Source organism: Dasypus novemcinctus, chromosome 28 (assembly GCF_030445035.2).
Source record: "Dasypus novemcinctus isolate mDasNov1 chromosome 28, mDasNov1.1.hap2, whole genome shotgun sequence".
NCBI classification, from domain to species: domain Eukaryota; kingdom Metazoa; phylum Chordata; class Mammalia; order Cingulata; family Dasypodidae; genus Dasypus; species Dasypus novemcinctus.
The window spans coordinates 34,476,059-34,620,237 of NC_080700.1; the positions used below are offsets into that span (position 1 = coordinate 34,476,059).

Sequence of the window (144,179 nt, forward strand, 5' to 3'; positions counted from 1 at the left end):
GCCGCACCCAGAAACCAGCAGCGGCCTTCAACGCTAGTTGACAATGCTAGTTTCCTGCATTGACAACCTTACGCAAGGAGACACACTTGCGAAAAGCCATTTTTAGAGGAAAAATAGATGCTTAAGAGGCAGGGGAGGGGTGGCTCACCACCTCACCAAGGATCCGCTTGCCAGAGCTACGCACACTTGCACACAAGAGGGAAGGGCTTTGTTGGGAGCTGGTCATATTTCCTCAAGTTCTAGAAACCTCAGAAAAACTAAGATCCTATTAGAAACCACATTTAAACAAGATTCCAAAGCACTACTGCCTTCTTAGGAATTCACTTTAAAGCTGCTGTATGAATAAATCCATACGCAGGAGAGAGATGGGTCAGAGTGTGTTTCTCCTCAACCTTGCTCCTCCCTGACAGTCAATCCTCCCTCCCGCCCTCCCGCCCTCTGCATTTACTGTCCTTTTACAGGAAAATGATGAATGAGGTATGTCCCCCCTCAGGAAGGGTACTCGCATTCTACAAATGTCCAACTGGATTAATCCTCTTACCTACGCGGATGCCATAAGAGGGAACGCTAGGCAAACACTTTGTGCCCGTGAACTTGGTCAGCATCCCGTACCTGGTGGACATGCTGTTCTTTCTTCCATATTCAAACACCACCAACGCCTCTTTTACTTTTAACTTTATTTGGCAAAGCAGCACTGCATAAACTGTTCAGTGACTAGGACACAGCTTACACAGCATATTAAATTCATATACATTATCAGCAGCGAATTGGAAACAAAACAAAACAAAAAAACAATGCTGAGCTACAAGTCTCCTATAATTTTTAGAGAAAGGAAGAACTATGTCAGTTATGTCCAATCTGAACAGCTGCGTTTTAAGGAACATCACTTGCCATCGTAAGTTTTAATATTTACAAATGCCTAGTTTGAAGGTAACAAAGCAGCTGATTGTATCTACAACATGCTATTCTATGACACCACATCAATAGCTTTAAAAAGCAGCTCATCTCTATTTTCTTAGTAGCATCTAACAGACATCCAAATACCAAGAATCTTAACTTGTGAATGGTGGTGGTATCTGATGCACAAAAGCAAATCTGATAAATTAATATTGGAACAGAATTAAGTGCCCAAGAAAAAAAAAACACTCCTCAAAATCAGAATTACAAACTAAGTTTTCCATTTTGCAGAACCCCTTCTTGCATTATTTGAAAGTAAACTGTGGGCATGTTAAAGTAATAATACACAAATTTACGCTTTGCATCTTCCCTCTACCAATTTGGCTCTGCCTCTTTGAAGAACTCCAAACCCTACAAAACCACACATTTTCATGCTGAAATTAATAGTGTAACAAAGTCCAAAACAAGCTGTGATGCTGTTGGTTTTCAAAAAGCTTGGAGGGCTGAGATGAGCAATCCACTGGTCGAGCCCAGGTTGCTTTTACAGTTCATCCCTGTGGCGGGGGGAGAAAAACAGAAGTTAGACACTCCCAAATTTAACTTTCTAACAGCTTGGCTACAGCTATTAAAATTATTAAACCAGCAAAAAATACACTGATCCCCAATCACTATATTCAAAAAAGTAAAAAGCAAACTATCCCAAATCAAAGCGAAAAGGGAAGGCAGCCACTTGAACGTCTTTTTGTGCTACTCCAGAAGGAAGTACAAAACTGAAAAGCCCTGGGTTCTTCATTCTTCAGTTCTACAGATGAACTTTGTTCCTTCAATACCATCAATTCGGGGCAAGCCTAATTATTGTAGATGGAGGATCATCTTGTTAATGCTATACACTGTAAAATGACGACGTGAGTAGAGTTCAAATGATTGTTGAACAGGTCGATCTCAACCCAAATTCTCAGGGAGAAAAGGCATCGTCTGTAGGTATGATATACCTGTTGGCTGATTTCCTAAGGCAGCTTTATCAGCATCAAAAGATACCATCCGCTCAGCCAGGTGCAGTACTGTGCCAGCAACTGCCAGTGAGAGGAAGGAAGGAGTAAAAATGCAGTCTGCAGTAAATGGTATGGTATATAGTTTATACCTCAGGAGAGTTGTTGTTAAAGTGAAAAATAAAACTACTAGGAAAACCTTTTTAAAACCCTTGGATTTAAGGGGTATCTGAGTGGCAAAAACATTGTTCAATACTCAAGTACTTTAGGAGTAAAGTGGCATGATGTTTGCAACTAATTCTCAACTGATTCAGGAAAAAAGTACTACATATACAAGTATATGTATGTATAGAGGGTGTGACGAAGCACATGCAGAAAATGTTCATTTAATTGGTGCTTCTGGATGAAGGAGTTCAGGAGTTCTTTATACTATTCCAGCAACTTGTTTTTGAAAAGATGTAAAAATAAATTTAAAGAAAAGGTGAAATAATTTATATTTTAGAGGTAAGTGGTGAATTAAGGGATTACCAGATAATTTGCTTTTTTTAAAAAAAAGTTTAAACTGTGAGAATATATTCTTAAAAAATTACTCCTCGCATAAACTGCCTGTCATACATTATTGGATTACCTATTAAATGACAAATTACAAATTCCTTTTAATATATTCCTCTAAAGATACAGATTATCTAAATGGCAGTATAATACTCCTCATAGAGAAGCTTTTACGTAAATGAGCACAAGCATTAAAATATTTCTTCTGTAAAAAATAAAGTGGTTTTGTCATAAAACAGATGTAGTGTTCTATTCATAAACTAAAATTCACTTATGTGTGTGATTTTTTAAAAATTATTTAATACTGTTTTTTAAAACAATAATTTACATATTTAGCTGTTGCAAAACACTAAGGATAATGTAATTAAATCTTAATGCTCCATCAGTGCAATATTTCCAAATATCCTCTCCTTCAATTTTAGATTTTTTTAAAATAAAGACAAAGAAATTAAGTTTATAGATCTGAGTTAAAATATAGGTGCCAGGGGAAAAAAATTGCTGCCAGTACTTGTACAACCCTTGTCATATCCTAATACTCAAAAATCTATGAAAGTAACTTTCACGTTATTCATTTCTTCTAACATTCAAAATTCTACATATTTTTCTTTATCTGACTTACATGTACAGAATATTTACAATAAAAAGCAGTAGAAAGGCTCTTTAAAATTGCTATACATGTGCTAATTATATTAGATTAATAACTATAGTAAGTCCATGCTACTATCACTTAGTTTATCTATTCATAACAAGAACAAATGAAAAACTATACTACCAGGAAACCATGATCAAAATGCATGAATGTTTTCTAATAATTGGATGGCTTTTCCATGGTAATAAAACTTTTTACTTTGATTATGCACTTTGGATAGATCATATGGTATATGAATATATTCTAATAAAACTACTTAATAAATAATTGTGCAAGAAGAGCCAGAAATAGCAGCTGTGTACAGGAGGGGAGGCATAGAGAGGTCAAAGGGTGAGAAATTTTGTTTTTTATTATTATTGAAATAATGAAAATGCTCTAATGATGACTGAGGTGATAAATATACACTATGTGATTATACCAAATACCATTGATTGTACACTTTGGATGAGCTGTATGCTTTTTTCATCAATAAAATTGACTTGTTTAAAAGAAAAACTGTACTGTTTTTTTTGTACAAAACATTGAGACAAAAAAAAAATTCCAAAAGTAACAGAATATAGCTTTGCCTGAAGGATGCAAAATATGTACAAACGTACCTATTTAAAATATTACCTTGAAGTATTTAAGAATTTCTGAGGCAACTAATACAACCATTTCACACCCCTAGTCTAATCATGAGCATAATCCCCTAGATTCTAAACCTATGTACGGTCTACAGACCTGACATTCTCCCCCCTTTTATTACTCCACCACGAATTCAGGGACATCTTCCAAGCGTCAGGTTTGCGCCTCCACTGAGTACTAGACTTCCACACACCCACTTGGGTTCTCTTTTTCCCCATGTGGTCTCTAGCCGTGGTCCTAGTAAACCTCTTCAGGAAAGACTGGACCTCACCCCATCAGAGTACTGCAGCGGGCCCTGCCCTAGACTCCCCACGAGAATGGAAGGAAGGGAAGTAAGAGAGGGTTCGAAGGAAAGCACTGTGGTGACAGCTTGTTAAATTTATGCCGAAGAAAATGTAAAAGAGCAGAAATCATGTGAAGCCTGGCAAGAATAGACTAAAAGAACTTTTTAGAAAATGGTGAATTCCCAAATATGGGATGAGAACTTAGAAAATAGCAAGCAACTACTTCTCATTTTCACAAAGAAGAGCGTGAGAACGTGGTTTTTTAACCACACCGTGGGCTCAGGTATCACCCCGCTTCTCTACCCTCAGCACCATTTCACCCGTGCCCTTCTTCTGCGACTTCCTGTTTCCAACTCTAGTCTTGCCCCTGCCCAATTTGCTCGCTCCACCCCAGCCAGCGGAGCTTTCTGAGCTGTCACTCTGGCCACTTCTCTGCCAGGCTTCCACAGGTCAGTGGCTGCCTCCCGCCCTCCGGGCAGATTCCCACAAGCAGCACTGCAGTTGCCTGCTGCCTTATCTGCACCTCCCACAGGAACTGTGAGCTCCGGGGAGCAGAGCCAGTTTCAAATGCACGGCTGGACAGCCCTGGCGCCTTGCACAGGCATACTGGGCACATACATACTCAGTGAACAAAACAATGATAATATGAAGGGCCCCACACAATGCTTTTCCAAAGGCAATTCATGACAAAAACATTTTTTCTGCCAAGAACAGTTTAAACATCAATTGGCTTGTGTGGCACAGAGATAGGGCACCCCCAAACCAGGTGGCCTCTCATCTATCCCAGACCTAAGTTTTAAAAGATGCTGGGTAAGGGAGGGGTGGTGGCAGTAAGAGTTGACTTCAGATGCCATCACCAAGGCTCCCTTCCCCTCTGACTTCCGGTTGTGTCTGGGTAGTATGAGGCCCTGGCCAGAGGGAAGAACAGAAGAGAAAGCTGGGGTGATTCCGGATCGCTAGGAGCCGTCCTTCCCCTCACTCCCATCCTGCATGCACCCCCCTCCTGGGCCTGCTCTCAATGGACCCCTGTAAAACCACTTCCTCCCCCTGTCCCTTGAAGCCCAGGAGTGGCCATAGCTCCCCACCCATGCCAAGTCCCCGGGCACCTCGGCTTCCCTTCCTGGGCCTGTAACTTCCCCATGTCTCCACATAGGCCCCGCTGAGTAAGCCTTCTTTTTCCTGCCTGGACCCTGACAGATAACATTGATGAACGCAAATACAAACAGCAGATTGATGGGCTCTGAAGATTTTAGCTTAAGCACTCAAGTTTTATCTTCTCAAGCATCCTATTTTTCAGTAATTTTCTGGTACAAAATTTTTAAAATTGTGATTTCTTCCAAGTTAGTCTTCAGATTTTGTTTTACCTTTATTAATATTCTTCAACTTTCAGATTTACAATCAAGTAACTGAATATTTTCGTAATCAGAACTACATCTTTGGATGTAAGAAAATGCATTTGAACAAGTATGTAGAAAATCTACAACAGAAAAAAAAGAGAAAGTACTCCTTGTACAACTAGAAAAAACTTTTCTAATAGTGCAAACATGTAAACTGCTCATTTTTTAAATTTGAAGAAAAGAAAAATAGGTACACATCTCAATATTGGCATATGGATGGATAAATTGCTCATAAATTTAAAAATTATTCTAATATTTTAACAAAAATAGTTGGGTTTTATAAGGATGGATCCTGATTTTGTAGGGGTGTACGACAACTAAAATTGAAGGGAATACTCCTTTTGGGGCGGGGTGGAGGGACACCATGCAGCTAAGTGACATACAGGGCTACGGAAGGGTATGTGGTGAAGGGCCCGCACTTGAGCTTTGTTAACTTCATAGCAAATCTACCTCTGGTTACAAAAACAAAACACCCTCTCGTAATTCTTCCATCATTAAATTATAAGCTGACAAAAAAAACAAAAACAAAATTATAGGCAGAATGTTCAATAGTAGTATTTATGTACTGTATATAAAAAGAAAACTTAAGAACTTACTAAAGAAATTGAACTCTTATTTAATATCAAATTTCAGTAATTGGAGGGGGTGGAAAGGGGAGAAAGGAGGAAAAACAAAAATCTTGGTATCAAACAAAATATTCAGATTACGTGGAGACATAACACAAAAGTGGGCATTAAATTCATGAAGAGCCATGCGGTGATGAAGATGCTGCTGCATGCCACTGCTCCTTGGGGAGGTTTGTGAGACCTGGGCGCTCACTGGGGAGCTCTCCGCATCCAGTGCCTTCCCCCAGAAACTGAGCTAGATAGAGTGGCCTAAAACATTCTTCTACAGAACAGTGAGCAGCTCATTCCTGATCGAAGCTGTGAAACCACAGCTGGGCGTACCACAGGCCCAAGCTGCCAGGCCACTCTAAATCAGACTGGAAGGAAATTTAGCTGAGAGAGAGGATGACCTCTCTGGGCTCCTGGTGCCTCAGGAAACTGAAACAACTCTAACTTCCCCCTTCCTTCTCCTTATAGCAACGATACGACAGATGAACAGGGAGGAAACGATGCCTCCTTCTCTTCCAAATGAAAGTCTTAGTTTCCGTAGCCACACAGCTGCTAGGAAAAATGAGTCGCAAATACAGAAATAACAGGGTGGCGGATAAAGGCCAAAATGTTCTTAGAAAGCACTGAACTCTGACTAAAAGTTTCTTAGAAAAAATAAACTTTTGTGCCAAGTCTCACCCTCCCCTTCCCAAAGATATGAGTTAAACCAAAAAGAAAAAAGACAAAAAAAAAAAGAAACCAAAAGAAGGGCAGACCATGCAAAATTATTTCCATATTTTTAATGTAATGATGGTATAAAGGTGGAACATAAAGGAGACAACCAGACAAGCAGCTCTTCTAGGCTAACGTCTTAGAATCCACTCCCTTTCACCTTGTGTGTGGAAGAAGAAAGAGCAGAAGAGAAAATCACTTCCACCTGGACCACTGCTTGTCCTTATCTGTTAAAGGCACGTAGATCACTCCCATCAAAGGTTTCATTTTGACGCTGCCGTCTTGTAGCTTATCATACTGCTCCAACATCTGGTTTCCCCCCGCAGGACCAACTGGCAATATCAATCTCCCGCCAGGCTTTAACTGATCTATTAGCTTTTAAGAAAAAGAAAAACAGATATACACCAAGTTATCTATTTTATATTAAAAGTCACTATATACCAAGGTAAACAACTTTCAGTGTCCATGGGCAGAAAGCAGAACTGTATTTTATTTGGCAGGTACATGCTTTGTTGTACTTCTTACTCAATTACTCATTCACTCATTTAGCTGTCAGCCTCCCCTACTAAACGACAAGTTCCCTGAGAATTCATCTCTGTAACCCTACAATCTAATATAGCACCTAGTATACCCAAATGTTAGAAATGAACCACATAATGTAGAACTCTCCTCTTGGGTAGACCAAGGGCAAATTGAAAATTCTAATGCCTGTGTGTCTGGTTTGACGCTCTGGAGGTTGTGGGGAGGGGGAAGATATGTAGCAAATCAGCAAAGAATCCCTGTGCTAATGCTGTGGAACTGAAGGCATCACTGAATCAAAGGTGAGGGATCTACTGTGTCCCGCCTGCATTTAGGATGACTGGTAGCAGCAGAACAGGGCTGGACTCTCGGCAGTATTTGAATGGGTGCACCAACGAACCAAGACTGCTCAAGGAAAGACCCTCTGATTGGAAGACTTTTAAACCCATGCTACCATCTGAATGTAGCCTTAGAGAGCACTACTAATCAAAAACAAGGATAGGGTGGGTTGGGGGGGAAATACACCAAATGTAAGATAAGGACTATAATTAGTAGTGACAATCTTCTTTCATAATCTGTAACGTGTCTCACGACAATGCAAGGTGTTGGTGGAGGGTTGGTGAATGGGACCCCTGTGTAATGTTAAGCATGTTTGCTCTGTAAGTCCACAACTTTTACTATACACTTGTTTATGTATGTTTATATATAAACGATATAAAGATAATAATAATAGGGTGGGTTGGAGGAAAATATTTTGGTTAGTAGTAATATTTTGACAATGCTCTTTAATCATTAGCTTAAAATGTTTAACAATGGAAGGTATTCATGGTGGGGTGACTTATGAGAGTCCTGTATGATGCTATGTATGTTTGTTTTGTAAGTTCACAACTATTACTATACACTTAGTGTTTATGTATGTTTATGTGAGTAATATACTTAAATAAATTTTAAAAATAAAAATAAATGTTTTTAAAAATCAGTTGACCAGGGAAGCAACTGTGGCTCAGATGACTGGGCTCCCGCTTGTTGGTTTGGCTCCCCATGAGTCCTAAAGAAACAAGGGAGATGAAAAGACACAGCAAGTGAAAAACAACAAGGGGGTGGGGAGAAATAAATAGGGAGGGATGGAGGGAGGGAGGAAGGACGGAAAAAATTAATCTTTAAAAAAAAAACACAAAACAATAAGGAAGAAACCTTACTTTGTGCCCTCAATTAAAACTTTGGTTTTCATCAACTCTATCTTCTTTTCATTTTAATTATCAACGTAATTATACCTGCAAGTATTCTTTGAGTTGTTTTTCTCATTTTCAAGGTTTACAATGAAAAACAGACTTCTTCCTGCTGCCCTAATCTTGTTCCCTATATCCAGTCATTTTTAATCTTTTGGGCTGTGCCTTCCTAACCTTTCTATTTCAAATATGCTAGATAAGGAGTGAACTCTTTTACATACATTTTGTTCCCTTGCCACAGTGCAACCAAGTTCACAATTTTTTATTAAAACCATTTCAGTTCTGACTGTAAATACAACTTGCTGCTGAGCTTAGTGGTGTCCACTGACAATTTCCTTCCTTATACAATTTTGCTTTCCATACAGCTAAAAACTGAAGCCCCCCCTTATTTTCTCGTTCACTTAATTTTCTTTTTAACTGTTTCTAAATCTTCCTACCCCACAGCAGCTTCTCAATGACATTTCAACACAGCCAGTTCTACCTAGTTAGTGCTGTTTTCTTTTTCCTGTAGATGCCCTTCTAGTGCCTTCCTCCTGCAGCTCCGAGTCTGGGCGGGCTGTTGCCCAGGCCGGCCGCAGAGCTTTCATCAGGGGCTTCCCTTCCCCTCATACTGAGCCGGGAGCTCCCACAGCCTCTCCCCTGGCAAGATGTCCTACTTCTTAGATCCCATGGCTCCCGCTTTGTGGTTTTTCTCACCACCTCTCCCTCCCCCACGTTTTGGATGATCTTGTTCTTAAAATAATTAACTCCCGAAGCATTCTGTGAAAACAGTGCATGGACTCTGCACTGTTTTTTTTTAAAAAGAAAGAGAAAATGAAATAGTAATGATAGGTTTAAAGAGAGGGAAGAAGAGATGTGACATGGGGCATTTTCGGGACTTGGAGTTATCCTAAATGATACTGCAGAGACAGACGCTGGACATTCTATATCCTGCCATAACCCACTGAATGGACTGGGGCAGAGTGCAAACTACACTGTAAACTATAATCCATGCGGTGCAGGAGTGCTCCAAAATGTGTTCACCAAATGCAATGAACGTGCCACAAGGATGAAAGAGGTTGTTGATGTGGGAGAAGTGGGGGGGGGGCATTGTGAACCTCTTATATTTTTTTAATGTAACATTTTTTGTGGTCTATATATCTTTAAAAAAATACAATAAAAATAAATGCTCAAAAAATTTTTTTAAAAATTAAAAAAAGAACGAGAGGGACTAGAAAGACACAGGACTCTCTTCTCTAGGATTTAAGACACCAGGTGAAGGCTGGACCCCACCCAGAGAAGAAAGGGACGAAGGAGGAAATCGTGACTAAGGCACTGTGAGTTGAAAATGGCAGCTGCTGCTGCTGGCACCATGCCCCACACTAAAGACACTTTAGAATACTCAGGACTGTAGACCTGCGGCTGCAAACAAAGGGGGCTCCAAGGATCCACCACCCCAGAGAAGGGGACAGAGAGGGACACAGCCTGAGGCCGACTCAGCTTCTGACCCACACGTTTGGTCTGCTGTGCCCCACCAGCCCTTCCAGGCCAGGTAGGACCGTGCTGTGGTCTGCCCTGGGAGCTGGCACAGGACCGGCAGAGTCCAAACCTCTCCACCTCCACCACTTCTAGCAGGGGCTGATTGTTGAGGACGCACCTCCACTGGAAAGGGGAGGGAGAGGGACACAGCCTAAGGCTGACTCCACTTTTGATCCACAATTTGGTCTATGGGGCCCATCTCCTTCTCTACTTACCCAGACTGATTGCTGAGGATACAGAGGGAGTGGAAATATTTCCCACCCGGGAAAAGTGAGGGGGCTACCAGAGAAGGCTGGAGAAGTATCTCTGAGAAAGTTTGAATTATAAAGCTCTTAGCCTCTAGGCTGGAAGCTCTCACCTTGATCTGGTCTGTGTTGCAGCAAACACAGGCTTTAAACAGAGAGGGCTGCCAAAGGGCGCCAGCTGCTGGCAGACCAAGGAAGTGCATGTGAGGAAATGAAAAATAAATGAGAGGCTTTTTCCAGCCTTTATAGCCTCCCTTCCAGAGGCCCTAGGAAGCGAGTCTGCAACCAATTACTGGGTCCAGAGCCCAGTTTTGAGCAACTAGCAAGGACAATCCTAATGATCCAGGTCAAGCCAAGAATCAAAGAATAGTGGTAACACACAGCCTCCCGCCACTAAATACCTACAGAAAAGAAATTGAGCATCTGAGTGAACTATATCCTAATCAGATGCATAGACATCAGTGAAAAATTACGAACCATACTAAGACAATGGAAGACATAGCCCAAGGAAAGGAATGTATCAAAGCCCCAGAAGAGACACAGGATTTGAGACAGCCAATTAATGAGATGCAAACAAATAAATTTTCAAAATCAAATTAATGAGTTGAAAGATAACATGGCTAAAGAGAGAAACAACATCAAGAAGACATTGAGGGGGCGGCAGACTTGGCCCAGTGGTTAGGGCGTCCGTCTACCACGTGGGAGGTCCGCAGTTCAAACCCCAGGCTTCCTTGACCCGTGTGGAGCTGGCCCATGCGCAGTGCTGATGCACGCAAGGAGTGCCGTGCCACACAGGGGTGTCCCCGTGTAGGGGAGCCCCACGTGCAAGGAGTGCGCCCCATAAGGAGAGCCACCCAGCGCGAAAGAAAGTGCAGCCTGCCCAAGAATGGTGTCACACACACGGAGAGCTGACACAACAACATGACACAAAAAAAAGAAACACAGATTCCCGGTGCCGCTGATAAGGATAGAAACGGCCACAGAAGAACACACAGCAAATGGACACAGAGAGAAGACAACTGGGGGTGGGGGGAGGGGAGAGAAATAAATAAACAAATCTTTTTATAAAACAAAAAAAGAAGACATTGAGCGAACGCAAAGAATTTGAAATCCTGAACAGAAAAGTAACAGAGCTCATAGGAATGAAAGACACGAGAGGTGATATCAAAAACACATTAGAGGGGGAAGCGGATTTGGCTCAAAGGATAGGGCATCCGCCTACCACATAGGAGGTCCAAGGTTCAAACCCCGGGCCTCCTTGACCCGCATTGGAGCTGGCCCATGCGCAGTGCTGATGCGCGCAAGGAGTACCGTGCCATGCAGGGGTGTCCCCTGCATAGGAAAGCCCTACACGCAAGGTGTGCACCCCATAAGGAGAGTCACCCAGCACAAAAAAAATGTTGCATGCCCAGGAGTGGCACTGCACACACAGAGAGCTGACGCAGCAAGTTGACTCAACAAAAAGAGACAAAGATTTCCAGTACCACTGATAAGAACACAAGCGGGGGAAACGGACTTTGGCCCAGTGGTTAGGGCGTCCGTCTGCCACATGGGAGGCCCGCGGTTCAAGCCCCGGGCCTCCTTGACCCGTGTGGAGCTGGCCCATGCGCAGTGCTGATGCGCGCAAGGAGTGCTGTGCCACACAGGGGTGTCCCCCGTGTAGGGGAGCCCCATGCGCAAGGAGTGCACCCATAGGGAGAGCCGCCCAGCGCGAAGGAGGGAGCAGCCTGCCGAGGAATGGCGCTGCCCACACTTCCCGTGCCGCTGATGACAACAGAAGCGGACAAAGAAACAAGACGCAGCAAAAAGACACAGAAGACAAACAACCGGGGGAGGGGAGGGGAATTAAATAAATAAAAATAAATCTTTAAAAAAAATAAAAAAAAACACAAGCGGACACACAGAAGAACACACAGTGAGTAGACGCAAAGAGCAGACAACTGGGGGCAGGGCAGGGAAGGGGAGAGAAATTAAAAAATAAATAAATCTTTGAAAACAAAACAAAACACACACATTAGAGGGAAGCGGATATGGCTCAAGCAACTGACCTCCCGCCTACCACACGGGAAGCCCATGGTTTGGTTCCTGTCACACAGCAAGCTGGTGTGACAGGAAGCACAGCAAGGTGACACAACCAGACGAAGCAACAAGAGACACAAGAAGAAAAACACGAGAGTCATAACTAAGCAGGGAGCAGAGGTTCCTGGTGCCTCCTAAAGAAAACAAACAAGACAGCAAGCTGACGCAACGGGTTGGCAGGGAGAGCTGATGCAACAAGATGACACAATAAGAAACACAAGAAGAAAAAACAAAATGAAGGAATCAACAAAGGAGGGATCAGAGCTGGCACAAGCAATCAGGTGCCTCCCTCCCACATCAGAAGTCTCAGGTCCAGTTGCCAGTACCTCCTAAAGAGGGCACACAGCAAGTGCAAACAACATGGGGGTGGGGGGAGATAAACAAGTAAATAAAATATATCTTTAAAAAAAACCACACACACACATTAGAGGCATACAACAGCAGACTCAAAATGACAGAAAAAAGAATAAGGGATACCAAAGACAGAACAGCTATAACTGAAGAGAGAAAAGAAGAGAGAGAGAAAAGAATAGAAAAAATTGAGCAGGGACTCAGAGTTGAATGACAACACAAAACACAACAACATATGTGTCATGGAAGTTCCAGAAGGAGATGAGAAAGGGAAAGGGGCAGAAAGAGTATTTGAGGAAATAATAACTGCAAATTTCCCAACCCTTATGAAAGCAATGAACATACAAGTCCACGAAGTGCATCTTACCCCAAACAGAATAAATCCAAACAAACCTACTCCAAGACACATACTACTTAGAATGTCAAATGTCAAAGATAAAGAGAAAATTCTCAGGGAAAAAAGGGAGAAGCAAACCATCCAACAAACGGAATGTCCAGTAACACTTAGCACAGATTTGTCAGCAGAACCCATGGAAGTGAGAAGACAGTAGTATGAGACAATTAAGATACTGAAAGAGAAGAACTACTAGCCAAGAATTCTTTATCCAGCAAAACCATCCTTCAAATACAAAGGTATTTGAGTACAAAACATTCACAAACAGAAACTAAGAGAATTTGTAAAAAAGAATCCGACTCTGCAGGAAATCTTAAAGGAAGCCTTATAACCTGAAAGAAAAAGAAAGGAGAGGCCTAGAGGTGAGTATAGAGGAAAGAATAGCACAAAGGATAACCAAAAGAGTAAAAAGAAAGACAAAAATACGACATATGTAAAGCAAAGAATAAAATGGAGAGAGTAAACATTGCGTTTACAACAATATCATTGAATGTGAATGGATTAAACTCCCCAATCAAAAGACACAGGCTGATAGAATGGAAAAAAACAAACAAACCACAAGCCATCCATATGCTGCTTACAAGAAATTCACCTTAGAGCCAGGGATACAAACCAGCTGAAAGCAAAAGGTTGGAAAAAGATACTCCATGCAAATAGTAACAAGAAAAGAACAGGGGTAGCTATACTACTATAACACGAAACAGACCTTAAATGCAGAAAAGGTGTAAGAGATACAGAAGGACATTATATATATTAATAAAAGGGACAATCCACCAGGAAGATATAACATTCATAAATATCTATGCACCTAACCAGGGTGTCCCAAAATACATGAGACAAATTCTGGCAAAACTGAAGGGAGAAATAGATATCTCTACAATAATCATTGAATAGAATAACTAGACAGAAGATCAACAAGGAAACAGAGAACTTGAACAATATGATAAATGAATTAGACCTAATAGATATACAGAACGTTGCATCCAAACTCAGCAGGTTATACATTCTTCTCAAATGCCCATGGATCTTTCTCCAGGATGGACCACATGTTAGACATAATACAGCTCTCAATAAATATAAAAAGACTGAAATTATACAAAGCACCTTCTCAGATCATAATGGAATGCAACTGGTCATCAATAATAAACATGAAAAAAGGAAATTCGCAAGTGTGGAGGCTAAACAACACACTCCTAAATAGTGGGTCAAAGAGGATATTGCAAGTGAAATCAGTAAATACATTGAGACAAATGAAAACGAGAACACAAGTTATGAAAAATTATGGAATACGGCAAAGGCAGTCTTGAGAGAGAAATTTATAGCCCCAAACACCTTTATTTAAAAAGAAGAAGAAAAAGCTAAACTCAAAGATTTAACTGAACAACTCGAGAAACTAGAAAAAGAACAGCAAACCAATCCCAAAGCAAGCAGAAGGAAAGAAGTAATAAAGATCAGAACAGAAATAAATGAAATTGAGAACAAAAAAACAGAAGAAAACAAAACCAAAAGCTGGTTCTTTGAAAAGATGAATAAAATTGACAAATCCATGGCTAGACTAACAAAGAAAAAAAGAGAGAAGATGCTAATAAATACAATCAGAAATTAAAGGTGGGAAGTTCCAACCTACCCCACAGAAATAAAAAGGATCTTAAGAGGATATTCTGAGAAACTTTATGCCAACAAATTAAACAACCTAGATGAAATGGACAAATTCCTAGGAATAAACAACCTACACTGATGCTACAAGAAATACAAGAACAAACCAATCACATTTAAAGAGAATGACTCCATCATCAGAAATCTCCCTACAAAGACCAGATGGCTTCACAGGTGAATGCGGTCACTAAGTGCTGTGTCCATTTGCTGTGTGCGTTTAGGGAAAAGCAAATCTAAACTACAATGAGTTACCATTTCACACCTAACTACAAGTGTTAAGAGGATGTGGAGAGACAGGAACGCTTACTCACAGTTGGTGGGAATGCAGAATGGTACAGCCACTGTGGAGGACTGTCTGGCAGTTGAATATATATCTGCCATGTGACGCTGCAACACCACTACTGGGTATACCCAGAAGAACTGAGATGAGTGACACGAATAAACAGCTGCACACTGATGTTCATAGCGGTGTTATTCACCACTACTAAGAGTTGGGAACAACCCAGGTGTCCATCAACTGATGAATGGATAAACTGTGGTTTATTCACACAATGGAATATTATGCATTTGTAAGAAGAAATAAGGTCATAAAGCATATGACAACGTGGATGAAACTTGAGGACATTATGTTGTGTTAAGCAAGCCAAATACAAAAAGATAAATACTGTATGACTGCATTACTATAAACTAAATACATTGTGTAACATATTGTATAAGTTCATTTACATAAAATGTAAAAATAAATCAATTTATAAAGATGAAATCTGATTAGTGGTTGTGTAGGGCTAGGGAAGGCCTACTAAGAGGTGTGGATCTTTTCTTTTTGGACTAATAATTCTAAAATTTTTTATGATGATGAATGCACAACATTATGATTATACTAAAAGTCATTGATTATTCACTTGAGATAGATCATATGGTATATGAATAGTTAATAAAAAATCAAACTGATTATCAGATCATGAACTCTGGAAGGATTTCCCAGTTCTATTGTTGTTCTAGTTCTTAGCTGGATCAAATACTTCGTGATATAAACAGGGGTTTAGGAATCTTCATGTCATTTATACAACGGCTGCATATGTTAAAATACATTCACATAACTGTATGTGCTAACTATAACCAAGACATACCATATAAAAGTCTGTATTTTGAACATCACCTAGTTGTCATTTCTAAATAAGTCTTTTAGAGTTTTGTTCAATAAAACATACAAACAGATATAAAAAAACAACTCACTGCCTGGGGTACAACTGGGGCTGCAGCTCCTACATGAATAGCATCGTAAGGAGCTTCCTGGGCATATCCCATTCTTCCATCCCCCACTGAAAGAAAAAAAGTTAAAATTTAAAATCCTGTTCAGATAGATTTTTTTCTTTAAATATTTATTTTATTAATTTCTCTCCCCTCCCCCCATTTTCTGCTCTCTGTGTCCATTCCCTGTGTGTCCTTCTGTGTCCCCTTGCAATGTCATATGGCACCAGGAATCTGTGTCTCTTTGTTGCATCATCTTGCTGCGTCAGCTCTCCATGTGTGTGGTGCTACTCCTGGGCAGGCTGCGTTTTTTGCATGAGGCGGCTCTCCTTGGGGGGGGCGCACTCCTTGCACATGGGACACCCCTACGCGGGGTGAACCATGTGGCACAGCACTCCTTGTGTGTGGTAGCACTGAGCATGCGCCAGCTTACCACACAAGCCAGGAGGCCCTGGGTTTGAACCCTGGACCTCCTGTATGGTAGGCAGATGCTCTATCAGCTGAGCCACATCCGCTTTCCCAGAGAGACTTACAGAGTTATATTATAAGAGGTCACCAATGGGGAAAGGACAGATTTTCCAATAAATACGCTGCAACAACTGGATATGCATACGGAAAAAATACATAAGTGGACTCCTACCTCATACATATGCAAAAATCAACTGCAGGAAAATCAAAGACCTCAATGTGAAAGCAAAACTAATCAAGCTTCTAAAAGATAATATAGGGAAATATCTTCATGACCTCAGGGTGGTCTTAAACAGGACACAAAAAGCACTGAAATAAATTGGTAAGATTACACTAAAATTAAGAATATTTTTTTTACTTTCTCTCCTCTTTCCTCCCTCCCCCGGACCCAACTGTCTGCTCTCTGTGGCCATTCACTGTGTGTTCTTGTGTGTCTGCTTGTATTCTTCTCAGCGGCACTGGGAATCCGTGTCTCTTTTTGTTGCGTCATCTTGCTGCATTAGCTCTCAGTGTGTGCAGCGCCACCCTGGGCAGGCTGCACTTTCTTCACGCTGGGCAGCTCTCCTTACAAAGGGCACTCCTTGTGCGTGGGGCTCCCCTACGCGGGGGACACCCGGTTGGCACGGCACTCCTTGCACGCATCAGCACTGTGCATGGGCCAGCTCATCACACGGGTCAGGGGGCCCTGGGTTTGAACCCTGGACCTCCATATGGTAGGCAGATGCTCTATCAGTTGAGCCAAATCTGCTTCCCTCATTTCTTTATCTTTCATATTTCTGCACTGTTGAAACTTTCTGTAATGGACATTTGATACTTTTATATTTCCTTTTTTTTTTTTTTTTTTTAGGAGGTATTGGGGATTGAACCCGAGATCTTGCACACATGAAGCAGGTGCTCAATCACTGAGCTACACCCCACTCTACTTATATTTCTTTTTAAAAAGCAATGAAGAAAGAAAATACACAACATGGACATTATTCGAAATAGTTAACAACCATATTACTCATGGTCAAGGAGGAACCAGTATAACATTTTAGAGTAACTGTTTTTTTTATTTAGTATTTAAAGGTAAATACAAAAGAATACAATTGTTAGAACTCAGGATTATTTAGCTTGCATGGAATCTTCTGAAAATAAAAATTCTCTAGACAGGAAGCTTTTTAGTTTTCTGATACTCACCAACCAGTTGCACTCTCCCTGAAGACAAGAGCATTGGATCATCCTTTCTGACATTATTTATTGAGTCATCTACTAGCTCTTTAATGTGATCAATTCCTATGACTTTTCCGCTAGCTCCAACCTGGAAGACAGAGGATAATTCAACAGTTTATTAGCTAAATTTGTTTTTCTAACATGTTATTATAATGGTTCTTTATCAAAAGTCAAATTCTGCAATGATAAATCAAGCTTAAGGCTCCAATTAGACTAAGCACTCAGGTTATTATAATTTACTTAACAGAAATTTCTCAACCATAACCTTCACTGAAAATAATACATTGTAAGCAATTAAGATAGTACAAATTACAAAAACATAAGATACTAAGAAAAATATCTTCAACTTCTAATTTTTAATCCAGGGACTTGAATTAGGACTTAATTGACAATATTTAATGGCAGTTAGTACAATCATTTTTTACTTAAATTCTTGAGATTTACCTATCTGAAAGTATTTTGACTTTAAGTATTAAAATGTTATATAAAAAATTTTACAGGAAGGGATTTCTGCACCTGATTCTACTGCCAAATGTGGAAAATACAACATATTTTTTAAAAATACAAAAAGGCCTCAAGTTATAAACACTAAATGCCAGAAATAGTAAAATAAAGGCTCTGAAGTCATACTACCTGGGATCACATCTAAATTCCATCACTTACTTACAGCTGTACAGCCGTAACAAGTTATTCTAGACCAGAATTTCCCAAGCTGGCCTCTAGGGACAAGATCTCTTGTGTCCAACCTACCTGATTACCTGAGAACAGATGAACCTTTACTCATCAGTGCCTGAGTGGGCCACCAGACTTATAATCTGGACAGTTACCTACTAGAAAAGCCTCTGGTGATAAAGGCTGAAGTATAACAAACAAGGTATTTTTCTTAATATAAAAGACTCTTTACCTTCACTCCTAATAAACCTGTAGGAGTGTTTGAAAACCAGGTTCACTCTATTATCTTCTGTCAGATAAGAACATGGAAGAATGTATGTATTTTGGGAGCTACTAGCAGCCATCTTATCCATGTGATAAGAAAAGACAACATGCTGAGGAAAGCAATGCCAAACCAAGAACCAGAGAGAAACTCACTGTCACTAAGACACCCAAGCTCCTGAACTCAGCCACACCAGGAGCTGAATACACCTCCGGACTTTCATTATTATCACCAAATAAACTTCCTTTCAGCTATGACAGTTTGGATAGAGTGTTCTACTACGTGCAACCAAAAGAAAAAAAAAATCCTAAGTGATAAATATTTCAACTGCTATTTTAATACCATCAAGGGGAAGAAAAACAAACCATCTGCTAGTAAAAAGTACATATAGTGAAATCATATAATATGCTTCTGTAGGGACCAGAATGAAAAGCAAAGTTCTTACCATACGTGCAAAACATGCAGTAAGGATTCCACTTCCAGATCCTACATCTAGAGCTTTAGCCCCTTCATGCAACTGATCAAATAGAAGTTCTAATGCATAAGCATGCTGCCAAAAGAAAACAAAGCAAATATTAATATTTTCAAGACTAAAGTACATACACTATGTCATATGAATAAAGGTTGCCAACTTTCTACAATTTTTCTATTATTGTCATCTATCAAGACACTGAAGGCATAAATTTATATCTACACAGGAATTACCTAAGAAAATTCTCACTGATTAAAATGTTTACAATTTAGAGTGATTCAGTAATTATGGATCTCTAGTATGTGAATTTTAAATTTTTATTTAACTTGGGAGCAGGTGTAGCTCAGTGGCTGAGTGCCTGCTGCCCATGTATAAGGTCCAGGGTTCAATCTGCAGAACCTCCTAAAAAAAAAAAAAAAAACTTGCACTTGCCATGGGAGCAGATGTGGCTCAATGGTTAAGTGCCTGCTTCCCACACATGATTTAATTCAAATTCAAAAGCTTATAAAACAGTTTACAGTGAAAAGTTTCCATCCCACCCGTCTTCTACCATCCAGTTTTACTCTGAAGGCAGTCAGTTATCAGATTCTTCAGATTCCTTCCAAAAATATTCATTCTAAGGGCAGGCAAGCAAATACATACATAGTTTTTCATTTATTTTATCTTGAAGGCTATCAATACTTCAACAGTTTGTTCATTCTTTCTCATATAGATGTATAATTACAAATATTCCTAATGAAGGATATTTAGGTTAGTTCCAATCTTTCACAAAAACTATTACATAAATAATATTATAAAGTACATCTATAGAATAATAATATAATAATCTTTATGATAATTTTATAAAGTATATCTTTGGGATACATTCCAAGAAATAAAATTAATGGGGTCAAAGGACATATTTCTATTTTTACAGTATAAATATTATAAATATAATACCTCAAAATTTACATTGGCTATGCTTTGGACTAAGCCAAAAAAAAAAAATCTTCCCTATAGCACCCTCTTTATAAATTTACATTTCACTGCCTTTCCAAAATGTAAGATCAGAACTAAAAAAATGTATTCAAAAGTTTTCCCTAAGTGCCTGGTATTTTCATTATTAAAAACATCAGATCCATTACCAATAAGCACATTCACTATCAGATCTTATTTGATAAGGACATGTCAAAAGGACACAGGAGCCAGTCGGAAGGGGTTCCCATGGCCTGAATCTGGGAAAATTTGAGCTTCAAAATAAAATAATGATAGTAACAAATTATAACCCACTGAATAAAGAACACATCTATGAATCCATAGCGATAATAAATACATGTCTCTAATACATATTAATAAATGGAAAATGTTCCTTACTGTAGAATCCCAGCTAATAAATACAAAAGAAATACAAACTTAGAAAACTGCCATTTGGCAACCATCTCAGTAATAACTGATTCTGGCAAATTAGTGAATTAATGGTTGATGAGTACAGGATATTTACATAACCTCAAAGTATTCACTCAAGATAGTTATTAATTTCAAGAGGAAAGGAGTCGCTTCACAGTGTAAAAATCTAGCAGACACCACCTTCATTAGGTGACTGGAGTTCACATCGCCAACAACGGGACACATCAACCTCATATGCCGTTTCTGAGATATTCCTAGCAAAAATGCCTAATCCCTTTCTAACCACCAGGAAACACGAGACAAACTCAAATTGAGGGATGTTCTATAAATACCTGGCCTGTATTCATGAAAACTTTTCAAGGCCATACAAAACAAGATTGAGCAACTATTCCAGCTTAAAGGAAACTAAAAAGACATGACAGTGGAGACATGGCAAAGGAATAAAACTCACCAATCAGGATTTTCTTTCCCATTAAAGAGTATTATGAGGACAATATGTGAAATCTGAATAAGGTCTTAATAGATAAATGCAGTTTCACATAATCCAAGGGTTTTCAAACTGTGTTCCAGACAGGCTCCACAGAACCCCTTAAGGAGTAACATACAAATGTAGATTGGCAGGTGAGTGGGTTTCAGGAAAAGGGAAAACTCTAAATTTATCAATTTTGCATTTTAAGCTTTTGGTTTAAAGAGGCTCTTGCCTAAAGAAAAAAACACTAATAACATGAAAAAGACAAAATTAATGTCAAAAGTACTGGATTCTGGGGAACAGATGTAGCTCAAGCTGTTGAGTGCCTGCTTCCCACATGCAAGGTCCTGGGTTCGGTTCCCAATACTTCCTAAAAACAAAACAAAACAAAAAAACCAAACAAGCAGAAAAATGAAAAAAACCGACTTAGGGGAGCTGATGTAGCTCGGTGGCTGAGCACCAGCCTCCCACATATGAGGCCCCAGGTTCAATCCCCGGCCCCAATACCTCAAGGAAAAAAAAGTACTGGATTCTGCACTTACTGGCCCATTGACATCGGAAATTCTCTTCAGCCCACTGTTCCTCGGTTTCCTTGTCACCAGCATGGGAAACAAAATAAAGCTTTCCCTATCCTGCCTCCTTCACAGAGGTATCATGTGAATACCAATGAAGAGGTAGACTGAAGCACTTTAAAGGATTTACAAATAAAAGGTATAATATTTTTAGGTTAACCAAATTCAAGTACTACAGCACAATGACTGTTGTCACTACTCTTTATGGTACTTCAAATCATTTATAGGATTTTTTGGTAGGTAAATACAACTGTTTTTTTTTTTTTTAAGTCATTTATAAAGGGAAAAAGAACAATATTAGTTGATTTTTTTTTCCATTTAGCATGTTTTGAATAACAAAGTCTCTTAGGGTATATTTGCATAACTGTCAGTGGTCTCCCTCCCCTTGCTTAAGAGGATGAAATGAATTAATCACAAAAATCTGACTAATGCTCTCTTTCCTTTCCTTTCTCCTGCTATTCCATCTCATCTCTTTCCTTCCTGAACTCAGTGCTAAAGCCATGAAGTGTGGTCAAGCGAGGCAGCTGTCCACGTCCAGGTGACAGGGTAGCAGCAGTCCCCAGATGGGAGTGTCAGAGCCAGCAGAGTGAGGAGGGCATCTGCGCTCACGCAGCGGTGGGAGTGGCCGGGAACAGGAAGCCAAGTCCAGGCTAGAGGAGGATTTCTGTGTGGCAGGGTGGTCGGTGCCCGGCACTGGGGGGAGGGGGGCAGGGAGAGGATAACACTACACTGGATAAATTCAGCACTGATCAAATAAGATCATATACTAAAGAAAGAAAAAACAGGTCTCTCATACTGTAATCAGAGAAGAGAATTAAATAAAAATGAACCTGTGGTGATGGAATTGGAGGAATCAGTGTAAATTAATAGTTTTCGATATATATAAAGGGAGATAGAATGTGTGCATGTGAATCACACACTGAGTGGGCCTGGAAACAGCGGCACCAATGGCAATGAGCACATCCAATGCCCAGATTCTGGATTCCAAACACCAATCTCCATTAAAAGGATCTAGGCCCCTTGGACAGATGGCTGTTTCCAGGGCTGGGGAAGGCAATGTACAAGATGAGCCTGGAACAACTTGTTGTGCCAGATAGTAAGGAAGGACACAAAGAATGGTGGGGACACATCAAAAAGATACAGAGGGCAGCTTGCAGGCTCACAATGGCCACATCTGGAGCAATTTGGGGATCAACATAATTACAGTAACAGATTATAACCCATTGAACAAAAGAAACCATGAATGCATGGTGACAGAAATAAATATTTACATAGTTTCAATTTATTAGCTTTTACTGAAGAAACCACTGGAGATATTTTAGTCAATGTTATAGTTCTAGAGCAAGAGACTTCACCTGAAAGCTAGGTCTCCGAAGAGACTGCACGTGTACTTTTTTCAAAAGGAAGATCCATAGCCTTCATCAAGTTCTTAAAATGATCACCATCTCCCAGAAGTTTAGTAATTTCAATTAATAATATTACATAACAAGTATTGCCCTTAAGAAAATGGAAGGACTCAAAGTAATTCTCTTAATACCTGGCAACCTCTCCACTGTCATATCCACAATCAATAGGTAGTACTGCCCCAATGTAATTCCAAAGAAACTCTGGAATCCTTTTCTTTTTCTCAATATTCTGCATAAATAAGATTTATTTGGTACTTCTATAAGGAGATTTATACTAAGTGATTGTTAAAGTCCCATTCAGATTTAAATGTTATGACCTGCATTCATAATTATAAGCTTTTTCCATGCTTTTCTATTTTTTTTTCCATATAGCCCACGCTCATTTCTTTTTAAATCTAAAAATTATCCATTTTATTTCTTTATATTTTTTTTTTCTTTATTAGAGAAGTTGTGGGTTTACAGAACAATCATGTAATTACCACCTCACTACCAATACCTTGCATTATTCTGGAACATTTGTTTTAATTGATGAAAACACATTTTTATAAATGTGCTATAACTAAAGTCCATGGTTTAACTAAGGGTTCACTGTAGTATAGGTCCATGGAATCCTTTTTTAAATTTTTATTCTGTTACCATATATATAATCTAACATTTCCCCTTTTAATCATATTGATATATATTTCAGTGCTGTTAAATGCATTCACAATTCACCACCATTCATTACCAAAACATTTCTGTTTTTCCAAATTGGAACGCTGTACATTTTGAGCCATAACTTCCCATTCCCTATCCCCATCCCGTCCCCTGGTGTAGCAGTTTGATATTATTTATGAATTCCAAAAAGAAATAATGATTATGTTTGTAAACTGGTCTGTTCCTCTGGGTGTCATACTCCTTTGATTATATTAAATTCAGAGGTTTTACTTTTACTTTACTAAATAAAGATTAGGGCTTTGATTTGACCATGTCATCAGGGTGCCTCAGAATTGAGTCCCTGCCCCTTGGTGGGCTATATAAATGGAGGCTCAATCTAGGACACAGAGGAAGTAGACATACAAAGAAGATACAGAGAGAGGGAAACAGCTTCATAGATGTGGCAGAGGCCCCGGGAAGGGAGATGAGCCATTCACCTGATAGTTTACAGATGACCCTGTGAAGCAACCAGAACAGCTGAGCCCGGCAAGAAACAAGCCCCAGGAAGAGGGACAAGCCTTAGGCCAGTCTACAGCTGAAATCAGAAGAAATTGGGACCATGGAGCCTTAAGAGGAAAGAGGAAGGCTGAACCCCTTGCAGACGTTGCCTGCTATCTTGCTTCAACACATGACAAAAGAGTTTGGTAAGGAAGTAAACTTGAGTTGGACTCTTCAGGGCCTTGTAACTGTAAGCTTTTACCCCAAATAAATACCCTTTATAAAAGCCAACAGATTTCTGGTACTTTGCATCAGCATCCTTTTGGCTAATATACCTGGTACCTTAAATTCTAGATTCTGACTCTATGAGTTCATGTATTATAATTGTTTCATATAAATGAGATCATTCAATATTTGTCTTGTCGTGTCTGGCTTATTTCACTCAACATGATGTCTCCAAGTTTCATCCATGTTGTCACATGTATTAGGACTTCATTCCTTTTTATGGTTGAAAAATATTCCATTGCATGTATATACCACATTTTATTAATCCATTCATTGGCTTAAGACACTTGGGTTGCTTCCATTATTTGGCAATTGTGAATAATGGTACTATGATCATCAGTGTGCAAATATGTGTTCAAGCCTGATTTCAATTATTCAATTATGTGGGGTTTATACCTAATAGTGAAATGGCCAGGACATCTGGTAGTTCTATACTTAGCTTTCTGAGGAACTGCCAAACTGTCTTCCACAGCGGCTACACCGTTTTACATTACAATCAGCAATGAATGTGTGTTCCTATTTCTCCACATCCTCTCCAACACATACTATTTTCTGTATTTTTAATAGCAGCCATTCTAATGGGTATGAAATGGAACCTAAATGTGGTTTTGATTTAGATTTCCCTGATAACTAATGATGTTGAGCATCTTTTCATGTGCTTTCTGGCCATCTTCTTTGGAGAGATGCCTCAGCTTACAGTCTATATTCCAATTTTTTCTTGTGCTCCAATAACAACCTTTCAAGGTTTTTCTTCTTCATTATTAGATCCTTTCAGGATCATTTATTGCATTTGTCACCATCTGTTTAGTTGCTCCATTTTTTTTTAAATTGTGGAAACATATATACAACGTAAACTTACCCAAATCAACCACTCCCAACCATACCACTCAGTGGGATTAATCACGTTCACAATGGTGCACTACTTTCAAGACCATCCATTAGCAGAACTTTCTCATTTCCCCAAAGAGAAACTCCATTATGCATCAACTCCCCATTCCCTTTGCCCCATCCTCCACCCCTGATAACCTATACTCTCCTTTCTGTCTCGAGGAGTTTCCACGGTCTAGCTGTTTCACGTAGGTGACTTACATAATACTCTGTCTTATGGATGTTATCCATTTCTCCACATCCTCACCAACACTTACTTTATTATCTGACTTTCTGATTCTGGAGGGTGGGAAGAGGTAGCTTATGGTTTTGATTTGCATTTCCCTAACGGCCAGTGATGTTGAGCACCCTTCCTGTGCTTTTTGACTGTGTATCTTCTTTGGAGATGTGTTTATTCAAATCCTTTGCCCATTTCTTAATTGTGTTGTTTGCTTTCTATTGTTCAAAAGGATGCATTTTTAATCATGTTTTCTGAGGAACCTGTGATATTAATAAGCAAAATGTGTATGTGTGTAAATAATATATTTATGTGCATGTCATGTAAGTGGAATCATGTAGTATCTGTTCCTTTGTGTCTGACTAATTTCACACAACATAGTATCTTCAAGGTTTATCCATTTAGTGGCTGAGTAATGTTTCATTGTATGTATATATTACATTTTGTTTATCCATTCATCTGCAATGGACATCTGGGTTGTTTCTACCTTTTAGCTATTGGGAATAATGCTGAGATAAACAATGGTATACAAATATCTGTCCAAGTAAAAATTAAATAAAAATAATTAAAATAATTAAATAATAATAATAAAATAATAATAAAAATAATTTTAAAAATTAAATAAAAATAATTAAGTTATTTTTATAATTTTGAAATATTTCAAGTACTCAGAAAAATTAAAAGACTCACGTAAATTCACCAATTTTTTTATGAGGTACTGAGGACTGAACCCAGGACCTACTGAGCTACATCTGCTCCCCAATAAGAGTTTTTTCATTTTCTTTGTTTTGTTTTGTTTTCAGGAGGTACCAGGGATCAAACGCAGGACCTCATTCATGGGAAGCAGGTGTTCAACCACTTGAGCTACATCCACCCCCTAGATTCACCAACTCTCTACATAATAGCTCACGACCTTGCCAAACCATGTTAAAGCAGGCTGTGGTCATCATGATACTTCTCTCCTAAATACTTCCACATGCCTCTGCCCATACCAAGGACATCCTTAATCACAACCACATCCAACACCACCGCAATGAAAAAATCACCAATTCAACATCATCCAACATATGTGCCATATTCCAACTTCCTCAATTATCCCCCAAATGTCCTTTACAACTGCCTTTCTCCCATTCTATTCAAGGTTCACTTATTACATTTGGCTTTTGTGTCTCTTTTGCCTCCCCAGTCAAAACCAGTTCTCCCCCAGCCTCCTCCACCAATCCCTCCACTCTGTTCTTCAGAACGTTGATTTCTTTGAGGAGTCCAGTTCAGTTGTTCCACATAAGCTTTGGTTTATCTATTTCTCATGGTTAGATTCAGATAAAGGCTTCTAGCAAGAAAACCCCATGGATCATGCTGTGTATCTCTCCCTGCCTTACATGAGGAACCACAGAGTGTTGAGGCAGCTCACTAAGGACATGCCAAGCTCAACCACTTGGTCGATACAGCAGCCACCAGATCGCTCTATTTTAAAAGCATATTTTTTTCTTTTTAATTATTAAGAAATACATGGAATAATACTATAAGATTACATAACATTTTGTTCCCTAACAACCTTTCTCTTAATGGTTTTAGTTTCATTGATAACCCTTAATTCAATTATTACAATGATTACCAAATAGTGATAATTCAAATTCTATTATTCCTTCAACATTTAACTGCATTCTTGTTTTTTCCCTATAAAGGATATCTTTCCTTTTCTTCTTGTCTTGCTCTTTTTTATAACTACCACAGACTCAGATTTTTGCTTTTTAATTCACTGTGTTACAACTGTTATCATTATTATTCCTTTGGTTCTAAAATTGTCTCAAATATGGCTTTTAGGAGCCTCTTTGAGCCTGTTCCTATGTCCTTCTGATATAACCCCACTAGCCTGTGAGCACTTTCATGGTTCCTAACTTATCAGTCCAGCCTCCGAGGAGCTCTAGTCCTTTTCTGTGAGAAATGGTACTTACAATCCAAAATCTAGGTGGTAGGTGTACTCACTTCTACCTGAATATCATTTTAACAGCTTGTTTTTAATCTCTTGCCCATTGACCACACCACATTTTTCTTTTCTTTTGTTAAATTTTATTTATTTCTCTCCCCTTTCCCCCCCACCCCCTCCAGTTGCCTACTCTCTGTGTTCATTCACTGTGTGTTCTTCTGTGACCGCTTCTATCCTTATCAGCGGCACTGGGAATCTGTGTTTCTTTTTGCTGCATCATCTTGTTGTGTCAGCTCTCCGTGTGTGCGGCGCCATTCCTGGGCAGGCTGCACTTTCCTTCGCACTGGGCGGCTCTCCTTACAGGGTGCACTCCTTGCGTGTGGGGCTCCCCTACACGGGGGACACCCCTGCGTGGCATGGAATTCCTTGCGTGCATCAGCACTGAGCATGAGCCAGCTCCACATGGGTCAAGGAGGCCCGGGGTTTGAATCGCGGACCTCCCACGTGGTAGGCAAACGCCCTATCCATTGGGCCAAGTCTGCTTCCTACATCACATTTTTCCTTAATTAGGGCTTTGGAAAATATTCCAAGGTCTCAGTTATTTCTAAGCCTGTGAATTTAAGAAGACATTTCTCTTTGCAGCTTCCTCACTGTTGCTCTTTTGATATTTCAAAGATCTATGTAATAATTCACACAAGATCACCAGTGCTTGTCCCATATGATACAATATTATTTTATCCTATCCACATGCTGGTTCAGCAATCAAAGGACAGTATATTCTTACTGTTTGTATATACAGATAGACATGCACATAAATACACTATTTACACACATTCACATTTTGCTTATTAATATCACAGGTTCCTCAGAAAACGTGATTAAAAATGCATCCTTTTCAACAATAGAAAGCAAACAACACAATTAAGAAATGGGCAAAGGATTTGAATAAACACATCTCCAAAGAAGATACACAGTCAAAAAGCACAGGAAGGGTGCTCAACATCACTGGCCATTAGGGAAATGCAAATCAAAACCCTAAGCTACCTCTTCCCCCCCACCAGAATCAGAAAGTCAGATAATAAAGTAAGTGTTGGTGAGGATGTGGAGAAATGGATAACATACATAAGACGGAGTATTATGCAGTGATATAAAGGAATTAAGTACTGATACATGTGACAACATGGATGAAACCTAAAAACATTATGCTAAACCAGACACAAAAGGCTACATATTGAATAATTTTACTTTTATGAAATGTATAGAAAAGGCAAATCTGTAGAAACAGGAAGTAGATTAGTGGATGCCAGGACCTAGGCGTGACGGGATGGGAAGTGACATGTGTATATATATTTGATTTTGCTTATCACAGAATGCTCTGTATGCCCTTTTGTACTTTACTTTCATATTTAATGTTTCTGAAGATCTTGTCATATTCATACTTAAAAATCTCCCTCATTTAACAGCTTCAGAGTATTCCACAACATAGACTGTGAGTTATTAACCATCCACTATTAACGGACTATTAATAGTTACTGCTATGGTTTTTTGCTATTTTAAACAATGTGCCAGTGAGTATCTTTAATTTTGTGCTTAGGAAGCTATACCGATAAGATAAATGCCTTAAAAATGGAACTGTTAAGTGTAAAGTAGTTCACATTTTGGTATTACCAAATTGTCTTCCAAAGACACTGTACCAATTATCCTCCTACCAGCAAAAGTATGTGGCCACCGGTTTCCCCTTGTCAATAAAAAATTTCAAACTTTTTGATGCTCAAATTCATACGGAATGGCAAGCAGCCCAAAATAGCCAAATCCTATTGCAAAGGAAGAACAAAATTGGAGTATCACATGTCCCAATTGTAAAACTTACTGCAAAGTCAGAGTAATCAAAATAGTACAGTACTGGTATAGATTCAGAGACCAATGGAACAGAACTGAGGGTCCAGAAATAAACCCCACCTTTATGCCCAACTGATTTTTTACATTAATTGGGGAAAGAAAATCTCTTCAACAAATGGTGTTGGAAAAACCAGATACCCAAACACAAAAGAATGAAGTTAGAGGCCTACCTCATACCATATTCTAAAATTAACTCAAAATGGGTCAAAGACCTAAACATAAAAGTTAAAACTATAAAACTCCAAGAAAATATAAGGAAGAACCTTCAGAAACTTGGATATGGTAGTGATTTCTTAACTATGACACCAAAAGTACAAGCAACAGAAGGACAAATAGATAAAATGGACTTCATCAAAATTAAAATCTTCTGTATGTCAAAGGACACTATTCAAGAAAATGAAGGGAAACGGACTTGGCCCAGTGGTTAGGGCGTCCGTCTACCACATGGGAGGTCCGTGGTTCAAACCCCGGGCCTCCTTGACCCGCGTGGAGCTGGCCCATGCGCAGTGCTGATGTGCGCAAGGAGTGCTGTGTCACGCAAGGGTGTCCCCCGCGTAGGGGAGCCCCACGCACAAGGAGTGCGCCCGTGAGGAGAGCCGCCCAGCGTGAAAAGAAAGTGCAGCCTGCCCAGGAATGCGGCCACCCACACTTCCCGTGCCGCTGACGACAAACAGAAGCGGACAAAGAAACAAGGCGCAGCAAAAAGACACAGAAAACAGACAACCGGGGGAGGGGGGAATTAAATAAATAAATAAATCTTTTTTAAAAAAAATAACTGCTGAAAAACATTAAAAAAAAAAAAAAAAGAAAATGAAAAGACAACCCACAACCCACAGAATAGAAGAAAATAGTTGAAAACATGTGATAAGGGTTTAATATCCAGAATAAAGAACTCCATCAGATCAACACCAAAAAGACAAACAACCCAATTTAAAATTGGACAAAAGATTTGAATAGATGTTTCTCCAATGAAGATATGCAAATTGCCAATGAGTACATGAAAAAATGCTCAAAATCATCAGCCATTAGGGAAATGCAAATCAAAACCACAATGAGGGAAGCAGACATGACGCAGGTGATAAGGCCTCCACCTACCATACGGGAGGACCTGGGTTCGATCCTTGGGGCCTTCTGGTGAAAAAGAAGAGAAAGCGTGCCTGCACAGCAAGCCAGTGCCCGCACAGTGAGCCGAGTGCCCACGTGGGTGCCCATGTGGCAAGCCAAGTACCCACGTGGTGAGCCATGGCCTGTGTAATGAGCCAAGGGCCCACACAAGTGCCCGCACAGCAAGCCGAGTACCCACGCAGCAAGCTGAGCGCCCGTGTGGTGAGCTAGTGCCTACACAAGTGACTGACACAGCAAAATGATTATGCAACAAAGGACAGGCGAAGGGCAGGGTCAAGGTGAAGCACAGCAAAGACCAGAAACTGAGGTGGCACAATTGACAAAGAACCTCTCTCTCTCCACATCAGAATCTTAGAAGAGAAAGACGAGAAGAGAAGGCAAAGAGAAATAGATACAGAAGATCACACAGCAAATGGACACAGACAGCAAAAATAGGAGGGCGGGGGAGGGGGAGAGCAAGAAAAAAAATAAATTAAAAAAAAAAACCACAATGAGAGGGGAGCAGATGTAGCCTGAGTGGTTGAGCTCCTGCCTCCCATGTATGAGGTCCTGGGTTCGATCTGCAAGTACCTCCTTAAAAAAATAAAAAACACACACCCGAACAATGAGATAACATTTCACACACCATTTCTAGAATGGCTATAATTTTTAAAACAGAAAATAAAAAATATTAATGAAGATACAGAGAAATAGGAACCCTATACATGTTGGTGGCATTTGTAGCATGGTACAGCCACACTACAGTGTTAGTTGTTCAGAAAATTGAATTACCACATGACCCAGCACACCCACTCCAAAAGAAATGAAAGCAGGGACTCAAACATATATTTGTACACCAATGATTATAGTAGCCTTATTCATAATAACCAGAAGGTGGAAGCAACTGAAGTGTCTGTCAACAAATGAAAGGGTAAACAAAATGTGATATATACATAAAATGGAATAATATTCAGCTGTAAAAAGGAATGAAGTTCTGTTTCATGCTACAACTTTGATAAAACTTGAAGACATGATGAGTGAAATAAGTCAGACACAAAAATTGTATGATCTTGCTTATATGAAATACCTAGCAGAACCAAACTTCAAAGACAAAAGTGGTTTATAGGTTACCAGGGGCTGGGGAGAGCGAATTATAGCTTAATGGGTGAGCAGTTTGTCTGAGGCAATAAAGAGGTAACAGATGTCGGTGATGGCTGTACAATTCTGTGAACATAATTAATACTACTGGACTATACCCATGAACATGGTTAAAATGGGAAATTCTCTGCTATCAATTACTGCAATAAAGTTTTTTTAAAAAGAATATACACAGTATTTTCCAAAATAGGCAAAACTTAACTATTAAAAAAAGTTTTAAACTTTTTGATCTCTGACAATCGAATAGGTAAAAAATGGTAAAAAGAATACAGAATACCCAGGAGAGAAGATGGGGCTCAAGCAGTTGAGCGCCTGCTTCTCCCAAGTTCAGTTCCCAGTGCCTCCTAAAAACAAACAAAAACAAGCAAACAAGCAAAAAAAATCAACTCAGGGAGCCCATGTGGCTCAGTGGTTAAACACCAGCTTCCCACATATGAGGTCCAAGGTTCTAGTCCCTGCCCCATTTCCTCAAAAAAAAAAAAGAATACACAAAGTATTTTTCATTGATATAAATTTCAAAATTAGGCAAAACTTAACTATTAAAAAAATAAAATCTTAAACTGTTGATCTCTGACAATCTGATAGGTAAAAAAGTATTTGCCTGTGTGCTAATCTGAAATTTACTAATTACCAGTGAAAGTGACATCTTTTCATTTGTTTAAATATTACATCATTTGTGTCTCTTTTTCTATAAACTATCATCTATTCCTTTATAATTTTCTTTAGATTACTGTTTTTATTTATTGATAGGCAGGATACACATATGTATGTATGCATGTGTATGTCTGTGTGTGTGTATATACACAAATATAAATATAGGTTTATTATATATATATTTATTTTTATATTATATGTGTGTATATATTTATATTTACATATATAATATATAATAAATATATTTATATATATACACACATATATATGGGTATTTGCCCTATGCTGTTATATGCATTATAAATATTTCCCTCAGTTTTACTTCTTTTAATTTTGCTTACAATGTATTTTCTCTGCAGAAATCCTAAATTTTTGTGTTGTGAAATAAATTAAGTCTTTTTTACAGCTTCTGCATTTTTTAACATGTTTAAAAAGGGGATTCCCTATTTGAAATTTTTTTTTTAGATTTTAAGTAAGTTTTTTTAAGCAAATTAATAGGTATAATCACATAGTTGAGCATTCATCACCTCAATCATCATTTGAGCATTTTCATTATTTCAATATATCTGAGTTTTACAAATAATTCTACTTTTTTCTTCCACTATATATCAGTTCACTATGAAAATTTGTAGAATTTATTTTAGGAAAATAAGTACTTATCCAATCCTACATACTTGCAGAGAATTAGAGAAGCTATTGCTCTGAAACATCAAAAAACAAGAGTCCTAATTCAAATAACTAATACATAAAACCCAAGAAAATTCCCAACAGATTAAAAGTGCTAGATCATCCAAGGGGTGGGAGGGAGTGCTAGATCACTTAAAATAGGTCGTTCTCAACATTACGCAGCTTCATAGCTGCTATACTTGACCATTCCCTAATGAATTTTCCAAAAACTATGTGAAATAATATTCAATTGTTAGTTCTATATCCTGTCCCTTATACTATTTAAAATACTCTCTCCCTTAATTCGCTCTTATCACTAATTAACCTTTGTATTCAATTCTTACAAGAATAGATAATAATGATAATCAGCTAAACCTTCAGTGTAACAGTTTCTACCAAGAATAGCTGCTTCTATATGCCATTTATCAAGAAAAAGATGTTTATTACCAGTTTAGATAATCTACAGATGATAAAATTTATATAATTAAAAGTTTAAAACTTTCGGAAACACCTTCCACTGAAGGAAAAGGTGAGCCATTTGTAAGCAAATGCACCACTGCTCACTTACCATGTGCGGAGCACTGATTGTTGCCTGGAAGCCTGCAAGACAAGAGGAGAACTACTGACACATTCAGCGGCACAAACACATTGCATGTTCCACAACTCCTTTTTAATACCCATAAATTATTTTTAATTATTTTAAATGACCTCAAGAGAACATAAAACTTCTATTTTGTACTTTAGAGTATCACCATGCAGAAGTTAAATTTAGAAAACATAATCATGCCAAAGGCTAATGTGCTCATCTTCCAGAACAATCCCAAGCTTCTAAAACTTTCTTCTGAACAGACAGCCAAGAAAAGAAGAATTTCAATAAGTTGAGATTTATAGATTTTGCACTTGTTTTTTCCTTCAGGTTTATAAAAAGAAAATGAGCTTCTATATACAAAGGGTATGTCCCTACTATATGCAAAAGTAAATGGCTTTATATTTCTGGCATTTTTTTTTTAAATTGGAGCAACTGGTAATCAAGCTAAATTAAGAGGCTAATAATCTATATTTTTCTCCTTCTATTAAATGATGCTAATTCACAAAATCTTTTCTTGTATTTTAGATCTTAGTTTCTTATCTCCCAGTGTTGCTCTCTCAAAACTTATTTACCTGCTTCTGCCTCGGAAGCAATTTTCACTGAGCGGTGGTAGCAGGTGCCTTCGGGGTTCAGAAGCAACCCAGGACCTTCTCTGCTGACTGTCAGAGTGCTTCAAAAGAAGACAGTGTGGCAGGTGCTGACAGAATCCCGAGGCGCTTCTAAGCCTCAAAGGCTCCCACTGCCAAGGCTCAGCAGCTCAGCAAACCCTGCTTCAGGATAAGGAGTTAAAAAAGGAACTTTCTAAAAACAAATACGAGAAAAAAATTAGGGCAAATGAAGCAGAGAATTCAGTAATAACTTAATTACACTTGTTCCTTTAAACACTGATTTAAAAGTGCAAAAAAGCAATCTTCAGTCAACACTAAATAAAACCAAGCATTCAGCTAAAACTAGAATAAGTTTTCACTGAAAGCATAAAGAAAAAAATGCTTTATATACCTTATATACTAAGAAAAAAGAAAAGATACTTCATATATAAATTGCATTAAAATGGATATGTTGGGATTAGCAAACTTCCTAAAGTATAAAAACCAAACAAGAAAGGTAATAGATTAATATCTGCATCCAAGCCAACTTTTACCTAAAAAATATAGAATAAATGAGTAAATAAGTGACATCTGGAGAAATCCACAGCTTACCTATTGATTGTGGAGAATCCATATAAGGGTTACATTTTGCATAATGGGAGCGGTCTGTGGCCAGCATTACTTCAAATACTTTATCTGTCTTGATGATTCCATTTTCTGAAATGAATGAGGGAAATATTTTAAACATAGGAGTGATGTGATTCAGGTGTATTGTAAATAGCTACACTCTGGCAGCACCGTAGAGAGTGGATTGCAGGAGATCAAAACTGGAAGAGAGCCCATGGGCCAGGTAAAGACTTCTAGTCTTCAATAATGACAGTAAAGATACAGAAAGGTAGAAGGATCTGAGTTATATTTAGGAGGTAACATATACCTGACTGGTATGGATTTGTGGTGCCCCAGTGTGAGGAAATTGTTTCTAGAGAAGAGGGAACAACATATGCTTAAAAACAGGGGAATGCCTATGGGCAAACATGCATATCCAAAACAAGAGTTATGCACAGGAAAAAAAAAAAAAAAACCAGTAGGCCCCAAAGCTTTGGCCTGGAGCTATTCTCCAAACTCATGGTATGGATAAGTCCTGAAGAAGAACACTTGCATAGATCAATCAGAAAAGACTGGAAAAGGCTTGAGTTCTTTCCTTCTTCTTCTTTTTTTTTAATTAGCTCCTGACATTCAAGGAAAGCTCTGTCTTTCATAACATTAGCTAGATACAAGCTTAAGGCTAGGATGCCTCAGAGTCTAAAACACACTAAACATATCAAAATATCCAGGTTTCAAAAGGTTACAAAACATAAAAAGAAATAGGAACTGATGGCCAGGCAAAGGAAAAAATTAAAACATTTAAAGCATCAATGAGAAAGATCAGAACTTGGAATTCCAGTTAAAGACTTTTTAAAAATGGTCCTAAATATGCTTAAAAAGCTAAAGAAAAACAAGGCCAAAGAACTAAAGGAAATCAGAAAAATGACAGATGAATATAGAATATCAACAGAAAGATAGAAATTATGAAAAGGAACCAAACAGTGTTGAAGACCACAGTAACAGAAATTAAAAATTCCCTAGAGAGATTCAATAGCAGAGTGGAGTTGGCAGAAGAAAGGATCAGTGAACCTGAAGATGAAAAATTGAAATCATCCAGTCTGAGGAGCAAAAAGAGGAAAGAATGAAGAAAAATGAACAGAGCTTCAGGAACCTGTGGAACACCATCAAGTGCACCAATATATGCAATGTGAGGGTGCCAGAAAAAAAGAGAAAGGAGCAGAGAGAATATTCAAGCTATAATGGATGAAAACCTCCTAAATGTAATGAAGATGTGAATATACTCATTTAAGATGCTTAATAGACTTCAAACAGAATAAACTCTAACAGACCACACCATGCCATGGTATCAAATACCAAAGATAAAGAGAAAATTCTGAAAGACAGGAGAGAGAAGAAATGTCTCATGTACCGTAATGAGCCTCAATTAGATTAAGTATTGATTTCTCCTTGGAAACAATGGAGGTAAGAAGGAAGTGGAAAGACATATTTAAAGTGCCAAGAGCAAAAAAAAAAAAAAAGAAACTATCTTTCAAGAATGAGGAAGGGATTATGATAGTCCAAGTTAAGTCAAAGCTGAGGACCCTCCAGACCAGTTCTGTAAGAAATGCAAAAGGGATTCTGCAGATTGAAGGGAAAGGATACTAGACAGTTGAATGAAGCCACATGAAAAAACAAAGATTTCTGGTAAAGAAAATAACGTGCATAAATATAATACCAGTACCATTATGTTTTTATTTGTAATTCCACTTTTTACTTCCTACAGGATCTAAAAGGCAAAAGCATAAAATTTAACGATAAATCAGTGGTTGTGGACTTGTGATGTACAGATATTTTCTGTAACATGAGCTATGTGGAAGTGGTGAATGGATGAAGGAGTGTAGGACCATAATTTATGCATGCTACTGAAGTTGTTAATTTGGTATCAGGGTAGGCCAGATGGTTATGGATTTGGGATGTTGTATTTGAGCCCCATGATGACGATAAGGAGGGTAGGCAGAGAGCAGGTTGTCAGGGCAGGGACAATGGGTAGGTTAATGCAAAGTGAGTGTACGATTTCTGTTTGAGTTGAGGGGAGAGTTATAGTAGTGGATGGTGATGAGGGTACTGCAGCATTGTGGATGAGACAGGTCCCAGGATGGTATGTTTGGGAAAGATCTGAACAGGAGGATTTTTGTTGTACATGTGTTTCCACAATTAAAAGGAAGGGAAGATGGGGAAACTGAAGAGATAATGACAACTGAATATAGTGCATGGTACTGGATGGGATCTAGGAATGGAGGAGAAAAGATTCAAAGGGACATTGTTGGGACTTGGGAAATGGTTGGAATATAGAATGTAAGCTTTATATCAACACTGGATTTCTTGGTCATAATGGCTGCAATTAAGGTGAAGGGGTGAGTGTCACTGTTTGTATGAAATGTGCAGTGGAGGTATTGTGTGTTCAAGGAGTATGATGTGTGCAGCATCCATCTCAGAAGATGGATGGATGAATGGAATGGTACGGCAAGAGTGGCAAGGTATTGAGGTTGATGGATATGGGTGTCTAGGGTGTTATTTTTGCAGCTGTCCTTTATGTTTGAAATTGTTTCAATGCGAAAAGTTTAAAAAAAATCAGTGGGTCAACAAGGGTGCCAAGACCATTCAATAGGGAAATAATAGTCTCTTCAACAAATGCTGCTGGGACAAGTGGATATCCACATGCTTTAAAAGAATGAAGCTCAACCTTTATCTCACAACATATACAAAAAGTAACTCAAAATGGATCAACAATCTAAATTTAAGAGGTAAACCTATAAAACTCTTAGAAGAAAATATTGGGATAAATCTTCACAACCTTCAATTTGGCAAAGGATTCTTCAATATGACACCAGAAGCATGGACAACAGAAGAAAAAAGACAAACTTCATTAAAATTAAAAACTTCTGTACATCAAAGGAGAGTTTCAAGAAAGTGAAAAGATACCCCACAGAAAGGGAGAAAATATTTGAAAACCATACCACTGATAAAGGACTTATATCGAGAACACATTAAGAATTCTTACACTTAATAATAAAAAGACAACCCAATTTTTAAAATGGGCAAAAGATATGAAAAAACATATGTACAGTGGAATTTTATTCAGCCATTTTAAAAAAATGAAGTTCTGATACATTCTACAACATGGACAGATGTTGAAAATATAATAGTAAAATAAGCCAGTCACAAAAGGACAGATATTGCCTGATTTCATTAGGAAATAGCTAGAACAAGTAAATTCACAGAGACAGAAAGCAGATTAGAGGTTACTAGGGTTTAGTGGAGGGAGAATGGGGAGTCATTGCTGAATGGGTAAAGAATTTCTGTTTGGGGTGATGCCAAAGTTTTAGTAATGGAAGGTGGTGATGGTAGCAAAACATTGTAAAAGTAATTAATGCCACCGAATTGTACACTTTTGTTTTATGTATAAATACATATATGCACATATACACACAAACTGCTAACAGGGAAATCTATAAAAACAGAAAGTTGCTTGGTAGTGCTTAGGGTTGGAGGATATAAGCAGATAAAGGAGCAATAGCTTAAAGGTATGAAGTTTCTCTTTGAAGTAATGAAAACATTAAATTGTGATGATGGGGAAGTGGATGTGGCTCTGCTGATAGAGAGTCCACCTACCACAAGTGGTCCAGGGTTCAAACCCAGGCCTCCTGGCCTGTGTAATGAGCTGGCCTACATGCAGTGCTGACGCACCCAAGGAATGCCGTTCCACGTAGGGGCGCCCCATGCACAAGGAGTGTGCCCCCCCCCCCCAAAGAGATCCATCCTGCATGAAAAACATGCAGCCTGCCCAGCAGTGGCGCTGCACACATGAGAGCTGACACAGCAAGATGACGCAACAACAACAACAAAAAAGAGATGCAGGTTCCCAGTGCCACCGGATAATGCAAACGGACGCAGAAGAACACACAGCGAATGGACAGAGAGCAGACAACAGGGGGGAAAGGGAGAGAAATAAATTAATTAAATCTTTAAAAAAGTAGTGATGATGCTTGCAGTTAGCTGTGAATATACTAAAAACCACTGAACTGTACACTTTAAAAGGGTGAACTGTATGATATGTGAATTATATTTCAGTGAAGCTGTTAAAAAAATTAAAAAGTAAATGGAACACAGAAGTGGCAGCCGTGGAGAAGCATTGCTTCTGGGAGAAAATAAGATAGAGAGAGGATGGTATCTCTTGCAGATGTAGCAATGACGGGAACAAAAGAAGTTGGAAGAGAAAATTAAGGATCCTGCATAAATCAAAGAGTAACAAAATATGCCAACTCTTCCCCTCTTCCCACCACCACTACTCAATACCATCCTCATTAAAGAAACTCCAAGTCACTATACTAAAGAGGAAGTTCTTGAACTAAGACGCCAGTCTACAAGAAAATCTAAATATGGGATGGTAGGGAAGGACCGGGTGTAAGGTATGAGAATTCAAACCAACTCCATTCAAAGCTATTGCATAAAGGCTCTCTCTGCCCAGAAGAGCCCACACCAAATCTTGGTGTGTATTTCCATCTTTCTCTCCCATTTCTCAGCAAGCTCTGTTTTATCCCCCATTTCCCAAATAAATGTCCTTTTTACTGCATAAAGAATATAAAATGCAATCCAGAACGTTTCAGCTAATTAAACAGAATATTTAAAAATGTATTATATACCATATGATTGTATTACTATGAACTAAATACTTTGTGTAACATATTGTATGATGCAATTCATATAAAATTTAAATATAAATCAATTTATAAAGATGAAAAAGAACATATTATAAGGAAGTTTACCAAAAAAGTAAGAAAAATTAAGTACTAGGAACTATCAGCCTCATGATATCAACTAATAAAACTATATTTTAAAGGCAAAGAAAGAAAATTCTCAGAACTTCAAGGCAAAAATGATCAAATTAATAAAGTTTTGGGGAAAAAACCAAACCATCAGACTTCTTAACAGCAAAATACAAAGTAAACCAAGAGTAAAGGAGATTTTCAATTCAAAGAACGAAAGTGTGGATTAATCTCAAGAGCATTAATCTAAGTGAAGGCCAGACACAGAAGACTACATATGATTCCATCTATATGGAATTCTAAAAGAGCCACGTTATATTGGCAAAAAGCAATCAATGTTTGCTAGGCGCTGGGGATGGAGGGAAGGAATTAACAACAATGAGACATAAGGGAACTTTTGGAGTGAAGAAAAATGAGCTACTTTTGTAAAAAGCCAAATATAACATATTTTAGGTTTTGCACACCATACTGTTCCAACTATTTCACTCTGCTGTTATAGTGCAAAAATGATCAAAGACAATATGTAAACCAAAGAGCATGGCTGTGTTCCAATAAAACTTTATTTACAAAAACAGGCAGCTAGCCAGTTTTGGTCTACAGACCATAATTTGCCAGCCCCTCTTCTATAACATGATTAAGGTGGTGGTTACATAACTACATGTTTGTCAAACTGTACGCTTAAAATTAGAGTATTTTATTTGATTTAAATTATACCTTAATAAAGATGATTTTTTTAAGTGTAACCCAAGAATTTTATACCCAACCATGTCATCCTTCAAATATGAAGGCTATAGAAAAAAGTTCTGAATGTGCAAGAACTCAAGAGAATACTGTACACACAAGCCATTCCTGCAGAATTTTCTACAGAATGTATTCCATCTAACCAAGAGATAATCAGGGGTACATATAAAAAAGATAAATCGAATTGAAGAGAAAAGATTAAAATAAGGGCAGACATGGTACTTAAATGTTATATATTCTGACAAGGTAGAAAGAATGCGACTAAAAATAATGGGAGGATACAGTAACGGCAACTGATCCCGGAGAAGCTGAGCTCTGGGGAGAATTCTCTTTTCTTTGTGAAGGACAGGGCGCCCTGGAATGGGTTCACCTTGAGAGAAGGGCCCTTAAAAAAAAACAAAACAAGGGAAAGTAGAATAAGATCACTGTCTGCCATATAGGTAATAGGAGGAATCGAAGGATACCACTTAATACTGACAGATCAAATAGTTAAGAAAAAGGTAGATTAAGGACACTATAAAAGGTATAAGTACAAAGTTAAACACTAGCACAAAAATACAAACCTTCCAAGTACCAAAAGAAAACAAATTTTAATTAGCAAAGAAGGCACACCAAATAAAGAAACATAGAAAATAGCTACAGGTTGGTGAAGACAAACTTCCATGTTTCTATTTTAAAATAATAAATTTTAGATGAATTAACCCAAATAAAAAATATTATTTCCACACAAAAAAACCTAGGCAAGCTATCTGAAAAGGTTATTAAAACAGCAAAGACATTTTTAATAAGTTTTTAAAGCAGTATTAATCATGCAATTATATATTGAATGTTCACCAAACGCCAGACACAATCCTAAGCACTTTACATACACTCTTTTAATTCTATAAAACCATCTTACATCATTAAAAATCCTATAAAGTAGGCATTATTATGTCCATTTTACAGATGATGAAACTGAAGTTCAGACAGTTATCCAAGATCACAGAGCAAACAGAGGACTACTCAAATTGAGATGTATTAGCTTCTACTGACCAGTTCACTATATTGCTGCTAACATATTCAAATATTTCAGTGACTTCTACTACTTAATTCATCAAAACAATTCTTGAGCAGTTCATTTGCCCTAAAATTAACTCAAATTCCAGATGAGTGAATCACAGAATCTCAAAGGCCGCAGAGGACCTCAGAAGTCATCAAACCTATCTTCTCCATAAAGTGGTAACATGGCCTCTACATGCAGAGCTCCTTTGATAGTTACTGGCTCAAAGAATAGCACTTCCCATATTCAGACCATCCTGATTATTAAAAACTTCCCCATATTAAGCCCCTCTCCACAATTCACTTACATGGACCCTTAATGTTGCCCTCTGAAGCCAGTAAAAATATATGGAACTTTATATCCAGCCAACCTTTTCTAAACATCTGAAGACATATCATGACCACCCTACACCCTGTATTTTCAGGCTAAACAGCCTCACTCAATACTTCCAATTATTCATCAACTTTTAAAATTCTCATCATCATATTCACTTTATTCACTCTCCTCAAGAGGGATACTTGAAGTATGACATCTAAAATTACTCCAGGACACTCTACAAACCAAAATAAACAGGTCATCTACCTTAAGCTAGATAATATATTACTATCAAACTCATGAGAGTTTACTTTCTTACCCTACAAAGACATACAGAATTTACTAAAATCCCAAAATGTTTTCAAAAGGATGTCAGCTGTCATTTATTAAAAAGCTAAGGGGGGGGGGGGGATTGGCTGTGGCTCAATCAACTGGGTTCCTGTCCCATCTACCATATGGGAAGCCCTGGTTTGCATCCTGGGGCCTCCTTGTGAAGGCAGGCTCGCCTGCATGCCACGGAGAGCTGCCTGGCCTACAAGCACCAAAGAGTGCCACCAGCCTGCACGCCGCGGAGAGCCAACTCAGCAAGGTGACGCAACAAAAAGGGAGACAAGTGAAAACACAGAAGAGCACACAACGAATGGACAGAGAGCAGTCAACAAGCAAGCCACAAGGGGCAGGGGGAATAAATTTTTAAAATAAATAAATACAGACACAGAAGAAAGCACAAGTGGACAGAGAGCAAGCTGTGTGTGGGGGGGATTAAAAAAAAGCTAAGGGGGGTGGGGAGTGGAGTATACGGGAACCTCTTGTATTTTTTAATGTAATATTTTGTGTGATCTATGTATCTTTTTAAAAAAAGACAAAAATAAGCTAATTTTTAAAATCTTACTACTAAAAAAAATGTCAAACTTAAGTTGTAGAGATGTCTAATAAATTTTTTTTAAAAGCTGAATACATCAAATGTCAGGATACAGCTTTAGTAAGCCATTACCTGGGAAGTGGATGTGGCTCAACTGATAGAGCACCACCCACCTACCATACAGGAGGTCCAGGGTTCAAACCCAGGGCTTCATGGCCCGTGGTGAGCTGGCCGACGCACAGTGTTGATGCGTGCAAGGAATGCTGTGCCACACAGGGGTGTTCCCTGCGTAAGGGAGCCCCATGTGCAAAGAGTGTGCCCCGCAAGGAGAGCCACCCCATGCAAAAAAAAAAAAAGTGCAGCCTGTCCAGGAGTGGCGCTGCACACACAGAGAGCTGACACAGCAAGATGATGCAACAAAGAGACACAGATTCCTGGTACCACTGAGAATGCAAGCAGACACAGAAGAACACACAGTGAATGGACACAAGACAGCAGACAATGGGGAGGAGGGGGGAGGAAGGGGAGAAAAATAAATAAAAAATAAATCTTTAAAACAAAAACAGAAAAAACATATTAAGAAAAAAAAAAGTAGGCCACTACTAGGTGCTTTCTAATATTTTCACCACAAGGTTCTTATTTTTGCCCAGGATCCCATAGTTTGCAAGATGCCTAACCAAGTTACATTTACTATGAAGTCATTTTTCCATTTTTCTTAATCTATGACACATTTAACTTCCAATGTCTTGAAATATTCCTTGCCAACAGCAAAGAAATGTGATGTTTTACTTTGCTTTTTCATGGTAGTAAATGTGTAATTGCCATTAGACTTTCTGAAATAGTGGAAATGGCTTCAGAACCCATCCTCCCCAATCTTCTTACAGTCCTAGGGTCCTAATTAAGTAATTACAATGATGCTGTTGATTCAAATGAGGAGGCAGCAGGACTCAAAATGGAGAATGTAACAGAATCCCAGCTACAGATCAAATAATAAAAAGCTTGAAAAAATTAAGGTCATGTTAAGAAGGTATGTTTCCTCTCCCAACCTGGCACGGAGGGAGAAGAGGCAGAAAGAAATAAATCAAAGTACCATGAAACAAATCAGAAATGCTATACAAGAGTCATGATTTAAATATGAAGAAAACTAAGAAATGGCATGATTTTAATCAACTTATGAAGAGTAAATAAGAAAAAACAGTTAACTATTTCTCTTGAGTAGTAGAAGGATCTGTGATAATGGAAAAAAAATCAAACACTGTACACCAATGTTCACGGCAGCATTATCACAGTACCCAAAAGGTAGAAACAACCCAGGTTCCCATCAAGAGATGAAAAGGTAAATCAAATGTGGTATATACATACGATGGAATACGATTCAACCATAAAAAGGAATGACATTCTGATACATGCTATAACAGGGATGAGCAACGTTCTGATACATGCTCTAATAGAGATGAGCCTAGAAAATACTATGTAAGTGAAAGTCACAAAAGGACTAATATAGTATGATTTTACTTATATGAAACATGTAGAATAAGCAAATTCACAGAGACAGAAAGCAACTTAAAGGCTACAAGGGGCTGAAGGAAGGGGGAATGAAGGACTACTGTTTATTAAGAGTTTCTGTTTTGGGTTGTGAAAAAGTTTTAGTAATGGAAAGAGATGATGACAGCACAACAATGTAAAAATAATTATTTTCAATAATAATTACTTAACTTAAAATGACAAATTTTATATACGTAACCACAAAAAATATTTTTTTTAATTTGAAATTTATTTTAAAAAATCATAGCATACTACACAGCTCTTTAAAGCGTTGTAACAGTCGTTAACTATTAATGCTGGCTATTGAATTTCAACTTTTAGAACCAACAAATAAAGTACAGAAGACTCCATTATCTAGAACAAAATATAAATGTTATCAACTCTGACAAAATAAAAGAACCGCTGATAAGCTGGAAAATGAAAGGAGGACTCCCTAATATCCTCTTACAAAGTAGAGATGTGAAGAAGCAATGGAGGGAAGCGGACTTGGCCCAATGGATGGGGCGTTTGACTATCACATGGGAGGTCCGCAGTTCAAACCCGGGGCCTCCTTGACCCATGTGGAGCTGGCCCATGTGCAGTGCTGATACGCGCCAAGGAGCACTATGCCACACAGGGGTGTCCCCTGTGTAGGGGAGCCCCACACGCAAGGAGTGCACCCCACAAGGAGAGCCACCCAGCGCGAAAGAAAGTGCAGCCTGCCCAGGAATGGTGCTGCACACATGGAGAGCTGACACAACAAGATGACGCAATAAAAAGAAAGAGAGATTCCCAGTGCCACTGATAAGGATAGAAGCGGTCACAGAAGAACAAAGAGAGAATGGATACAGAGAGCAGACAACGGGGTGGGAGGTGGGGAATAAATTAATAATACATCTTTTTTTAAAAAAAGAAGTAATGGAGATGTTAAGAAGTAATGTTAAGGAAGTGGATATGGCTCGAGCAGTTGAGCTCCCACCTTCCACACGGGAGGTCCTGGGTTCAGTTCCCACTGCTCCCTGGAAAAAAAAGATAAAACCAACTCAGGGAAGCCAATGTGGTTCAGTGGTTGAGTGTTGGCTTCCCACATACAAGGACCAGGGTTCAAACCCCAGTCCCTGGTACCTAAAAAAAAAAAAAAAGTAATGTTAGGAGGAATGGATGCAGCTCAGTAGCTGAGTACCTGCTTCCCACGTACAAGGTCCCAGGTTCAATTCCCAGTATCTCCAAATAAAGTGTTCAAAAACACTTAAAAATAGTACATCTAATATTTTTTTTAAAAAGAATGTTCATTTATAGGTTAGGGAACAAGAAAAAAAGATTAAAGTATATTACTCAAAGTTATGAAGGTAACCACAAAAGAGGAACCAGAAATTATGATATAATCACAATGGGTGGAGGAAGTAGATTCTTAGTGTATCAACACTCATCTCTCTTGGCAGGACATCAGTAGATGTCTAACGTTGATAAAACAAGAAATCATTTAAGCATATGGATTAGAGATATGAATACAATCACAAGAAGAACCAAAAAACTTATTTAAAAGTGGTTTACTCTAGGCAAGGAGTCTGGGGATGGATGGGGAAGAATGGGAGAAGTGACTTGTTTTTCATTATAAGCCCTTCATCTACATATATTACTTGACTAAAAATCTTTTTAATTCCGCAACAGTGTTATCATCTAGCTTTTTTAAATAGACATTTTAAACATACTTTATACATATAAAATCTCCAAGTAGCAAGATGTAGCAGGAGTCCTCTTCTTCTATAGTCATAGAATTTATGGGCGCCTGCTCTAGCCTTCCTGTGGTTATGTGTACCCTGAAGTTATCAATGGAGTATGTGCAGAAGTTATTAAAGGGAAAGAGGGTTTTCCTCTCCACTGGCCGGCACATGGCAATGGTGGAGGAAAACCATCTTCAACCGTGTAGATCAGGGAAGGAATTTTGGCGGGCAGAGCACCCAAGAGGAGCCATGGTCCTCATCACCATGGAACCACCTTATTAACCTCCCACCTCGTATTCTTACGCAACTGTCAGCATACTAAGGAAAACAGTGAGACGATGAGATTTTCACCGTTTCCTTCCCATACAGAAGAATTAGGCGTGGTAAGTGGGCAGGAGAGCTTTAGATCGTCATTAGAGAAAGTCTGAAAGGGATTAGTTTTAAACTTGTACTATAATCACAGAAAATTGTTCTGGGGAAACGGACTTGGCCCAGTGGTTAGGGCGTCCGCCTACCACATGGGAGGTCTGCGGTTCAAACCCCGGGGCTCCTTGACCCGTGTCCCCACCCACACTTCCAAGGCCGTGTCCCCGCCCACACTTCCAAGGCCACTGACGACAACAGAAGCGGACAAAGAAACAAGAGGCAGCAAATGAACACAGAGAACAAACAATGGGGGGGGGGGGGAGTAAGTAAATAAATAAATCTTTTTTTTAAAAAAAGAATTGTTCTGATGGTAATTATGATAAGGCATACCATATAAATACCAAAGATTATTTAAAAATAAATATCTTTCTCTATACCTTTAACATTCTTAATAGATACACAAAGTTAAACAGCTTTGCTTTTATGCTGTTTCTCAAAGTACTCCATACACCTCTGGCAAACAAAAATGTTATACAAAACGCTAAAATAAAGGCAATCAAATGTTAACTTCTGTATACCTCTCCCTTAAACACACACATATGCACACCATATGTGGCTTTATATAATCCAAAATGCTATTAAAAATCATAGTCTTGGAAAAAATAAACCTGGAGTGACCTATGGACTGTGGTTAACAGCAACACTGTAATACTCATGCATCGATGCCAAAGACGTACTGTGTTGGCGGAGGATGGAAAAAGTGTGCCAAATGTACACTATGGACCATGGTTAGTGGTAAAATAGTCTGTTATTATCTCGTAATCTGTAACAAATGTTCCACCACAGTGTGGTGTATTGATAGAGGGGTATTGTATGGGAATTCTGCACATGCGCATGATTGTTTTGTAAGTTCACAACCTCTAATAAAAATGTATTTTAAAAAATAATAATAGGGGGAAGCAGCTGTGGCTCAATCAGCTGGTCCCATCTACCTTACAAAAGGCCCTGGCTTAGCATCCTGGGGCCTCCTTGTGAAGGCAAGCTCGCCCCACACAGCAGAGAGCCAACCGGCCTGCAAGTGCCATGGAGTGCCGCCCGGCCCACAAGCACCGCGAGTGTCGACTCAGCAAGGTGACACAACAAAAAGGGAGACAAATAAAAACACAGAAGAGCATGCAGCGAATGGACAGCGAGCAGACAACAAGCAAGCCCAAGGGGGGGGGGGATAAAAAATAAATAAATGAATAAATAATAGGGTAGGTTGGGGAAAAAATACACCAAATGTAAGATACTTTGGTTAGTAGTAATATTTTAAGGATGCTCTTAATCATTAGTTAAAAATGTTTCACAACAATGTAAGGTATTGGTGGTAGGGTGAGGTATGAGAGCCCTGTATGATATTATGTATGTTTGTTTTATAAGTTCACAACTATTATTATATACTTATTGTTTATGTATGTTTATGTATGAGTGATATACTTCAATAATTTTTTTAATCTAAAAAAAAAAATCAGAGAGTCTTGGATTTGGAAGATCTATATACATTCAAATCTGATGACAAAATCTCTTCTACAATATCCCAGAGAGTGAAATAGTCACCTATTCTTTGCTTCAACATATCTAGTGACAGAAAACACTATTTTTTGAAAGCCAATTCTCGTGATGTTTGGATAGCTTTGTCGGTGCCTTCTTAAAATGAGCCAAAATCTACCTCCCATTTGTCCTGGTTTGACCCTCTACTAGATGACATTTCTTCAAATATTTAAACATCATTGCTCCCATAAGCCTTCTCTGCTAAACCAAACAACATCAATCTCTTCAAGTGATCATCATATAAATTGCTGATTCTCTTGTTATCTTGACCATCCTTCTCTGATAATCTTAAAGTACATTAGTCAGAACTAAATGCAATACTAATAAAAAATATTTGGAAAAGCACAATGGAAGCTTTCTTTAACTTAACCTATGATAACATTAAATAGAATGTAATATAACCTAGCATCTAGATCTAGTGTCAAAAGCATCTGTGATTATGGAAACGATCTATATGTGAGTTGTCCAGTAGGAAGCCACTTTGCCTCATATGGCTACTAAGGTCCTGAAATGTCACTATAGTGACTGAGGAACTGAATTTTTAATTTAATTTTAATTTTAATAGGCATATTGATATTAGCCAGTAAGATAAGTGATGGAGAAGTTTTGGTTGTGGATGGTGGTGATGGTAGCACAACATTATGACTGTAATTAATACCACTGAATAGTATACTTAAAGTGGTTAAAATGGGAAATTTTATGTTGTATATTTGTTATCAGAATGGAAATTTAAAAATAATAAAATAAACATAAAAATAATTCCAAGTTGCATAATTAAATATTATTCAAAGCACTATAAGTTTACTTGCTAGCATGTACCTATAAGACTGACCTGAAATATGCTAAAATGAGCTATTTTCAAGATTCTGAATAAGGCTCCAATTTCTGGAAATAGTCCCTTAGGATTTTATTAGTTGGTTACAGTTGACCTTTGAGTGCATACAATAAAAGCAATGTAATATTAAAATTAAATGTTCAACAAAATAATTTCGATATATTTGCAAAAGTAAATGCTTTCAGGATACAAAAGCTACAAATTATCGTAACGCTTATATCCTCAAACTCCAAATGAAGGCGCCCACCTGAATAGCTTCTAAGCATCTTAAATTCAAGTTCCCCCAAATAAACTCGGGATTCTCCCCCTCCCTGAAAAAGTCCTGCTGTTTACTCATTTCCAACTCAGAAAATGGCAACTCATTCCTCTTGTCCAGGCCTAAATTCTCAGTGTTACATCTTGATGCCAATCTTTCTCACACATCTCAAATCCAAATCCAACATTTGCTGTTTTCCTCTGCACGGAATACTCATTCTCCAGCTCCAGCTGCATGGTTTGCTTCTTCCCTTTCACCAAATTTTTGCTCAAATAATACCGTAGTTAGGTCTTTCACCCTAGAACTGCAAACCTACCACCCCACACTCCCACTACTCCTTCCCTCCTTTGTCTCCATAGCATTTATCATGGTGTGAAATGGTATATATACTGGTCTGCTCCGCTAGAAGCAAGCTACAAGGACTGCTGTATCCCCAGTGCCTAGGTATTCCATTGTTGGTTGACTGAATGACTGAGCAAATCTATAAAAACTGTATGAGTAAAATGACAATCAAGGATGGAAAAGAGACATAAATAGAAATGACTGCTGTGTTAGAGTAGAGGACTGAAAAAAATTTTTAAATAAAAACAGGTAAAAGGACAACTGTCAGCGTTATTTTAAGTGGCCAGTATAGCACTTGTAGTCAATTGAGTTAACCTTCCACAAACCCTTTGGTTTAGATACCCACGCTCTAGGAGACCAACTCTCCCAACCTTATTCACTCCTGTCCTACCTTTCATAACATTTATCACATCTTGAAATTATCTCAGTAAAAGTAGAAAATAAACTCTAATATAAACATTACTTTATAAACTCTGTCACATTCCCTGGATTAAACAGGTTCCCAGTTGTTTCAAATTAAACCAATTTGTTTCACAAGCACATTATCAGCTCATATGAATAAAAAGTACTATTTTTTAAATAAAATTTTTGAAGTGTCTCATTCATACATGAACATTCATAAACAGTGAGATTTTAGTAAAGTTTGTGAATTTACAAAACAAACACGCATATCATCATGCAAGGCTCTACATGTTCCTCTTCTAATTTGTAGATCCTTTTTCACGTCAACATCAACATAATCAAATTTCCATGTTTTTCTAAGGGATTCTAAAGAACAGTGGAATAACCAGAAAGAAATTTTCAATTTCATGCACGCTGAAATGTTCATAAGAGCGAATATTACTTTTAAGATAACAGTAAAAAAAAAAATCTATTGGCTAAAATTATCTCAGCAAGAAGTTGAAACTAAAGTTGCACAAGTGTTACAAAAGAGGTTAAGCAACTTGAGAACTCTAATTTCCTTAGGAACCTAGATCTTAGTATCTAAATATCAGCAAAATCAACATCCATGTATGTTAAATATTCCTTATTAAAATTTTTGATAGAAAAATATCTGGGACATTTGAGTTAAGGCTAGTAATCGATGCATTAAAATGTAAAAGCACTGGAAAAAGACCTGGTTTGGCTTAGCACAAATTTGGCCCAAAAAGGAGAGATTTTAAGAGCCTGATTACAAATTTCTGCCACAGCCAAGTGTCTACTGGGATAACCTACCGGTGGAAAATTACTTAATCACAATTCATGTATAGAAAGTTCAAGGTGTGTACACTGCAAATGAAGGCACTAAGACCATGTCAAGCAATTTTATAAAAGCATTTACAATATAATGAGCATATCTGCAATCCATGGGAACCTACATCACACTTAAGACTGCGTCAGCATTTAACTATTTCCAATAACTATCCTTCCATAAACTGAAACCTGGCAATGTTTCACAGAATTTTGAAATCTAAACATTCTTCATTAAACATTAAAGACAATTTCCACATTCTAAGTATTAGCAAAAAAAAAAAGGGCTGATGATTAATATTAAATACCAACCATGTGTCAGAAAGTGCTACTTATTTCTCTCATTCATTTTTGTAATCCCAAAATTTAGGCATATAATGGACATTTAATTGGCATTTGTAGGGAAAGTTATGAGTATTATGTTCTTTGGGAGGATTCAAAACCCTCAAGGTTACAAATTGAGCTGGAAGATATGACAAATACATGAAAAACAAAATAAATGATAAGTCAAAAATACCACTGGCAAGATATGATTATTTGCAAAGTTTGCGGCAAAGAGTGCTATAAGCTCTGATCAAAGTGAGATTATTATGCCCTGCGGTCCTTCCAGGATCGCGAACAGACAGCGACACGATATTTCAATTTAAAAAAAGAAAGTGACACAGCACTCATCCCACCCTAAAATTATCTTCGGCAGGAGGAACAAATAACTAAAGAGAATGGTATAGAGAAACTTCCATACAAGGTTCTCCAAGCAAATGACACCCCTGAAAAAACTTAGAACATACACACACACACACACAATCGTTTGCTGGGTCCCAGGATGTCTAAAGCCTCCTGAAATACAAGTCTTGCAAGGACAGCATCCCCCGTGTCTCTCGTCCTCCGCCCCCGACGAAGCTCTGCACTGGGCAGCTGCCCGAGAAATTCCTCCCAGCATCTGCAATGGCAAAATTCTCCTCTGCCTCTCCCTCCCCTTGCCTAGATCAGACGGTGGCATCTCCCCCCGGAGGAAAAAGCGGAGGGCGGGGGAGGCAGACCAGGAGGGAAAGCTCGCAGCGAGGTCGACCAGGGAGCAGGAGGAAGGTGAGAAAACGCCCCCCTCGGTCCAGCCCCGGGTCCAGGGGGCTGGCAGCACCACCCCACCCCAGCGCGCTCCCCGCCGCCGGGTCCCGGGCAGCAGGCGGCCGACTCCAGGGGCAGCCCCCTCCTCGCTGCACATCGCGGAGCGGTGACAGGTCGGGGGAGCTGGTCGCACACACGGTGCGGGACTCGGCGGGGCCAGAACGCCGCGCGCGGCCCGGGGCGCGTCCAGGCCCGGCTGCCCGGGCGGCGGAGGCGGCACTTACTGCGGAGGTTGTGGATGAGCTCCGAGTGGCTGGCGCCGCCGGATTTCCAGGCCATCGCGAAGCACACCCGGAGCAGGTACAGGATCACCTTCAGGGCGGCGACGGTCCCCAGCAGCTTCCCCAAGAGTGAGACCACCTCCCACACGGTCACCACCCCGCCCGCGTCCCCGCCGGAGCCGCCGCCGCTGCTGCCGCCACTGCGCGCTCCCGGCATGCCCCGCGGCCCGCATGCGCTCTGTGACGCCGCGCGCCGGGCGCGGCCGGGCGGGGCCGAGGGGGCGCCGCGGACCCGCTGGCCCGAGGCCCGCGCTCCGCTTCGCCGGCCCTCGGCTCTCCTGCCGCCCACCCGGAGGCGCCCGAGACCCCCAGCCGCGCGCCGCCTCCCCCCCCCGGGCTTCCCCGCGGCCTGTCCCGAGACCCCGGCTCCTGCCCCCGCGCAGAGCGATATTGGGGCCGGTCTGGTGGCTCCGCGGTCGCCTCTGGGTCAGCTGTTGCGAGGCGCGGGGCTGCTCCTATAGCTGTCCAGGTTGTTAGGTGGTGGGCTTCCATCGCCCTGCCTCACCCAACCAGCTGACTAATGTTTGGGTCGGTTAGAGTCCCAGCGCCCTGTGGTGGAGCCTGAGTGATCTTGGTAGGACCCCAGGGCGCCGCCTCGGACTTGGAGACCCGCCCCGCGCTGGGTAGCAGACACCTGAGTATCCTGGTTTGTTGTCATCTCCAAAGCACAAATTCAGAGAGAATCCCATGATATCATGACGGGGAGGAGGGGCGGTGAGGGCTTTTCTCCTTAGAACGACGCACACTTGAAAGATCTAGAATTGGTTAAAAATCCCACAGCATCCTGGGGGGAATGTGTTGTTATCAACACAAGCAAGCGCCACCATTAGATTGGGCCCCTGCTTTGTTGCTATCAGCCCTGCAGACGAGGAGCGAGAAGCTGCCGGGAAACGTTGCCTGTCGCGTCCAAATTGCTGACGCCTAATCACAACCGAGGCTGACAGAAGCCAGCCATCGCTGGGTTCAGTATACTTTTAAGGAAGAAAGCAAAGCTATGACATCTCTACTGCTGCGCCAGCTTCAGTGTTCATATTCTAGTTCTTAATAGACTTTGCCATCCAGCCCACTTCCAATCTGAACTATATTTACGCCTGACTTTGTTTTCCCCCTGGCATCCTGTGACCATAAACACTCAAAACAGTGTGCTTTACTTCAATACTAGACGAGCATAAAATTGTCAGTTTGAAACTCTAGTTAATAGTTTGCCATTTCTCTCCCTGCGATTTCCTGACAGTCTTCTAGTTAGAGCGGGTGGGAAAGTCAAGTTCTTGATAGGAACCTGATAACTCTAATGCTGACCCAGGCAGGTTGCATTTACATGGGGTGATTCCACAAGCTGTGACTGTGAAATAGGACTACCGATATCAGATAGGAATGACAGCAAGAAAGTATCATCGCCCCCTTTTAAAGAAACAACAGTTATGAAAATATAGTGTAAAGGAAATTTTTTTTAAAAGACGAATGTGATTCTGGGGTTCGTTTAGAGGTTTGAGTTTTCTGGGAGGAAGACAGGCCGGCCACGAGGAAAAGAGAAGCAAGCCGCAGCAACATCTAAGCCCTTGAAGGATCCTGAGGGGGGAAAGGGGAAAAGCAGCCACCGGCCACCCACTTGTGTCTTGAGCCCCCTCCCACCCATCTTGCCCCCCACCAGCTCACACTGCTTGGGACTTGAAATCCGTGGCCGAAGGACCATCACCACATAACTGAAAAATAATCAACTACCGTCCCTTCCCAAACAACCCAAATCCACTTATCCAGTGATTAATTTTTTGAAACCACTCATAATTTTTCTTTACCACAAACACCTCTTCCCTAAATGGAGTTGGGTGGGGGGAAATGAATACTGAATTGGTCTTTGTTTTCTTTCTTTTTTAAAGATTTGTTTATTTATTTATATCTCTCGCCTCCCCCCCTTCCCAGTTGTCTGTTCTCTGTGTCTATTCGCTACGTGTTCTTTGTCCGCTTCTGTTGTTGTCAGCGGCAGGGAGTCTGTCTTTTTTTGTTGTTGCGTCATCTTCTTGTGTCAGCTCTCCCTGTGCGCAGCGCCATTCCAGGGCAGGCTGCACTTTCTTTCACGCTGGGCGGCTCTCCTTACGGGGCGCACTCCTTGCGTGCGGGGCTCCCCTACGCAGGGGCACCCCTGCGTGGCAGGGCACTCCTTACGCACATCAGCACGGCCCGTGGGCCAGCTCCACATGGGTCAAGGAGGCCTGGGATTTGAACCGCGGACCTCCCATGTGGTAGATGGACGCCCTAACCACTGGGCCAAGTCTGCTTCCCTCTTTGTTTTCTTAAGAGACTGTTTGCTCCACGGAGGCCCCCCCAAATAATTGAGTTTTGGGTTCTGGTTGGTTTTTTTTCCTCCAAAATTTTACCCACCTTCCCCCTGAGGCCAAGGTGCTGAGGTCTCAAAAATACTGGATAATAAGTGTCCAATTTTCAAAAACCAGCCTTGCAACAAGAAATAATCGTTTCCATTGTGAAATCAAAACTAATGAGAGGAAGAATGAGATCATAGAACAAATCGCTGGAGAAGGAGAGAGCTGGTCACTTGATCTCCATTAAAAAGGGACCTTTGGTTCTAAACTATCTTGTTCTTGCTCCCCTGCCACCCACCTTCTGCCTTGCTGCAGGCAAGGAGCAGGGTGGTGGGAGGGCCAGCAAAGTGAGGATTTTGATGGTTAACCCTTGGTAAGCCGATTTCCAGACTGCCAAAGCCAGAGTTTGCTCTCGATAAGGAAGAACGGCCACCTTCCTCTGGTTGGCAGTATTCAAAAGGGTTAATGAGCTCACAGACAAGAGACAGTGGATCTTGCGGCCCCTAAAGTTCCACTTCTTTGTGTGTGAGATAAGTAGGGGTGCCTTTCAATTTGCCAGATTAATAAGCAATCTGTACATAAAGATTGCAGGATAAGATGGGCAGAGAAATAGCTGGTTATGACTACAAATGACCGTTAAATTCTCTCAAATTTTAATGTAATTTGCTTGAGATAATATTTGTGTGTTTAAAATAGGTGACAGTCTAGAAATAAAGATTGCAAGACACTTAATTTAAGGCAAAATATAACTTAGTGCCAGTACATACAAGATAATAGTTGGGAAGTTAATGTCTTGTAACTGTTGTAGGTTGCATAGGTTATTTAAAAACAAAAATAGGGAAACGGACTTTGGCCCAGTGGTTAGGGTGTCTGTCTACCATATGGGAGGTCCGCGGTTCAAACCCCGGGCCTCCTTGACCTGTGTGGAGCTGGCCATGCGCAGCGCTGATGCGCGCAAGGAGTGCCTTGCCACGCAAGGGTGTCCCCCGCCCCCATGCGCAAGGAGTGCGCCCGTGAGGAGAGCCACCCAGCGTGAAAAGAAAGAGCAGCCTGCCCAGGAATGGCGCCGCCCACACTTCCCGGTGCCGCTGACCACAACAGAAGCGGACAAAGAAACAAGACGCAGCAAATAGACACCAAGAACAGACAACCAGGGGAGGGGGGGAAATTAAATAAATAAATCTTTAAAAAAATAATAATAATAATGACTAACATTTTAACTTGATATATTTTGGAGGTGGAATTTAGGAGTATAAATTAGGAGGATACCTTTAAAAGACATTTAGTACAATTGAATGCTAGCTTTCAAAAAATGCGCGTCGTTAAAAGGAATTTTTTTCTTACCTGCTTCAATAAATAAATAAATAAAAAGATGAGTGTCATACCTCCTGTATGCAATTGGATTTGCATTCGAATTGAGCAGATCTGCCTAAGAGAAAACTAGCAATAGAAAGCAAATGTGAGTGCAATCGTTGGTCTAGATCTAGTGTTTATTTAGGTCACCATGCACTGTGGTAATCAGGTAAAGGTGGCTGAAGGAAGTGATCCTTGAAGGATGGCCAGGATTCTGAGAAGTGGAGAGGAGTGGTCATTACAGGTGTAACCAAAAGCACAGAAGGAGGAACCTAGAGCCCTGAATCTTGGGCTGTTGACGTTCCATATCACCCCGTTCATTCTTTACCGACACATGAAAGACTTGACCAAGGTTAGAGTTAGGGCTCCAAAATTAGAACTGGAGTCTTCAGAATTAACTTTGAAGAAAGGATTTGTTTGGGGGCAGAGAGAGAGGTTTCCATAATAAATTGGTGCATTAGTGGAGGTACCTCCATGAGGCCTTAAGGATTTTGAACATTCTTAAACACAGTGATGTGCGACGGTGCTCTGATGTCATCACAGGGTGGTTTCTCCAGCACTAATTTTGTTTTGTTTTTGCCCTTAAATTCATTTTATTTTGCACAATTTTGCACAACTACATTCTCTAAGCCTTGCTGTACTCATTTTGTAGGTTAAGCGCAGATCCTAGTCCCGCAGGCACTCTTGCTGCTAAAAGGCTCCTCCGCCACCCAGCCTTCTCGGGAAAGTATCGGGTTCGCACCGCTCACGGAGGAAGACTGGCCCTCCGCAGCCACCGTCGCGCCTAAGATTCCCGCCCAATCAGGGCTCAGGGTGAGGTACGGGGCTTAGAGCGCGCGCCGCCGGGCTTCGGTATCTATAATCATGGAGGAAATTTACGCCAAGTTTGTGTCTCAGAAAATCAGCAAAACCCGCTGGAGGCCGTTGCCCCCGGGGAGCCTGCAGACCGCGGAGACCTTCGCTACAGGCTCTTGGGACAACGAGGTACCCCGGCCCGGGAGGGAGCTCCTACTTACCCGCCGACTGCGGCCCTCGCTCGAGTGGGCTCTCCCCGGCCGGCTGCTCCGGTCTTCTCCCGGTCGCTGTCCGGTCACGGGCTGGTTAGCTCGGGAGCTCAGAGCCAGCGATAGCGTGCCTGAGCCTCGTATCTCCTTTATGTTCTGAACTCTTACCGTTATCGGTTGTTGAGATTTTGATCCCGGGTTGCCTGGGGGCGATACAAATTTTAATTCCCTGCTTCATAATAACACTTTCTGCTTTATAGGAAAATTATGTTTCGCTGTGGTCTATTGGAGATTTTGGAAACTTGAACTCCGATGGAAGTTTTGGAGGAGACCATCAGTTACTGTGTGATATCAAGCACCACGGTGATGTCATGGATTTGCAGGTAAATCTGCGTAGTATCCACCAACTAACTGTTAGAACAACTGAGAGTAAAACACTTAGAGATACAGAGCACCTTAAAGTTTGTCCAAACTCAACCCTCGTTTACAGCACAGTGAGTCCCAACTGGACTAAATGATTTGGCTAACGTGTAACCATGTACTGGCCGAATCAGGACTGAAGAAGGGGCTGTAGACTCAATCACAGTTTTTTTATCGATTGGCCATCTATCACTGAGGAGTTTTACACAAGTTGATGTAATTCTCACTGCATGCCAATGAATCACATATTGTTATTTCTGTATTACCAATGAGAAAACTTACACTAAGAAGACCTGTTGAGCATATGCCTTGTGGCAAAACCTGGTCAGAGCAATTTACATGGTTTTGCTTTCTGAATTCTCATAACAACCCCCACATGGAGATTAGTGCTCCAGTTTCAAAGATGTACCAAGTCTTGGAGAACTTAAGTGACTTAGCCAAGATCTAAAGTCAAAAGTAAGTGATAGGCTGTGATTAAGTATGGAATTAAGTCTGTATGATTTCAGTTTCCCTGTATTTTGGTCTAGAGAAAACTGTTTAGCCCTGGAAATGATATTTTTTAGAGCTTTATGGTAGTGATACAAAATTAAATCAATCACAAACAAAGGAGTTTAGGGAAAAATTGCTGATACACATGAAAATACTATTATTTGCAAAGCAGTTTTTGCCTTTTATATCTGTTAACACAGTCTATTTGCTGGCATTTATTGACTCTTTATGTTTTAAAATTGTTACAGTCTTTAATACTGATTGAGTTGGACAAATGAGCTTCTTCCCTACTAATATTTTTGAATCTGTAATAAGCAGGCTTTTTCTACTTAGTTTTTGGACCAGGAAAGAATTGTAGCTGCTTCATCAACAGGATGTGTAACTATTTTCCTTCACCATCAGAATAACCAGGTAAAGAATCTTTTATTTGAAAACTGCATTTGTGTTTTAATTATTTTGAGGAAAGTTTTTAGAATATTTGCTTAGTAATCACACAAATAATTAAGCTTTACAATCCCAAATCATGAAAGGGGAAAATATCACTATTATGTTACTAAAATTGTAATTGATTAATGTTAGAACTATATTTGTGTGATCTTTTATTGAAATTGGATATCTCTTAGCTTGTTAAATAAATTGTTAGTAGTTTAGATCTAAAAATCTGATACTCTGGTAGGTAATTTTACTGTAATTCTGCCTTTTAAGTTTTGTTTTATTGTTGTTGTTGAAGAAAGAAAGAGTACCTAGTTCAGATGCCTTGCAAGAGAACAGGAACAGCTGCTTTGCTTAGCTGGCTAGAACCAGGTTTTAATTAGAAGATACACTATATGAAAACTGAATTTTCGCAATGCCTTCCCTTTTGCTAAAGCCCAAGAGTACTGACCTGCCGGGTACCATGGTGAGAGCAATTTTTAAAAATAGCCTCTCTTGCTAACACAGTTTTAAGTTGCTGGAAGAAAGTGCTCGTTTAGATAATGGTAACCTTGTTAATAGATATGCCTAACAAATATCCCCATCTTAAGTATTTTTCTAATGGAGTCCTTTAGAAAGCTACTGAGATTTATTTCTTACATGTAGTCTAATTCCCATTAGAATGTAGAGTTGCTTTTGAACACACAACCATTTGATACCCAACAACCATTTCTTTAGTTTGAGTTAAACATGGAATTTTTAAAAACATATCTTTTGAACCCAATTCAGTGTGTACGGTGCTTTGATGAAAGTAGTTTCTAAACTGTAGTGCTCTGAAATACAAAGGAGAAAGAAGAGCATATTTTTTAGAAGGGTATGAAGCAGGATTTTCTTTCTTTTCCTCTTTTAATTATGGGTGCTTTTAACATAAATCTTCCCATCCTGACCCCTCCCAAACGTACCATTCAATGGGATTAATCCCATTCACAATGTTGTAGTACTCTTATCTTTACCCATTACTAGAACTTTCCCTTCACCCCAAGCAAAACCCTATAATCATTTGCCTTAGCTCTCCATTGCCCCTGCCCCCATCCCTGGTAACCTATATTCTACCTTCTCTTTGAGTTTGCATATTCTCTGATATTTTCTTTGTGGTTACCAGGGGGGTTAAATTTAACATTCTAAATCTATAACAGTCTTACTTGCTTTGATACCTAATTTAATAGCTTTTATAAGCTATGTTCCTATGTCCTTCCACTCTCCCTACTTTATGTAGTTCTTGTCACAAATTACATATTTATACGAGTCCAAAACCATTGATCTATCATTACTTTTTATGCGTTTACCTTTTAGATCCTGTAGGAAGTAAAAAGTAAGCATTACAAATTTAAACTATAGTATTACTGGTATTTATATTTAACTGTCACATTATACCACAGATCTTTATTTCATCATGTGCCTTCGTTCAATTGTATAGTGTTCCTTTCAACCTGCAAAACTACCTTTAGCATTTCTTGGAAGACTGGGCTAGTGAGATGACAAAGTCCCCAAGCTTTTGTTTTTTCCGGAAATGTCTTCATCAAACCTTATTTTATTGTTTTTTAAGAAGGTACCAGGGATTGAACCCATGACCTCATACATGGAAAGCAGGCGCTCAACCATTGTCTCCTACAGTTGAGCTATACCCACTCTCCAGTGAGGTTGGGTATTTGTTTGTTTGTTTTAGGAGGTACCGAGGATTGCACCCTGGACCTTGTACGTGGGAAGGAGGCACTCAGCCACTTGAGCTACGTCTGCTCCCCTCTCCCTCATTTTTGAAAGACAGTTTTGTCTGATAAAGAATTCTTGGTTGACAGTTTTTTGCTCTCAGTACTTTGTCTTCCTTCTTCCTGCCTTCTTGCTGCCATGGTTTCTGAACAGAAATTGGTACTTAATCTTATTGCGGCTTCCTTGTACATGACATGGTACTTCTCTCTTGAGGCTTTTAGAATTCTCTTTACCTGTGGTGCCATTTGACAGTTTGATTATGAAATGGTGCAGCATGGGTCTATTTGAGTTTATTCTGTTTGGGATTCATTGAGCATCTTGGATGTGTATATTCATGCTTTTTGTTAAATTCGAGATGTCAGCCACTATTTCTTTGAATACTCTCTATGCCTCTTCCTTCTCCTTCTAGGACTCCCATAGTGCATATACTGGTACGCTTGATGGTGTCCCATAGGTTCCTCAAGCTCTAGTCGCTGTTCTTTGTTCTTTACTTGTTCTTCTCCTGAGACTGAATGATTTCAGTTGTCTTATCTTCAAATTCAACTGATTTTTCTGCTAGCTCCAATCTGTTGTTGATATATCATTATATTAGTTAGCCAAGGAAGTGCTTATGCAAAATACCGGAAGCCTTTGGGCTTTTATAAAGGGTATTTATTTGGGATAGGAGCTTACAGATATCTAGCCATAAAGGTTACTTCCCCCAGCAAAGTCTTGTTTCCTCGTGTTGGAGAAAGATGGCTGCCAACATCTGCCAGGGTTCAGGCTTCCTGGGTTCCTCTTTTCTCAGGGCTTGCTTCTTTCTGGGCTCAGATTCCTCTCTTCCTGGGGCTTGCTTCTCTTTCCTCTGTGTGCTTACTTCCCAGGGCTCCAGCTTAAGACTTCAGCATCAAACTCCAAATCAAAACGCCAACATCAAAATCTCCAGCTCTGTCCTTTGCCGAGTCTTTTATCTGTGCGTCCCCACCCCTTTCTGTGAGTCCCCACCCCACAAAGGGGTGGGGACTCAGCACCCTACTGACGTGGCCCAATCAAAGCCCTAATCATAGTTTAGTCATGCCCAGGTACAGACCAGTTTACAAACATAATCCAATATCTCTTTTTGGAATTCATAATTATATTAAACTGCTATATCCTAGAGGGGTGTTTGCTTCCTTTTCATAATTTCAATCTGTCTGCCAGTGTTCTCTTCATGTTCCTCTATTGTTTTCATGAATTCCTTTAGTTCTTGGCCTATGCTTTCTTTTCCTTTGTTCATGTTTTCCTTGAGCATATTTAAAGTCTTTGTCTGGTATATCCAGATATACCAGAGAAAGGGAAACCATCTTTCCCTTTGGTGGTTTCTAATGCTTTAATTTTCTCCTTTTCCTGGCCATCATTTCCTCATTTTGTTTTTGATTTTGTTTTAGTTTTAGTTTTTTGTTTTTTTTTTTTTGTATGTTTTGTGATCTTTTTTTGAAACCTGGACATTTTTATATTTTAATGTGTTATTGCTAGAATTTAGACTCTGAGGTGTCTGATCCTTAAGCTTGAATCTAACTAATGTTATAACAGTGCTTTTGTTAAGTGTCAGGAACTAATTTTTTAAAAAGGAAGGAAAAAAACAACACCTTCCCCGGTTTTTATAGATTGACCTAGGGAGTGCTCTCCTTCAGGGTTTATGCTTACAGTAAGCTTAGGAAATAGGTTGAGTCCCCTCTGCACGTGGTGGCCCTGGGAATTCCCCCATTTGCATGGATATACATGTCCCCTCTCCCTAGGAAACGGTTTCCCCTCAGTGCTGGGCACTGCCCTGTATGTCCTACAGCCAGCAATCCCTTGCCCCCCAGGCACCCACTGGTCTGTTCTCCCACAGTGTGCTACAGGAGAGCTCTGTAGGGCAACGAGCCGGGCAAGTTCTGGTACAGTGACTCCCTCAGGCCACCACCAGACAGACTGGCCCAGATGTGCATGGTCTCAGCATTGCCTGAGGGGTGCTGTGCTCCCTCTGGGCCTGGGACCAGGGACCTGCTTTGGGAGCACAGCCTGGCTCCTGGTGAGGGCATGGGGTCCAGACCAGCCAGGGTGCCAAGACATCTTACCGCTAACTTTTTCTTGACTCACCCTGTCACTCTAGTCCTTTAACTGTTTTCTGGAGCTTTGAGAAAGAACTTTCTGCCAGTTCTTGCTTAGTTATTCACTTTTTTGTTGGGGGGGATGGAGCCCTGAAGCTTCTCACAGCCATCTTGACCAGGGCAGGGGCCAGTGAGACAGAATTTTTAAATACTCTCTTGTTGGGAAAAAGAGTTAGTTTTTTGAACTTTGCTTTGGTGACTCGTGTCGTCATTTCTCATTGACACGTAGACACTGTCGGTCAACCAGCAGTGGACAACAGCTCACCACCACACAGGTCCAGGCAGTCCCTCCTATAGCAGTGCCCCATGCACAGGGGTCGTGTGCAACAGCCCTGAGATTGTCACAGTGGGAGAAGATGGTAGAATAAATCTCTTCAGAGTGGATCACAGGGAAGCTGTGAGAACAATAGGTAAGAAAAATCATTATGTTTCTTTCATCTGTCACATAATAATTGAGCATAATAATTCGGCACAATTGAGGGATATAAAAATAGGCAAGGTAAAATCTTTTTTTTCAAAACAGTGTATTGATAAGGCTCATGTGATTAGTAGAATGACTTGACTTCAGGGGAGAGTGAAATCTGGTTTTGGCTGGAAGAGGTTATCAGATAAAGGATGAGGGTGAAGATGGCAGTTAGTTAGTTTCTAGTTTCTAGGCCATAAGTAATACTCACAAGACGGCCCACCAGGCAAAGGGAATAGCACGGAGGCAGCTAAGCCGTTCAGAGAATGGCAGAAAGTGCAGTTTGGCCTAACTGCAGATGTCTCTATAGGAGACGTGAGAGATGAAACAGGAGAGGTAAACTGAGATCACATTGTGAAGGTTCTCTAATGAGAGCTTTCGAGTTTGCAGTCTGTTAGGTCAGCACCTGAGAAGCCACTGACAGGTTTTGAGCAAGAGGGTGATATACTGTATGCCTCCCTTCAGAAGGATTATTCTAATGTGGTTCGCACCTGTGTTTGACAAGGACTTGCCTGAGGAGATGTAAACATCTACCACCCTAGCCTTCCTGAATCAGAATCTGTAGGGACTGAGCCCTTCATTTGTTCTGTTGTTGTTGTTTATTAGGATTTTTTAACTCTTGAGTAAATCAGAAGCACAGCACTGGTTCGTTTTTCAAGGACTATTGCCTGGTGGCAGTGTGGAGAGTTAAGGACTAAAGGAAAGGACTGTAGTCATTTTGCTGTCTTGGTTTTAACTGCTTATTTAGTGGGGTCTGCTGGCCTAGTTGGTGAAGGTGCTCACGTAGCCGTGGGCCTGATGTCTGTATGGACTGCTGCTTGTTACAAACAGCAGAGTTTGGGTTTTACCCGCTGCTTTCCAAATTCTTCATTCACACATGTCTACTTTGTGTTTAATTAGCACTGTGTATTTTTAATTAGCACTGTGTCAGGATACAGCAGTTTAAGACGTGGCCCCATTGCTATAATTGTATTGATGCCAAGCACATGAAACAGATGGTGACCCAAAATAAAAGGCCATAGTATATGCAAATGTATGTGCTGTAAGCTCAACACTCTAGGAAATTGAAGAGAAGGACCATTATAACAGTCAGGGAGGGCTTGCTGGAGGAGGAGGGAGTTGGCGAGGATGAGGATGAATCAGTCTGGGAAAAGTGAGCAGGACAATACGAGGTCAGAGCGAGCTATCTAGGAAGCACCACGGGTTGGCCCAATAGATTGGAGGCTCATTCTGGTTTAAGAACTAGTGGGAAGTAAGGGATCAGATAGAGGGGCTTGAACAACTGTTTCATAAATGTGGAATAACAATCTAAAGAAATAGGGGTACGTGAAAACTCAGCCCTTCATTGGAAAACAGTTCAGATGTCCTGTGAGTAAAACCACTTTTCTATCAAAGGAGGGTACACTTTTTAACATACGTATTACTGTACATTTTCTATAGATATTAAATTGTCACTTGAAGATTCATCTGTAATATTTCAAGCAATAGAATGTGATGTAGGATTTTCATGTGAAAAAGGAATCCATCAGCACACACTCCTTTCTTTTTTAATTTGTAGACAATGCAGATAGCAGTACGCTCCATGCTGTAACCTTCCTTCGAACTCCTGAGATTCTCACAGTAAATTCAATTGGACAGTTAAAAATATGGGATTTCAGACAACAAGGAAATGAGCCCTCTCAGATATTGTCACTGTAAGTTCTGATTTGTAATGTTAGTTTCGTAATGCAAAATTAATTTGTTCACCTGTTTGTGGCATCTGACTTTAAACCATATTACATTGTAATTGTACATTAAGAACATGATCAAAAAAAAAAAACGAATGTCATCTCTGTAAATATTTGATAGAGCAAATATAACTTGTTGGGCTTGGGCCTGATGCTCCTATACTGTCTTTTTAAATGTTCGTTATATTAATTCAGAGCCTTTATTTCTTAGAAGCTTATATAATCTGGTAATTTATTTCTGCTCATTAAGTGATTCTGTTGATAGTGGGTAAAATATACTCTAGATGTAATCGGGCACGGGGCAAATACAACTTTGCATATCTTGCCATCAGACTCTCTTGCTTGCCACATCTCCAAATTGAAAACAGAATGATTTTGATGCAACATTTATGTAATCTAAAGCTTCTTTAAAAAAAAAGAAAACAGAATTTTTCTCTTTAATTCCAAAAAATTCTTAATATTTAGAACGATATTAATCTAGTCAGTGTTTAACATGATTAAGGGTTAGCCAGTAGTCCCACCGGCAAAGTTGTCATTTCATTACTGGAATAATATGTGTCTGGTGTCATTGATCTCCCTCCCTCCCCCCCAGGACTGGTGACCGAGTGCCTCTCCACTGTGTTGACAGACATCCCAACCAGCAGCATGTTGTAGCCACTGGTGGCCAGGATGGAATGTTGAGTATTTGGGATGTCAGACAAGGTTCTATGCCAGTGTCTCTCCTGAAGGCTCATGAAGCTGAAAGTAAGTAGTGTGGAGTCAGAACATTTTTATTTGGTGACTTATGTATTTGCAAGCACCTTTCCACAGCAATCCATATAGTTCATTTTACATCATAACTTTTAATGCCTGAATTATATGATTTTACAATAGTTAATCCCTTTTTATTAATATTTAAGGTATTTGTTTATTATATCCAAATGATAATGAGTATCTTTATATACTCATCTTTTTGTACTGATTTTCTTAGGATAATTTTTTAGTAGTAGAATTGAAGAACCATAATGTTTGAATAATTTTAAAACTTTGATACATGTTGTCAAATTGTTCTATTAAGAATAATTCCAGTTTATATTACCATTCTTTGAGTACAGAATAACCCTCCCCCCTTTCCTTTTGTGGAACAGGTGTAGCTCAGTGGATAAGCACTTGCTTTGCATGTACAAAGTCCCGGGTTCAATCCCTAGTACCTCCTAAAAATTTTTTAAATGTCATTTCTTTCTCAGTCTATAGATACAATGCAGTAAAAATCCCAAAAGTGTTATTTAAAAATCATTTTTTAAAAAAAGAATGTCCTTTTCCCCTGCAAATCTGGACTGTTATTTCTCATATTTGCTCTCTGTTTTGTTCCTCAATTTATTATTGTATCTTTTTTTTTTTTTTTTTTTTAACAAGGAAAACAGATATATTGGATAGTCTTGTCTTTTTCATTTTGATTTTGGGCAGACAAATTTTTCATTGTATCACTACTTTTCTACTTTTTTTTTTTTTTTTATGCCAGAATGGATTATATTTTATTAAATTCTGGTTTCAGAGACATTTATGTTAAACTCTACTTGAATGAAAGTTCCAAAAAGAGCAAGCATTGAACCAATGTTAAGACTTCTCTGTTTGGAAAGTGTATGTGGCTCAAGTGACTGGGCCTCTGCCTACCATATGAGAGGACCCGGTTTGATCCCTGGGGCCTCCTGGAAGGAAAAAAAAAAGGAGTGCCCATGTGGGGAGCTGGTGCCCACACAAGTGAGCCATGCAACAAGATCATGACACAACAAAAGAAAGGCAAGGGGAGAGTCAAGGCAAGACGCAACAGAAACCAGGAACTGAAGTGGCACAAGTGACAGGGAACCTCTCTTCACATCAGAGATCCCTAGGATCAATTCCTGGTGAATATTAGAGGAGAAAGACAAGAAGAGGAGACAAAAAGAGAAAAATAGATACAGAAGATTATGCCGTGAATGGACACAGCAAAAAACAGCGGGAGGGGGGAGGGGAAAAAAAAGACTTTTCTGTTTAAATAATGTGACATTATCTTGGAAAGGTAAATGACTTAAGGATATGTTTATATTCAAGAAGCAAATAAAATGATAGAAAATTATTTCCCTCTACAAGGTATAACTTTTCCCAGGAGAAAGAAGAATGAAAAAGGAATAAGGAATGCCCTCATAGAGTCTGATGTTGCTAACCCAATGGTAGTAGACTTACAGACTTTCAGATCTCTTCTTACAGTTTAACTTATACTTTTAACTGATAGTCTGTATTGTTGACAAAACACAGAAATGTGTCTTCTATTTAAAATTTCATCCTGATTCATGGCTGGAAATGAAATGAGGTGCTTTATAGGGATTTGTTTTCTAAATTGAAAATAAGTACATAAAAATTTAGATTGGGGCAATTTCCTCCTGGCTCTACCAGACTGTTTTGTTTTAATGGAACAAAAGGAATGTACTTTACACAGATACTCTCCCAGAGCACATTCTTCTCCTGAAGAAGGTGGCCTTTTGATGTCTTGTGGCTGAGATTTAATTGCGGTAACTGTCAGAATGAAAATTACCACCTTACCAGCATGTGCTGTTCTCTTTTATACTGCACCTCAGGCACTTTCCCTGCTGGTTTTTTAAGGTCATCTGGCCCAGAATCCTGGAGCCCTGTTTAGACTGTGTGATCCACATGGGCTGCAGACGACTTCCTGGGGAGTCGTGGCTAGTCATTGGATAGTATCTGTGGAATACACGTTTCTTTGTGTGTTTAGGACTTGAACAGGGCCACAATCTCAATTTGGATTCTTAAAATAAGGATCAAGCTGAAACTGAATCCAGATTCTTGGGCATTTCCAGGTTTTGGTTTGCCAGGAGCTAGTTGCTATTTCTGTGATATAGGCCAGAAGTACCCAGAGTCTTGCCATGAGCCAAAATTGGACTCTGCCTCTTAGAAATTCATTTTTATATTCCTCTTAAGGTCTTTTCTCTCTCACTCCATCCAATTATATAGCCATAATATGGTGATGATGCAGGAATTAAGAATAAGACACGTTACCAATATTTTAAATAAACTTTATTTTGAAATGATGTCAAATTTGCAAAGATAATACACAACCCAAATGGGGAATTCCAGCATACCCCCAGAATTTGTCAATAAATTTTAATCTCCAAATTATCTTATACTCTCCCATAAAAAAGTAATAGATCAAATGATTAGGAATTATTTTCATTTTTCTACTTTCCTGCACAAATCTATTAACTTTTTTTAAAGAATTTTTTGTGTCAATAGTCACTTTTTTTAATAGACTTTTTTTTTTTTTTAAGATTTCTTTCCCTCCCCTCCTCCCACCCCAGTTGTCTGGTCTCTGTGTCCATTTGCTGCGTGTTCTTTGTCCATTTCTGTTGTCAGCAGCACGGAATCTGTGTTTCTTTTTGTTCCATCATCTTGTGTCAGCTCTCCGTGTGTGCGGCACCATTCCTGGGCAGGCTGCACTTTATTTCGCGCTGGGCGGCTCTCCCTATGGGGCACACTCCTTGCACATGGGGCTCCCCTACGCGGGGGCACCTCTGCATAGCAGGATACTCCTTGTGCGCATCAGCACTGCACGTGGGCCAGCTCCACACAGGTCAAGGAGTCCCGGGGTTTGAACTGCAGACCTCCCATGTGGTAGATGGACGCTCTATCCACTGGGCCAAGTCCGCTTCCCTTACTTAACTTCTTTATCCTATCTAATGGGTGACAGCCATTTGAAGAGTTATATCTTTTCTTTAATTCTGAAGCCTTTGATTTTTATCACAGATTTGGGGTTTGAAGGTATGTGACGGAGAGTGTATTAATCTGCCAAAGGAGTGCTGATGCAAAGTACCAGAAATCTGTTGGCTTTTATAAAGGGGACGTATTTGGGATAAAAGCTTACAGTTTCAAGGCTGTGAAAAGTCCAGGTCAGGGCACCATAAGAGGTGCTTTCTCACCAAAGTCAACTGTCACGCATTCAAGCAAGATGGTGGGTGATCTCTGTCTGATCTCCTTCCCCTCTGGGCTTTCTCTTTGTGGCTTAGCTATTCTCACTTCCAGATTTTGGCTGCAAGCTGGCATAGGGCTTATCTCTTAGGACTTCCTATATCATTCTCCTCAGCTGTTGTGCACGCTTCCCAATTTCAGGTGTAAGATATCAGACAAATGGCTGATCTCTTCTTGGGGCCTCAGCTGTTTAAGCCACCTCCTTTCTGTCACATGGCAGGATCAAAACTGACAGAACTCTCTCTTTCTGTGCCTGTCTCAGTCTGTGTCCCCAAGGGGGTGGGGACTCAACTTGAGTCATGCCCACTGAATTTAGTCTAATCAAAAGCCCTAAATCAGTCTTCACAGATATTCTAATCGAGGGCCCCTCAACTGAATTTATTGCAATCGAAAAGTATCACAGAGGAATAGATTAGTTTACAGACATATTTTTATCTTTTGGAGTTAATAAAATAATCTAACACTGCCAGAGGGAATTCATGATATGCCTAGAGATGGGGTTAATTTTTGCGCATCCACACAGGAATGAACTGCACTGTTCTTACCTTTTAGTGTGGGAAGTTCACTTTCACCCGTCCAACCCAGAGCATCTGTTCACTTGTTCTGAAGATGGATCCCTTTGGCACTGGGATGCCTCCACAGATGCACCTGAGAAATCATCACTCTTTCAACAAGGTAAGATGTTCTAATGAAGCTTTTTGCATATAATGGTATTATACTTTTAAACTCCAGAATAAAAATTCTCACATTTTTAACATTAAAAAGATTGGCAGAATGCTTTCATTCTTCCTCCTCGTGGTAAGTTCTAGTATCATAAGCCTTGCAGTGTCTGGCCATTAGCTACTCACTGTTCTGCTGGTGATTAGAAATGCTGCCAAGGCTCTTGTTGGTTACTGTTGACATTGGCCATCCTAACAGTATAGGCTCTGGCACCGTTCTCATGCTGCATTGCCAAGGCAGAGGTGTGGCAAGAGGAAAGTGCATCTTTTATATATCCTAGTTCTGTTTTTATCTCAGGTAAGATGTGCAGTGTCCTAATTAGTCATGAGTAAACAGAGGTCAGCCAAAAACTATACATTTACAGTCAAGGGTTTGCATTTTCTAAGCTTCCTGTTTTATCTGTGCTTCCAAGTTCATTTATTCATTCATTCATTCAATAAATGTTTTTTGATTGTTGGCATGTGCTAGGCTCTCGCCTAGATCGTGGGACCTACAGCAGTGAACAGAACATAAGGTCCCTCCTAATGTAAAGCAAAATTCTTGCAGACAATAAATAGATAAGGGAAACGGACTTTGGCCCAGTGGTTAGGGCGTCCGTCTACCATATGGGAGGTCCGCGGTTCAAGCCCCGGGCCTCCTTGACCCATGTGGAGCTGGCCCATGCGCAGTGCTGATGCGCGCAGGGAGTGCCGTGCTACACAGGGGTGTCCCCCGCGTAGGGGAGCCCCACGCGCAAGGAGTGCACCCATAAGGAGAGCCGCCCAGCGTGAAGGAGGGAGCAGCCTGCCGAGGAATGGCGCCGCCCACACTTCCCGAGCCGCTGATGACAACAGAAGCGGACAAAGAAACAAGATGCAGCAAATAGACACAGAGAACAGACAACCGGGGGAGGGGAGGGGAATTAGATAAATAAATAATAAATCTTTTTTTAAAAAAAATAAATAAATAGATAATTTGTCAGTAAGTACCCAATCAGAAAAGCTAAAACTATTCTAGATTTAGAGGTCAGTGGTCTCATGTGTATTAGAAGGGCTGGAAGAACAATAGGGAATATATTAGAAGGGTTGGAAGAACAAAAGGGAATACAAGAGTTGTTGGAGGAGCAAAGAGGAAGAAAAGCAATACCCAGAAATCGAAAGATGCTAGTACCCCTGCTGCTGCACTATTAGAAATGCTGTCAGAGTTGGTTCTGGAGCATGAACTGCTGTCACTGCTGTTGTTGCCAGAAGCCCAGAGCAGGAGGAAAGCTGCTGATCCCCTCCTCCACCTTCCAGTCATCTACCAGGGCCTCCCATTGGCAGGGCCCACCTGGAAGGCAGGTGGCAAGGGAGTCTGGAAATTGGAGTTGGCAGAGTCCCTGTCCCTACAATACACAGCAGAACACAGAGAGGTAGGAAAGGGGGCTGAAAGCAAAAAGGCAACTAATGGAGCCGAATATAGTGAAAACCACTCTGAAGAAGAAAAAAAACAGAAGACGACGATATAAAGGCAGAGAGGCATCATTACTCTCCTGGGAGGTATAAAGAAAGACACTGCTTGAACAAAGACTTTAGAGAAGTGAAAGTGAGTCACGAAAGAATTCTAGGCAGAGGAGATGGCAATAAGGGCCTAAGACGGGCAGAGAACAGAAGGAGACTATGGTACCTGCACTTCCGTGGACAAGGCAGAGGGGGAGGGGGAGACAAGGGGCAGCCAAGGGCAGGCCTGTAGGGTTTGTTCTGAGTTTAACTGGAAGCCATCAGAATGAGCAGGGGAGCAGCACAATCTAACTTCTGTTTCAAAAGAATCACTGAGGACTACGTAGAAAATGGACTTTGTGGGGAGGGATGGGAAAAGTGGAATATCTTTGTCCAACCTTTCCCTTTCAGCCTGATTGTGTCCATGCTAATAGCAATCAAAAAAAAGCAGGTATAGCAATACTAATGTTGCATAAAATAGATCTTAAATGCAAAACTGTTAGAACAGATGACACTATATATTAATTAAAGGGACAATTCACCAGGAAGAAATACAATAATAAATATTTATGCATCTAACACAGGTACCCAAAAATACATGAAACACACTGGCAAAACTCAAGGGAAAAGTAGACGTCTACTCTATAATAGTTGGAGACTTCAAAACTCTACTCTCAGCATTAGATAGAACAAACGGAATAAATAAGGAAACTGAGAACTTGAACAGTACACTTTTCAAATAATCAGTGGGTAAAAGAAGAAATTGCAAGAGAAATTAGTATATACCTCAAGACAAAAACACAACACACCAAAAATTACAGGATACAGAAAAGGCAGTGTTGAGAGGAAATATATAACCCTCAATGCTTATAGTAAAAAAGAAAGAGCTAAAATCAAAGACTCCCCAAGGAATTAGAAAAAGAACAGCAAACCAATCCCAAAGCAAGCAGAAGGAAAGAAATAATAAAGATTAGAGCAGAACTAAGTGAAATGGAGACTAAAAAGTTTTAAAAAATAAAAACAACTAAAAATTGGTTCTTCAGGGGAAGTAGATGTGGCTCAAACAGTTGGGAACCCACCTACCACATGGGAGGTCCCAGGTTTGGTTCCTGGTGCCTCCTAAAGAAGACAAGCAAGCTGACATGATGAGCTGGCATGGCGAGCTGATGCAACAAGATGACACAACGAAGACACAACAAGGAAACAGAGCCGCCACAAGCGGGGAGCGGTTGGTTCAAGCCATTGGGCGCCTCCCTCTCACATGGGGTGTCCTGGGTTCAGTTCCCAGTGCCTCCTGAAAAAGAAGACGAGCATACAACAGGGAGCAGACAGCGAGCACAAACAACGAGGGGATGGAGAAAGAAATAAAATGAATCCAAAATTTAAAAAGTTCTTTGAGAAAATAAAGTCGATAAACCCTTAGCTAGATTAACAAAGAAAAAATAAAGAGGAGATACAAAAAAAATCAGAAATGAGGAGGGGTACATTATCACCGATCCTAGAGAAATAAAAAAGATTGTAAAAGGATACTATGTAGAAGTAGATGTGGCTCAAGCAATTGAGCTCCCATCTACCGCATGGGAGACTCCTGGTTCGGTTCCCCATGCCTCCTAAAGGAGACAGTGAGCAGGAGCGACGAGCTAATCCAACAAGATGACGCAATAAGACACAAGAAGAAAAACATGAGAGACACAACACAAGCAGGGAGCGGAGGTTGTCAGTGCGTCCTAAAAGAAAAGCAAGACAGCGAGCTGACACGACAGACAGGCACAGCAAGCTGATGCAACAAGAGACACATGAAGGAAACCAATGACAGACACAACAAAGCAGGGAGCAGAGGTGGCTTAAGCGATTAGGCGCCTCCCTCCCTTATTGGAGGTCCCAGGTTCATTTCCCAGTGCCTCCCAAAGAAACAAGGAAGATGAACAAGACATAACAAGTGCAAAACAACGAGGGGGTGGGGAGAAATAAATAAATACATCTTTAAAAAAAAAAGGGTACTATGAACAACTGTATGCCAATAAACTAGACAACGTTGGTGAAGGGGACAAGTTTCTGGAAACACATGAACAAACCATGCTAACCCTAGAAGATATAGAAGACCTCAACAAACCAATCGCAAGTAAAGAGATTGAAACAAAGAACCTCCCCAAATTGAAAAGTTCAGGACCAGGTGGCTTCACAGGTGAATTCTACCAGTCATTTAAAGACAATCTTATACCAGTATTGCTCAAACTCTTCCAAAATATTGAACAAACTCATTCTATGAAGTTAATATCACCCTACTACCAAAGCCAAATAAAGATATGAAAAAAATTTTACAGAAAACTTTCTTTAGTGAATATAGATGCAAAAATCTTCAACAAAATACTTGCTAACCAAATCCAAAAACACTACAAAAAAATTTTACACCACTATGAAGTGGGTTTTATGTCAGGTATGCATGGGTGAGTCAATATGAGAAAATCAGTCAGTGTAATATCCCACATTAATAAATTGAAGAAGAAAAATTACATGATCAATTCAGTTGATGCAGAAATGGGCATTTGACAAAATACAATACTCTTTCTTGATAAACACACTCCAAAAGATAGGAATAGAAGCAAACTTTCTCAATATGATAAAGTGAATATGTGAAAAACCCACAGCTAACATTGTACTCAATGGAGAAAGACTGAAAGCTTTCCAAGACCAGGAACAAGACAAGGATGCCCGCTGTCACCTCTGTTACTCAGTATGCTGCTAGAGGTTCTAGCTAGAGCGATTAGGCAAGGAAAAGAAATGAAAGGAACCCAAACAGGAAAGGAAGAAGTAAAACTTTCATTATTTGCTGATGACATGACTCTATACTTAGAAAATCCAGAAAAATCCACAACAAAACAATTAAAATTTATACACAGTTTCAGCAAAGTGGCAGAATACAAGACAAGATTAATACACAAAAATCAGTAGCATTTCTATATAAGCAATCTGAGAAGGAAGTCAGAAAAAAAATCAGTTTACTGTAGCAACTGAAAGAATCATATTTAGAAATAATTTTAACCATAGACATAAAGCACCTGTATTCAGAAAACTATAAAACATTGCCGAAAGAAACCAGTGATGATCTAAATAAATGGAAGGATATTTTCCTTGTTCATAAGTTAAAAGACTAAAATATCATTGATGTCAATTCTACCCAAACTGATCTATAGATTTAATGCATTCCTGCTAAAAATTCCAATATCCTTCTTTGTAGAAGTGGAAAAGCCAATTATCAAATTATCTGGAAGGGTAAAAGATCCCCTGATAGCCAAAAATATCTCTAAAAAGAACAAAGTTGGAGGACTCTTACTTTCCGACTTTAAAATATATTATGTAGCTACAGTGGTAAAAACAGCATGGTACTAGCATAAAGATAGACAAATTGACCAGTGGAATCAAATCGAGAATTCATACATAGACCCTCACACCTATGGTCAAATGATTTTTTTTTTTTTTTTAAAAGATTTATTTATTTATTTAATTTCCCCCCCTCCCCTGGTTGTCTGTTCTTGGTGTCTATTTGTTGCGTCTTGTTTCTTTGTCTGCTTTTGTTTCTTTGTCCGCTTCTGTTGTTCTCAGCGGCACAGGAAGTGTGGGCGGCGCCATTCCTGGGCAGGCTGCACTTTCTTTTCACGCTGGGCGGCTTTCCTCACGGGCGCACTCCTTGCGCATGGGGCTCCCCCACGCGGGGGACACCCTTGCGTGGCACGGCACTCCTTGCGCGCATCAGCACTGCGCATGGCCAGCTCCACACCGGTCGAGGAGGCCCGGGGTTTGAACCGCGGACCTCCCATATGGTAGACGGACGCCCTAACCACTGGGCCAAAGTCCGTTTCCAAGGTCAAATGATTTTTGACAAGGCTCTCAAACCCACTCAGCTGGGTCAAAACAGCCTGTTCAACAAATGGTACCTGGAAAATTGGATGTCCATATCTGAAAGAAAGAGAACCCTTATCTCACACCTTATACAAAATTAATTCAAAATGGATCAAGGACCTAAATATAAAAACTAGAAGAACCATAAAACTCCTAGAAGAAAAGGTAGGGAAGCATCTTCAGGATCTGTGGTTGGTGGTGGTTTCTTGGACCTTACATCCAAAGTATGAGGAATAAAAGAAAAAAATAGGTAAAAAGGACTGTATCAAAAAAAATTTTTTTTAGGACTGTATCAAAATTAAACACTTTTGTTCTCCAAAAGACTTTGTCAAGAAAGTAAAAAGGCAGCCTACTCAATGCAAAAAAGTAATTGGAAACCATACATCTATAAGGGATTGATCTCCATGTTATATAAAGAGATTATACAACATAATAAAATGACAAGCAACTCAATGAAAAAATGAGCAAAAGTACTGAAGAGATTTTTTTCAAAAGTGGAAATATAATTGGCCAAAAGACACACGGGAACATATTCAGTATCACTACCTATTAGGGAAATGCAGATCAAAACTACAATGAGATATCATCTCATGCCATATTTAAAAAAATAAACAGAAAACTACAAGCGATGGAAAGGATGTGGAGAAACAGGAACATTCCTACACTGTTGGTGGGAGTGTAAAATGGTGCAGCCTCTGTGGTAGACAATATGGCAGTTCCTCAGGAAACCGATCCAGCAGTCCTGCTACTAGAAATAATACTCACAACTGAAAGCAAAGATGCTAACAGATATTTGCACACCAGTGTTCATAGCAGCATTATTAACAATTGCTAAAAGATGGAAACAACCTAAGTGTCCATCAGCTGACATGGATAAACAAAATGTGATATATTCATACGATGGTGTATTAATCAGCCGAATGGTCATTTGGGGAAGCACAGGACAACATGGAGGAACCTTGAGGATATTATGTTGAGTGAAATAAGCCAAACACAAAAGGACAGATACTATATGGTCTCACTGATAGGAATTAAATACAGTGAGTAGACTTAGGAAGTGAGTGTAGGTTAGTAGGAGATGGAATGTGAGATGAGAAGGGGGAAACAATGCTGGATGTACGTAGATTGTTTAATAAGGTCAAATATAGATATGTGGTAATGGTTGCACCTAATGGTAACACATAATGAATGTAACAAATACTGTTCGTTTATGTGATTGTAGATGAAATGAGTAATCTAGGAAGGTAATGTTAGTTGGAGGAGGGCTAGAGGAAATATTGGGAATGTGTAACAATGTTATTAGCAGTAGATGAGGACTGATGTTAATAATATATATAAACAATTCTCCAGAGTGTTAAGATTGTGATACACGGGAAAAATATAGCTCATGTAATTTATGAACAATAGTTAACAATAAAATTGTAATATTTTATAGCACAAGCAAAGTTGGTACTATATTAATGCTAAAGGGAAAAAGCCAAATATAGGGTTGGGTTTTGTGATATATGAAGACGATTAAGCTTTCTTTTTTTTTTTTTCCATTAATGAGACCTTGACTATGTCATTTAACTAGTCTGTGTTTATGTGTGTATCTTTCTGAACACTAGACGATCAACTGAGTTTGTTGTTGGAATTAGATGAGGTAAAGTGCGTGGAAAGAACTTTTTAGGAGTAATTTTTCCATAATTTGTTGAATTGCCTTTTTCTGTTATTTTATTTTTTTGTATTTAAAATAAAGTTTTACCCATATATATACATATATATATATCACTGAACAAGCCTTTGGTAAAAAAAAAATGGTTTGAGTGAAGAATTTTCTTGTTTATTTGTTTATTATTACTATTATTATTGAAATAATGAAAATGCTATACTAATGATTGAAGTGATGAATGCACAACTGTGATTATACCAAATATCATTGATTGTACACTTTGGATGAACTGTATGCTTTATTAATATTTACCAATAAAATTGATTTGCTTTTTTTATAAATGGTGATAGTTGACAGAATTATCACCATTACTGAGAAATGAAACAAATTATCACCCTTTAAAATATCTGTCAAATTTCATATAAATTTGATCTTCAAAGTTCCCCCCCCCTCTTCTTTTTTATTCTCAGGTGGAAGAAGTACTACTTTTTTGTCTCATAGTAACCAGGCTAACGTCCACCATTCTCTTATAAGTTCCTGGCTCAGCACGGATACTGCCAAAGACCGGATTGAAATCACAAGCTTGCTCCCCAGCAGGACTCTATCAGTAAACAGTCTGGATGTTTTAGGTCCTTGTCTTGTTTGTGGAACTGATGCAGAGGCAATTTATGTTACTAGACAACTTTTTTCATGATAATGCCATAATTAGAAGATTTCAAGTAAAACATACAGCCTTTTAAATTTCAACTAATGCGCAGAATTATTAGAAAATGTGAGATATGCAGTAGAAACATCAGTATAAATTATTGTTAATATTGATAGCCCAGTTTGTGAGTTTTGTTAGTTGGATATTCCTGTAACAGTTGCAGAATCCAATAGATGCCATGATGGCAAGGAATTTGAATATGAGGAAGATAATCAGAGGAGCCCTTGTCCTGCCTCCAGCAGACTTTTTTTTCCCCTAAGATTTTTTATTTATTCATTCCCCCCCCCCTTGTGGCTTGCATGCTGTCTGCTCTCTGTGTCCATTTGCTGCACGTTCTTCTGTGTCTGCTTGTCCCCCTTCGTTGCATCATCTTGCTGCGCCAGCTTTCCGCGGGTGCAGGCCGTCAGCTCTCCATGGCACTCCAGCCTGCCTTCACGAGGAAGCCCTGGGATGCAAACCCAGGGCCTCCTCTATGGTAGACAGGAGCCCAGTCATTTGAGCCACAGCTGCTTCCCAAGGCAGATTATTTTTGATAGCTCATGGAACCAACCCTTCATTTTTGATGTTGGAAGACATAAGACTCAATGTCAGACCCCCAACTAGATCGGTATGTAGTCTACCCATCCTTGGTGGCATTTGCCAGTGTTCATGTTTATTCTATTTATTGCAAGAATTTTCTTCAGTCCTTCCACATTTTATTTCCTTAATAATTTGGATAATTTTTTTTTTTTTTTTAGAAAAAATTTAGAGCAAAAATGGCAAATTTATAGTCGTGTTCAAAATGTTTTAAAGGTGAAAATGCATTCACAGTTTCCATTATTATAGTTTTGGACAGAACTCTTGTCACCTGCTTACACACACATTTATTTTTCTTGGGAAAAGAAATGCTTTTTTTCCTAAGGAATTTTGTTTTTGGCTTTAAAACAGACAGAAACTGCTAAACTGGACATTATGCTATAAAATAGAAAAATTTAATATTTGCTAACTGAACTGACTCCAGACTAAAATTTAATGGTAACATGAGGATGGTATGAAGAGGTATGAGATTTTAAAATTGCACTATTGTTTTTATCAGAAACATTAATGATGACTTCATGACATTGTCTTTCTACAGTTTGTTAAATGCATTGTTGAACTGGTAAGGCCTGAGTGATTGTTGATATCACACAATTGAAGTATGCATTCATTTACTTTAAAATTCCAATAGTAAATCTGGTAAGATTTTGCTTTACCTCCCCATAAATATTTCTTTCTCTCTTTCTTTTATTTTAATGCCATCTTATCCCAGAGTTGGTTTTGAGTTTGTTTGTCTGTGGTCAAAACATTAAAGTGAAATTCAGGGGAGCAGATGTGGCTTAAGTGTTTGAGCGCCTGCATCCACATAGAAGGTCCCAGTTTTAGTTTCTGGTGCCTCCTAAAAAAACAACAAGCAAACAAAGCAGCTCAAGGGAGCTGATGTGGCTCAGTGGCTGAGAGCTGGCTAGTTCAAAGAACCTAAGGAAGGAAACTGTGCTGAATTTAATCCATTTATAGTTTTATTGCTAGAACTAATTTTTAAAAACTTAAAGTAATTCATTACAGAACAAAACAATATAAGTACTCATAATCTCAATCAGAGACAAGTAATATTTACAGATCCTTTTCTATGTGTTAATGTGTATAACTTTTTTAATAAAAATGAAAATGTATGTGTTGTATTTGTAAATTCACATCCCCAGCAGTAAACACATTTCTCTACTATCATTTTATTTTGGTTTCCTATGATTATTTCACATTCCCAGTGTTTCACTGTTATTAGTGCTGTAATAATGTCTAATTTGTATGTTAAAATTTCTTTATATCTTTAGCCATTTTTATTATCTTAGATATTTGACATTTTGTTATTAATTTGTAAGAGCTTTTTTATATATAAGAATTTTTTACCTTTGACATATGTATGCAAACATTTTCAGATTATCTTTTGGCTTTATGATACTTTTTAAAGAAGTTTACATTTTGTATATAGTCAAATCAATTAGGTTCTTGTGTGTGTGTATGTAAATAAATTTTACTTTTAATTTTCATAAATAAAGTTGTAACACTTTAGATTGTTAATAAGACTTAGTTGAGATCTAGTTAACCTCCTACATTATTTTCCTTTCTTGAAAATATTCAAATACACCCCCATTGTTCCTTTAAAAAAAAAAGACTAAGTTATGTTATGTATAATGAGTTCTGTGAAGAACATTCTACACATCCATGTTTTTTCTAACACATGAAATATTTAGTTATATGTTGATTTAACCTATCAGAGGAAAACACAAAAATGCACCATTAAAAAATCAGTCATCTATGATGTACAATATAGCTATGTTTCCACAAACAAAAGCTATTTTTCACAATGAAGAAGCAGAAAATAATGTGTAATCAAAAAGATCTTGAAATCATTTATCTCCTCTGACAAAAGATTAGAGATTAAGTGTGGGAGATCAACATAACAAGTGATTTGTTTATTTTTTTAACATTTAACTCTGGCCCTGAAGATAACAAATATGATGAAAATCAAGCAGCCTATATGAATTCTGCATTATATTTTCCCTATTTTATAACAGAAGTTTACATTTTCTGTCCTCATTCATATCATACTGTCACATACCCCGGGAAATTGAGGTTATTTAACCTATTTAGGTTTTACATATCATTTCATATTCACTTTAGCATCATAATGTAAATGATAAAACCTTGGTTTTTAAACAAAAATCAACATTTTTTGAAACTAAAAATAAGTCTCTGTAAGAGAATGTAAGAGAACAGCAAATTCTTGTATCTAGACGTGTGTATATATATATATAATATATATTCATTGAGTATAACTTGAAGCTCTCAAATTATTTAAATTCAAAAGACAATTAGGCCACTGCTGTCATTTCCTCATCTGAGTCACTTGTTTCATCTTTTACTTGCAAGTCACCTAAATCTTTGTCTGCAGATCTATTTTTCCTCTTGCACTTCTTGGGAACTGCATCATTAGCACAGATTTTTCTCGCTTTAATGTTTGGCAGTCTTTTCAAATCAATATCCCATTCCCTAGCAGTTTTCAGATTACCCGCATTAATAAGTCTGGACTCTCAAGGCCATAGCCTTCATGTGCTACCCCTCATGCGCCATTGTCTGCTGATGACTGTCTCCTGGGAGCAGTGCCTCCTTCCCTGCCTGTTTTTAATGTTATGTAACTCAGTCTGCCCCAATTCATTGCTGAATCGATTTAAATATCTTTCAACATTCTCCTTTTATGGGATCAAGGAGGTTGTGAAACCACTCGTTTTTCACCAAAAATGTTGAGACACAGACCTTCTCATTCTTCACTTTTTCCTTTCTTTCTTGTTTGTGGGCTTCTCGTAATTTGAGCTGCTTTTCTACTCTATGGATGAATGACTTTTTTCCCCCTTCCTGTACTTTTTTCCTTTGATGCCTTAGGCATGACAATGTCCTCATGACCCTGGTGGGCCTCCCCGCTCCAGATGGGGGCAACTGCACAGACTGCAGAAGGGGAAGTGCCTGTCCAAACACACCTGATCTCTGTCTTAAAGTTGCCCCTTCTTTCTCTTCATATATTTTTTAAAGAAACTAGGTCATCTATCTTGAAGAACTTCCTACATTCAATATTTGGCTGATTAATTACCTGAGGTGTCATTTTACATCTTTATCTGTCCTCTACATTTCCTGGAAAGTAGTACTTAGAACTGGAGCTGAGATTCAGGTTCTCTCTCTCTTTTTTTTTTAAATATTTATTTTATTCATTTATTCTCATACCCTGCTGCCTGTGCACTTTATCTGCTCCCTCTGTCCATTCTCTCTCTCTTTTTTTTTTAAATATTTATTTTATTCATTTATTCTCATACCCTGCTGCCTGTGCACGTTATCTGCTCCCTCTGTCCATTCGCTTGTGCATTCTTCTGTGTCTCCTTGTCTCGTCTTCTCATCTTCTCTTGAGGAGGTAGCAGGAACCCATCGTGGGAACTTCCAGCATGGGAGAGAGGCACTCAATCGCTTGAGCCACTTCAGCTCCCTGGTTAGTTGTGTCTCTTATTTTCTTTCCTCTGTCTCTTTTTTGTTGCGTCAGCTTTCTGCATGGGCCAACTCATATTCAACAGGAGGCCCAGGAAGCAAATCTGGAACCTCCCGTATGGTAGATGGGAGCCCAATCGCTTGAGCCACATCTGCTTCCCAAGTTCGCTTTTGTTGTTAGTACTTCATGGGAAGTGTTACGCTGCTGTATACTTATTATTGCATCACAGGGAAAAGGACATCACGTTGCTTCTTGTAGTGATGTCAAGATTGATCAGTAGGTTCAAATGTCTTAATAATGCTTTCAGCTCCGTATCTGCTGTTATAGCCACTTTGTTTTTTCTCAGTTCTTTTCTCTTTTATTACTTCTAAAACTACTTTCTTCCTCTAATTATTTAGAGTATCCTTTTATCTTTAATTCCTTTTTCCTGGCCTTTGGTTTATTTATTATTTTTCAAGCGTCCTTTTTTTTCCCTCAACCTTTCTTAAAAATTGTGCTAAAATATACATAACAAAATTCAGCATTTTAGTCATATTTATTTCTGCAATACATTAGCATTGAATACATTTACAATGTTGTGTAACCACTACCACTATTTCCAGAACATTTTTAACATTCTGATCAGAAACTTAATACCCATTAAGCAGTAATTCCCCTTTCTTCCCTCCCCCCAGACCATTCTCATCTTTCTGACTATGAATTTGCCTATTCTAGATATTTCATATAATATTTATCCCTTTGAGTCTCTCTTTCACTTAACATGAGGTCTTCAAGGCACATCTATGTTGTAGCATGTATCAGAACTTCATCCATTTTCTAGCTGAATAGTCTTCCATTGTATGGATATAACACATTTTGTTTATTCATTTGTCTTTTAGTGGATACTTGGGTTGTTTCTTTTTGGCTAATGTAAATATTGCTGCTGTAGACATTGGTATACAAGTATCTGTTTCAGTCTCTATGTCCATTTCTTTAGGGTATAAGGAGTGGAATTGCCAGATCATATGATAAATCTGTATTTAATATTCTGAGGGAAGTAGATGTGGCTTAAGCAGTTGGGCACCCGCCTACCACATGGGAAGTCCCAGGTTCAAGTTGCTAGTGCCTCCTAAAGAAGATGAGCAAGACAGCAAGCTGGCTCAACAGCCTAGCACAGCAAATTGACACAAAATGACACAACGAGGAGAGACACAACAAGCAGGGATCAGAGATGGCTCAAGCCATTGGGCATCTAACTCCCTTCCACCTGGGAGGTCCCGAGTTTGGTTCCTGGTACCTCCTAAAAAAGAAGATGAGCACACAATGAACAGACACAGAGAGCAGACAGCAAATTCAAACAATGGCAGGGAGGGAGAAATAAATAAAATAAATCTTTAAAAATAAATATTCTGAGAGACCTCTAAATATTTTCCACATCGACTGTGCCATTTTATCTTCCCAGGAGCAATGCACAAGGGTCCACTGTGGTTGGAGAACATTCTCTATATGATATTCTTTTTATATTTACTAAGATTTGATTAATTGTAGTCTTTTAGTTTCCTCGCTGCTAAATCAAATACCATGCAATAGATTGGCATAAATGTTGAGAATTTATTGGCTCACAGTTTTGAAGCTAGGAGAAATAGAAAATCAAGGCATCATCAATCAAGGCTTTGTGCCGGAAGACAGATGGATTGTGGGGCTGGTCGCCAGCGATCCTTGTTCCTTCATTTTTCTGTCACGTGGTGATACACATGGCAGCCTCTCTGAGCTTCTCCCTTTTTTTCCAGGTTCCGCTGCTGTGCAGTTTCTGGGTGCTCGTTTTTTTCTGTCTGACTTTCGCTCTGCTAATAAAGGACTCTGTAATCTGAACTAAAGTCCACCGTTATTCATTTGGGCCACACCTTAAGTAGCATCTTAAGGAGATCTTATTGAAGTCTCCAATGATTGTAAAACTATTTCTCTGCTTTTTAAAAAAAATTATTTACTTTATTGTACTTATTTAATTTATCCCCCACCCTGCCTGAGATGGTTCTCTCGTCTGTCTGCACATTGTTTGCTTGCCTTCTCCAGGAGGCACCAGGAACTGAACCTGGGACCTCCCATCTGGGAGGTGAGTGCCCAAGGGTCTGCGCCGCATCCACGCCCCGTTGGCTGTAGCGTCTACTGGCTTCATGGCACCTGCACATTTAGGCATCTGCTTGTTGCTGTAGTGTGTGCAACCTAGCTCTCATTGAGTCAGGGTGTGGGCATCTGCCCGTTGTTCCCAGGAGGCACTGCGACCCGAACCCAGGGCCTCCTGTGTGGTAGGCAGGAGCTCAGCCCTTGAGCCACATCCACTTCCCTCTCCCTTCACTTCTATCACTGTCTGTTTCATATATTTTGGGATCTGTTGTTAGGTACAAGCATGTTTATAATTGTTCTATCTTCTTGCTGGGTTAATCCTTTTATCAGTATATAATGTCCTTTGTTTCTTATAACCTTTTTTATTTTTTAAAGATTTATTTATTTTTATTATTTCTCCCCCCCCCCCCAGTTGTCTTCTCTCTATGTGCCTCCCTTCACTGTGTGTTCTTCTGTGTCTGCTTGTAGTCTTGTCAGTGGCACCAGGAATCTCTCTCTTTTTATTGCGTCATCTTGCTGCATCAGCTCTGTGTGTGTGTAGTGCCACTCCTGGGCAGGCTGCACTTTTTTTCGCATGGGGCTCCCTACGCGGGGGACACCCCTGCGTGGCACGGCACTCCTTGCGCGCATCAGCACTGCACGTGGGTCAGCTCCACATGGGTCAGGAGGCCTGGGTTTGAACCCTGGACCTCCCGTGTGGTAGGCAGACGCCTTATCCGTTGAGCCAAATCTGCTTCCCATAACCTTTTTTAAATTAAAGTCTGTAGAGGGTATTGGATGTGGCTCAGCACTTGGGCACCCACCTCTCACGTGGCAGGTCTCAGGTTTGGTTCCTGGTGCCTCCTGAGGAAGACGAGCAGCCAACGTGCAGAAAGACCAGGGAGCCGTCTCAGGGGTGAGGGAAATAAATTTTTTTTTTTAATTCTGTTTTGTCAGACAGTGATATAGCATCCCCAGCTCTCTTTTAGTTTACTTTGAACTTCTTTGTTCTTATGCTTAAAATGAGTCTCATTAGCTAGCACTTAGATGGAATTTTTTTAAATCCAATCTGGCAAAGCAAATGTGTTCAAGCAGTTGGGCACCCACCTACCACATGGGAGGTCCTGGGTTCGGTTTCTTATGCCTCCTAGAGATGACATGCAAGGCAATGAGCAGAAGCAACAGGCTGGCACAGTGAGCTGATATAACAAGATGACGCAGCAGATGATGCAATGAAAAGGCAAACATAGTGAGAGACAACAAGCAGGGAGTAGAGGTGGCTCAAGCAATTGGGCTCCTTCATTCCATATGGGAAGTCCCAGCTTCCATCCCTATGCCTGCTGAAAAGAAGGTAAGCAGACATAGCACACAACAAATAAGAGCAGACTGGGAGGGAAGTGGATTGGGCCCAATGGGTAGGGCGTCTGTCTACCACATGGGAGGTCCAAGATTCAAACCCAGGGCCTCCTGACCCGTGTAATGAGCTGGCCCACATGTAATGCAGATGTGTGCAAGGAGTGCCATGCCATGCAGGGGTGCCCCCGCATAGAGGAGCCCCATGAAAGGAGTGCACCCCATAAGGAGAGCCGCCCAGTGCAAAAAAAGTGCTGCCTGCCCAGGAATGGCACTGCACACATGGAGAGCTGACACAACAAAAAGAGACACAGATTCTGGGTGCTGCTGACAAGAATATAAGTGGACACAGAAGAAAAACACAGTGAATGGACAGAGAGCAGACAACGGGGGGGGGTGGCGGGGTGGGAGTGGAGAGAAATAAAAAATCTTAAAAAAAAAAAAAAAAGCAGAGTGAGCAAACGGGGGGGAGGTGTTAAAAATCCAATGTGTCCGCCTTTGACATTTAATGGGAGAGTTTGATCCATTTGCATTTAAGTTACTGATAAAGATTTATTACTGCCATTTAGAAACTTGTTTTCTGTCTGGGTTACATATGTTTATTCTCAATTCCTCCGTTACTGCCTTTTTTTAGTTCACTAATTTTTGTAGCCGTTTTGATTCCCTTTTTCTTTCATCTATTATTTATTTTCTTAGTGCTTTCCTTGTGGATCCTAATTAACATCTTAAACTTACAACAACTTAGAGTGAATAATACCAACATAGATTCAGTAATACACACTTTGCTCCTGGATATCACCATCCCTCCTCATTGTAATTTTATTGCCTCAGATCACATCTTGATACATTGCGTACCCATTAACATAGATTTTAATTGTTTCATGCGTTTGCCTTTTTAGTCATAGAAAAATTAAAGAGGAGTTATAAACCAAAAATACGTTAATACTAGCTTTCATTTTTACCTCTCTGGTTACTTTTACCAGAGTTCTTTTTTTTTTAAAGATTTATTTATTTCTCTCCCCTTCCCCGCCTTCCCCCCCCCCCCCCAATTGTCTGCTCTCTCTGTCCATTCACTGTGTGTTCTTCTGTGTCCACTTATATTCTTGTCATCGGCCTGGGAATCTGACTCTTTTCGTTACACCATCTTGCTGCGTCAGCTTTCCATGTGTGCAGCATCACTTCTGGGCAGGCTGCTCTTTCTTTCATGCTCGGTGGCTCTCCTTACGGGGCGCGCTCCTTGCACATGGGGCTCCCCTACCCGGGGGACACCCTTGCACGGCACTGCACTCCTTGCGCGCATCAGCACTCCGCATGGGCCAGCTCCACACGGGTCAAGGAAGTCCTGGGTTTGAATCCTGAGCCTCCCATGTGGTAGGCAGATGCTCTATCCATTGAGCCATGTCTGCTTCCCCCAGAGTTCTTTTAATTCTTATGGCTTTGGGTTACTATCTAGTGTCCTTTTATTTTAGTCTGAAGGACTCTTATTAGCATTTCTTATAGAGTAGGTCTCCCAATAATGGGCTCTGTAAATGTCTTATTTTTTCCTGCAGTTTCGAACGATAATTTCTGGATATAGAATTCTTGTTTTTAATACTTAAGGATTTTAAATATGTCATTGCACTGGTTGCTGGCCTGAATGGTTTCTTATGGGAAATCATGCATTGATTTCTTGTATCGCTTGTACATGACAAGACTTGTACATGACAAGTCTCTTCTCTCTTGCTGCTTTCAAACTTCTCTCTTTGTCTTTGGGTTTTGACAGTTTCAGTATGTATATGTCTTGGTGTTGGTCTCTTTGAGTTTATTCTCTTTGGACTTTGTTGAGCTTCTTGAATTAGTATATTCTTGCCTTTCATCAGATTTGGAAAGTTTTGGCTATTTTTTTCAAAATTTTTTATGCCCGTTTCTCTCTCTTCCAGAACTCCTATGATATCTGAGTTGGTATACTTGGTGTCCCACAGAGCCCTCAGACTCTGTTTTCTATTTTCTTACTGCTGCTCACACTGGATAATTTCAATGTCCGTATCTCTTCAGGTTCACTGAGCCTTTATTCTGCATGTTCAAATATGTTGTTGAACCCCTTTAGTCAGTTTTTCATTCAGTTATATTTTTCAGCTCCAGAATTTGCTTGGTTCCCTTTTGTAACGTCTATGTTTTTATTCATATTCTCATTTTGTTGAGGCATCATTTTTCTGTTTTCCTCTAATTCCTTGTACATGGTTTCCTTTAGCTCATTGAGCATATTTACGACAGTTGATTCAACATCTTTAATTTAATGTATGCTCTGTAAAATTTTTCTTTTAAAATAACAACATTCTGAGTATCATATTGTTGTAACTCTGGAAATCTAATTCTCCTACTCCTCAGGGATTTCTGTTTTTTTGCTTGTTGAAGGCTGGAGTTGTCTGTTTACAACTTTGCCAAACTATTTTTGCTCTCAACCGGACAGAGTATAAAAGGGGCGCTGTCTCTTTAAAATCTCCTGCTTCTGCTTATGTTGCTGGAAACAATGACCGTCCTCCTTGCAGACTCCCCTGCAATCAAATCCATTGATCTGAGGTCAGACCCACAGCCCTAGACTTTGGAAGGCTGGGTTCTTCCAGCCCGTCTTGGCATCAGTAAGCCGCTAGGGCCGGCCCCGGGCTCGGGGGTGAGGGCTGGTAGCCACTCCGTGGAAGGGGGGCTTTTCTGGTCTCTACCACAGTTCACCAGCCCCTTCACCCGAAGCTGCATGTATCCCTCTAGAAACCGGAGCTCCAAAAGAGGGGACTCAGACAGTGCCTGCCAGTCCAGTCGTCGTTTTTGTGAAGGGGCCAGTACCTGGAGTTTCCTACTCTGCCATCTCCCCACAATCTGTTCCAGCTTCTTCGATTGAGTGTTTAGTTCGTTCATTTTCACACTTTCAGAGTGCAAAAATTAAAATCTAGCTATGGGTTTTACTTTGGCTTTATCATCCCTTTGTACCAATGTCTGTTGCTGCAGCCTAAAGCCAGCCGAGGCAGTGGCCCTCCCCGACAGGTCCTTCCACCCCACTTAGCGCCGGCCGGCATCCTTGACCCGAGTGAGCCTGGGGTCCCTTTTCTGGAAGACCTGAGTGGTCAGGCGGTACATATTCCAAGAACACTGAAGGGCAGGCCTATTCTACTCCCGTCCTCTGCGTTCAATGCTACTAGCTGCTGCTGCTGAAAATGCGGAAAATTTCAGATACGTTGCTAGGACTCTTCTCAGTTTCCAGCAGCAATGTAAAACAATTTCCCTTCATACTTCTAGGGAATAACTGGCCAGGGAGGGATCCAGGCATGGAGGCTTAGAAAACTAGCTTGGGGGAAGTGGACATGGCTCAACTGATAGAGCGTGCACCTACCATATGGAGGATCCAAGGTTCGATCCCCAGGGCCTCCCGACCCATGTGGTGAGCCGGCCCACGCGCAGTGCTGACACGGAGTGCCGTGCCACGCAGGGGTTCCCCCACGTAGGGGTGCCCCATGCGTAAGGAGTGCACGCTGCAAGGAGAGCTGCCCCGCGTGAAAAGAGCGCAGCCTGCCCAGGAGTGGTGCCGCACACACGGAGAGCTGACGCAGCAAGATGACGCAACAAAAAAAGAGACGTAGTTTCCTGGTGCCACCAGATAATGCAAGCAGATACAGAAGAACACACAGCAAAGGGACACAGAACCGACAGTGGGGGGAAGGGGAGAGAAACAAATAATAAAATAAAATAGAAAAAAAACCCACAAAACCAGACACAGAGAGCAGACAGCAAGCACAAACGAGGAGGGGGCGTGGAATAAAATAAATCCTTTAAAAAAAATTAAACTAGCTTGGAATGGAAGGTTAATTGCTTTAAGACTTACACCTTGCTTTGGTTTTGTAACAGTGAACTAAACATTTGAATAGTGTTACATATATCAACTAAGGAGTTCTAATTTTAATGAGCAAGATAGCTTTATGTAGTACAAATTAAACAATGTATGAGTCTATTCATTTCGATTTAGGGTCTTTATTCATAAAACTCTAAAATAGGGTTTATTTGGAGGGTTGTAGGATCTCACAAGTAGAAGGTGTCTTGAAGGACATCTCGGCCTACTGTGGACACCCCTTCCCCAGTAACCCCAATAAATTACCACCTACCTCTGCTTGAAAACATACCAGGATGAGCTTCTCGTTTCCTGTTTTCCAGTGGAACATCTTCTAACTTAGACAACTGTAATGGCTATAGCATTAGGCCAGGGTTTTAATAAGTGTGGGTGAGATCCAAAAATATGAAATCCTATAAATATAAAGACTCGCGTTAGTTTTAGGTTAATGAACAATCCCGGGCGCCTACTCCCTGTGTTATTGCATCCCTCATGTGTTATCGCATTACATTGGGGTGCTGTATCGCAGAATTCCACTCAATGCATGTATTTTCATATACTGAGCTGAAATCTCCTTGCTGTTTGTCATCGTTCCTTTGGAGCCACACACAATTATTCTCATTACATGTTCGGATATTCAAAGCTAGATATGGTAGCTCCTCTAGGGTAAACATTTTTAGTCCTGTCAATGATTTCTTGTGGGTAAAGTTCCCTTCCCAGTCCTTCTTGGCTAAATCCTACACATCCTTCAGGACAACCCTTAGGTGTCTTTTTCTCCCTGGCATCCCACCATCTGGGCTACGATGTACCCCTCCACTTCAAAAGCACGTTGCACAGCCTTTACAGGGTGCTGACAGCTGTTATGTCGAGGACCCTGTCGCCCTCTACTGGACGACACGCTCAAGAACAGGGCCTGTGTGTTACTGTTGAGTCAACAATGCTTAACACAATAGCTGATCCACAGGGGGCACTGAGTCAGTATTAAATGAATTGAGCTAATCTCTGTCTTGTTTTCCCTTTATGAAGATTCCACTTAGTCAAAGAGCGGCTTCCAAAATGAAGACATTTCCAGGTGTCCTCCTTGCTCAGAGTGATGGAAACCTAGTTCTGGGGTGATATTTCTTGTAATGCTGTCCCTGCTTACGTTAATAATCCTGACGTTTATTACATCAGACTGCTGACAACTAAAATAGACTGTAGGCAACTTAAACCCTTAAGGTCACTAGCTGCCCTAAGCCATTCTTCCATATTCTTGTTTTCCATTTTTAATATTTCAAAAAAAGATATTTAGATTACATAAATGTTACATAAAAAATACAGGTGATTCCCATATGCCCCGCTCCCCACACACGTCCCATATTCTTGACCTGAGGCGGGTGGTTTTTGATCCTTACTATGGGTCCCTCCTTTTTGTCCTAAAAAAGGTAAATTTCATTTGAGTATAGGAAAGAACTACCAAACTCTTCTTAATCTTTCCTGTAGAAGCTGTTTATTTTCAGGATTGCCTGGCATGCTGTCTACATTTTCATTCCTTTGGTTTGGAAATAAGTGAAATAGACTGAAATGCTTAGGCCCACTGCTAGAGTTCTCTCACTTATTACTGACACATGAATCATTGTTATATAGCTACAGTTCTTGAAATATTTATAAGCCAACCTGACATATTTATAAGCCCCATTTATCTTGTTCACAAGGCTAGTGGGGAAAAACATGTGCTATAACTGATTCTATATATTTTTTTAAATCTTGCATAATAACATTTCTCTTTCACATTGTTGAAACATGCTTTTAATAATCCATTCTCAAATCTTGTCCAAAAGCACAATAAGTTCACCAGTGTATAGTATATATCAACCCTTCGTTCAAATTTATCATATCTATAAGTTAATCTAGCTCTGGTTAATTAGAATGCCTGAAGTGGTAGTAGAGCTATTTTTCTGTAGATATAAAACCAGGGGAGGCCCAAAATGTAATTTGTAACTATTTGAACTATTTCATTGGTATAGTTCTGAGCCATATTACTGTTAAATGGGCGGAAGCAGATATGGCTCAATGGATAGAGCTTCTGCCTACCATATAGGAGGTCCAGGGTTCGATACGAGGCCTGTGTGGCGAGCTGGCCCACGTGGAGTCCTGCCATGTGCAAGGAGTGTCACCCTGCACAAGGAGTGGCCCCCGTGCAAGGAGTGCAGGAGAGGAAACCTCCCAGGAGTGGTGCCACCCACACAGAGAGCTGATGCAGCAAGATGACACAACAAAAAAGGAGACACAGAGAAGAGACAAAATGAGACAGCGAACTAGGGAGCTGAGGTGGAGCAAGAGAGTGATCACCTCTCTCCCACTCCAGAAGGTCCCAGGATCGGTTCCTGGAGCCGCCTACTGAGAATACAACAGACAGAAGTACACAGAGCGAATGGACACAGAGAGGAGACAAGGGGGCGGGGAGGGGGGATGAAATTTTTTTTTTAAAGTTTAAACGGGGTGATAGGTTGAATCAATACTCCCCCAAAATACATTTTCTTAATCTGCATTGCTGTGGGGGCGAATCTATTGTAAATAGGATCTCTTAAAGGTGTTCTGTTGTTTTTTTAAGATTTTTAATTTATTTTTCTCCCCTCCCCCCCCCCATTGTCTGCTCTCTGTGTCCATTCACTGTGTGTTCTTCTGTGTCCGCCTGTATTCTTGTCGGTGGCACTGGGAATCTGTGTCTTTTTTATTGCACCATCTTGCTGTGTTAGCTCTCCATGTGTGTGGCGCCATTCCTGGGCAGGCTGTGCTTTTTTTGCGCCTAGGGCGGCTCTCCTTATGGGCGCACTCTTTGCGCATGGGGCCTCCCTACGCAGGGGACACCCCTGTGTGGCACGGCACTCCTTTGCACATCAGCTCTGCACGTGGGCCAGATCCTGGTTCTCCCATGTAGTAGGCGGACGCTCTTATCAGTTCAGCTGAATCCGCGTTCCTGAAGGTGTTATTTTTTTTTCTAATTCCTTTCCCTTCCTCTCCCCCAGTTGTCTGCTCTCTATGTCCATTCACTGTGTGTTCTGTGTCTGCTTGTGTCAGTAGCACCCGGAATCTGTGTCTCCTTTTGTTGCATCTTCTTGCTACGTCAGCTCTCCATGTGTGCGGCACCATTCCTGAGCAGGCTGCACTTTCTTTCGCGCTGGGCGGCTCTCCTTGTGGGGTGCACTCCTTGCGCGTGGGGCTCCCCTATGCTGGGGACATCCCTGCGTGGCACAGCACTCCCTGCGCGCATCAGCACTGCGCATGGGCCAGCTGCACACGGGTCAGGAGGCCCTGGGTGAACCTTGGACCTCCCATGTGGTAGGCGGATGCTCTATCCGTTGGGCCAGGTCTGCTTCCCTGAAGGTGTTCTTTTTAGTGAAGGTGTGGCCAGCTGAATGACAGTGGGCTTAATGAGATTACTGGGGTCCTTTATAGACAGAAGAAATTCAACACAGAGAAAGCCATGAGGAGGAGCCAGAAGCTAGAATTCAGCAGGAACCCGGTAGAGAAAGGAGAGAACATCACCATATGACAGGAAAGTCAAGGAACCCCAAGGATTGCCAGCCAGCCAGAAGGCTGCCACTCCTGGGAAGGTGCAAGCCTTCTAGCCTCTGAAACTGTGAGCCAGGTCTTGGTTTCAAATACAATTTTCCAATAAAAGGAGCCAGGGCTCCTTAGAGAAAATGGCTGATTCCAGCAGTAGGGCAGGAAATAAACAAGGTGAACTTGAAACATCTTGTAGTAGCAGAATGTAAGGAAGTCCTAGAAAACTACAACTCCCCAGTGATGGGGTTTTGTCAAAAGGACACAGGACCCAACTGAAAGAGCAACTGGTTGAAAACTGGAACAATTTCAATAAGAAAATAAAGTAAATAAAATACCCAAAGCATAAAATAAACATCCATGAGTTCATACTGACAGAAACAAATGCTTTGATAAATAAATGGGGGAAAAGAGATAAATCTCCCAGGAAGAAGAACTGGAAATGTTTCATGTAGACCCTGTGCCCTCATGGAGGTGGAGCCTAACTTCCCATTCCTTATATGTAGGCTGCCCAAGGTAGCTCTTTTCTAAAAAGAGTAATGTATGGAAAGGGAGGAAATAAAGAGTAACTACAGTTCCTCTAAGACGCGTGGTGGAACCCTACCCCAGGCAGGTGATCAAATTCAACATCGACGGTGGTAAGTCATGTTGATAGTATATGATGAGAATGGCACCTTACTTGTGTGGTCTTCATCCCAAAAACTCATGACCCCAGCCTAAACATGAGAAAAGTCTTTGACAAATCCCAAAAGAGGGACATTCTACAAAATACTTGACCAATGCTCTTGAAGACTATTAAGGAGATCACAAACAAGGAAGGTCTGAGAAATTCCCACAGCCAAGAGGAATCTAAGAAGTGACTACAAATGTAATGTATTCTGGTGAGATCCTGGAACAGGAAAAGGATATTAGGGAAAATCAAACAAAAAATTAGGTTAAAAAACAAAAAAACATAAAACAAGGAAAATCAAGTATGAAGTATGGTTAATAATTATGGTTGAGATTGGTTCATTAATTTTAACAAATGTACCACATTAGTGTAAGATTTTAATAATGAGGAAACTGGGTGTGGCGTATTTTTATTTTAAAAATAAAGTTTATGTTTTGAAAAAATAGCCTAGCTGCGCTCATTTTTGTTGAAATAAAGTGAACTCCTAATTGTCTTCTTACAGCTAGCAATGTCCAAGTCAACTTTTTTCTTCTTTGCCAAACATAGATTCTTTGTTCTTGTCAAGGTTATCATTGTATTTTCTACATAAAACCTGCTCATTATCATCTGCCAATCCCATGCCCTCTTCTTTCAAAACCTTCCTGAAAATATACCTACCTGGGACTGATTTAATTCTTATCATTAACTTCATATAATTCTTATATCCAGGTAGTTCCTATTTAGGTACATTGTATCCATGGAGACTGTCTTAAATTAGATCATCATGAAGTAAAGTCCTGTCTCTCTATATGTGCAATAGCAAATAACACAGTTCTAATTTTTTTTTTTAAGATTTATTTTTTATTTATTTCTCTCCCCTTCCCCACCCCCCCCACCCCAGTTGTCTGTTCTCTGTGTCCATTTGCTGTGTGTTCTTCTGTGACCGCTTCTATCCTTATCAGCGGCACGGGAATCTGGGTCTCTGTCTGTTGCGTCATCTTGTTGTGTCAGCTCTCCGTGTGTGCGGCACCATTCCTGGGCAGGCTGCACTTTCTTTCGCGCTGGGCGGCTCTCCTTAAGGGGTGCACTCCTTGCACGTGGGGTTCCCCTACGCGGGGGACACCCCTGCGTGGCAGGGCACTCCTTGCGCGCATCAGCACTGCGCGTGGGCCAGCTCCACGTGGGTCAAGGAGGCCCGGGGTTTGAACCTCGGACCTCCCATGTGGTAGATGGATGCCCTAACCACTGGGCCAAGTCTGCTTCCCATTTAACACAGTTCTAAATAACGTGTGGTCAAAGGAGAAACCACAAGAGAAATGTGAAAATATTTCTAACTAAATGAAAATAAAAAACAACTGTCAAAATTGTGGGATGTAGCTAAAGAAACCTAAAAGAAATTTTATAGCTTTGAATGCCTTTATTAGAAAATTAGAAAATCTTGCTATCAATGTCTAAGTTTCCACCTTAAGAAGATAGAAAAAGAAGAGAAATTAAACCCAAAGGTAAAGGAAATAAAAATTAGAAGAAATCAGGACTAGAAAACAGAGAAAAAGCCAAAAGAGGGTTCTTTGAAAATGTTAATAAAATTGATAACCTTCTAGAAAGTTGTCAAAATCCCATTTCCTGAGCTTTCATTTCATTATATCTTTTTTAAACTTTATTTTGTACATTTAATAATAGAAAATATAAACAATTAAAAACTGAAAAGAAAATACAGTTGAATAAAAACATACATTTCTCAATTAAATGTACTGGATACATATAAAAAAATTTTTTTGACTCACACAATATGTTACACAATATATTTGGTCCATAATAATGCAATCATACAGTATTTGGCCTTTTGTGTCTGGCTTGCTTCATTCAACATAATGTCCTCCGTGTTCATCCATTTGTGATATACTTTACAACTCCATTTTTTCTTACAGCTGCATAATATTCCATCGTGTAAATAGACCAGTTTGTTTATCCATTCATCTGTTGATGAACACCTGGGTTCCAACTTTTGGCAATTGTGAATAATGTCACTATGAACATTGGTGTGCAGATGTATGTTCGTGTCACTGCTCTCAGTTTTACTGCATATACCCAGCATTGGCATTGCAGGGTCTCGAGGCAAGTCTATATTGTCATATCTTTTTTTTTTTAAAGATTTATTTATTTATTTCTCTCCCCTCCCACCCCACCCCACCCCACCCCACCCCACCCCACTCCACCTCACCCTGGTTAGCTGTTCTCTGTGTCTATTTGCTGCATCTTCTTTGTCCGCTTCTTTTGTTGTCAGTGCAAGGGAATCCATGTCTCTTTTTGTTGCATCATCTTGCTGATGTCATCTCTCCGTGTGTGCAGTGCCATTCCTGGGCAGGCTGCACTTTCTTTCCCGCTGGGCAGCTCTTCTTACGGGGCACACTCCTTGTATGTGGGACTCCCCTACGTGGGGGACACCCCTGCATGGCAGGGCACTCCTTGCGTGCATCAGCACTGTGCATGGGCCAGCTCCACACAGGTCAATGAGGCCCAGGGTTTGAACCGTGGACCTCCCATGTGGTAGGCGGACGCCCTATCCACTGGGCCAAGTCCGCCGCCCCTATATCGTCACATCTTGATGCTGTCTAATGATCAGGCAAGTGAAAAATACCCCCACTTAGACTGTGCCATCAATAAATGTCACAAAATGAAACCAATAGAATTAATGTGTGAATGCATTCTGCTCCCCAATGATATTATGTATTCCAAAAGCACAAAGATGGTATATCATCATTTTCATCTCTCCACAGTGTTTAATATGGATTTGTATACCAGTGGGTATGGTATAACCACTGTTTATTTTTTAAAGAAATGGTTCTCTATTTTACTGAAGTCAAGTGATGATTTGAATCAAATGTCAAGAATGCCAATAGGGGAAACGGACTTTGGCCCAGTGGTTAGGGCGTCCGTCTACCATATGGGAGGTCCGTGGTTCAAACCCCGGGCCTCCTTGACCCGTGTGGCTGGCCATGCGCAGTGCTGATGCGCACAAGGAGTGCCGTTCCACGCAGGGGTGTCCCCCGCGTAGGGGAGCCCCACGCGCAAGGAGTGTACCCGTAAGGAAAGCCGCCCAGCGCGAAAGAAAGTGCAGCCTGCCCAGGAATGGCACCGCCCACACTTCCTGTGCCGCTGACCACAAGAGAAGCGGACAAAGAAACAAGACGCAGCAAATAGACACCAAGAACAGACAACCAGGGGAGGGGGGGAAATTAAATAAATAAATAAATCTTAAAAAAAAAAAAAAGAATGCCAATAGATTTGAAGAGCTGTTGTAGTTTCAAGGTTCAATCAAATTAACAATATATGGAAACCATGGTAATTTCTGCCCTGATGTATAACCATTCCTTATGGATTGAAAGTTTTACTGACAAGACACCATAACAATCAAGAGGCAAGCTATGCAGACAGAAAAAAATATTTTTAATGAAAAAGATGAAAAACCTCTATATAACAAAAGGAAAGGATTGCCCATGATATATAATCAAACAAATTCAATAAATAAATAAAGCATAGCACTGAACAGTGTGTATAGTAAGAAAAAACAGAGCAAGAGTAACTATTTTCATCTATGAAGGATGCACTAGAACTGGTAACAACATTGCATCCAAAGGTAGGAACAGAGAGGCTGGTGGGACACAACGGGAAGGAGATCTTACTGTTTACCCTTGTATCTTTTTACCATTTTGTACCAGTTGAATGCATTGCATATTTTAAAATAAAGAGAAATAAGGAGTAATAATTGTCAAGGTCAAGACCTGGATGGTGAAGGGATCAGGTGGAGAAGAACTAGAAGATAAAGAGAGGATCAAATGGGGCAAGCAAGGTCTGGCAGAGAGGTGTAGTTCAATAGCCAATAAGGAAAAAACAGTTAGTGTGTAACATGGAAACAGAAAGAAAAGCTGAGATTAGAAGTTGGAGGAGGGAAGTGGATTTGGCTCAACTGATAGAGCATCCGCCTACCATGTGGGAGGCCCAGGGACCAAACCCCGGGCCTCCTGAACCTGCATGAAAAAAGTGCAGCCTGCCCAGGAAGGGCGCTGCCCACACGGAGAGCTGACGCAGCAAGATGACTCAACAAAAAGAGACACAGATTCCCGGTGCCACTGACAAGAATGCGAGTGGACACAGAACACACAGCGAATGGACACAGAGAGCAGACAATGGGGGGGAAGAAGAGAAATAAAATAAATCTTAAAAAAAAAAAAAAAACTTAAAAAAAGAAGTTGGAGGAGCAGTGCCGGGAAGTGATGAACGATGTAGGCACAGGGGTCAGACAGCCTGGACTTGTGTCTTGCTTTCCTCACTTACTGCTGTGTGGAAGTGCTTAAAAACCTCTTTCCTGGCCCCGCCCCGCCACCCCCTCCCCTCCACTTGAGCTGCCACAGTAGCCCCTCATGCCATCACCGCCAGGGAACAGGTGCTGTTACTGTATTTGTGGCCTTATATGATTAGGAAGCTAGAACTACAGAAGACCTTTCATTTAAGAAGGGTGAAAGATTTCAAATAATTAACAACATGGAAGGAGACCAGTGGGAAGGAAGATCAATTGCTTCAGGAAAGAATGGTTATATCCCTAGCCGGCAGATTCCATTCAGGCAGAAGTGTGGTGTTTTGGCAAAATAGGGAACAAAGATGCTGAAAGATTACTTCTGAATCCTGGGAATCAACAAGGTATTTTCTTGGTAAGAGAGAGTGAAACTACTAAAAGTGGTTATTCTGGGAAGCGGACTTGGTCCAATGGATAGGGCATCTGCCTACCACATGGGAGGTCCACGGTTCAAACCCCGGGCCTCCTTGACCCATGTGGAGCTGGCCCATGCGCAGTGCTGATGCGTGCAAGGAGTGCCCTGCCACATAGGAGTGTCCCCCGCGTAAAGGAGCCCCATGTGCAAGGAGTGTGCCCCATAAGGAGAGCTGCCCAGCGCGAAAGAAAGTGCAGCCTGCCCAAGAATGGCACCGCACACACGGAGAGCTGACACAACAAGATGATGCAACAAAAAGAAACAGATTCCTGGTGCTGCTGATAAGGATAGAAGTGGTCACAGAAAAACACACAGTGAAGGGACACAGAGAGCAGATAAATGAGAGGGGGAGAGGGAGAGACATAAATAAATAAATAAATAAATCTTTTTAAAAAATAAAAAAAATGAAAGTGATTATTCCCTCTCTTTGTGACTGGTAAGAGCTAAGCGGCGACAATGTGAAACACTACAAAATTAGGAATCTTGACAATGGTGGATTCTATATCACAACCAGAGCACAATTTGATAATCTGCAGAAATTGATGTAATGCTACATAGATCATGCTGATGGTTTATGGCATAAGTTAACAACTGTGTCCAACTGTGAAACTCCAGACACAAGGTCTACCAAAAGATGCCTGGGAAATCCCTTGAGGATCTTTGCAACAAGAGGTTAAACTAGGACAAGGATGTTTTAGTGATATATGGTTGGGAACCTGGGATGGAACCACAAAAGTAGCAGTCAAAACACTCAAACCAAGTACAATGATGCCAGAAGCTTTTCTTCAAGAGGCACAAATCATGAAGAAATTAAGACATGAAAAACCTGTTCCATTATATGCTGTTGTATCTGAAGAACCAATTTACATTGTCACTGAATTTATGTCAAAAGGGAGTTTAGGGAAATGGATGTGGCTCAGGCGAATGGGCTTTATCATATAGGAGATCCAGGGGTTGATTCCCAGGGCTTCCTGGTGAAAGGCAAGCTGGCCCATGCAGAGTGCTGGCCCACGCAGAGTGCTGGCCTGCGCTGGAGTTGTTGGCTGGCGCAGGAGAGCTGGCCCGCTCAGAGAGTTGGTGCAGCAAGATCATGCAACAAAAAGAGACACAAACAAGAGACAATAAGAGCCAAAGAGAACCAGGGACTTGAGATGGCGCAAGAGATTGAGGTTCTCTCTCCTACTTTGGAGGTCCCAGGATCGGTTCCCAGTGCCACCTAAAGAGAAGACAAGCAGACACAGAAGAAAACACAGAGAGCAGACAGCAAGGTGGGGGTGGGGTTGGGGGGATAAACAGAGAAAATCTTTTAAAAAAAAAAAAAGGGAGTTGACTAGATTTCCTTAAGGAAGGAGATGGGAAGTATTTGAAGCTCCCACAGCTGGTCGATGTGGCTTCTCAGACTGCTGATGGCATGGCTTATATTGAAAGGATGAACTGTATTCACCGAGGCCTTTGGGCTGCTAATATTCTTGTAGGAGAAAACCTTGTGTGCAAAATAGCAGATTGGTTTAGCAAGTTAATTGAAGACAATGAATATACGGCAAGACAAGGTGCAAAATTTCCAATCAAATGGACAGCCCCTGAGGCTATGCTGTATGGTCGATTGACAATATAGTCTGATGTGAGGTCATTTGGAATTCTACAGACAGAACTGGTAATGAAGGGCAGAGTACCATATCCAGGTATGGTAAACCGTGAAGTGCTGTAGCAGGTGGAATGAGGATATAGGATGCCTTGCCCTCAGGGCTGTCCAGAATCCCTACAGGACTTGATGGACCTTTGTTGGAAGAAGGATCCTGATGAACAACCAACATTTGAATATATTCAGTCCTACTTGGAAGACTATTTCACTGCTACAGAGCCACAGTAGCAGCCAGGAGGAAATTTATATTTTATATACACAAATCTGCCAAAATATAAAGATACAACACCATATAGTAGAATTCCAGACATGGTTGCACAATACCACTTTTCTTTCTCCAAGGGTTAAACTTTAATACCAATGATGAATTTTCCAACTTATTTCAGGATCCACAGAAAGTATAGCTAACATGTTGATGACAGTGTGAGTGATAGCAGGACAATGAAGAGCAACAAGGCTACTGCTTGTAAAGCCACGCCTTTCTTTTTTCCCCTAACTCAGAATTGTTAAGGGAAAATTATTTATCATTAAAGACAAAGCTTGGGACATAAAAAGTTATACCATAATAAAATCTAAAATCAAGGAAAAAAAAAAAAACCTATTTTAGGAAAGCAGGTACTTGGACAGATTTTTGTACACCAGTGTTCACTGAGGCATTATTCACAGTAGCCAAAGAGTGGAAGCAACCCAAATGTCTATCAGTAGATGAATGGATAAATAAAATGTTCTATAGCCATAAAGAAGTGAAGTTCTGGTACATGCCACAACATGGAGGAAACTTGAAGATACCATGTTGGATTAAATAAGCCACAAAAGGACAAATTTTTTATGATTTCTCTTATATGAAATACCTGGAAGAAGTAAATTCATAGAGACAGAAAGCAGAAAAGTGGTTACCTGGAGTGGTAACGGAGAGGAGAAAGTGGGAAGTTACTGCTAAATGAGTATGACTTTTGGTTTAGGATGATGGAAATAGTCTGGAAATAGTAAAGCAAATGTGGCTCAAGCAGTTGGGCGCCCACCTACCACATGGGAAGTCCCAGGTTTGGTTCCCAGGGCCTCCTAAAGAAGAGAAGCAAGATGGCAAGATAGCAAGCTGTCATGATGGGTTGACATGGTGAGCTGATGCAACAAAATGGCACAAGGAGACGATGCAACAATGAGACACAACAAGGAAACAATGAGAGACACAACAAGCAGGGAGTGGAGGTGGCTCAAACCAATGGGTGCCTCCCTCCCACAGGGGCAGTCCAGGGTTCAGTTCCCAATGCCTCCTAAAAAAGATGAGCACACAGCGAGCAGATAGCAATTGCAAACAACAAGGAGGTCGGGGAAATAAATAAATAAAATAAATCTTTTTTTTTTTTAAGTCTGGAAATAGTGGTGAAAGTCACCACAGTATTGTCAATGTACATAATGTTAAAGAAGTATCCACTTAAAATGGTTAAAAGGGGTGGGGGCGGTGGGGGTGAATGGGGACCTCATATTTTTTTTATGTAATATTTTTTAAAAAATGAATTAAAAAAAACAAAAAAATGGTTAAAATGATTTTTATGTTTGGTACATTTTATCACAATCAAAAATAACTTTTTAAAAAACCTATTTCAGATTTTAGTTAAATATTTATTGCACATCTACCAATTGTCAGGCAGTAGTACCTGTGCTAAGAATATAGCAATGTACAGTACAGTGCTTCCTACCCTTGTGGATCTTAGAAGAGAGGCTAGGAGAAGGCTGCTATCTGGAGTACCCATCTGTCTACTGTCCTTCATCTTGGGAGGCTTAATGGGGATGATTTGTGGGCATATCTCTTATTACTTGTTTTCAGAATAGAAGAGATTAATAAAATCCTGATGCTCATTGCAATGTATGATTTTTGTTACTCAGGATTCAGGAGGGGGTCATGTCTTATTTGAGACAATCCTCAAGAATATGAAGGAGGATATAAAATACCAGGAATCAACTGTCCAGGAAAGAATTCAAAATCTCGATTATAATGGCACAAATTCAGACATTTAGGTATACAATTTGACAGGACTTTTCTTCTCTGACATTCATTCCCACAATCTGAGAGTATAAAGTCTTCCCTTACTTAGTAGGAATTGGGAGTGTATTAGTCAGCCAAAGGGGTGTTGATGCAAAGTACCAGAAATCTGTTGGCTTTTATAAAGGGTATTTATTTGGGGTAGGAAGATAAATTACTTCCCTCACCAAAGTCTATTTTCACGTACTTGAGCAAGATAACTGCTGAAGGTTCAGACTTCCCAGGTTCCTCTCTTCCCAGGTCTTGCTTTTCACCAGGATCAGGGTTCCTCTCTTCCTGGGGCTGGCTTCTCTTTCCTCTGTGTGCTTACTTCCCGGAGCTCCAGCTTAAGACTTCAGCATCGAACTCCAACATCAAAACCCTACTACTCTGTCCTTTGCCATGTCTTTTATCTGTGAGTCCCACCCACCAAGTGTCGGGGACTCAATGCCCTACTGGCACAAGAGGTTTACTTGAATCTAATATAAACTAATATGCCCAGAGGAAAAGACTAGTTTACAAACATAATCCAATATTTCTTTTTGGAATTCATCAATAATATCAAACTGCAAGAGGGAGGATTGTTATGCTCAGCACCATATTGGTCTCCAGACTTCTTAGATGTGGCTGCGTCTTCTTGCTACAGCCATCCAAGCAAGAAATTTGGCTTCTATACCTGTTGCTAATGACAAAGTAAAACCTAGAAACCCCTCTCCCATTAAGCACTTTCGAGTTTAGTAGGCTGAAGATTTGGGGAAAGCCAGGGCAAAGGTTTTCTACGACAACAAAAGAAAGACTTCCAAATGCATGGCAGGTGGTGTCATTCTTAAGGCACCCAGCAGCCATTGTAAGCATTTCCTAATCTTTCACTCCACCCAGTTCCAACTGCTTTTCATCTTGTCAGTTAGTCCTTCTCTCCTTTCCATGGTCTTCTCTTTCCCCCTACTTCACAGGAATAAATCTTCTCATAATCCCACACAGAGCAATTCCCCAAGCTCCTTGAATTTTCTAGAAATTTCCCCCAAGACAATTGTTTATGAAGATGCTCTCCTTTAGGTAGAGAGGGAATTGAGGAGCTTAAGTGAAAAGGTTTCTTAGCATGGTGACAGAGGTGACAAGATTCTGGGGGCAGTAGGCTCTTACAGATGTATATGAATGATGGTAGCCAATATTGTGAATATAAGTAATGCTACTTAATTGCACACTTGAAGTTAAAATGGGAAATTATTAATTGTATGGATGTTATTACAATACAACATTAAAAGAAATTCAAGATTCCTTTTTCTGATGTTAAATTATATACTGGCTATTGAAACTAGAAATCCAAGTAAGAAAAATCTGTTAAAATGAAAGATAAAGTTCCAAAGATCCTTGGCTGAATATCTACTTTCCAGAAGAAAAGCATTTGTAAAAGGTAGAGGATATGACCAGAAGTGGGTCACTTAGCAGCCCTAGGTCTTTTCTCCTCAACCAGAAGGCTGAATAACTTTTAAGATTCTTTTTACCTCTAAAATTATATGAATTATATGAACTAATATGTTCACACACCTTCTTATCTTGTCCAGGATTGTGTATCTGGACTTTTTTATTCTAATACTATACATAAACTCAAAATTTCCCATTTTATTCACTTTCAAGTGTGTAATTGAGTAGTATTCATTACATTCACACTATTGTGCTACCATCATCAATATCTATTACCCCAACTTTTTCATCACGTGAAACAGAAACTCTGCGTTCATTAAGCAATAACTCTCTCTTTCCTTCCCCGCCCCTTGGTAATCTATAACCTACTCTGAAATTTGCTTCTTCTAGGAATTTGATGTATGTGAGAGCATATAATATTTGTCTTTTCGTGTTTGGCTTATTTCACTGAATGTGGTGTCTTCAGAGTTCATCCATGTTCTAGCACATATTAGACCTTCATTCCTTTTTACAGCTGACTAATCCATTGTATGTATATACCACATTTTATCCATTAATTTGTTGATAGTCTCACCCATCTTTTGGCTATTGTAAATAATGTTGTATTAGCGTATAAGTTTCTGTCCAAGTCCCTGCTTTCAGATTTTTAAGGGTATATACCAAGAAGTGGGATTGCTGGGCCATATGTTAATTCTATTAGTAGAATTAATAGTGTCTAGTAGAAAAATGATGCAAGGAAATATCTGAAAATGCTAACTGCATGTATTTTCTAGAGGAATTGAAAAAGCACTCTTCACAAAAGGTGGGCAGTGCTTTCAAATATCACAAACCCAGTGTAGTAGATTGAATTGTGTGCCCCAACAACAGACATGTTCTTCATCTTTATTTTTTTAATATTTATTTATTTCTCTCCCCCCCCCCCCCCGCCCCAATCCCAGTTGTCTGTTCTCTGTGTCTGTTTGCTGCGTCTTGTTTCTTTGTCCGCTTCTGTTGTTGTCAGCGGCATGGGACAGGAATCTGTGTTTCTTTTTGTTGCGTCATCTTGTTGTGTCAGCTCTCTGTGTGTGCGGCACCATTCCCGGGCAGGCTGCATTTTCTTTGGCGCTGGGCGGCTCTCCTTACGGGGCACACTCCTTGTGCGTGGGGCTCCCCTACACGGGGGACACCCCTGCATGGCAGGGCACTCCTTGCGCGCATTAGCGCGGTGCATGGGCCAGCTCCACATGGGTCAAGGAGGCCCGGGGTTTGAACCGTGGACCTCCCATGTGGTAGACGGACGCCCTCACCACTGGGCCAAGTCCATTTCCCTATGTTCTTCATCTTAATTCACATTCTTGGGGGTGTGAACCTATTATAAACAGAACCTTTTGAAGATGTTATTGTTACCAGATTTTGTCTAGGTTCTTGACTATGCTACAGAAATGAATGTCAAGAGCACGCCAGGTGAGTTAGTCCAGTAATTTATTCAGGTAGGGAGGGATGAGAAATGGGAGAAAACAGCACATCATGGGTCCCAGGTAGAGAAGAAAGGGTTGAAAAGTGATCAAGTGGGCTGATTTACAGACTACAATTCCCCATTATAGATTATAAATGCCCAGGTTTTACTTGCGTGGCCACATGGCAGAGGAACAATGGCAAGAACGGTGCTCACAGGGCAGGAACAGGGGTCCACAGGTGAGAGACAGCACATTCAGACCACTGTTAAGTGACCTACTTCTGGTCATATCCTCTGCTTTTTGAACTGTTAATTATTCCACTCCTTTGCCAATGGCTTAGGAGGAGTCCCAGCTGTTTGCTGTTTTGATTGATTACCCCACCCATCAAGTCCCAGCAAGGACCCAATGATAAAGTCCTCTGGGGACTATCTGGGGCTTCTCCTGGCTTCTGGAGGATTCTTGGGGAGGGTCTTCCAGCAGACATCTTGGGGTCATTGATGTCCACGTGGACTCTGCCAGGTTCCAGATCCATTTATTGATTCCCCATTTTACTAGCCGGCTTCATCACCTTAAAGTGTAAGGAACTGAAGCAGGGTGGGCCTTAATCCATATTACTGGAAGCCTTATATACAGAGAAGGCAGAGAAGTTTACAGAGGAGCCAGCAGCTGGGCCGCAGAAGAAACCCGAAGGGCAGCCACAGAGAGAGATCACCAAGTGACAGGAGGCAGAAATCAAGCCCAGGAACTTGAAGGATTGTGGCAAGCTAGCAAGAGAACACTACAGAATCTGGGGAAAGAAAGCATGGTCTCACCCATGCCTTGATTTTAGACTTCAAGCCTTTCAAACCGTGAGCCAATAAATCCTTTGTTAAGCCAACGGATTTTGTATTCGTCACGGTAGCCTGAGACACCCACTGATCCTATTCCAAACTTTCGATTCAACTTAACAGGGAATAAAACGTCTCACAACGTCACTCTCCTTCCAATTATGGCAATATGACCTCCTTTTCTACCCAAACTGTTGACATATAAAAGACCTTAAAATCTGTTATTCTGTTCTGATCTAGGAAGGTATTGTTTGGCTAATTCAGAGAGCACATATTCTTGAAGCTCCTGGCACCTCTACGAAGGGAAAGTGTGATAAATCAAATGAAAGCCTTCAGAAATCCTGACTCCTGACGTCCACAGCGAGGTTTCAGAAGGCAATTCATTGTTTTCCTTCTTCAGCTCCTGAAGACCGGTCCACGGAAAAAGCTCAACTGACAAAAGAGAGAAAGCGAAATAAAAAGGAGTGCGCTTGGACAGGGGCGAGACACGTAACGGGGGCGAGTGACATCCGCACCGTGAAAGGAAGGCGCGGCGCGGGCCAAGCTGACACGCAGCAGGGAGGTGCGGGCCCGGGATCCAGGACCGGCACTGGGGGATGGTGGCCGGGATCAGGCGTCCAGATTCAGAGGGCCCGGGCTCCTAGGGGCCGAGCCGGGCTCTCGGGGACCTGAAGACCGGTTCCCGGGTCCCCAAGCAGCCCTCCAGGCAGAAGCCCCCAGTCCTGGGCCGCGCAAGCGACGCCGGGAAATGCCCACATCCGGGAAACCGGCGGCGGCGGCGACACGGAGTGGAAGGCAAAATGGCGGCGGCTGTGGCGGCGGTAGCGGCCTGGTGCTGAGGGGAGAGCCAGGTGCCCGCGACCCCGCGTCGGGCCGCGGCGGCCCGGGGCGCCACGCACCTCTCTCCGCCCGCCAGGACCCTCGGGGCGCCCTGAGACGCGCTCCGGCAGCCTCGGCGCCCTCCTCGGGCCCGCGGCCGCTGCCCAGGAGCCCCGCTCTCCCCTGCAGGTAGGTCTGGGGCGGGCGGAGCGGCCGCGGCTCGCTCGCCTCCCCGGCGCGAGGCGGCGGGGCTGTGGCCGCCGGCCCACGCCCTCCTCGCAGGCCTGGGTCCGGGGACTGGCCCGGCCGGGCGGGCGGCCGAAGCGGCCCGTGCGGGCCGAACCCGCCGTGGGCCATCCCCGGGACCGAGCCCTGCCCCGGGGAGCCGCGCCCGGCCTGCAGGGAGAGCCCCAGGCGTTGGGCCAGGGAGGAGCCACTAGGCCTGGGCAGAGCCCGCGGTGCTGGCGGCCACGCGCCCACTGTCCCCTGCGCATCCCTTCCGCCCACCCCCTCGCCCGAGTCCCGGGTGCCCGCAGTGCCCAGGATGGAAGGAACGCGAAAGGTGGTTCCGGGGGAACACAGAGAAAGAGCCCAGAGGGACCCGGCCTCGCGCACAACCGTCGCCGGATTTTCGGGTGCTGTTCCTAGCAGAAAGGGGTGGGCGAGCTGGAGGAGTTTTTTGGAAGGGAGGTGTGTCTGTGAATACAGACCATGGAGAAATGACAATTCAGAGAACATTTCCGTTTCAAAAGGAGCTGGTAGTTCCAAGGACGACTCTCAGGCACTGATTTAAACCCTCTACTCTGACTTCTCCGCTCGGAAGACCTTTTCTAAGGGAATAAAGTTTAATGTTTGTCTACTCTTTTATGTTTTCATGACTTTTGAAATATTTGTTATCGTCTTGAAGTTAATTTATAAATCTAGTAAGAAGTATAGGCTCTCACACACACAAATAAGCTTGGGAAATGAATCTGAATGCCCCGGATCATAAAGCTTGTCAGGCTTTCACGGATTAGTTTATTGAAGATTAAGAATGTTTAATTTCCTCCAGGAGAAAGGTAGGGCATTATAATTGGAATAAATGTTGTGTACTAAGGTACCTGCATTTGTAGTTGTTTTAGCTCAGGTTATTTCTTTCCTTTAATGAATTGACAGGTAAAATGGGCTCATTGATTCCCAAAGACAGGGTAACAATTTGACTGATTTAACAGTAAAACATGTAGCGTTGTGTTCCTTTAGAAACTAGATCATGCGTATTGCAGGGGAAGAAACATTCTTTCCAGTCCTGCATGTTGGTTGAATGTGCCTTGTCATTCTCCAAAAGCAAATTAAAAAAATAACTGCTGACATCTTTTGTATGATATCTGAATTCCAACCAATAGGTTAAGTATTTTTATATTTGTAATGCTAGTTTTACCTTGTTGTTCTGAATAAGCTTGGAATAGTCAAAACTCTGGTTACTTAGTCAGCATTCTGTTCTATTTAGGTCAGTGGGGCATTTTGTAGATCACAAAATTAGACATTTTTGTCCAATAGACATGGCAGTCATTTTTCAGCATGATCAGACAGTTAATTCTTAGAAAGTGAATTGGAGAAAATGTTGTCAGTATTGCACAGATTCAAACAACTATGACTATGAAGACCCTTGCTGCTAAAAAAAAGGTACAGTGCATAGTACTTTTGATATTCTCATAACCAATATATTCAAAGAATCGAGGCAGGCCATGTTTTTATAATCCTAGTACAACCCAAGGTAACACTTGGAAGTCTTATTATGTAGTGGTCCTGGTTCTATTCCTGAGCATTGGCAAGATACTCAACAGTACTTGTTTGCTTTTACTGACATTTGCATTTTTGATGGAAGTATGAGCTTTCGAGGAAATGGAGATTTTAAGTCTATTCAGTCTAACCAATTCAAATGCCCCTTCTAAGAATGTATGAGTCAAGATCTTGCCCTTTGGAAGCTCAAGAAATATGGAATGGAAAGAACCCTAGGCTGGACCAGAATATGTGCAGTTCATATGTAGAGTACAGCGGGCTCCATGACCTTGGGCTGGCCACTTTACCTTTTCTGGATCCTTGTCCTCATCTGTAAAAATATGATCTCCAGTATACCCTTTGCTTAGTGAATCTGTGATCTAGTTGGAAAAGTATGACAACATGGATAGGGCAAAAAAATGGTCAGATTTACTTGGACTCATGCAAAGTGTATTTGAAATTCAGAGATGGATAACAGCAGAGATTTCAGTGAAAGCTTTAGTGAAGGAGGCATTTGAATGAGGTCTTGAGGATTGGGTATAATTTCTTTTTATTTTATTATTATTATTTTTCGAGGTACCTTGGGCCGGGGATTGAACTTGGGACCTCAGGTGGGAAGCCAGCAGTCAACCACTGAATCACATCTATTCCCCTGAGTTGGTTTTTTCATTTGTTTTGCTTGTTTTTGTGTTTTTATGAGTCACCAGAACCAAATCCAAGACTTCCCCTTTGGGAAGCAGACACTGAACTACTTGAGCCAATCCGCTCCCTGGGTGTCATTTCTATAAAAGAAATATGGGAGGTGGACTTGGCCCAGTGGTTAGGACGTCTGTCTACCACATGGGAGGTCCGCGGTTCAAACCCCGGGCCTCCTTGACCCGTGTGCAGCTGCCCCATGCACAGTGCTGATGCGCACAAGGAGTGCCCTGCCATGCAGGGGTGTCCCCCGCGCAAGGAGTGCGCTCCATAAGGAGAGCCGCCCAGCGCGAAAGAAAGTGCAGCCTGCCCAGGAATGATGCCACACAAACAGAGAGCTGACACAGCAAGACGACAACAAAAAGAAACACAGATTCCTGTGCCGCTGACAACAACAGAAGCGGACAAAGAAAACACAGCAAATAGACAAAGAGAACAGACAACTGGGGAGGGGGGAGAAATAAATAAATCTTCAAAAAAAAAAAAAGAAATATGGCAGGGGCTCTTCCAAGAAGAATGAAAGAATGAGTAAAGATATAAAAATAGAAAAGCACAAGGTATAGTTGGAAAAGCAGAAGATATATTAGCTGACAGCAAGTAATTCGGTTAGGTTAGGTATAAGGATCATGTCCAGAAAGAGAAGGAGATAAGGTCGGAAAGAGATAAGATAATAACTGGGGAGTGGGTATAACTCAGTGATTAAGCACCTACTTGGCATGTACAAGGTCCCAGGTTCAATCCCTGGTATCTCCTAAAAAAAAAAAAAGATAATAACTTAACATTGAGCCAGATACGTGTTATAAACATTTGACATGTATTAAACTTATTTAATGCTCGTAACAGTCCTATGAAATAGGATCTACATTTAAGGATGAAGGAACTGAGGCACAGCTTGGCCAAAGTCACATAGCATGTAAGTATTAGAGCTGGGATTCATATCTATTCAGTTTGATACCAGAACTCTTACTCTAATCAGTAAATTAAAGGAGGCATGAAAGGTTCTGGAGTAGGGAAGTGACATGACCAGAACTGTTCATTAGGACATGTATGAATGTTCATACAGTCCATAGTAACTGGGTTAAAGAGGTAAGCTCTTTTACAAATGTAATGTAATTTAACTTAATTTCTCCATTTCATATTAGCAAAGATTAATAATTTTTTATAATGCCGTATCTTGTTGGAGGGGTTGTAAATTAGTATGCTTTTCTGGAAGGCAATTTGACAAGTTTGACAACAAGTATCAGAATTTTAATATGCGTTTTCTTTGACCCCTGCAGTTCCACTTCTGGGAATTTATCTTAAGGAAAATCCTCAAGGTGTATTTAATCACAAGGATTTTTTTGGGGGGTGGGGGGGATAGGTACTAGAGATTGAACCCAGGACTTCGACATGGGACACAGGCTCTTAACCACTTGAGCTGCATCCTTTCCCTGAGGATTTTTAGTTTTCCTTCTAGTGACATACATGACCTAAACTTTCCCTTTCACAATCACACCCACATTTCAGTGCTGTTAATTACACTCACTATAATGTGCTGCCATCACCGCTATCCATTTCCAAACATTTACAATCAACCTGATTACAAATTCTGCACCAATTAAGCATCAGTTCTCCATTCTCTACTCTCATTCTATCTTCTGGCAGCCTATATTCTAGATATTAACTCCATGAATTTGCTCATTACATTTAGTTCATATTAGTGAGATCGTACCATATTTGTCCTTTTATGTCTAACTTGTTTCACTCATCATAATGTCCTCAAGGTTCATCCATGTTGTTGCATGCATCAAGATTTCATTTCTTCTTACAGCTGAATAATCCATTTGTGTGTATGTATAGATACACAGCACATTTTGTTTATCCATTCATAGATTGGTTATGGATATCCAGTTCGTCCAGCACCATTTATTGAAGATACTGCTCTGCTGCACAAATTTTTCTTACTATTGGTTTTAAGACACATTCAGTTTCAGGAATATTGTGGAAAAGCATGTGTTTTAGTTTACCAGAGCTGATAAAACAAATACCGTAGACTGGTTGGCGTAAACAACAAGAATTTATTGTCTCACAGTTTTGGAGACTACAAGTCCAAAATTAGGGTGTTGGCAGGATCATGCTTTCTCTAAAGTCTGTAGTATTCTGTTGGTGGCTTGTTGGCTGGCCGTGACTCAACCTCTGCCTCTGTCACATGGCCAGCTCTTTCTCCATTTTTCTTCTACTTCTGTGTCTAAATTTCCTATGTTTATAAGGACTCCAGTCATGTTGGATTAGGCCTACCCTAATTCAGTTTGGCCTCACCTTAAGCACAGTGTCTTCAAAGAGCCTGTTTACAAATGGGTTCACATCCACAGGACAAGGGGGTAAGATTTTTCTCATGTCTTTGTGGGGAACATAATTCATCTATAACCATATCAAGGAAATTCGGTGTGAGTTGTCATGGAAACATGTTCATAATATTGTTATTATTTTGCTAGCATTTTGGGTCCTAAGCAGTGTAAGTGTAGCATCTAAATTCATAGATTCTGTGTTCCTTATTTCTAAGAATTAACCATCCGTTCCAGATGTGGCTTCTGGTGGTACAGAGACTGTGAAGTTCTCTCCCCCTCTCTCTCTCGTCTCTGTCTCTTTCGATCTTCTCCTCCCCTCCTATCTCCCTTCTTCTCTTTCTCCCTCTCCCTTTTCTACCCCCCCCCCCCCCACTTCTCACACCCCCTGTCACCACTGTATACAATGGTAGAAAAAAGGTAGGAGGACTATAAGCATTCTTATTAGAAAAGGGGGAAGAATGGGAGATAAACAGCAATTGCTGATCTACAGTAATTCTTGTTTTCTCCAGACAGATTTCACGAAAGCATCCAACAGCCCTGGAGGTAGGGGGAGACTCCTTGATTAGTCGTCTGTTATTCTCCATGACCCTCCAAGAACCTCTGGGAGGTTCTTTCCATTGTCTTCCTTGGCTACATGTGAAGTATGAGCATTGTGGTAATATTCCGTCTTTGGAAATTACAATTCTTTCTCAACTAGCTTACTTGGAACTTGGTGGCCCAAGGGTTTTGTGGTTTTTTTAAAAACAATTATTTATCCCTCTCCCTCCCACTGTTTGCACTCGCTGTCTGCTCTCTGTGCCAATTTGCTGTCCATTCTTCTGTGTCTGCTTGTCTTCTCTTTTTCTCTTTATGAGGCACCAGGAACTGATCCTGGGACATTCTGTCGTAGAAGAGAGGTGCTTAATTGCTTGAGTCACCTCAGCTCCCTGGTTTGTTTTGTCTCCATTGTCTTTCCTCTGTCTCTTTTTTGCATCTGCGCAGGCCAGCTTGCCTTTACCAGCAGGCCCCAGAAACTGAACCCAGAGACCTCCCATATGGTAAATGGGAGCCCAGTCAGTCCAACCCATCCACTTCCCCCCAAGGGTTTTAATACTTGAATAGTCAAAGACTTTTTAGTCTGAGCTTAAGGTTAAAACAAGTTTCCTCAAAGCTAGAATACTTTTTGATCTGATTGTTCCTCCTATGAGTAACAACCGAAGTTCATATCTATTAGAAACCTCATCTAAAAAGTTGAGAGCTTCCAATCCTCTTTCTTCACCTGAGGCTATTAGGTTTGAATGGGAAGGCTATACCCTTAACCTGATTTTTGCCACTGAGATCCTTTAGTCCACTACTTTCGGTGGGCATTTTTGTTCAAAGTCTCCTGTTCCTATATCTGTTTGGGATCTAGAAACAGTTACAATCTCTGCAGCAACCAGTCTGGGAAGCCAGATGACCCAAAAGAGTCGGGACTTAGTAGTTAGCTTCCCTAATTTTTGCACCTGCTTCCAACCCAGGACTAACCAGAGAAAACCAAATATGCTCTCCAAAACAATTACATAGGATACCCCACTTCTAGTTAACTTGGCTTCAGTTTCCCCATGCCAATAACTACCAATCAGAGCATACCTGAAGCCTTCCCTTTTTTCCCCCATAAAGCCTTCTCATCCCCCCTGCCTGCCTTCGAGTCTCGCCCATGTGCCAGTGATGGAGAGGCTGACTGCCTTGCTATAGCAAACTGAATAAATACCGTCTGCTTGTTCTCATTTGGATGGTCTTTGTTTTTTTCCATAATAATATTAGGCCATTTTTACATTAACAGAAAAATCCCAAAATACCAATAGCTTAACACAAAAGAGATTTCTTTCTGGTTTACATAAAGTTCAGTGTGTGGGGTGGTGGGGAGTGGACTTGCTCATATAAAGTCGGGTGGTGGCATGGGAGGAGGATACATGTTCCCTTTATATTTTAATGCATCCATCTCAAAAGGTGACCAAGGTTGCCAAAACATTAGAAGAGAAAGAGAGGTAGAGAAGCACATGCTTTTAACTGCCTCAGCCCAGAATTGACACATGTCATTTCTCCAGGGCTTTGGCTGAAACTAATCTGGGAAATGTAGGGAGTATGTGAATGTCATCTTTACCACAGTGCATTTATTACAAGTAGTTGGATAAAGATACATCATATTGCCCCTTTTTGAACATGATAAAATCAGAAATTCATCTTAAAATTGAAATGACTGTTTAAATGTAATGTTTGGTATTTCCCCCTGAAAAGGTAATGTTGAAATATTATTGTTTCATGGAAGTACTGGTTTTGTTAAAGAAATCTGTGATTTTAATGTATTTTGTATTTGAACAGGAATAATTTGTAGCAGAGCCATTCCAAGGCCCAGAATACTAGTCATTTTCTTTTTTTCTTTTTTTTAACTTTCTGTTTTAGAAAACTTCTAGTATCAATAAAAGTAAAGAGAATCATGCAGTGAATTCCCATGTACCCGCCAACCAGCTACAACAGTCATCAACTTATGGCCACTTCTGCCTCATCTATATCCCATCCATTCCACCCCTACACCAAATTATTTTGAAATACATTCCAGACATCATATTTTATTCATAAATATTTCCATGTGTAGATGTAAGCCATAAGGATAGAGTATTTCATTTGTATAAAACTAAAACACATTATCACACTCATACTAGAACTTAGTCATTTCTCTGGCCATTGTGCATTCACTTGGATGTTAATAATGTTCAAAATTACATTGTCAGAGTAAAGAGTTAGAGAATATAGGACTAGAATGGAACCTTTCTGGTCCAGCAATTTCTAAAGTTTGTTCCATAGAACATGAATCTCATGAAATGCTCTGGGGGGAGGAAAAATAGTTCTTTGGTCAGATAACTTTGGGCAACACTACATCCTCTTGTAAATTCCCATGACTATGAAAAGAATGAGATGTCAAATTTTGTGTATTATCCTATTTAGTTAACAGTAATAAATATTGGAATATTAGGTTAAAAAAATCTATGATCAAACTATTATAGTGATAATATTACTTTCCTGTGGTTGCTGTATGTAACAAGTTACCACAAACTGGGTCATTTAAAACAACAAAAAATTATTCTCTCACAGTTCTGGATGCCAGAAGTCCAAAATCAGTATCACTGGCCCAAAACCAAGCTGTCATCAGGGCTGCTCTCCCTCTGGAGGCCTGGGGAGAGTCTGTTCCTTGCCTCGTCCAGCTTCTGGTACCTGCAGCATTCCTTGGCTTGTGGCCACTGCACTCCAGTCTCTGCTTCCACGGTCACATTCCCCTTCTCTTCTGTGTATCTCACTTCTCCTCTCTTGTAAGATGCTTTTGATTGCATTTAGGGCCCACCTGGATAACCCAGGATAATCATTTCCCCATCTCAGCATCCTTAACTTAATCATATCTGCAAAGACCCTTTTTCCAAATAAGATAATACTTTCAGGATTAGGAGGTAATATCTTTTGGGGGGCTATTCAGCCTCCTATAGGAATTCTTTTGAGAAGGGAAGTGAATTGAATTATGAGGGATTTCTACTTTAAATATTTTTATAATATTTGAATTTTTCAGTAAGGGTGTATCTTGTCATAATTAGGAGAAAACAATGATATATTTCTAAAGAATATAAAAAGGGGATAAATTCCCTGTATTTCTTAGTTCAACAAATAATTTTGGACAACCTATATTGGCCATGCCCTACATTAGGGCCATGGGGGCAAATGCTGTACCTTGACAGAGAGAAGCAAAACTATGCTTCTTTTCTTCTCTATCAAGGAGAATGATTTAGAAATGCAAAATAACAACAATAATAACAAAATGATGGTTAACTTGGTGTTGAAACCCAAATTATATGAGATATTGCAAGAATTCCTAGAGAGAAGCGGATGTGGCTCAAGCGATTGGGCCTGTGTCGCCATATGGGAGGACCTGGGTTGATCCCTGGGGCCTCCTGGTAAAGGTGTGCTAGGCCCACCTGGCAAGCCAGGCCCACGCATGGAGCGATGCAGCAAGATGGTGACTCAACAAAAGAAGAGACACAGGGAAGAGTCAAGGCAAAACACGACAGAAACCAGGAACTGATGTGGCACAAGGGACAGGGTACCCCTCTCCCACATTGGAGGTCCACAGGATTGAATCCTGGGCAGGTTGCACTTTTGCCCATCCTTACAGGGCGCACTCCTTGCACGTGGGGCTCCCCTATGCGGGGGATGGCCCTGCGTGGCACGGCACTCCTTGTATGCATCAGCACTGCATGTAGGCCAGCTCCACATGGGTCAAGGAGGCCCGGCGTTTGAACCACGGACCTCCCATGTGGTAGACGGACGCCCTAACCACTGGGCCAAGTTCACTACCCTATGTCAATATATTTAGATAGAACTGTCTCATTCTTTTTAACATCTGCTTAGTCATATGTTCTGTAGATGTACTATGAATTACTTAATCCCCCATTGATGAGCATCTAGGTCTCTGTCATAATTTGCTGTTATGGACAATGCTGCAAGGAACATCCTACATTTTCATGCCATGTACAAATATTTCTTTAATTGCATTGCATTGTTTCTCATAATCCTGTTCAGTTCATAAGGTAGATGATATTGCAACCATTTGATCCCTCCAGAGACAGTTTCAGAGAATTAAATGCCCAAGTTCACCTTGATAGTGATTATCAGAACAAATATAGAAACCTATTTTTTTTCCTATTAAAATTGCTATACTTTTGTAGCACCTCTAGGATATTGACAAATGAGCATATATTCAGAAGAGCATGATTAAAATGAGGGACCCATTAAAGGAACTGGGTTTATTTAGAAGGTACATACTTATTGATTTGTTCAACATATATATTTATTGAGCACTCATTATATGCCAAGCTCTTTAATAGGCAGTCGACAGATTGTGGGTACAAAACAAACACGGTCTTCTTCGACTCTTGTGGAGCTTTTACTTAAGTGTGGGGAGATGGACAGTTAGCAAGTAAACAAAGAAAGTAATTTTAGATAGTGATAAGAACATCAAGAAAATAAAATAGGTGGCTAGGTGACCAGGGACAGGCTCTTTGAGGAAGTAGGTAACATAGATCTGAAGCCTAAGTGACAGGAAGGAGATATCTATATCTGTTTGTCTTTGGACTTCTTTATGTAATATGAATGGTGATTACATTTAATGAAAATAGAAATAGGCTCCCAGTAGATGATAACATTTCAAATCCCAGTTTACCACTGATGCACTATTTTACCTAGACTTTGAATCTCAGTTTCCTCAACTGCCAAATAGACACCTCACAGGGCATTGGGAGGATTAGGTAGGAATGTAGGCAAAATCACCTGGCACTGGCCCAGAGCAGACTCCGGGTGGACACTGAGGGTAGTTCATGGTGCTACACATAAGGAAAGCGTTTCTAACACTTATCACAGATGATAGCTGGAACGACTTTCTGGAGTTGGTGATTTTCCTCACAGTAGGGGCATTTAAGTAGACTTTGGGTAACTATTCTAACAGTGTATTGTGCAAGAGATTTGTGCGATAACTGAGGAATAAGGCAAGTTGGCCTCAAAGGTCCTTTCCCTGTGACACTCCACAGTTTGGGAAATAAACCAAAGCATCTGTTTTTGAAGGTTAAATGGGTCCTCTTGACTAGTGGTTTAAAAACCTTTGTTAAACAATGATACCTAAAGAAATCTTATACTTATGTCTAATTTGTGAAATATAAAATTGGAGCCACGTGGTGAACTTGACAGTGAGAAGTTGCCAGTTGCATTGTTCACTTAGTATTCCCATGCATTTATTTGTATTTACTTTATATGCTTATTAAGCACTCAAAAAAATTTTTTTTATCATTAGAACTTGAGCTAAATAAGGTAAATCTATTTTATAGATTAGGAAATAGGCACAGGGAGGTTAAGTAACTGTCCCTGATAATACAATAATCCTTAATGTAACCAGAACTATAAGCCAGGTCTTAATGCCCAAGTCGTTGTTTTTCTTTCTGATATGTGGTACTGCTTTATCAGTTAACCACTTTAAAGCTTTTATTTGTTTTTCTTTTGTAGGGTTCATTATTTAGATTGTAAAGAATTTTAACATTCTGGACGATTTCTGTGAAGGATCCTTTTCACTTTTGCTCAAGAGAAAGCTCTGAATCTACCAAGTAGCTCTTAAAGAAATCCTTTGTGGCAGTTATAGATATAGATGTTTTCATGAAGAGGAGTGAAAAGCCAGAAGGATATAGGCTAATGAGGCCTAAGACCTTTCCTGCCAGTAGCCACCCTGGCAGCAGCCGGCAAATGTTGCAAGAAATTCGGGAATCCCTTAAGAGTTTACCCAGACCATCCGATGCTGCTAAGGCTGAGCATAACATGAGTAAAATGTCAACTGAAGATCCTCGACAGGTCCGAAATCCACCAAAATTTGGGACGTATCTTAAAGCCTTGCAGGAAATTCGAAACTCTCTACTACCATTTGCAAATGAAACCAGCTCTTCCTGCCGGAACACTTCAGAAGTTAATCCACAAATGCTTCAAGATTTGCAAGCTGCTGGATTTGATGAGGTAAGAACTTTTAAAGACAGAAGAAAGGATTCTTCTGGTATTTATATTACTCTTGCCTAAATGTTTCCTTTAAGAGATTTTAAATACTCCATGTTAGAGAAATGGCTTTAATTTTGTCAAATAGTTCATGTGTTTTAGTGCACTGTGTACTCCATCAGCAAGGAGATTGTGTTTATGATTCCATTAATTGTTAAAACAAAGCAATTATTTCTTTTGTTTCCTCTGCAGTACCGAGCCCTAAATTCTTGAGTTTCTGGGATTTAAAGAGACAGTCATAAAGTCAGAGACCAAGTGCAATTGAAGAAAGCCGCAGTTGAGAGTAGGGAGATGACATTTGTTCATGTGAAATATGAACCAAGATGAGTTAAGTGGCTGTTGCAGAAATAATAGCTCCAATAATATGAAGTTTAACTTTATAGTAGAGAGAAGGGACATAATCATGGATTTGATATGCATTGCAGAAAGCAGTTATGTTCACCTCACTGTCAGGCCAAATCTTAAATTCACAAAACCTAAAAGATGACATGTTAATTAATCCCCAAGAACTTCAGAGTTTAATTTTAATGAAATTTAAGTTCAGGCTAATTATACTAAGTTGGCCAAAGAGGTGCTGATGCAAAGTACCAGCAATCTGTTGACTTTCTTTTTCTTTCTTTCTTTATTTATTTTTTATTTATTTCTCACCCCTTCCCCACCGCCCCCAGTTTTCTGCTCTCTGTGTCCATTCGCTGTGTGTTCTTGTGTCCACTTGTATTCTTGTCAGTGGCACCAGGAATCTGTGTCTCTTTTTGTTGCATCATCTTGCTGCATCAGCTCTCCATGTGTGCAGCACCACCCTGGGCAGGCTGCACTTTTTTCATGCTGGGCGCTCTCCTTACGGGGTGCACTCCTTGCGGATGGGGCTTCCCTACGCAGGGGACACCACTGTGTGGCACGGCACTCCTTGCACACATCAGCACTGCACTGGGCCAGCTCATGATACGGGTCAGGAGGCCCTGGGTTTGAACTCTGGACCTCCCATGTGATAGGTGGATGCTCTATCCATTGAGTCAAATCCACTTCCCTATGTTGACTTTTATAAAAGGGTATTTATTTGGGGTAAAAGCTTATAGTTACAAGGCCCTAAAGAATCCAACTCAAGGTTATTTCCTTACCAAACTCCATTGCCACCTGTTGAAGCAAGATGGCGGTGATGTCTGCAAGAGTTCAGCCTTCCTCTTCCCTCTTAAGGCTCTGTGGGTCAGCTTGTTCCAGTCTCAGCTGTAGGCTGGCATCGGGCTCGCCTCTCTTCTGGGGCTCATTTCTTTCTGGGCTCAGCTGCTCTGTTCTCTTCACAAGGTCAGCTGTAAACATCAGGTGAATGGCTCCTCTCTCTTCCCAGGGCCTCTGTCATGTCTGTGGAGCTGTCTTTCTTCCTCCATGTATCCTCCATGTATCCTCTGTGTATCTGCTTCTGTGTGTCTCCTTGATTGAATGTCCATTTATATAGCCCACAAAAGGGGTGGATGGGAACTCAAAACTGAATCACCTTAATAAAGTGGTCAAATCAAAGCCCTAATCTTAACATAATTTAATCCAACAAGGGGGGGGTAGCTACTCTTAAAATCCCTTCACTGTTGTTAATATTTACAATTATTGCTGCTGTACTTAATTTGAAAATGAGAACATATGTGTTATAGTCAAAGATCTGAAAAGGAAATTTACAACTGTCTGAAAAGGAAATTTACAACTGAATTAGGAAGAAGGAATATTATTCTTTGGCCTATTCTATTTGTTTGATCAGTATCATTTTTATACTTAAGTCTTCTAAAAATATTGAGAGAGGAAACAAAGAGAACCTGAGATAATGTTTTCCTTGTTAGTAGTTTCTTTTTCAGGTGATAAAAAGTTTTGGTATTGGATGGTGGTGATGGTTGCTCACATTATAAATGTAATTAACAACACTGAATTGTACCTTAAAAATGGTTAAAATGGCTAATTTTATGTTATATGTATGTTATGAAAAAAATAAAAGTAAATGCAGGAATTATTTTTGATTATCTGTAAATTACTTTGTGCATTTTTTTTCTCTTTTCTACTTTTGCCTTATTAAAATATTCTAATAAAAATAAATAAATAAAAGCCAGCACAGTAATCACCAAAACCACTGATTGAAATTCCAGTACATTTAGCAAGAATATGGTTCTCATAATATTGAGAAATAATGATGGTTGCCCATTTTCTTATCAACTGAGATTGCACTACTATGTGGAAATAGCATAAATAGACTTAGAGTTCTCTTGATTTAACTAGTTTTAAAATTAAACACTCCTTGATGAATTTTAATTTTGGGTGGTTTGTATTATTTAAAATTTTACATGTGAAGTGAGACTTACCAGTTTCTTGGTATTTTACTAGTTCAAATTTGCAAAGTCTCATTAGAATAAAATATGACCACAGTGCACCTTTGTATCAATTAGGTTTTGAGTTTGGTTGCTTTTAACAAAAGAACAAATAATAATGCTTTAAATGAGATGGATGCAATTTTATAACAAACCATGGTTTGGTCTCTTAAAGATGTCAGAGCCTTGAACTCTTATGATTCTCAGAATTTTCCTTTTTGGTGACAAGATGGCTACTGTAGCACAGCTCTAGGACACAGGGTGCAGAAAGGAACAATACCTAAGTTGGAGATAGCAAAATTCTTTCAGAAACCTTTAGGCAAAACTGGCTTGTGTCTACTACGGCTGTAAGGAAAACTGCTAGTAACAAAATCAGTAACTTTTCTAAGAACCAGCGAATGGGTCTTGGGTAGGCAGCAAGTCTCTGCCCCAGCCTTTCTCTGGTTGGTCTCATATACATTTCCAATCATTTCACAAAGGAGGCTCATCTGTCAGTAGCCTGTTGACCCATTAGTCTTACCAAGACATTTCTCATTTTAAAATGCCTTTTGAAATACTAAATCCTGTAGGGCAAGTAAGTAGCTCCCTCTCTCTTGTGAAATGCAGGCCAGCACACTTTCACTGTGACATTTTATGTGTTTCCATATAACATAAAGGGCAAGGAACAGGGCAGGAAGACAGCTCCAGGCACTGTACTTATGCGCTTTACATGTTTTCAGCATATTGCAGATGAAGAAACTGAGGCTGTGAAATGTTAAATAACTTAACAGAAGTCACACAGTTCTAAAGTGGAAGAGCTGGAATCCAAACCCAGATCTGTCTGACACCAAATCCCCTGCTTTTTTGCACCATATCACCTACCTCCTAAATTCTTCATCACATAATCTTATATTCTCTATAAATATTTTTCTTCTAATGTTTGTCCTTTATTTATTTCTCTATTAGTACAGTTTTCTGAAAATGTAAGCTCTAACTGGATAGGATTCAGAACTGCGTAGTTCTTTCATTCGTATACAGAGTGTTTGATAAAATATTTTAACAATATAAAATAGTAGTTTCCAGTATTTTGTTTGATACCTTTTAACAGCCCATTAGTCTCTGTATTTGTTTATATAAGAATGAAATTAAGAATGAGAAATAAACAATGAAGTTGCTATGATAGTACTAGGAAGAAGTTAATCCTAGAAGGAAACGGTAATAAATTGCATAAAGGTACAAATGTTTTAAAATATTTGAAGGCTTTGTTATTTTCTGTAGTAATTTGAGATTGGATGGATTTTTATAATAGTTACAAACAGGATATTAATGTTATAGTCTGGGGGACCTATCCATAATTATGAATTCCTTTGGTGGAACTCATTATTTACGATTTCAATTTTATTTCTTTAACCATATCAGGATATGGTTATACAAGCGCTTCAGAAAACTAATAACAGAAGTATAGAAGCAGCAAGTGAATTCATTAGTAAAATGAGTTATCAAGATCCTCGACGGGAGCAGATGGCTACAGCAGCTGCCAGACCTGTTAATGCTGGCATGAAATCAGGTATCAATCAAACATTTCTTTCTAGTCTCTTTCATGGTATAGTTTTAAAATACTTAGGTATATCAAATTTAATTCTTAGAAATTGTTAAAACAGCAGGGACAGCAGTCTATGCTAGGGTTAGTGATAAAGCTGGGTGAATGACATGGTAGGTTTAGGCTTAGCTGACTGCCTGGGGAAGGTGAGCTGGAGCCTGGTGGGCCACCGGATTTGTCTGGCTTGCCCAGAATGATCGCTTTCCATGAAGCCATAGAATAAAATACTGCCTCTTCTAAGTGAAGGTAGGGTGTTCAACTGAATATTCTAAGCATTTACCATTTTTTTCCATAGGTGTTATTAAATATATTTTTTACCAGGATGACTTTGACCTTTGAGTTTTACAGGGGTTCTTGGTTGTTTTCTTTTTAATGGTGATAAGTGTTTTATGTATGTTGATCTCTCAGCCTAATACTTTGTTTTCTTTACCTTTGTTCTTCTTGAAAGAGCTCTCCTACCCCAATATACTTGTATAGTTTCATTTTTAACATTTAAATCTTTAATCCTTCTGAAGTGTATGCTTATATTTATTGTATTTTATATAAATATATTTTAAATATATTTTTTCCTGAGCTGCCAGATTACTGTATTTTAAATATTTCATTTTCTGACATTGTATATTTTCTGGCCTATTTCATTTATTTGGAAATTTCATAAGGTATCAATTTTGCAGAGACCAGACTCTGAAAAATCTATACCTTATTTAGTATTCAACTAATTATTCCCTACTGTCTTTTGTCTGTTTTTAAAAGCCCTTCTGAATATATTGAAAATTATTTGCTGTATCTATCAAAATTATAAATGAATATAACTTATGACTCAATAATGCTACTTCTTTAAAAAAAAAAAAGTATTTTATTTATTCCCTGCCCCCCCTTGCCACTTGCACTCTGCTCTCTCTGTCCATTTGCTGTGCGTTCTTCTGTGTCTGCTTGTCTTCTCATCTTTCCTTTTTAAGAGGCACCAGGAAATAATCCCAGGACCTCCAGCGTGGGAGAGAGGCATTCAATTGCTGGAGCCACCTCAGCTCCCTGGTTTGTGGAATCTTTCATTGTTTTTCCTCTGTGTCTCTTTTTGTTGCGTCACTTTGTTGCATCAGCTTGTGGCATGGGCCTTTCTCCATGGCTCAGGCCAGCTCCCCTTCACAAAGAGCCCCTGGGAATTGAACACAGGATCCCCCATATGGTAGATGTGAGCCCAATCACTTGAACCACATCTGCTTCCCAATAATACCATTCGTAATAATTTATATACAGATACGTTTGCATATATATATATATATAAAATGATACTTGTATAAAACTCTTCAGTGCTTCATTTTTTTTCTATAATGCTGAAGACTAGAAATAACCTAAATGTCCATCAAAAGGAGAACTGATTAAATAAATATGGGGGCTGGGAAGTGGACTTGGCCCAGTGGTTAGGGCATCCATCTACCACATGGGAGGTCCGTGGTTCAGACCCCGGGCCTCTTTGACCCATGTGGAGCTGGCCCATGCGCAGTGCTGATGCGCTCAAGGAGTGCCGTGCCACGCAGGGGTGTCCCTCGCATAGGGGAGCCCCACACGCAAGGAGTGCACTCTGTAAGGAGAGCCGCCCAGTGCGAAAGCAAGTGCAGCCTGCCCAGGAATGGCGCCACACACACGGAGAGCTGACACAGCAAGATGACGCAACAAAGAAACAGATTCCCATGCTGCTGACAACAGAAGCGGACAAAGAAGATGCAGCAAATGGACACAGAGAACAGACAACTGGGGCGGGGGGTGGGGGGAAGGGGAGAGAAACAAATAAAAAATAAATCTTTAAATAAATATGGGGTACAACTAGTTATAAAACTGATCTCATTAAAAAAGAGTAAACATTTTATATACAGATATAGAATCTTTATTGTCGTGTTTTTTTTTTTTTAAATGAAAAAACCTGGGCACAGTAGTATGTGTAGTAGGTAGACTATCTACTTGTATATTCCTAAAATATCTTACTGATGACATTGGTTACATTCAAGGAAGGAATTTGATTGGCTGAGGGACAGAGGTGGGTATCCTTTTGTACCTCGTGAATTTTGAGCCATGAGGATGTATTAGTCAAAAATAAGCAAACTTTTAAAAGGTAAAATGAAATCATTTACTGAAATTTGATTTTTATGATTCTCGACAAAATTGGGTATCATTTAGTAGCATTAGAATTCTAAACTAAATATTTCAAAAATAAGATGCTGAAACCTATCTTTTCTCTCTTTTATGACCATAGGGAATGTGCAACAACCAGTTAACCGCAAACAAAGCTGGAAAGGTTCTAAAGAATCCTTAGTTCCTCAGAGACATGGTCCACCCTTAGGAGAAAGTGGGGCCTATCGTTCTGAAAGTCCCAACTCCCAGACCGATGTAGGAAGACCTTTGTCAGGGTCTGGTCTGACAACATTTGCTCAGACTCACTCTAGCAATGGACAGAGAGTGAACGCCCCACCACCACCTCAAGTGAGGAGCGTCACTCCTCCACCACCTCCAAGAGGCCAGACTCCCCCGCCGCGAGGAACAACTCCGCCTCCCCCCTCCTGGGAACCAAACTCTCAAACAAAGCGCTATTCTGGGAACATGGAATATGTAATCTCACGAATCTCTCCCGTTCCACCTGGGGCATGGCAGGAGGGCTATCCCCCACCTCTTAACACTTCCCCAATGAATCCTCCCAGTCAGGGACAGAGAGGCATGAGTTCTGTTCCTGTTGGTCGACAGCCAATCATCATGCAGAGTTCTAACAAATTTAACTTTCCACCAGGCAGACCTGGAATTCAGAATGGGAGTGGTCAGACTGATTATATGATCCACCAAAATGTTGTCCCTGCTGGCGCTGTGAATCGGCAGCCACCCCCTCCCTATCCCCTGAACCCAACCAATGGACAGAGCCCTTCTGCTTTACAAACAGGTGCATCTGCTGCTCCTTCATCATACACAAATGGAAATGGTCCCCAGGCTGTGATGGTGCCAAACAGAAATAGTCACAACATGGAACTTTATAACATCAGCGTACCTGGACTGCAAACATCTTGGCCTCAGTCAGCCTCTGCCCCGGCCCAGTCGGCCTCAAGCAGTGGGCATGAAATCCCTCCCTGGCAACCTAACATACCAATGAGGTCAAATTCTTTTAATAACCCATTAGGAAATAGGACAGGTCACTCTGCTAATTCTCAGCCTTCGGCTACAACAGTGACTGCTATCACACCAGCACCCATTCAACAGCCTGTGAAAAGCATGCGTGTATTAAAACCTGAGCTTCAGACTGCCTTAGCACCTACCCACCCTTCTTGGATACCACAGCCAGTCCAAAATGCTCAGCCCAGTCCTTTTTCTGAGGGGACCACTTCAAATATGACTGGAATGCCACCTGTTGCTGAAGCTCCAAACTACCAAGGCCCGCCCCCACCTTATCCAAAACATCTGCTACACCAAAACCCGCCTGTTCCTCCATATGAATCAATCAGTAAATCTAGCAAAGAGGATCAGCCCAGCTTGCCCAAGGAGGAGGAGGGTGATAAAGGTTATGAAAATGTTGATAGTGGAGATAAAGAAAAGAAACAGATCACAACTTCACCCATCACTGTTAGGAAAAACAAGAAAGATGAAGAGCGAAGAGAATCTCGTATTCAAAGTTACTCTCCTCAGGCGTTCAAGTTCTTCATGGAGCAACACGTGGAAAATGTACTCAAATCTCACCAGCAACGTCTACATCGTAAAAAACAATTAGAGAATGAAATGATGCGGGTAAAACCTTTTACAATGTCCATTTTTATACTTGATCATCTGTTTGCATAGTATTTATGTTAAAATACTGTGATCCTATATTTTTCTCATTTTTGCTAAACATAATATCAAGCTTTTAAAAGTGAGTAAACATTAAGATGCTTTTGACGATAAGATCTTATTTTAGTATTTCAACATTTACTCAAAATTTCCTTTAATAAAATTCTTGTGTAAATTAAGAATATAACAAAGTATACAGTTTAGGTGTAAATAATCCTTTTATATGGAAATTGGAGCAAGGTTTTGCACGTTATAATATTTTTTAAAAAGCTAGAAATACCTGGGTCCTATCTCTTGATACTCTTATGAAAGATTTATTTTTCGTTTCACTAAGTTTTTGGGCATGGGTTTATTCATCATGTAGATCTTATTTGAGAGTCTGTCAGAAATGTCTCCCGTCAGGTATTTCCCATTAAGAAAAATGTTTTGAAATTATTAAGTCAAATTATATTAAGAAAATCAAAATAAGTGAACTCTCATTTTAGATTAATCTGTGTTGTGATTCCACAACACTTCACTAGTTGTCACACACTTCACTAGTTGTCTTGAGATATTTTGTTGGTACTATCATTATTACTGTTTTTATCAGATGCTTAGAGTTTCAAAGTTTGACTTCTAATCTTACATCTCTCACTTAGGTTCCATGAGGTTTAAATTTGTGAATGAACTTCCTCACATAATTGAGAGAGCCATTCTTTTAAAATGGTTTTTCTAAATCTGTTTTTTAGTTGTTATTCCTGGTAGAAATTGAATTTTGTTAGATGAGAAATACCATGAAAATCTGTATGATTTATGCATATTTTAGCTCTTAGGATTTCTTACTGCAATCTGTCTGTATGTATTTTCTTAGTTTATTTTTCCTTTTTCCTCTTTCACTTTCACTAATAGCTGATTTAAACTTTTATGGTGTTGGAAGCTTTGCTGACTTCTGTAGCCTCCATTACTGTGTAGGCAAGTAAGACTTTAAGAGAAACAGTTCTATACTAAGACTGGCATGCCACCCTTCTTAAAAGATTTTGCATGCAAATGCGCATCCTAACAGAAGCATGAGGTTGCTATATTTCAGTTAGCGTTGCATTTCTAGAATTAGACGCCACTTTTCCAATTCTATTTCCAGTTGAGTTCCTTTTCTGTTTAAATCCTTTAATTAGTTCTTGATTAATTAGCCAATAATAAACTGTTCCTCTTTTCTAAGTCTAGCTACTCCATAGCAATTTATTTTATTTTATTTTTAAGATTTATTTTATTTATTTCTCCCCACCCCCTTGTTGTTTGCATTTGCTGTGTCTGCTTGTTGTGTGCCGGTCTTCTCAGGAGGTACTGGGAACTGAACCTGGGATCTCCAATGCAAGAGGGAGGTACCTAGTCACCTGAGCCACCTCCACTCCCTCTCTAATGTGCCTTTTATCTCACCTGTCATGTCTTTCATTCCCATGAGCTCTGTTACATTTCTGTCCAGGTTTTCAAATGCTTCTTTGTGCTTGTTCAATGTCATCTTTTTTTTTTTTTTTTTAATTTCTCCCCCGCTCCTTGTTTTTTGTGCATGCTGTCTGCTATATGTGTCCATCCGCTGTGTGTTCTTCTGTGTCTGCTTGTCTTCTCTTTAGGAGGCACTGGGAACTGATCCTGGAAACTTCCAGAGTGGAGAGCGGTGCTCAGTAGCTGTGCCACCTCAGCTCCCTGGTCTGCTGCATCTCCCAGTATCTTTCCTGTGTCTTTTTTTGTTGCATTATCTTGCTGTGCCAGCTCTCTGCATGGGCCAGCTCTCCGCTCAGGCCAGCTCACCACGTGAGCCAGCTTCCCTTCACCAGGAGGCCCTGGGAATCAAACCCTAGACCTCCTTGATAGTAGATGGGAGCCCAATTGCTTGAGCCACATCTGCTTCCTTCCCTAGCAATTTAGAAGTTGTTGTTTTGTTTTTATCTGCTTTTTTAAATGTATCTTCATAAGTCACACTGACTGTTCTTAGAAATGTTCCAAAATATCTAAACAATACTCAGTAACACAACAGGTCATCCTTTTTAAATAAGGTAGGAGAAACCCTTTGCATTTTGCCTTAGTGGTAGGCTGTGAGTCCCATCCTTACTCTAATGCCCTGAAAAAGATGTAAGGAAAGACTTACTATTGACTATTGTCTATTTCTTGAGAATAGGAAAAAGGGGGTGAGATTAAAGAAAGTATTCTGCTATTCTTTATACATCTATTTTTTTAAGAATAAATGATCCTGAAGTGGAATAATTTCTTTTCATGAAGGATAAAATGAAAGAAAGAAAATTTGAGGCCTAGGCATTCCACAAAGGAGAGTCATATCATGAAGGCAATCTAATCATATAATTTGAGATGACTATGCATGGAGAGATAGATGAGAATGCATGTTAACAGATGTTTGTTTATTGCACAGTGAGAACCTTTTTTTGAGTGCACTAGAGAGGAGTAGAAAACTGACCTTTGACATTCTCTTTTCCTTGCTCCCAACAGCAGAATCTGTCTGTATACTCACCTGTATATCCTGTTAACTATCCTTAAGCTGCGCGTTTGATCATTAATCCTCTCTGAAATATTTTCTAAATTTCTAACATGCTTTATTAAAAATTATTGCACCATTTAACCTTTAAATATATGCCTGAATTTTTACAAGATTTTTCTTAATACTCAAAAGAAGATAATTCCTCATTTAATATTTTGTTTATTTGCCTAGGTTGGATTATCTCAAGATGCCCAGGATCAAATGAGAAAGATGCTTTGCCAAAAAGAGTCTAATTACATCCGTCTTAAAAGAGCTAAAATGGACAAGTCTATGTTTGTGAAGATAAAGACACTAGGAATAGGAGCATTTGGTGAAGTCTGTCTAGCAAGAAAAGTAGATACTAAAGCTTTGTATGCAACAAAAACTCTTCGAAAGAAAGATGTTCTGCTCCGAAATCAAGTTGCTCATGTTAAAGCTGAGAGAGATATTCTGGCTGAAGCAGATAATGAGTGGGTGGTTCGTCTATACTATTCATTCCAAGATAAAGACAATTTATATTTTGTAATGGACTACATTCCTGGGGGTGATATGATGAGCCTATTGATTAGAATGGGTATCTTTCCAGAAAACCTGGCACGATTCTACATTGCAGAACTTACCTGTGCAGTCGAAAGTGTTCATAAAATGGGTTTTATTCATAGAGATATTAAACCTGATAACATTTTGATTGATCGTGATGGTCATATTAAACTGACTGACTTTGGCCTCTGCACTGGCTTCAGATGGACACATGATTCTAAGTACTATCAGAGTGGTAAGTAAAACCACAAAATTTATCTTAGTTTTTTCATGTTCCTGTGCTTTATTACTGCAGTAAAATGTAAGCTGGCACCAGTACTGGGTGGGGAGCCCAGAGCTGTGTCAGGTGTTGACTGTCAAACTTAGGTGGATCCTTTAAACACTTACACCCATAAAATGAAAATGAATGTTAGATTTGATTTCTAAATATCATTATTTTTTAGTTAACCCCTTTACATTTTGTAATTTTGAAAGTAGTCATACAAATAGTAACATTTAAAAAATAATTATAAATTGAAACCCCATACCCTGCATTCACCTTAAGAATTTGATCATTAGTATCTTAGAAATTCCTAAAGCAATCTTTTCTGCTTCCCTCCTCCACAGAGATAACAATTATTTCAGAACTTGGTAATCAATTTCTTACTTTTCTCTATACTTTTACCAGCTATTTATTTCCCTAAACAAAACATTATTTCATTTTGCTTACTTTAAAAAAACAAAAGATTTATTTATTTCTCCCCCCCTCCTTTGTTTGTTCATCTTTTTTTAGGAGGCACTGGGAACCGAACCCGGGGCCTCGCATGGGGGAGGGAAGTGTCCAGTTGCTTGAGCCACCTCTGCTCCCTGTTTGTTGTGTCTTTCATTGTGTTCCTCACTGTGTCTCTTTGTTGTGTCAGCTTGTTGCATCAGCTTGCCAAGCCAGCCTGTCGCGTCAGCTCACTGTCTTGCTTGTCTTCTTTAGGAAGCATCGGGAACTGAACCCGGGACCTCCCATGTGGTAGGCAGGAACCCAGGGGCTTAAGCCACATCTGCTTCCCTATTTTGCTGTTATTTAAATGTCATCATTCTGTATGTATTCTTCTGTATTGACCTCTTTTATGTGTTTGAGTTTCATCATGTTGTTGCGTAACATTTATCTTCCCTGTTATTTTGTATTCCATGGTCTGATTATGATGCAACTTATTTAACCTTAAACACTTTATGTACATGATTCTTTTTAATTCTTTATAATGTCATTGTGAGGCAAGATGAAAAAACAGGCCTAGATTAAGTAACTTGCCCAAGATCAGATAGAAAATAAGTGTAAGGACTACGCTTTGAACCCAAGTTTATCTGATTACAGGGCCCATGTTAATTCTACTATACCACACTGCCTCCCCAAGATCCCTTAAAGCGCTAATGGAAGTGTAAGTGGATCTAACATTGGTTGAATATTTATTATGTACTATGTGAACTACATACATTCTAATTTAGTGCTTACAACAATCTTCTGAGGTAAGTATTATTAGTCTCCTGTGCCTCTGTGAACACAAATAGATTAAAACATTAAATGGATAGAACTGAGACACCTGAACTTACTTCGGTTTTCAGCATAATGTAATTCATTGTCCCTGAAACCATAGACGCGAGAAGACAGTGGTATACAATTAGGATACGGAAAGCAGTGTCCCAAGTAATTCAGGTTATTTCAGACCATTTCTGCCTGTTCTTTAGGTATTTTTCTGGGAGAGAAGTAAATCCTCTGTCTCTCTAATCCTCCATCTTCCCAGAAGTCCTTGGAACTCTTCTTAAAAGCCTGATTCCTATACATATTCCAGTCTTCTGATTGAAATCTTTGCTGTAAGGTGGATTTCTGTATTTCAATTAAGTATCCCAGGTGATTATTAAATTAGCTTAATTTGAGATGCATTTTTCTAGGTAACTTCACCTAATCCTGTAGCTTTAAATGCCATCTATATGTCAGTGACTCCCAAATCTCTCTCTCTGTACATGGCTGCTTCCTGAAATTCCTGATTTCTGTATCCAGCTGCTTGCTTGATATTTTCACATGGACTTCTAATAGGTCTTTCAAACTTAACATGACCGAAAAAGAATACTCAATGCCTCCCATATCTGTGTCCCCCCATTCATCTTCCCCATTTTAATAAATTATACCACCAACACCTGCCCAGTTATCCTTGATTCTTTTTTCCCAATGCTTTCACACCTAATCGATCAACAAGTCCCTTTCCTTCCAGTTATAAGCTAGGTCTTAAATCAGTCTACTTCTCTCCATCTCCACTATCATCCTAAAACGAGTTCACTGTAATAGCCTCCCTACTGATCTCTGTTTTCACTCGTCTCCCCCATAATCTCTTCTCCACACAGCAGCTGAAAGGTTGTTGTTTTTTAGCTTGTCATTCTCTTGCTTCAGACTCTCCAGTATCTTCCACTGTACTTGGAATAAAATACATGCCATTTCTCTTAGCTTACAAACCCACGTGCATTAGCTCCTGCTACCATCTTTTCTTTACTAAGTCACCAGCCACACCGGTCTTTTCTGTTGCTGCTGTTTCTGTGTGGAAACCTTGCCCAAATTATGCCTCCCTACCCCATTGTTTGCGCTCACTGTGTGCTCTCTGTGTCTGTCTGTTGTGTGCTCTCTGTGTCTGCTCATCTTTAGGAGGCACCGGACCTAGGACCTCTTATGTGGAACCCACTTCTGCTCCCTGCTTGTTGTATTTCTCATGTTTCCTCATGTCTCCTCGTTGCATCATCTTGTTGCATCATCCTGTCACATCAGCTCACTATCTTGTTCATCTTCTTTAGGAGGCATGAGGGAACTGAACCCAGGACCTTCCATCTGGTAGGTTGGTGCCCAACTAATTGAGCCACATCTGCCTTCCCTTACCCAGATTTTCAAATGTTTGGATCCCTCTTGTTTTTTACATTTTAGCTTAAATGTCACCTACTCATTAGGTGTTCCTCAACTACCCAGTATATATATCTTTTTATCACTATGTTTCTTATCTATGTATTTTTTGTTTCTTTCTCTAATGGAGTATAAGCTTCCTGAGAGAAAAACCTTGTATTTCTTATTCACCATTGTCTTTATTATTCAGATATGTATTTGAAAGTTTATCTAGAGTAGTATCAGAAAGCAGTCTGAATAACAAATTTTTAATCCTACCTATTCATGATTCATACTGTCATCATTTAACATTGAGTACTAGGCTAATTTTTCTTAATATAAGGCTTGTCCAAAAAGCAAGCTCTAGTTGGTGATAAATGCCATTGGTGATTTGGTATACCTTACATCTTACCATGTCACGAGGGGAAAGTGTTCCTAGCCCTAAACCGTGATGTCAAAACACTAGACGGATTTTAGGTGTACTCTTGTCCTTGTTTTTATTTTATTTTATATTTTTATTTCTTTTTTTTTTAAAGATTTATTTATTTATTTTTAATTCCCCCCCTCCCCTGGTTGTCTGTTCTTGGTGTCTATTTGCTGCGTCTTGTTTCTTTGTCCGCTTCTGTTGTGGTCAGCGGCACGGGAAGTGTGGGCGGCACCATTCCTGGGCAGGCTGCACTTTCTTTTCACGCTGGGCGGCTTTCCTCACGGGTGCACTCCTTGCGCGTGGGGCTCCCCCACGCGGGGGACACCCTTGCGTGGCAGGGCACTCCTTGCACGCATCAGCACTGCGCATGGACCAGCTCCACACGGGTCAAGGAGGCCCGGGGTTTGAACCGCGGACCTCCCATATGGTAGACGGACGCCCTAACCACTGGGCCAAAGTCCGTTTCCCTATTTTTATTTCTTTTTTCTGGTACAGGTGACCATCCAAGGCAAGATAGTATGGATTTCAGTAATGAGTGGAGTGACCCCTCTAACTGCCGATGTGGAGACAGACTGAAGCCCCTAGAGCGGAGAGCTGCACGCCAGCACCAGAGATGTCTAGCACATTCTTTGGTTGGGACTCCCAATTATATTGCACCTGAAGTACTACTACGAACAGGTAAAGCATTTATTTGTTTCATAAATATCTTGATATGCTTTTAGGCCAGCTGAAACTTATACTAGGTTTTCAGGTTTATAATAAAACTATTAATTTTACAGTACAGATTGGTGATTTAATATTTGATTTTTTTAATCCTTTACTTTTTTAGAAGAGCTTATAAATAACTGAATTTGGTATCTTATTTTAGGATATACACAGTTATGTGATTGGTGGAGTGTTGGTGTAATTCTTTTTGAAATGCTGGTGGGTCAGCCTCCTTTCTTGGCACAAACACCATTGGAAACACAAATGAAGGTAATGTATAGAATCTATGTAGTAACAACCCACTCATTTAGAGATGGGATTTTTGATCATCTCAGTCCTTAAGAGTACATGAAAATGTTCATAACTTTTGATCCCCATTAATAATATGGCCTTTTGGAATTTATTTCAAGGAATATTATCAAAATTATCAAAAGGAAAAAATATATATCAACATTGTGTAAAGATAGTGTGGATATTTATAGCAGTAATGAAAACTTGGTAACTAAAGTGGCTATGCAATGGTGAAAATTAGGATGCCTATAAAGACAAAGGAATGTACAGTCTTAAAATAATCTTGAGAAGCCAAATAATCTTGGCTCAACCAGTTGGGCTCCTGTGTACCATATAGGAGGTCCAGGGTTCAATGCCCAGAGCCTCCTGGTGAAGGCGAGCTGGCCCACACGGAATGCTGGCCCATGGTGGAATGCCGCCCCACGAAGGAGTGCCCCCTGCATGGGAATGCCACCCAACAAAGGAAAGCCACCCCGTGCAGGAGTGCTGGCCAACACTGAGCAGTGGTGCAGCAAGATGACACAACAAGAGACACAGAGGAGAGAAAATAAGAAGACGAAGCAGAACAGGGAGCTGAGGTGGCGCAAGAGAGTAATCACCTCTTTCCCACTCCAGAGGGTCCCAGGATCAGTTTTTGGAGCCACCTAATGAGAATACAAGCAGACACATAAGAACACAGTGAATGGACACAGAGAGCAGACAACAAGGGGAATGGGGAGGGGGGTGGGAATAAATAAAATAAATCTTTAAAAAAATAATAATCTTAACTATGTGGAAGAAATTGGCATACATATAAAATATTAAGTGAAAAGATTAAAACAAAAATCAAATTACCAGATTTTGTATGTCCTTTACGTTCAAGTACATTAAAACTTACTGTATTATTAAAGACTAGAAGGGGAACATACAGAAATTAATAACTACATTAAGGAGACAGAATTTAAGGAACAGTTGTCACTTTTTCTTAAATTTTCTATTATGTTCCAAAGACGATTCCATAATAAAAGTGATTATTAATATGGTCCTAGTCTATTCATGACTGAGAGTGGCAAAAATGTCTCCTGCCTAAAGAATTGTCACAAAGTCCCTACATCATAGACTTTTAGTTGTTAGGTCTTCATGTGGAGCATCTTAATCTGGGGTCAAAGAATGAATTTCTATGAACCCACTAAAACTCCATGCCTGAACTCTAATATCCATTACCCCTCTACTGAACTCTAATATCCATTACCCCTCTACTGAACTCTAATATCCATTACCCCTCTACTGAACTCTAATATCCATTACCCCTCTACTGAACTCTAATATCCATTACCCCTCTACTGAACTCTAATATCCATTACCCCTCTACTGAACTCTAATATCCATTACCCCTCTACTGAACTCTAATATCCATTACCCCTCTACTGAACTCTAATATCCATTACCCCTCTCTCACCATAATCTTCTGTCTTCCCTCACACACAGTATTTCTGTATCATTCTCATAGAGATCTTCAGTCATTTCTGAAAATTTTTTCCAATTTACTCCTTTTCTGTTAGCCACTGCCTCCTGGCTTTGTGTCTTTTTGTGAACATTCTGGTCCCAGACCACTAACAAATGCCTGTATCACCACTTGAAAATACTTCTGGAACTTAAATGAGAAGCTACTCACAATTTTGACCATTTTGTCTCATTTAAAACCCTTATCCATGGATTAATGTCCATATCTGTTCTCTGTTCCTTTGTTCCTGCCATTCCTTCTATCTGGAATGTCCTTCATCTTTTTTCCCCTTCTTCCAGAATCCTGCTTTCTGACTCAGGTTAACTCTTGATCTTTTTTTTTTATTTATTTAAAGATTTATTTATTTATTTATCCCCCACCCCCACCCCTGGTTGTCTGTTCTCTGTCTGTTTGCTGTGTCTTGTTTCTTTGTCCACTTCTGTTGTCAGTGGCACGGGAATCTGTTTCTTTTTGTTGCATCATCTTGTCCTGTGAGCTCTTTGTGTGTGTGGCACCATTCCTGGGCAGGCTGCACTTTCTTTTGCGCTGGGCGGCTCTCCTTAACAGGGCACACTTCTTGCGCATGGGGCTCCCCTACACGGGGGACACCCCTGCGTGGCAGGGCACTCCTTGTGGGCATCAGCACTGTGCATGGGTCAGCTCCACATGGGTCACGGAGGCCCGGGGTTGAACCGCGGACCTCCCATGTGGTAGACGGATGCCCTAACCACTGGGCCAAGTCCACCGTCTCTTGATCATTCTTAATCATTCTCTGAGCTATCATCTTTTTTGTGTTATTTTCTGTGTTAGTCTTTCCCAAGCTGTGACTACCTCTGTCATTGCCTTTAATGTATTATATTGGAAAACCGCCTCTAGTATTTCATGTAGTGCAGGTCTGCTGATGATGCATTCTCTCAGGTTTGTCTCAGGTTAGTTTGTTTGAAGATGTCTTTATTTCAGCTTCATTTAAAAATGTATACTTATATGGATTCATATAGCCTGTATCTTTTTGGGACTGGTTGATACTGATTCTCCTTAAAATGGGCATGTCCATTCTCACCACTCATGTTTTAGAAGTCTCAGCCAGTGCAGGACAGCAAGGAAAATTATTAATATTCATACAGATTGGAAGGGAAGAAATAAAAACTTCCCATATTCACAGGTGACTTGATTTTCTATGTAGAAAATCCCGGGGAGACTATTAAAAAACTCATCAATTAATAAGTGAGTTAGCAAGGTTACAGGATAAAAGGGATCACACAAAAATCAATCCTATTTCCATATTAAAGCAATGAACTGAAAACTTAAATTTTAAAATAATACCATTTAAAATGCCCCCCTCCCAAATGAAATACTTAGTTATAAATCTAACAACAAGAGTAAGATCTATGTGTTGAAAGCTGTAAAATATTGATGAAAGATGAAATAAATCAAAGAAGATCTAAATAAATGGAGAGGCATATACTATGTTCATGGCTTTGAATACCTAATGCTATCACTTCTCTCCAAGTAAATGTATAATTTAACTCATTTCCAATAAAAATCCCAGTAGGAATTTTTTAGATATAGATAAGCTGAATCTAAAATTTATGTGCCTAGACAAAGGAACTAAAATAGTCAAAACAAATTTTTTAGAAGAAGAACAAAGTTGGAGGACTCAAACTACCTGATTTGAAGACTTACTGTGAATCTACAATAATCTAAACTGTGTGGTATTGGCAAAAAGATAAACACATAGATCAATGAAGCCAAATTGAAAGTCCACAAATAGATCCACACAAATGTGGCCATTTTTTAAATACATTAAAAAAAAACTTTTGAAGATACTTTAGATTATATAAATGTTATATTAAAAAAATAGGGGATTCCCATATGCCTGACTCCCAACCCCTCCCACACTTTGCCAGATTAACATCTTCATTAGTGTGGTATGATTATTACAATTGATGAACACATATTGAAGCATTGCCACTAAACCGTGGATTATAGTTTACACTCTGTCCCGCACAATTTTGTAAGTTATGACAGAATATATAATGGCCAGTATCTGTTATTGCAGCATCATGTAGGACAATTCCAGTGTCCTGAAAATGCCCCCATTTTACACCTATTTTTCCCCTCTCCCTCCTCTCGAACTTCTGGTGGCCTTTGCCTCCACATCAATGATAAAAGTTCTTCCATTGCTAGAATCACAGTAAGTCTATAGTATAATAATAGTAAGTCTACTGTAGTCCATTGCTCATTCCCCAGTCTTGAGGATTCTGGGATGGTGATGCCCACTCTGCCTCTAATTGGGAGAGGGCTTAGATTCCATGGGGCAGATGGATGAGACCATCTTGCTTACAGTTGCAGACTCTCTCTCTTCCTTGGGATGGGCATTGTTTATCATCATCTCCTTGTTAGTTGTCCTGGGTGAGTCCAATGAACTAGAGAGTAGGTATTTCAGCTCTGCTAAGAGGGCCCAACTGGCACATGGACAGACTGAGTATGGCCATTTGATATTTGATAAAGGTGCAAATGGAGAAAGGATAGTTATTCAGCAAATTTATTGGAGAAAAAGTTGTCAACCATATCCAAAAGAACTGAACCTGGACCTAATCCTCACACCTTAGACAAAGATTAACTCAACATAATCATAGATATAAAATGCAAAACTATTAGTACTTTTAGAGGAAAACATTAGGAGGAACTCTGTAAAGAGTTCTTAGAAATGATACCAAAAGCATTCTAATAATTTTAAGGAATTATTTTCCTTAGAAGAAATTAATTGATAAATTGGAATTAGACTTTACCAAAATTAAAAACTTTTCAAACACAGTCAAGAGAATGAAAAGACATGCTATAGACTGGATAAGATATTTGCTAATGACATATTGAACAAAGGACTTGTATCCAGAATATATAAAGAACTTTCAAAGTCAGCAATATACAAACAAACAACCAGCTTAAAAAGGAAGCTAAAAACTTGAGCAGACACTTTATCAAAGAGGATATAAGCCTATGGAAAGAACATTAACCACTAGGGAAAAGCAAAAGAAAACTGTGATGAAGTGCCACAACACACCCATTAGAATGACTAAAATAAAAAGATAATGGCAAAACCAAATGCTGGCAACAGTGGAGTCATAGGAACTCTTATACATTGTTGGTGGGAATGCAAAACTATACAGCCACTTTGGAAAGTAGTTTGGCAGTGTCTTGAAAAGTTAAACATACACTTCCCATATGTCTTAGTAATCCTACTTAGGTACTGACCCTAGAGAAATTAAAATTTATGTTGACACAAAATCTGTACAAGAATATTCAAGGCAGGGATGTGGATGTGGCTCAAGTGATAGAGCTTCCGCCTACCATATGGGAGGACCTGGGTTTGATCCCTGAGGCCTCCTGGTGGAAAAGAAGAAGAGAAAGCATGCCCATGTAGCAAGCCAGTGCCCTGCACAAGTGAGTCACACATGATGATGACTCATCAAAAGGGGAGAGTCAAGGTGAAGCGCAGCAGAAACTAGGAACTGAGGTGGTACAATGGACGGAACCTCTCTCCCCATCAGAGGTCTCCAGGATCGAATCCTGGTGAATCCTAGAGGAGAGACAATGAGAAGACAACACAGACAGCAAAAAAACAGCAGGGTGGGAGGAGGGGAAGGGGGGGCAATCTTCAAAACAAAACAAAAAAGGAATATTCAAGGCAGTTTTGCAAGAGCTAAGCACTGAAAACAACCCAATTGCACTACAATGGGTAACTAGGCAAAACCATATCCCTACAACAGAATGTTACTCAGAAATGAAGAGCAACAGGCTATTGAGACACACAACAACTCGGATGAATTTCAAAGACATTACCCTGAGTGAAAGAAACCAGTCTCAAAAAGATCCATGCTTTTTAAGTCCATTCATGTATCATTCATTCTCAACTAGACAAAACTGTAGTGATAGAGAACAGATCAGTGGTTGCCAGGGATTATGAACTGGGGCAGGAAGTGACCATAAATGGATAACATGAAGGAGTTTTTTGGATGATGGAACTGTTCTGTATCCTGATTATGGTGGTAGTCATTACACAAATTTATACATGTGTTAATAATCATAGAACTATACACATAAACCAAAAGAGTCCATTTTAGTATATGTTAAATCTAAAATTAAAGTTTTCTAAAAGTTACAAATAAAAGCACAAACACCACAAGATGAGAGAAGGAGAGCTCAGCACAATGAAATGGAGAGAAGGCAGAGGGTAAAGATCAACAACTGAATCCTCCAACTCTCAAAAGCCATTTCAGATTGTAATGCAGACAGTGGCAAGATAGGAACGAGTAAAGGCAGGATCCTCTTGAAGTCCTGCAGTTACATCCAAGAGCTACGCCAGACCAACCAGCACACAGGAGACCTTCAAGAAGCATCAAGCGGCTGCATGTGGGCAGGGCACTCCTGAGGTAACAATCCGAGGAGCTGAAAAGTGAGAGCACCCTGCTTCAAGGCCAGCACAGCCTGGGGATGGTGGGCAAGTGTACCCCACAGTGATGCCCACCCCACCGTGTGCAGGAACCTCCTCCCAACGCTGCTCCCCTCCCCATCCTTTAGCCAGAGGGACAGACACACACACCCTTAGCTGCATTGTTTTATTTTAATTTTTAAAATATCTAACAAAAGTGGAGAAATAATAAATTTCTTTGAATATAGCACTCACTGCCTACCTCAGAGTAGAAATATCTTCCCTCCACCATCTGTCTGCCCTCTCCTGGGTCCCACAAAGCTCTGGCCCTTCTGGGCTTGCCTGAAGAAAGAGGGAGGAAGACAGAGGCTTTGCGGTATCCCACTGCCTCCTTGGCCTCCAGAGATGTTGAGACAGGGTGCTTACAGGAAGGAGGGGAGCCTTCAGGAGCCCTCCCCAGGGCTTGCCCTAAGCAGGAGACCATGTCCTACCCCAGCCTCTTGTTTTGGATCCCCACTCTTCTTTGGGGGGGTGTATTTTAATTTTCCTTATGGAAAAAAAAATGAACAAAAAATATATATGTGTGTGTGTGTGTGTATATCTTGAGAAGGGGGGGTATTTAACTGTAATAAACTGGCTCCATGTGGCCCAGGGGGAGTGAGACAAGCGCAGGAGAGAAAAAGATACATTTCATTCAAGAATGATGGCCAACTTCATTATAAAGAATGGAAGCTAGAAATGAATGGCATTTTTAAAGTGCTAAAAGAGAAACTGTCGACCAGAATTCTTTACCTGAAAAAATATATTTTTTTATTTTTTACATTGTCATATAGTAAAATGGATTTTTTTAAAGTTGCATCATGCTTTTTGACGCCAATGTTAGAACCTTTGATATTGTCCTACAAGTTCCTGAGGTTCTGGTTTTTATTTTCTTAAACGTTTTACTTTGAAATAACTTCAAACTTGCAAGATAGTTGCAAAAATAATTGTATGGGGAAACGGTTGTGGTTCACAGACAGAGCTTCCACCTACCATGTAGGAGGTCCAGTGTTTGATACCCAGGGCCTCCTGACCCGTGTGGCGAGCTGGCCCATGTAGAGTGCTGCTATGCACAAGGAGTGCAACCCTGCACAGGGGTGCCCCCCGTGCAAGGAGTGCCCCCCGTGTAAAGGAATGCTGTCGCACACAGGAGTGCAGCCTGCCCAGGAGTGGTCTCGTCCACATGGAGAGCTGACACAGCAAGATAATGCAACAAGAAGAGACACAGAGAAGAGACAATGAGATGCAGCGAACTAGGGCGCTGGGGTGGAGCAAGAGAGTGATCACCTCTCTCCCACTCCAGAAGGTCCCAGGATGGGTTCCCAGAGCTGCCTAGTGAGAATACAACAGACACAGAAGAACACACAGTGAATGGACACAGAGAGCAGATGGGGAGGGGGGAATGACACAATAAAATAATAATAAACACAAAACTCATGTAGCAAACTCCAACACACCTCCTCTGTAGATATCATTCATCAATTATGCATTAGTTCTCCTTTCTCCCTTACCCTTTGTGGCATTTTGAGATTATTTAATGAATCCCCAAAAGAGGAAGATTATGTTTGTGAACTAATTTATTCCTCTTGCTGTGATATCCTTTGATTGCATTACATTCAGCTGAAGGGTCTTGGTTTAGATTATTTGATGAGATTGCTCTGGGCTTTTGATTTGACTGTGTCAGTGGATGTGACTCAGGTTGAGTCCCCGCCCCCTTGCTGGGTCTGATATAAACAGACAGACACAAGAAGAGAGAGAGCGCTTGTTATTTTTGATCCTGCCCTGTGACAGAAAGGAGAATATTCAAACAGCTCAGGTCTCAGGGAGAGATGCACCATTTTGCCTGATAGCTTACAGTTGAATTTGGGAAGAAAGCAGAACAGCCAGGACTGAAATAGGAAGCCTTAAGGGGCCCTATGCCAATTTGCAGCTGAAATTGGGAAGAAAGCAGAGCAGCTGATCCTGGAAGAGGCCATTCAGACGGGATGGCTGAAACCTCACAGAGACCCATAGCCCCTGGCAACACACCAGGATCAGCAGTAGCTGATTTGGTGAGAAAACGTCTCTGTTGATGCCTTGATTTGGCCTTCGAACTATAATCTTTTACCCCCAAAGAACTCCCCATTATAAAAACCAAGGGAATGGATATGGCTCAAGCTGTTAGGTGCCTGCCTACCACACAGGAGGTCCCAGATTTGGTTCCTGGTGCCTCCTGAATAAACAAATAACAAGCAAAACAGATGAGAAAACCAACTTAGGAAAGCTGATATGCCTCAGTGGGTGAGTGTCGGCTTCCCACATAGGAGGGCCCAGTTTCAATTCCCAGCCCAGGTATCTGAAAAAAAAAAGCCAAGAGATTTCTGGTACTTTGCATCAACACCTCTTTGGCAGACTAATACCCTGCGCTTTCCATCTACTTTCCATCTCTGTCTATTTGCATAATCTAGCAACTTCGAAGTGGAATTCTGCAGTATCTGTCCTTTTGTGTTTGACTTATATCACTCAAATGATTCTTCAGGGTTCATCCCCATAGTGGAATGTATCAGAACTTCATTGGTTTTAAGACAGGTAATATTCCATATTGTATAAGCCACATTTTGTTTATCCATTCCTCTGCTGTTGGACATTTGGCTACTGTAAATAATGTGCTGTTTCAATAATGCTGTTTTAAACATTGACATTCAAGTATTTGTTTAAGTCTCTTGCTTTTGGTTGTTTTGGGTATGTATCTAGGAGTGAAATTTCTGGGTCATGTGGGTCTATGATTGCCTTTCTGAGAAAATATCAAACCATTTTCCACAGTGTTTGCACCATTTTACATTCCTACCAGCAATGCATGATGTTTCCAGTTTCACATCTTTTCCAACACCTGTTGTTTTGCTTTTTTACAGTAATAGCCATCCCAATGGATGTAAAGCAGTATCTTATTGTGGTTTTGATTTGCATTTCCTTACTGGCTAATGATGCTGTTGAGCATCTTTTCATGTCCTTGTTAGCCATTTTTGTATCTTTGGAGAAATGCCTGTTAAAATCCTTTGCCCATTTTTAAATTGGGTGGTTTATCATTTGGGGTTTTTGAGTTGTAGGAGTTCTTTTTTTCTTTTTCTTCTTTATTTTCTTTTATTTATTTTATTTCTCCCCCCTCCCCCCTCCCCCCACCTCCAGTTGTCTGCTCTCTGTGTCCATTCGCTGTATGTTCTTCTGTGACCACTTCTATCCTTATCAGCAGCACCCGGAATCTGTGTTTCTTTTTGTTGCGTCATCTTGCTGTGTCAGCTCTCCGTGTGTGCAGCACCACTCCTGGGCAGGCTGCACTTTCTTTTGCACTGGGCGGCTCTCCTTATGGGGCGCACTCCCTGCGTGTGAGCTCCCCTACGTGGGGAACACCCCTGCGTGGCAGGGCACTCCTTGTGCATATCAGCACTGCACATGGGCCAGCTCCACACGGGTCAAGGAGGCCCGGGGTTTGAACCGTGGACCTCCCGTGTGGTAGGCGGATGCCCTATCCGTTGGGCCAAGTCCGCTTCCCTTTATTTTCTTTTAAATGTTACATTCAAAAAGTATGAGGTCCCCATATACCCCCCCACCCCTCCCTAACCCCATTTCCTCCCATATTAATGACCTCTTCCATCATCGTGGCACACTCACTGCACCTGGTGAATACATTTTGGAGCACTGCTGCACCACATGGACAGTGGTCTACATTGTAGTCTACACTCTCCCCCATTCTACCCAGTGGGCCATAGCAGGACACACAATGTCCAGCATCTGTTCCTGCAGCACCACCCAGGACAACTCCAAATCTTGAAAATGAGTTCTTAATATTTTTTCTGTGGCACCTCATGCTTTCAATGTAAAGTCTAAGAATTGTCTAATACAAGATCCGGGGGAAACGGACTTTGGCCCAGTGGTTAGGGCGTCCGTCTACCATATGGGAGGTCCGCGGTTCAAACCCCGGGCCTCCTTGACTCCGTGTGGAGCTGGCCCATGCGCAGTGCTGATGCGCGCAAGGAGTGCCGTGCCACGCAAGGGTGTCCCCGCGTGGGGGAGCCCCACGCGCAAGGAGTGCGCCCGTGAGGAAAGCAGCCCAGCGTGAAAAGAAAGAGCAGCCTGCCCAGGAATGGCGCCGCCCACACTTCCCGTGCCGCTGACGACAACAAAAGCGGACAAAGAAACAAGACGCAGCAAATAGACACCAAGAACAGACAACCAGGGGAGGGGGGGGGGGGAGGGATTAAATAAATAAATAAATCTTTAAAAAAAAAAAAAAAAAAAAAAAAAAAAAGATCCGGAGGACATTTTCCTATGTTTTCTTCCAAAAGTTTTATGGTTTAAACACTTTCAGGTTGCTGATCCATTTTGAGTTGATTTTTGTGAGGAAGGGGTCCACTTTCATTATTTTGCATGTGGATATCCAGTTCTATCCCTCACTGAGTAGACTTGGCTCCACACAATGAGGGATAATTCTCTTTCTTCCCTTCCAGTTTGGATGCCTTTTATATATTTTTCTTGCCTGGTTGCTCTGGGTAGCACATCCAGTACAATGTTGAATAGCAATAGTGATAATAGACATCTTTATTTTGTTCCTGACCTTAGGGGGATAGTTTTCACTCTTTCACCATTGAATATGATATAGCTATGGGTTTTTCAGATAAGGCGTTTGTCATGTTGAGGAAATCCCCTTGTATTCCTATTTTTCTGAGTGTTTTTATCAAGAAACGATGCTAGGTTTTGTCAGCTGCCTTTTCTGCACTGAGACAATTGTGTGTGTGTTTCATTCTATTGATTGCATTGATTGATTTTTGTATGTTGAACCACTCTTATATTCCTGGGATATATCCCACGTGATCTTGTTTGTGTAATCTTTTTGAGGTCCTTTTGGATTTGGTTTGGTAGTTTTTTTTTGAGGAATTTTGCATCTGTATTCATAAGAAGAGAAAATTCAGTAATTTTCTCTTTTTGTGAAACATCTAGCTTGCTTTGATATTAGGATGATGCTGGCCTCGTACAGTGAATTTAGAAGTCTTCCCACCAATTTTTTCCAAGAGTTTGAGAAGTATGGTACTAATTCTTCTTAGAATTTTTAGTGAAACTCACCAGTGAAACTATGCAGTACTGGGCTTTCAGACTACAAGTTCCAGATAGCATTTTGTGGCTTTTGGCTCAATATCAGTTTCATTTTCAAAGCCCTTCAGGTCTTTCCCACATGTGTGCCATTCACTGTCCACAATGGCATCTGAGGTGAGGTATTTTCCTTAGTTCAGTTGTCAGCATCTTTGGTATGCTTTTTAGGATCAGATATATATACACAGGCTAGTTTAGGGTGTGAGCCCTGCAGTTTGTAAACAATTTTATGGAGTCCATATTTCAATCTCTTTCCTCTCTGTGCCATCCCTGGTCATTTCAGTTCCCTGCATCTCTCCTTTTTGGTGTTCTGGCTAAAAACTGGGGCCTTTGTTTGCCTCATGCTACCATGCATATCCCATGTCTGCACCTGCATCAGAGCAAGGTAATGAGAGAACAGAGGAAGAAAGCAAGCCCCGTCTCCTTGGGACTGCGTACTGTATGAGTCCATTTCCAATCAGAGAGGACGTTTCCCCTGTCTCCAAGTTTTGGGTCCCTGCAGGCCTTTACTGCCACCTCCCATTCCTTGAACCCAGACTAGAGGGCTTCTCCTGTAGCTCTCTCTGTCCACACCAGTTTCCCATTTCTGGATTTTGGGCCACCTTGAATCCAGGCCAGGATAATCCAGAGGGAAAAATGATAAACTTTCCACTGGGTTCAGTATTACTGTGAATTCTCATCCTTACCTTACCCAACCTGTCTGTTACTATTTACTTTTTTTTTTTTTGATAGTTGTTTTCTTCCCCTCCCCCCCTCCCCCCCTCCTCACCCTGCTGTTTTTGGCTGTCTGTGTCCATTCACTGTGTGATCTTCTGTATCTATTTCTCTTTTTGTCTTCTCATTTTTCTCCTCCAGGATTGACGGGTTCAATCCTGGGGACCTCTGATGTGGAGAGAGGTCCCCTGTCAATTGCGCCACTTCAGTTCCTGGTCTCTGCTATGCTTCATCTTGACTCCCCTTCATCTCTCTTTTGTTGCGTCATCATCTTCCTGCCTGACTCTCTTGTGCGGGCTTTGACTCGCTGCGCGGGCACTGGCTCGCTGCATGGGCACTCGCCTCGCCACCCAGGCACTCACATGGGCACTTGCCTCGCCATGTGGGCACTCACTTGGGCACTCGGCACTCAGCTCACTGCATGGGCACCTGCATGGGCACTTGGCTCACTGCACTGGCTTGCCACGCAGGCACGCTTTCTCTTTTTCTTTAGGAGGCCCCAGGGATCAAACCTGGGTCCTCTCATATGGTAGGCGGAGGCCCTATCACTTGAGCCACATCCACTTCCCACTATTAACTTTTTGTGTGTGTGGTTCTACGGTCTCTCTATTTTATTTTTTTTAAATCCTTAAATAGCTGCTTTGTGCATTTTGTTCAGGTTAAAGCTGCATGCAGTAGAAAAGACAGAATGGAATGCGCTTATACTTGAAGACAAACTTTCTCTCTGGCTTCTCTTAAGATTTTTTTCTCTCTTTAACTTTGATATTTAACAGTGCCTATGTGTAATTTTCTTTATATTTATCTTTTTTAAAAAAATTCTCTCCCCTTCCCCCTCTCCCCCATTGTCTGCTGTCTGTGTCCACTCGCTCTGTGTTCTTCTGTGTCCGCTTGCATTCTTGTCAGTGGCAAGAATGGGTTGTGGGTTAAAGATTTTCTTAAATTGTGGGTTGAAGATTTTCATCAATTTTGGGAAAATTCCATCATTATATCTTAAAATATTTTTTCCTGCCCTCTTCTTCTGGGACTCCAATTATACATATGGTAGACGTTTGATATTGTCCTGTATGTAGCCCTTACACTTTTTTTAAAGGAGGTACTGGGGACTGAAGCCAGGACCTCATACATGGAAAGCAGGCGCCCAGCCATTGAGCTACAACCACTCCCCAGTGAGAATTGGTTTTGTTTGTTTGTTTTTGTTTTTTAGAAGATCACAGGGATTGAATCTGGGACTTCATACATGGGAAGCAGTGGCGCAAGTATTTGAGCTACATCTGCTCCCTACTTTATTCTTTTTTTTCTGTTTTTCCTCCTTGTGCTTCAGTTTACA

The 144,179-nt window shown here is 40.4% G+C and overlaps 3 protein-coding genes and 2 pseudogenes across 6 annotated transcripts in view; 3 read left to right on the plus strand and 2 right to left on the minus strand.

The window, feature by feature from the left end:
• Nucleotides 1–662: 662 nt before the first annotated feature.
• Nucleotides 663–52,353, minus strand: PCMT1 (protein-L-isoaspartate (D-aspartate) O-methyltransferase). Of its 4 annotated transcripts, none has more exons than XR_011647721.1 (9): nt 52,265–52,353; nt 34,599–34,703; nt 33,379–33,410; nt 19,019–19,123; nt 17,607–17,727; nt 15,945–16,030; nt 6,923–7,092; nt 1,890–1,970; nt 663–1,451 (listed from the first exon to the last, which is right to left on the minus strand). XR_011647721.1 is itself a non-coding variant. In XM_012522331.4 (8 exons), the coding sequence occupies exons 1-8, from the start codon at nt 51,785–51,787 to the stop codon at nt 1,439–1,441; spliced, it is 846 nt and encodes a 281-aa protein (XP_012377785.2). In that variant the 5' UTR covers nt 51,788–51,796; the 3' UTR covers nt 663–1,438. The 4 variants fall into 4 exon arrangements, 2 of the variants coding, with proteins under 2 accessions (XP_012377785.2, XP_012377786.2); XR_011647722.1 differs by lacking the exon at nt 52,265–52,353 and adding an exon at nt 51,574–51,802; XM_012522331.4 differs by lacking the exons at nt 1,890–1,970; nt 52,265–52,353 and adding an exon at nt 51,574–51,796.
• Nucleotides 52,354–56,061: 3,708 nt separating this feature from the next.
• On the plus strand, nt 56,062–78,197 carry NUP43 (nucleoporin 43). The gene is made up of 8 exons (XM_004450824.4): nt 56,062–56,285; nt 56,566–56,688; nt 57,548–57,625; nt 61,733–61,913; nt 63,525–63,660; nt 64,286–64,437; nt 68,245–68,367; nt 75,891–78,197. The coding sequence occupies exons 1-8, from the start codon at nt 56,166–56,168 to the stop codon at nt 76,112–76,114; spliced, it is 1,137 nt and encodes a 378-aa protein (XP_004450881.1). The 5' UTR covers nt 56,062–56,165; the 3' UTR covers nt 76,115–78,197.
• An 817-nt stretch (nt 78,198–79,014) lies between these two features.
• Nucleotides 79,015–79,586, minus strand: LOC131276446 (translation machinery-associated protein 16 pseudogene; annotated as a pseudogene).
• A 7,211-nt stretch (nt 79,587–86,797) lies between these two features.
• LOC101437201 (tyrosine-protein kinase Yes-like) lies at nt 86,798–98,419 on the plus strand (annotated as a pseudogene).
• A 5,789-nt stretch (nt 98,420–104,208) lies between these two features.
• Nucleotides 104,209–144,179, plus strand: part of LATS1 (large tumor suppressor kinase 1) — a 43,989-nt gene continuing 4,018 nt past the window's right edge. The window contains exons 1-7 of the mRNA XM_004450825.5: nt 104,209–104,790; nt 115,440–115,937; nt 119,717–119,864; nt 122,149–123,659; nt 126,397–126,979; nt 130,560–130,742; nt 130,933–131,039. Of these exons, the coding sequence (XP_004450882.2) occupies nt 115,587–115,937; nt 119,717–119,864; nt 122,149–123,659; nt 126,397–126,979; nt 130,560–130,742; nt 130,933–131,039 (2,883 nt within the window). The 5' untranslated portion in view covers nt 104,209–104,790; nt 115,440–115,586. The remainder of the gene's footprint in view (nt 104,791–115,439; nt 115,938–119,716; nt 119,865–122,148; nt 123,660–126,396; nt 126,980–130,559; nt 130,743–130,932; nt 131,040–144,179) is intronic.

Excerpts from the sequence above, each read along its gene's own strand:
- PCMT1 (XM_012522331.4), bottom strand. The coding sequence starts at position 51,787 with ATGCCGGGAGCGCGCAGTGGCGGCAGCAGCGGCGGCGGCTCCGGCGGG. Across the intron at positions 16,031-17,606 it reads AGGGAGAGTGCAACTGGTTG|TGGGGGATGGAAGAATGGGA; the intron begins GTGAGTATCAGA and ends TTTTTCTTTCAG. Across the intron at positions 7,093-15,944 it reads CCCCAGTTGTACCCCAGGCA|CTAATAGATCAGTTAAAGCC; the intron begins GTGAGTTGTTTT and ends TTTTCTTAAAAG.
- NUP43 (XM_004450824.4), top strand. The coding sequence starts at position 56,166 with ATGGAGGAAATTTACGCCAAGTTTGTGTCTCAGAAAATCAGCAAAACC. Across the intron at positions 56,286-56,565 it reads CAGGCTCTTGGGACAACGAG|GAAAATTATGTTTCGCTGTG; the intron begins GTACCCCGGCCC and ends TCTGCTTTATAG. Across the intron at positions 68,368-75,890 it reads ATCATCACTCTTTCAACAAG|GTGGAAGAAGTACTACTTTT; the intron begins GTAAGATGTTCT and ends TTTTATTCTCAG.